Source organism: Chrysemys picta, chromosome 2, assembly GCF_011386835.1.
Source record: "Chrysemys picta bellii isolate R12L10 chromosome 2, ASM1138683v2, whole genome shotgun sequence".
Classification (NCBI taxonomy): Eukaryota; Metazoa; Chordata; order Testudines; family Emydidae; genus Chrysemys; species Chrysemys picta.
In genome coordinates, this window is record NC_088792.1 from 208,817,296 (window position 1) to 208,929,145 (window position 111,850).

The following is a 111,850-nucleotide window of genomic DNA, read 5'->3' on the forward strand; positions in this document are numbered from 1 at the left end:
AATTTGTGACTCAGAGAGAACACTTAGAATAATAGGTGACTGTGATTTTATTTCTAATTAAATCATGGGAAATTTAACAATAGTGTGCGATGACTACAGTACTTCATTAGAACGTTAGTGGGTTGATCACCACCATTTTTTGCTGAAGGAGACAGGCAGCCTTGTGGTTGAGAATTTAAATTTCCTGGAACCTCTCATTCTAATTCTGGCAAGCTTGATTCAACCCTTCATTTTTTTGAGGTAGATTAACAGAGCAATATGCACTGTAATATGTGTGTGGGTCTAATGGTGGGATCCTAGAAAGGTAAACACTGTTTGATCTGCATGAATATTAAATATCCCAAGGCATTCTAAGTGTGAGGGGCTGGTCCTGAAATCCTTAGCCAGAATAGCTGGGACCTGACAGAAAATTCTGAGCTCCTGAGAGTCTGACTTATCCCTCGTATCACAAGAATAGCTCCAGTAAGTGGGGAGCACAAAGGTGGCTTTAAGCCATCTTTGCACCATTCCCCACATCTCCAATTAGCTCCTGCAGCAAGCATAGCTTAGCTGGACCTAAGGATCTAGCCTAATATATTACATAAAAGACATAGGCCATGATTTTTTAAAAATGGATCCTCATTTTAGGTTCCTAAATAAGTGGCTTAATTTAAAAAAAAAATGTCCAGCATGCAGCTGGGTGCTGAGTACTTTTAAAAATCATGTCACTTATTTAGAGGTCTAAATATGATCTTATGAGTCTACACATAGGCACACCCTTAACAAAAAATAAAAAAAGTCTGATAATTCTTTGAGACATTTTGATTCCATATTACCACAGGAATAAAACTACTAGATTGTAGTCATTTTTAATTCTGCAGCACGGCCATAATACTGTTGACTTATTTTTGTAATTCCCTCAAACCTTGTGAGTTTTGCAACATGACATTATTGCGGTTTGGCTGGCAGAATTTGCAGAGGGAACCTGAGATCTTCCATAGGTAAATGCAGGGGCGGCTCTAGCTTTTTTGCTGCCCCAAGCACGGCAGGCAGGCTGCCTTCGGCAGTGCGCCTGCGGGAGGTCCGCCGATCCCGTAGCTTCGGCGTACCCGCCGCTAAATTGCCGCCGAATCTGCGGGACTGGCGTACCTCCTGCGGGTATGCCGCTGAAGGCTGCCTGACTGCCACCCTCACGGCGACCGGCAGGCTGCCCCCCACAGCTTTCCGCCTCAGGCACGTGCTTGGAGGGTTGGTGCCTGGAGCCGCCGCTGGGTACATGATACAGAGTGAAACTACTAAAAAAAAAAAATAACACATGCTGCCAAACTATAAGCATCAGAGTAAAGTGAGTTGCTGAAATTAATGCAACATTAAGAATAGGATTACAACATCATAAATTCATTCTAAATACCATTTTGTTTTGATCTGAGGGGTGCTAGTCAGAAATTGGAGGCAATTGGGCAAGGAGAGCGCTCTACCTCCCAGAAGATCAGGGGATCTTAGCCATAAAAACATCTTTAAAAGTAAGACAGTTGAGAGGTAGAGAGAGGACTGAGCACCAAAGCAACACTCAATTGTTTCTTTTCCATAGGGTCAGATGGCCAGGAGTGGAACTATGACAATTTACACCAGCTGAAGATCTTGCCCAAAAACATTAAGAGGTCAGTTATCCCATCAATGCCAAATGTAGCCTCTACTAGCATGGTAAATAACTTTCTAGAAGTGGGCAAAAAAGTTTGTGAAACTACTATTGGGCAACACAGAAGGCTTGGAAAATACCAACTATGTGAAGTTATGGGAATTGAATCAACACAGATTAGGAGAAAACATCAACCAAAGGGCGACAAGACTGTATAACAAGCTACATCTTGGTTCAGTGATGAAAGCAAGAATTATAACCAAAAAAAATAAAAAGGCAGAGGAAATAATGGTTGTTAAGAACTCCAGGGACTGAAGAAGCCATTAGCATTGCACAAGAGGTTTTACTGGTCCCACAAAAACCAAGAACTATACTATATATTCTTCAAAGCTATCAGCTGTCACCTTATCTTTTAACTATTTACCCATATGCAAATAGAGAGCACTCCTGTAACAGTGATCAATTTAATGCAGGAAAAAAATAGACTGAACAGTAGGAAAAACACAAATTGTAAGTACAACTAGAAAATGGAACAAGCTACCAAAGGAAGTTGTGGAATTGCCATCTCTAGGGAGATATAAAAATGCCCCCAATTCTCCATGCAGCACCCCACCCCCAAGAATTTGGTATAAGGCCGATGAGTCACCATCTTTACAAATATGTGATTATACTGGCTTGGCAAAAGGAGCTTTTTACAGGGAAAAAGCCTGGTGACTTTCTACTTGAGATAAAATCGTGGAAATCAAATAGTTGCTGAGAGGTTAATAGTTTACTATTTGCTCTGTGAGAAGGTATGTTCACTGGTGAAAGGAGTAAAAAAAATCGCTTGGAGCAAAATTTTCTAATATTTGTGAAGGTATTAGTTGTCACAGGTGAATTTTGATAAAACAATTTAGAGTCTTGCACAGTTTTAATACAGACTTTGCTAACTGGTTGCAGTTCATTTGCAGCAACCTTTAATAGCTGTAGGACCTACAGCTACTATTGTTTCTCAGAGCAAAGAAATAGCTTGGCCTGCTTCTGCTATCAGTTGCAGATCTGGTAGACTCTAGCCTACTTTGTGCAGGAAATTAATTTTTTTTTAAATCATAGAATCATAGGACTGAAAGGGAACTCGAGAGATCTTCTATTCCAGTCCCCTGCACTCAAGTCAGGACTAAGGGTATGTCTACACTACGAAATTAGGTCAAATTTATAGAAGCCGGTTTTATAGAAATCGGTTTTATACAGTCGATTGTGTGTGTCCCCACATAAAATGCTCTAAGTGCATTAAGTCGGCGGACCACATCCACAGTACCGTAGCTAGCGTCGACTTACGGAGCATTGCACTGTGGGTAGCTATCCCACAGTTCCCGCAGTCTCCGCCGCCCATTGGAATTCTGGGTTCAGATCCCAATGCCCGAGGATGCAAAAACAGTGTTGCGGGGGGTTCTGGGTACATGTCGTCAGGCCCCTCCCCCTCCGTCAGAGCAATGGCAGACAATTGATTCGCGCCTTTTTACCTGGGCTACCTGTGCAGACAACATACCACAGCAAGCATGGAGCCCGCTCAGCTCAGCTCACCGTCACCATATGTCATCTGGGTGCCGGTAGACATGGTACTGCATTGCTACACAGCAGCAGCTAATTGCCTTTTGGCAGTAGATGGTGCAGTATGACTGGTAGCCGTCATCGGCTATCTGGGTGCTGGCAGACATGGGGCTGCATTGCTATACAGCAGCAGCTCCTTGCCTTTTGGCAGTAGATGGTGTATTACGACTGGTATCCATTGTCGTCGTATTCCTCAGTAAGTTCGGTCAGAGGCACCTGGGCAGACATGTTTTGTCTCCTGGAGACTCAGTCCTGCCGGCAGTCCTATTGAACCGTCTTGACGATGATGGCTAGCAGTCGTAGTACAGCATCTTCTGCCAAGCACCTAGAAGATGCCGATGGCTATCAGTCATGCTGCACGGTCTGCTGCCAGCTTAAGATGTAAAAAATAGATGGACCAGATTTGTTCTGTATTCATTTGCTTCCCCCTCCCTCTGTGAAATCAACGGCCTGCTAAACCCAGGGTTTTGAGTTCAATCTTTGGGGGGGCCATTCTGTGTGACAGTTGTTTGTGTTTCTCCCTGATGCACAGCCTCCTTTCTTGATTTTAATTCCCTATACCTGTAAGCCATGTCGTCACTTGCCCCTCCCTCCCTCCATCAGACAATAGTTTCGTGCCTTTTTTCAGCCCAGACGCCATAGCACTGGGATCATGGAGCCTGCTCAGATCACCGCGGCAATTATGAGCACTATGAACACCACGCGCATTGTCCTGGAGTATATGCAGAGACAGAACATGCCAAAGCAAAACCAGGCAAGGAGGCGATTGCAGTGATTGCAGCGCGGTGACGAGAGTGATGAGGAAATTGACATGGACATAGACCTCTCACAAAGTACAGGCCCCAGCAATGTGCAAATCATGCTGTTACTGGGGCAGGTTCACGCCGTGGAACGCCGATTCTGGGCCCGGGAAACAAGCACAGACTGGTGGGACCGCATCATGTTGCAGGTGTGGGACAATTCCCAGTGGCTGCAAAACTTTCGCATGCGTAAGGGCACTTTCATGGAACTTTGTGACTTGCTTTCCCCTGCCCTGAAGTGCCAGAATACCAGGATGAGAGCAGCCCTCACAGTTGAGAAGCGAGTGGCGATAGCCCTGTGGAAGCTTGCAACGCCAGACAGCTACCAGTCATTTGGGAATCAATTTGGAGTGGGCAAATCTACTGTGGGGGCTGCTGTGATCCAAGTAGCCAACGCAATCAAAGACCTGCTGATATCAAGATAGTGACTCTGGGAAACATGCAGGTCATAGTGGATGGCTTTGCTGCAATGGGATTCCCAAACTGTGGTGGGGCGATAGACGGAACCCATATCCCTATCTTGGCACCGGAGCACCAACCCACCGAGTACATAAACCACAAGGGGTACTTTTCAATGCTGCTGCAAGCCCTGGTGGATTACAAGGGACGTTTCACTAACATCAACGTGGGATGGCCGGGAAAGGTACATGATGCTCGCGTCTTCAGGAACTCTGGTCTGTTTCAAAAGCTGGAGGAAGGGACTTTCTTCCCGGACCAGAAAATAACTTTTGGGGATGTTGAAATGTCTATCGTTATCCTTGGGGACCCAGTCTACCCCTTAATGCCATGGCTCATGAAGCCGTACACAGGCAGCCTGGACAGTAGTTCAACTATAGGCTGAGCAAGTGCCGAATGGTGGTGGAATGTGCATTTGGACGTTTAAAAGCGTGCTGGCGCAGTTTACTGACTCAGATAGACCTCAGCGAAGCCAATATTCCAATTGTTATTGCTGCTTGCTGTGCGCTCCACAATATCTGTGAGAGTAAGGGGGAGACATTTATGGCGGGGTGGGAGGTTGAGGCAAATCGCCTAGCCGCTGATTACGCGCAGCCAGACACCAGGGCAGTTAGAAGAGTACAGCAGGGCGTGGTGCGCATCAGAGAAGCTTTGAAAACGAGTTTTGTGACTGGCCAGGCTACGGTGTGAAACTTCTGTTTGTTTCTCCTTGATGAACCCTCCGCCCCCCCCCCCCCCCCCAGTTCACTCTATTTCCCTGTAAACTAACCACCCTACCCTCCCCCCTTCGAGCACCACTTGCAGAGGCAATAAAGTCATTGTTACTTCACATTCATGCATTCTTTATTAATTCATCACACAATTAGGGGGATAACTGCGAAGGTAGCTGGGAGGGGTGGGGGAGGAGGGAAGGAAAAGGACACACTGCAGTTTAAAACTTTAAAACTTTAACACTTATTGAAGGCCAGCCTTCTGATGCTCGGGCAATCATCTGGGGTGGAGTAACTGGGTGGCCGGAGGCCCCCCCACCGCATTCTTGGGCGTCTGGGTGAGGAGGCTATGGAACTTGGGGAGGAGGGCTGTTGGTTACACAGGGGCTGTAGTGGCGGTCTCTGCTCCTGCTGCCTTTCCTGCAGCTCAACCATAGGCTGGAGCATATCAGTTTGATGCTCCAGCAGCCGGAGCATCGACTCTTGCCTTCTGTCAGCAAGCTAACGCCACCTATCCTCTTCAGCCCGCCACTTGCTTTCTTCAGCCCGCGATTCAGCCCGCCACCTCTCCTCTCATTCATATTGTGCTTTTTTGCACTCTGACATTGACTGCCTCCACGCATTCTGCTGTGCTCTGTCAGCGTGGGAAGATATCTGGAGCTCCGAGAACATATCATCCCGAGTCCGCCGTTTTCTCCTTCTAATCTTCACTAGTCTCTGTGAAGGAGAAACATTTGCAGCTGGTGGAGGAGAAGGGAGAGGTGGTTAAAAAAGACACATTTTAGAGAACAATGGGTACACTCTTTCATGTTAAATTTTGCTGTTCACATTACATAGCACATGTGCTTTCGTTACAAGGTGGCATTTTTCCTCTTATATTGAGGGCCTGCCGATTTGGTGTGAGAGATCACTCACGCAGTGCCAGGCAACAGATTTCGGCTTGCAGGCAGCCCTGGTAAGCCACAGTCTTTTGGCTTTTTTAACCTTCTTAACATGTGGGAATGGTTTCAAACAGTAGCACCCTCATTTCCCATACCAAGCACCCGTTGGGTTGGCCATTTAAAATGGGTTTGCAATGTAAAAGGAGGGGCTGCGGTTTCTGGGTTAACATGCAGCACAAACCCAACTACCCCACACACACACCCAATTCTCTGGGATGATCACTTCACCGCTCCCCCCTACCGCGTGGCTAACAGCAGGGAACATTTCTGTTCAGCCGAGCAGGAACGGGCACCTCTGAATGTCCCCTTAATAAAATCACCCCATTTCAACCAGGTGACCGTGAATGATATCACGCTCCTGAGGATAACAAAGAGAGATAAGGAATGGATGTTCTCTGCATGTCAACAAACACCGGGACCATACGCTGCCATGCTTTGTTATGCAATGATTCCAGACTACGTGCTACTGGCCTGGCATGGTAAAGTGTCCTACCATGGAAGACGGGATAAGGCAGCCCTCCCCAGAAACCTTTTGCAAAGGCTTTGGGAGTACATGAAGGAGAGCTTTCTCGAGATGTCCCTGGAGGATTTCCGCTCCATCCCCATACACTTTAACAGACTTTTCCAGTAGCTGAACTGGTCGCGATTGCCAGGGCAAATTAATCATTAATCATTAAACACGCTTGCTTTTAAACCATGTGTAATATTTACAAAGGTACACTCACCAGAGGTCCCTTGTGTGCCCTCAGGGTCTGGGAGCACACCTTGGGTGAGTTCGGGGGTTACTGGTTCCAGGTTCAGGGAGATAAACATATCCTGGCTGTAGGGGAAACCAGTTTCTCCACTTCCTTGCTGTGAGCTATCTTCATTGTCTTCATCATCATCTTCCTCGTACCTCAAACCCGCTTCCCTGTGGCGTGATTCTCCATTGATGGAGTCAAAGCACATGGCTGGGATAGTGGTGGCTGCACCCCCTAGCATGGCATGCAGCTCCACGTAGAAGCGGCATGTTTGCGGCTCTGCCCCGGACCTTCCGTTTGCCTCTCTGGCTTTGTGGTAGGCTTGCCTTAGCTCCTTAATTTTCACGCTGCACTGCTGTGCGTCCCTGTTATGGCCTCTGTCCTTCATGGCCTTTGAGACTTTTTCTAATATTTTGCCATTTCGTTTACTGCTACGGAGTTCAGCTAGCACTGATTCATCTCCCTATATGGCGAGCAGATCCCATACCTCCCGTTCTGTCCATGCTGGAGCTCTTTTGCGATCCTGGGACTCCATCATGGTTACCTGTGCTGATGAACTCTGCGTGGTCACCTGTGCTCTCCACGCTGGGCAAACAGGAAATGAAATTCAAAAGTTCGCGGGGCTTTTCCTGTCTACCTGGTCAGTGCATCTGAGTTGAGAGTGCTGTCCACAGCGGTCACAATGAAGCACTGTGGGATAGCTCCCGGAGGCCAATAACATCGAATTCCGTCCACACTACCCCAAATCCGACCCGCAAAGGCTGATTTTAGCGCTAATCCCCTCGTCGGAGGTGGAGTAAAGAAACCGGTTTAAAGAGCCTTTAAGTTGAAAAAAAGGGCTTCGTCGTGTGGACATGTCCAGGCTTAATTCGATTTAACGCTGCTAAATTCAACCTAAACTCGTAGTGTAGACCAGGCCTAAGTATTATCTAGACCTGACAGGTGTTTGTCTAACCTGCTTTTAAAAATCTTCAATGACGGAGATTCCACAACCTCCCTAGGCAATTTATTCCAGTGCTTAACCACCCTGACAGTTAGGAAGTTTTTCCTAATGTACAACCTAAACCTTCTTTGCTGCAATTTAAGCCCATTACTTCTTGTCCTATCCTCAAAGATTAAGAAAAGCAATTGTTCTCCCTCCTCCTTGTAACAACCTTTTATATAATTGAAAACAGTTATCATGTCCCCTCTCAGTCTTCTCTTCTCCAGTCTAAATAAATGCAATTTTTTCAATCTTCCCTCAGAGGTCATGTTTTCTAGATCTTAAATAATTTTTGTTGCTCTTCCTTGGACTTTCTCCAATTTGTCCACATCTTTCTTGAAATGTGGTGCCCAGAACTGGTCACAAAACTACAGTTGAGGCCTTCTCACAGTGCAAATAGTAAATTATTAACCTCTCAGCAACTGTTTGATTTCCATTATTTTATCCCAAGCAGAAAGTAACCATTTTTACAAATATGTGATTATACTGGCTTGGGAAAAGGAGCTTTTTACAGGAAAAAGTCAAGTTTTTCTTCCTCAAAAAGTTTTACATAAAAGAATTAGACAAATATAAAGAAATATTTTGGTTTTTGGCAAACCTATCAAAATATGAATTTTTGCTAATGTTGTTGGAGAATGCTGCATATTAATTTTATTTATAAATGTACTCTCTTTTTAGAGCTCCTACAACAAAGCACATAAGCACAATACAATAATTTATAAATATATAGAATTACAGCCCAGTCTTGCATTCATTTTGTTATCTCAAAGGGGAGACAAGATAACTCTGAATGTGTAAAGTGGTGTAGGTATCGGAATAGAAACAAGAACAGAGTCGCCCTCTGCCATATCTGTCACCGGTTGACTGGTGCAGATCTCCTCCCCTCCCCCCTTGTGTGGTGCACAATAAATATAACTGACAAGAGATAAGGTTCAAAACAAACAGGTAAATGTATTAGGGGATAGAATTACACAGATAGGGAAGGGGTAAATGTAAATGACTAGTAGCTATATAACAAACAAACCCAGTGACATAGCAGCCCTTCCCTGCGAGTGTGAAGCTCAGGCCCAAGAATGAAACTAAACCCACCCTGGCATTCAAGAGATATGAACCCCAACTTAGAAACCCTAATTGCTTTCTCACTCAATTCCCAGCACTTCAGTGGTGGTGGTGAAGTCCAGGACCTCTACTCTGTAGGTAATTGAAACCCTTGGAGGAGGAACACTGGCAAGTCCCTTGATGGATGTCAGGACAGAAGACACGGACCAGGAACCCTCTGGATGGTGACATTCTCCAGGTGCAGGACAGGTAGGATGGTAATGTGTTTTCTTCTTTTCACTCCAGGAACAAATGGTGTTCTTCGCTGATGCACGAGTGCCACGAAGACCCGAAACCGCACACACAGTCACTATGATGGACTGCCCCATCAGCCTGTGATCACAGTTCTTTTATAGACTCTATGGTGGGAAAACATGGTACGATCCGTAGAAAGGTGGGAAACAGTCTAAGGTGATGGAACCTTGGGGATTGCCCAGTGGCGGGAAAATCTCATTCAGTCCAGTTCTATCCAGACCAGCCTGACAGTGTACAGAGGTCACAAGATGGAGTCACAAGATGACAGTTTTCAGACTCCATCTTGGATTGCCAAAGTATCCTTAAAATCACTGATCATTGGGTCTGATACCCACACAATAAACCGTGTGTAATGAACCAGAGAACAATATAACAATCCATACCCAACAATTTGAGCCAATGACAAAACTCACATTGACTTCAATGTGTGCAGGAGTGGTCCCTTAAAGTAAAATTGTACCCACTGTAAAGTGGTACAGAGCTCCACTGCTCCAAGGGAAACACCAGGAGACATTGTGTTTTGAGCACAATACTTCCCAGAGCTCTCAGTATGCACTACAGGGATGGGAGTAATTTGCTACAGCCCTGTGAAAAGTACTCCTTCCTTCCACCCACCCCAACCCCCACTTCTCTGTATGGGCAGTCAATGTCATCTCCACCTTCTCCCAGTCCCTCTCCACTCAGTTGCTCATCTCTGCTCCACTGGAATGCATTGCTGTTATTCAGGCTAACCTGTATGTGGGCCACAGAAGTTCAGGAAGGAGCTTCTGCTCCTTCCCACCACCACACAGCCACATCAAGGCTATGCCTGGATAGTTTTCAATGCAGGCATATTTTTTGTGGTGGCAGAAAAAATTACAAGATGTGACTGACAGTTCTTTAAAGTCTTTAAACATTCAATGCTAGCGACTAATGTAGGCCTTCAAATGTGCACACCCTTGAAGTACATGCAAAACGTACATTAGCATGTGTAAATACACAAATATTTAATTGCATTCATGGGATTTTGCACACACAAATGATACACATACAATTTTGCAGGCCTACATTAGGAATTAACGTCAAAACGCTTAGCCCTTAGGCTCCGTTCTAAACTGAGAATTTCAAATACACCCAGCAAAATCAAGATTTATAAGAATATACTGCCATGGAAACCCCACTTGTCAATGGATACCTAGCTTCCCTACATGCCTTTGAAAGTCTCTCTCATAAGCTTTTTCCCAAAAACTGTCAGAGTTAATCCACTCTAAACTTCTCTCTCTACTCCATCGCATTTTATCTGAGAAGCTGCATTGCTATATGGTCTCTAAGGTCATTCTTGTGACTTGATTTTATTTTATTTGTTCAGAAATCAAAGCTAACGCACATTCAAGAAACCAAAATGAACTAATTACTAACCACCACAAGAGGGGGCAACTGAGATTTGTAAGTGCAGTGGAGAAGTGAATGGCTTTCAGTAGTAGCTACGCATGTAAGTGACTGACAAAACAATTATAAAAGAAAAACCTCACCAAGTGCAGTAAAATATGAAAATAAATACATTTTGCAACACACTGAATGTGTTAATTATTCTATTATTCTATTCCTGAAGTGATGCTGACAAAGAACAAAATATACTTTAAAAATAGCCAAACCACTTTTAAACCATTTTGAGCAGTAACCTAGTTGTTACTAATTCAAAGAAAAAAAGGTTACAAGCAATAAGCACTCTCCAAGGAAGCACTCTGCTATGAAATTAATTCTACAACTTTTTATTGGTCTCTACTGACATCCTTAGAAACAAAGTGAATTTGAAGATGGTAGAGCATTTTCTGATTACTCTGAATTAACAATGGTGCAATTGAGCTCCAAAATTGGCCTACTGCATTTGTGAATATTTTGTAGCTGTCTGACCATGCAGAGTTGTTTATTATTTGTATTAAGGAACTGCCTAGGAGCCCCAGTCATGGACCAGGACCCCATTGTGCTATGTTCTGAACAAACACAGAACAAAAAGATGATCCCTGCCCTAAAGAGCTTGACGAATGATCATATAATAAAGTTGACCAGATGTTCTGCATATCAAGCTGTGACAGGCAACTGCCTTCAAATGTCATGCTGAGTTCTGAGTAGATTTACCTCTATCATCGTCCCTTTCTTCTTTCTCTGGCAGAGAGATCCTTAAAGATCTCTCACCAGAATTGATAGATTTTCCATTGCTTGATGTCATCAAATCAAGACTGAATGCTGTGAAAGTTCTCAGGGCACCAAGGACTGTGAGTCACCTTGTTATCCCCTGCTTCCAACATAAGGGAATCTTGCCTGTGCATGGCTGGGTGTCAGCTCCTTTATAGCACCGGCCTTTCAGCCACTCAGGTGCTCTCTTCTGGCTACACCGTGTCTTTCAGGTAAATAATAGGTGCACCACAGTTCCCATGTGCTTTGTAGTATTCCCCTGTGATTTCCAGCCTCTGACAATGATTAATCCCAGATCCTCTGCCCCAAAGGTGTCATGTGCCCCAGTTTATTAGTTTTACCTTATATCACCACTCCTGTAAAATCATAAAGCATGTGTGAGCACTTAAAACAAAAGTTGGTTTCATTAAGAAAGTATGGAGAGTTAACTAAAAACAAGAGAGAGTCGTGGAAACAAATGGTTACAATACAAAAGAAAATTTTAAAAAATGAACCTGGTCTAAACTTATTAACAGTTACCTTCCCCATCCCGCTTCCCCCCTCCAAAGTTCAGTCCGTTGCAGATCTGGCTGGTTTCACAGGGACCAGGATCCATTTTTTGATGAGAACACTCCCTGCTCCCCAGAGGTCTCCTCAGTGAAAGGATCCAGAGGGTCCTTCCACCTCTTCTGTTTCAGTATAACAATCTTTTGTCTTTATTCATAGGCAGAGTGATTCTGTGTCTATAATGTTCCTTTTTTATCTCCAAGTGGTTTTGACTGTTTGGAGTTGTCTCTGATGGTTTTCCATTGAAAGTTTTGGGATGGAGCAAGACTAGACAATGGAGCCTGACATTACATCAGCAGCTAACCAGGGTGGGATGACAACTTCCTTCCTGAATGGGCGTTGAGTGCAGTGGGCAGTGCGAGTCCACATTGCTGGACTGTGAGGCGGGAGAAGTGGAATGCTGCGGGTAGAGAGTGGAGCCAGGAGGTTGATAACAGTGTGTTGGCAGTGTGGAGGGGGGGCACATGGGAAAGAGTTTTGTGACAGTGGCTGCAGGGGAGGGCGGGCACAGAGCTGCTCAGTTTGAAGAGCTAGTATTGCCTGGAGCATGTCCACTTGGCCCTCCATAACGTTTAAGAGCTGCTCCGTGGCTTCTTTCTGGTGTGCCACATTCTCCTTTCTCTTCTCGCTGTCCTGCCACTCCTTCAGTTCCTGTTTCTCAGCGGCGGAGTGCATCGTAACCGCACAGAGAAAGTCTTCCTTAGTTCTTTGTGGCCGCTTTCTAATTTTGCGCAGCCATTCTGCCACCAATAAGGGAGGCTGGCCTCCCAAGGTCATCTCTGTGAAGTTTAAATGCAACATTTTACAGAAGGAGTATTGTTTGCAACACAGACAACACTGATTCAGTGCTTTAAAACACAGCCAGTACTCACACACCTGTCACTAACTGGCTGACCCCAGGCAAGCAGACATGAGCCACAAGACCCCCAAAATGGTGAGTAGCCACGGGGGCAGAGTGAATCACTCTTCCCGGACCCTGCTGTACACTGGGCACGTGGCTCTTGGGGAGAGACAGCACTGTAAGGAGAGGCTTGATAATCGTTCCTGTCCCCACACTTTCCACAGGATATGATCATTATGGAAGATATCTTGCTGATGAGGGTGAGCAGGGAATTAAGGGAGGGTCTTCTCCAAGCCTGCGACCTCTGCCCTGGCCCCTATGTGGCTCACCTGTGTGCAGCAATGGTCCACCCCCCACCCTGTGACAGCACAGTGTCGCAGGAAAGTTACCGTTAATGGAACAAGAAACAAAGCAGCTCTGCTGAGGAAACTGCGGCAGTGGATTGCCCAGTATCTCCACGAGAGTTTCCTGGAGATCTCTGAGAGAGATTCCCATGAAGTGAGGGAATCTATCAACAGCCTGTTCCGCCGTTCAGAATAGACACACGGCAGGAGACAAGCCTGCTTTCTGCAACGCTCCTGCCCCCAACAACTCGCTTCAGCAATTCCCAAAATCGGATCCACTTACCAGGGGCCTCCTCTCCTGTTTGCGCTTCGCCAAGATACAACTGCTGTGACTGGCTAGGCTCCTCCAGGGTAGAAAAGAGCTCCTGATAATGCATCTCTGGCCTCTGAGCCATCCTCTGCCAATGGGTCCACCACCCCCTCTTCGTCCAAGATTTCCTCCTCCTGGCTCAGTCCACTCTCAACTGGCAAGTGAGCCAACGACGTATCCACAGGTGCCTTCGCAGTGGAGGTGAGGTCACCACCGACTATCGTGTCCAGCTCTTTGTAGAACTGGCAGCTCATGGGCACAGCAGCGGAGTGGCAGTTTGCCTCCTGCGCCTTGTGGTAGACGTTCCACAGCTCCTTCATTTTTACCCTACACTGCAATGTGCCCCAGTCATGGCCCCTTTCTATCATGCATCACGAAATTTGTCTGTAGGTATCATAATTCCTATGGCTGGAGTGCAGCTGGGACTGCACAGCTTCCTCTTCCCAAATGCCAATGAGGTCCAGGAGCTCAGCATTGCTCCAAGCGGGGGGTCACCTGGTGCATGGAGCAGGCATGGCCACCTGGAAAGATGTGCTGAGACCACTGTACGCATCACCAAGCAAACAGGAAGGGGACTTTCAAATTTGCAAAGGAATGTACGGGGTGGGGATGACAGTTGATCACCTGAGGGCAGGGCAGTAGAGTTCAAACCAATGACTAGAGAAGTGGGAACAGGCATTGTGGGACACCTCCTGGAGGCCAATCACAGCGCTGTAATCGCCATGGTGTCTACACTGGCACCGCAGCGCTGTAGCCCCAGCACAGAAAGCTGTACACCTCTCGTCTGGGTGGTTTTTTTAGAGCACTACAACTGAGCAGTTTCTGCGCACTGAGTGGCTTGGCAGTGTGTACATCTCGGGAGTTACAGCGCAGAAAGCCACTTTACTGTGCAGAAAGTTGCCAGTGTAGACGGGACCTTATGTACTTCCTTAACTTTAAGAATGTGATGTACACGTGTAAGTGCAGGATCAGAGTGTGACAGACTGACAATTTCTTGCAATATCCTGAATGAACTTTATCAAATTAGGTTAATACCTTTGGGGGCCATTGTATTAAAATGCAATTATGGAATTGTATATTTCCATGGGAAGGGTAAATAGGAGAACAGCAGAGAGGGATTAGGCAAATTCACTTCTAACATCTCCAGAGGAACTACTCCCACCCCACCCCACTCCCAACCACCCTGGAAAGGTACACAGGTATTAGTTCTATCTGGATTCTCTGGGGACCAACAGACGAAGCAAGAATTTTTGGATAAATAGCCTGGTATTAAACTGGCTCATGGCCTTCTTCCTGATCCAGCAAACAGTCCACAGAGGACCTCAATCCTTAGGGCAGTGTTGGAAGGACTGGGCCTGCCAGAATCTGTGTTAGAGTTGGGGTTAATTCTGGTAAGATTATTAGTATGCATGTAGGTTCCCTTTTTGTTTTTAATGATTTATCTGTAATGCTTTGTACCTTTACAATAAAAGGTAAAAAGGGCTGGCTGTTTCTTCCAGGGGTAGTTCTGAGTGAACCTTTCCTGGTCCCTCTCCTAGCTTCTTGAAGAATATCAAATCAAAGTTCAAGGTCTCAGTCCTTATCTTCAAAGTGCTCCATGGCCTCGGCCCATGATAAAGCTGAGAAGTGACAGGTGAAGGTGGTTCTGCTCACCTGATCCTGAGGCTAGGTGCTGACAAATTAAAATCTGTCTGCAATAGCCCAGTGCAGGGACCCCTGTGCCAGCCAAAAATCAAGCAAAGCACTGTCTATTCAGTACACCCCTTTCCAGCACCTCCCTGTCCCACAGGGAGGGGAGTTGTCTTCAGCTGCCCCTCTAGGGCAACTTTCTGCCTGATTTGTGCTGCTGAGGCAGGGAAGACAAAGAGGGATCAGGGCTAAGAATCTGGACATATATGTGAATAAACGCGGATCCAAGTGTCTGAGCTAATGTACACTTAGATAATGTGCAAAAGAGTCCTTGCAAAACTAACTTTAAAAATGTGAAGCAAATAAAAGATGAAAGAAGCCAGGATTTATTGTAAGTAGAGCTGGTGGCACCACCTATAACTACAGCTATCCAACACTCCCCTGTATGAAACCCTATTTTCAGTTCATGATTTTGTCAGACTTTCAGACCACGTCTGCCTCTCTGAAGCTGAAGTTGGTTTGTTTTTTTTTTTGTTTGGTTGGTTTTTTGAAGTGTCCGCTAAAAACTGTTCATTCTGAGAATGTTAAGGGAAAATGTTCAAAGAAAACCTCCCAACACTTTTGCTGATAAGCATTAGTGCTTCCATGCTTTGAAGTAGGGACTTGAAATATGGTGCTATCCCGCGGTGGCCCCGGAGTGGGGGTAGCAGGCCCCAGCCCCCGCATCCCTCTCGGGTCCCGCAGGGGAACGAATGGGGCTGGGCTGCCGATGCCTCCGCCCCGGGCCGCCGCGGGATAGCACCAGCTGGGCAGCAGCCCAGACGCGACTGGCCAGGGGCTGGGCGCAGTGTTTGCGCTGCTGGGTCCCCGCAACAGGCCCAAGCTCGGGGGGGTTGCGGGCGCCAGAGCCGCAGCCGCCGAGTTTGGCCATCAGCCACTTCCTCCCCCTGCGGCAGTGGGAGCTGCAGCAGTGGCGGTTCCTGAGTCCCGCTGCCCAGGGCAGGAGAACAGCCGCCACCTGGCCCTGCGGGCCGCCCCCCTACTCTCCCTACCACCCGACTGAGTCCTGCCTGCTCGGGGCCAGGCCGGACTCTCATTCACCCCGGCCACGCTTGCGGAGGGAGGAGGAATGGTGAGCCTGGGGAAGAGGTGGGGATTCGGGGATGGAGCCAATGGGGGAAGGAGGGGACGGAGTTGGGGTGGAGGGCGCAAGCACTTCCGGGCTCTGGAGTATTTGCTTGTTTGTCCCGTGTCCCGACCTAACATTGGTCGGGACGCGGGACAAACAAGGAAATATTGGGACAGTCCCGATAAAATCGGGACGTCTGGTCACCCTAATCCCCACCAAGATACTGTGCATGCTGCATCTCAGGGCTGCAGAGGCTGAGCAGGACTTTTCCTGTAATTGCTCCTCCCATCTGCTGGGGGCCATTGTGTCACAAGCACAGAACTGAGAGCAGGGAGATTGTATGCTCAATGTTCCCCAGCTGCCTCACAGGCAGCCTGAAGAAGGCAGAAGCATGAGATTTGAATGCTGACAGAGGAGAGGGGGTTTCAGGAGTCAGAGGGTGAGGAATAGCAGAGGGGAAAGAGGAGGGCAGGAATTGGCAGGGGGCAGGGAGGACAGATTTGGACAGGAGAAGAGGTGGTGAGGGCTGAACAGGGGGCACAAGGAGGCTGAATTAAGGTTGTGTGTTAATCTGTATTTGTGTGTTTTTTAAAAAGTTGCTGTATAGCATTTCACTTTGTTTTCATAACACTAGGCATATAATGAAAGATCTAGCAACACATACTTGCAAGGGTCTGAAGTTCAGGTTGCTGTGGAAAATGAGTGAAAGTGGGTGTAAAATCTCACCCTAGATGTTGTAGTAATACATTTTACATGTGGTAAAATTGCTTCCTGTATTGAAGTTTCTAAGGCATTTAGTACTCTGTATTAGGACAATATAATGTATGCAACCAATACATGTGTGCATCTTCAATTGATGTCAGCACATATTTGATCTGATTCTGCAGCCAATATCATTCTGAGGGTATGAATGGGATCCAGCATTAATGTTCAAATAAAGCTGTCCAAGGTTAGTTTTAACTCATGTATTTCTTTTCTCCAGGATGTGTTTCTAGGGGAGACTATATACCCCTGGTTTGGAGAAAAGGGAAGGGCAAGTCTCAGCCTCTTTAAAGGACATGCTGGCCCAACTGAAAGCACTAGAGTTCTGACATGTATGACTTCATGGATTTTAGATGTTTGATTTGTGTAATTTAAATGAAAGAACCCTATCAATGCAGTTCTAATTTATACAAGAATCAAGGATACAGGATGTGTGACTGCTGGCAGAATAAGGTAGAGTGTTAAGTGCTCACCAGATATACCACTGTTCTTGAAACAAAAATAAGTGGTTATTTTAAGTAACCATAAGTGATACTCATGTGCAAGCCAGAGGACATTGGATATTAAGAGATAAAGATTAGACAACAGCAATACGTATGCCTTGTATTATATAACGTAATCCAGCATGTCGGATATAACTGGATGTGACACAAATGAATAGCAACAGGTCTAGAAATGTTAATGTGCTGAAGGTTTCTGAAGCTAAACTGTAACTTTATAAATAATGCTGAATCACTTTGTTTTAAAAAAATTCAAGTTATCTTTTATAAAAATGGAGATCCTGTTGTGTGTGCTAAAAACATAATATGCAGAAAGTAAACAGAAATGTTCAGCAAGGTAAAATGGACACCTTACTTGAGTAAGCATTGTAGGATTTCACCTCTTGAGTAGCAAATACAAAAATTCTGGCCATTTCCAGGTGCTGGCAGTGCTTAAGGTGAGGGGCACTTGTGAGTGGTTATACCTTTCTTTGTACAGTATTGTATGCTTTTAGATACTCAGAGAATGGCTGTGAAATAGGAATAGTTCCCCTACCTGAATAACTAAAGAAAACTTTAACTGGTCAAATGACTTTGTATGAAGTATCGATTTCATAGAAACAAAACTTTGAGCAAAACTCTGCATTTTAATTATGCCAGTGTAATGCTGGAGTAAATCCATTAAAATCAATGGCATTATTCTGGATTTACACCAGTGTAATTGAAAACAGTTTGGCCCTTGACACTTTTTTCTTCACTTGGAAAAACAAGTTTATATCAATTGTTTCCTTTATTTTAAAAAAAGAAACAATTTGAAAAAATTCAAAAAAGAAGCAATACCAAATTGATCAGTTAGCATCCTCACACTCAATCATCTTACAGCATTACCAGATTCATACATAACTTACATGATTTGCAGTAAAGGTGTTTCACTGTTAAAAACCCAAAGGACTTATTAAGGCCTTGGCTACACTTACCCGCTAGTTCGACGGCTGGAAATCGAACTTCTGGGTTCGACTTATCGCGTCTAGTCTGGACGCGATAAGTCGAACCCGGAAGTGCTCGCCGTCGACTGCGGTACTCCAGCTCGGCGAGAGGAGTACCGCGGAGTCGACGGGGAGCCTGCCTGCCGACTGTGGACCAAGGTAAGTTCGAACTAATTCGAACTAAGGTACTTGGAACTTCAGCTACGTTATTCACGTAGCTGAAGTTGCGTACCTTAGTTCGAATTAGGGGGGTAGTGTAGACCAAGCCTAAGAGACCCAATGCTAAGGAATTAGTTCTTATTTTATCATGTTAACTGCCATATTTAACTTAGAAAAACTGAGAGATTTCAGAGAAACATCTGTGTATAAAAAGCCCCCAATTTTGCACATAGTTATGCATGTGAATGAGTAGTACCAATGAAATCAATAAGCCTGTAAGGTTTTAGGAGGGGGATCATATTTTTGTTATGTGATTGCACAGTGCCTAGCACAATGGGGGAGGGGGTGTGTGCTAAATTCATTGCTTCAGTATGGCTGCATTGGAGAGGAATTTGGGCCACTGTCTTTTGCATTCATTTTGCCAGCAGAAATACTGTACTGGGTAATTGAGGCATAAGTGTTCCTATATTTATGTATTTACATTGTATAAAATGTAAAAAAAGAAATCATATGTGCCATATACCCAGAGAAATATAGAATCCACGCAAAGGATTTCTATGACTCTGTGAAGGTTTAAGAGATATCATTCCTCTAGGTTCAGAGGCCTGCAACTGGCTGGCTGATTAGCTCTGCCTGCAGCACCTGAGAGATGGAACTTAATTACCTGACCTTTGTAAAAGAAGGCAGCGGGAAACAGAGGAGGAGGAGGATTGCAATTCCCCCACATAGCTGAGGGGCTATGCTCCCGATGGATTGCTACTGAACTTGAGAAATTGGTCCAGAAATGAAATGGAGAGAGGGGAGACTGGGTGAAGTCCTTTATTGCTGAGGATCTGAGGTAAGAGATAGGAAACTTTGGGTTGCTGAACAAGTTACTGGTGTGAGGGACAGACATGGGCAAGGGACTGCTTGGCCCGCACAGACATTTGTGGGAAGAGTCTGTAAAGTTTTGATTTTTGTTAAGAATGCTGAAAAATAAGCCAACTAACACTGCTGGAAACTGCTTCCCTGGATTCCTTAAGAAAGCTCACACAGAATCACTCCAGGAGTGAGCTGGCTCAGCAAGAGCAAACCATGGTCCAGTAGGAAGAGGGTGCTGTAAGATCAACCCCAATCCTTTTACAGACACCAAGACCATATTTGATGCCCACTTCCAGGAGTATGGTGTAGACTTATTCCAGTTTTACTCTGCTATTAAGTGTTTTGGAGCAATGTATTGTACTGCTTTGCAAACAGCATGGGAATTAAAAAAAAAAAAAAAAAAAAAAAAAAAGCTACTTAAAGTCCCCATTAAATAAAACACTTCCATGAGCACAGTATCCTGATAAAAATGGAATTCAGAATTCCTTTAATGCAACATGCAAATTGGAACTCTTAGATAATAATGAAATCCCATTAGCTCTTCAAGGCCATTTCTACATACACTTAAGAATTGAATTTTTAGCCAGCAAGGGAAGGCCTGAGTTTTAAGTATCACTTTATAATTTTTTTAAAAAGGAAAAAAAAGAAAACTCTGAGCAGGGTACAGACCCCTGAAAATGTATCTTTTTGTCACTAAGCCTCAATACAATCTTCCTTCATTTTAATAAGTTATCAATTTTCCTTAAATGTTTCCAGTTACTGTCTATAAAGTGTAACATGTTTTAATTTCTTCATGTATCAGATTCATCTGTCAAAGTTCTTCAGGAATTCAGCCCATTCATCTTCAAAAATCTCAAAGGGTTTCTTTGTTTTCTTCCTTGGTCATCCATCAGTGAATCCATAAAGATGCCCAATATAACTTGGCTTTCCTCCTTCTATCTTTTGTCTCCACTTCCCCTTCTTTCTTTCTGTTCCTTCTCCTGCTCACACATACTTCATTGCCTTTTTATTAGTAGTGATTGTATTAGAGTTGCATAGGAGCCCCAGTTAGGGTGACCAGATGTCCCGATATTATTGGGACAGTCCTGATTTTAGGGGATGTGTCCCGACCTTACATTGGTCGGGACGCCCTTTGTCCCGATATCAGGGACTGTCCAACTGCAGCACTGCCGCTCACCGCTTCCTGGGGCAGCTCCTGGGGTCCGCCTGCTGGCAGAAGCGCCACATGCTGCAGGGGTGGGGCTTGCAGGCGCAGAGAGCCCCCCTCCCCCCCGACCCGTGACCCTAGGAGCCAGACGGACCAGCCTGCCGGATGCTTCCTGGGACAGGAGCCGCCCCACGTAAGCACCGCCAGGACTTGCCCCCTGGCAGGTCCCTCTGGCTCAGGGGGCGCTCTGCGTGCTGCTGGTGCCTGCAAGCCCTGCTCTGAGGCTCCAGCATCTCCCATTGGCGCTTTTCCCAGCCAATGGGAGCCATGGAGCTCACGCTTGTGGCAGGCACAGCAAGTGGAGAGTCTGGAGACTCCCCTCGCCTCTCTCACCCTTGGAGCCAGAGACCTCCCAACAGGGCTGGTGAGTGCGGCCACGGAAGGGGGCAAGGTGTGATCGAGTAAGTGTCTGGGAGGTGTTTGTGGGGCGCTGGGCTGTGAGGGTGTGGAGGGTGCTGGGCAGTGGGGGAGGTTTGTCCGTTTTGGGGTGCTAGACAGTGGGGGCCTGTTGGGGGGGGGGTGCTGGGCAGTGGGGGAGATCTGTGTGTGTCAGGGCACTGGGCAGTGCAGGTCTGTGTGGGGCATTGTGTAGTACTGGTGGTGGGGCTGTGGGGGAGGGAGGAAGGGGAAATCTGTGTGTATTGGGAAACTAGCGAGTGGGGGGTTCTGTGTGGGGTGCTGGGCAGCAGTGGTGGGGCTGTGGGCAGGGGGGCACTGGGTGGCGTGCGTGTACAAAGCACTGTGCATTTGTGATGGAAGGGTTGTAGGGGGGCTCTGGGCATGGTGGATCCAGGGGGTGCTGGGCAGGGGATCTGTGTGGTGCAGCATGGGCCCACCCCCAACAGGAAGGGGCACGCTGGTAGCACAGGGGCAGGCGGACCAGTGTGCCTCTGGCTCCGGTCAGGGCTGTGCACCTGTGTCTGTCTCCCCCACCCCCGGCTTGCCCAATGTGTCCTGATATTTCACTCTTGCGATCTGGTCACCCTAGCCCCAGTCCTTCAGCTAGCTAATCTAAATAAAAATGTTTTTATAATTGTATAAATAATGACCATCCCTTCTGGGAGTTAAAATAACAAACAGCTGAGGGCTAAATTTTCAAATAATATTTAATGATACTTCGCATAAACAACTATTTACACATGACTAGTACACAAACCTTCACTGATGTGCGCAAATGGTGAGGCTACGTTGAACTGTTCAGACAATAGGAATTGCATCAAAATTCACTCACTTCTTATACTGATTGTAAGGGAAGACAGCAGTCAAGAGGTAAAGAGGGGGGTGCCCTGAGTAGAAACCTGACCAAGTAAAATTAACTACGCATACAAGAGGTAGCAAAACTTCCCTCTGTATATGAGTACACAACTGAGCACTGAAGTCCAAATTCTGCTCCTTAAATCCAAACTAACTCCATTGACCAGCATTAGTGAGAACAGAATTGTCCTATGCTGTACATACTCTTTGCTTAAGTAATTCATTGCCAATGTGAGTCTGTAAACCTCGGTGTTTAATTTGTATATTAAATATCAATTCTATAAAATGTGATTTAGGTGGTCAAATGATAGACTTTACTGATTTTAACAAGATCACGTGAGTGGGATTTATGGTAATGAAATTTCAGATCCTAAAACATTAACTTGCTTTGCGATTTATCTATTTTTTGTAAACTGCTTCCTGATACAAATATGAAACTATGAACTCATTCGTTTTAAATCAAACATTACAAATCATTGTACTCCATGAGATTCTCTAATTAAGAGAAATGTTGAGCTCACTGTTACACTATTTTCTCATTTTTAATACATATTTGTATTAAAATCACTGTCAGCTGTTTAATATTTTTATGAAGGTTCTACGTCCATCCTTTGAGTCAAATTGACACATGATGTAAGCAGATGCAACTCCAGGTCCAAATGTGACCTGACAGTTGAAAACAAGTAAAGATACTTATGAGGGGTGGTAATTCTCCTTCTCCCAAAAGCACTTTTACAAACACTGGGAGCAGCACAGCAGCATCATTCATTCTTGCCCATGGCATTTTCCTCCATACCCAGGCTGAAGGTAATGTTCCTACATCACATGAAGGCAGAAAATTAAATATTGTCAAATTTTATAAATGCCTGAATACAAATGCAAGAAGTTTAAATACGAAGATAGATGAATGTGAATGCCTGGTATTGAATGATATTGATATAATAAGAATCAGAAAATTGGTAGAAGGATGATAAGCAATGGGACACAGTAATACCAGTGTACAAAAATATAGTAATGACAGTAGTTTGCACTAGCTGGAGGTAGGTTGGCACTACATCTGAAAGAAAGCACAGAATAAAATATAGTTTAAAAAAAATGTAAATGAATCAAACAGCACCACAGAATCTCTAGGGATAAAATTCCAGGCATGAATAATAAGAATATAGCCATAGGTATAGGCTATTGACCACCTGACTGTGATGGTGACTGTGAAATGCTCAGTGTGATTAGAGGGGCTACAGAAAACCCAGTAATAATGGGGGATTTCAACTGTCCCCATATTGATTAGGAACATGTCACCTCAAGATACAGAGCGAAAATTTCTGGACACTGTTAATGACTGCTTCTTGTAGCAGCTAGTCCTGGAACCTACACGGGGAGAGAATTCCTCATTTAATCCTAAATGGCGCACAGGATCTGATCCAGGAGGATCAGCAAAAGACACAAAAACTAACAGCAATTTTTTTGTAAAGTGCATCAGAAGCAGGAAGCCTACCAAACAATCAGGGGGGCCAATGGATGATCGAGGTGTTAAAGGAGCACTCAAGGAAGACAAGGCTGTTGTGGAGAAGCTAAATGAATTCTCTGTATTGATCATCACTACAGAGGATGTGAGGGAAATTCCCACACCTGAGCCATTCCTTCTGGGTGATCAATCTGAGGTGATTTCCCAGATTGAGGTGTCAATAGAGATGGTTTTGGAACAGAATGATAAATTAAACAGTAATAAGTCACCAGCACCAGATGGTGTTCACCCAAAAGTTCTGAAGGAAGTCAAATATGAAATTGCAGAACTACTAACTGTACAACTGTGGTATGTTACATATTGCTTAAATCAGCCTCTGTACCAATGACTGGAGGATAGTTCATATAATGCCGATTTTTAGAGAAGGCTCCAGGGATGATCCTAATAAACACAGGCCAGTAAGCCTAACTTCAGTACCAGATAAACTAGTAAAAACTATAGTAAAGTACAGAATTATCAGACAGATTAAACACAATAGGATGGGGAAGAGTCAACGTCGCTTTTGTAAAGGGAAATCATGCCTCACCAATCTATTAGAATTATTTGAGGGTGTTAATAAGCATGTGGCCAAGGGTGATGCAGTGGATATAGTACACTTGGACTTTCAGAAAACCTTTCATAAGGTCCCTTACCAAATGCTCTTAAGCAAAGTAAGCAATCACGGGATAGATAAGTGGGAAGATCGTCTCATGGATCAGTATGAGGTTAAAGGATAGGAAACAAAGATGAGCTATAAATGGTCAGTTTTCACAGTGAAGAGAGGTAATTAGCAGCATCCCTGTACTGGGACCTGTGCAGTTCAATGTATTCTTTAGTGATCTGTAAAAAGGGGTAAACAATGAGGTGGCAAAGTTTGCAGACTATACAAAATTACTCAAGATAATTGTCCAAAGCTCATTGCAAAGAGTTACAAAGGGATCTCACAACTGGGTTACTGGGCAATAAAATGGCAGATGAAATTCAATGTGGATAAATGCAAAGTAATGCACATTGGACAACTTAATCCCAACTATCCATATAAAATGATGGGATCTAAATTAGCTCTTACCACTCAAGAAAGATCTTGGAGTAATTGTGGATAGTTCTCTGAAAATACATGTGCAAGGTGCAGCAGCAGTCAAAAAAGCTAACAACATGTTAGGAACTATTAGGAAAGGGATAGACAATAAAACAGAAAATATCATAATGTGACTATATAAATCCATGGTATGGCCACATCTTGAATATTGTGCAGGTCTGGTCATCCCATCTCAAAAAAAAAAAAAAAATAGAATTGGAAAATTCAAAGGACAACAAAAATGATTAGGGATATGGAACTTCCATATGAAGAGATTGATTGGGACTGTTCAGTTCAGAGAAAGATGACTAAGGAGGGATTTGATAATCTATAAAGTCATGGTTTTAAGAAAGTGAATAAGGAAATGTTATAAACCTCTTCACATAATACAAGAACAAGGGGTTACCAAATGAAATTAATAGGCAGCCTATTACATAACATAAAGGAGTACTTATTCACACAATGCACAGTCAGCTTGTGGAACTCATTAGCAAGGGATGTTGTGAAAACCAAAAGCATTACTGGGTTCAAAACAGAATTAGGTAAGCTCATGGAAGAGAGCTCCATCAGTGGTCATTAGTCAAGATGGTCAGGGATGCAGCCCCATGTTCTGGATCTGCCAGAAGCTGGGACTGGACAACAGGGAATGGATCACTCGATAATTGTCTCTGAAGTAGCTGGCACTGACCTGTCATAAGACCAGATATTGGGCTAGCTGGACCATTGGTCTGGCCTACAATGGCTGTTTTTTATGTACAATGTCCCACCATCTAGCTGGTCAGTCTCTACATCTGACTGATCTTGATTGTATTTGCATTATTTTATCTGGCATCCTATCATCTGTTTGTCTTTTATAATTTCTGCACTGTAATCTTTCTGACTACAGCCAATCCTGCATGCTGCCCTTCACCCACTCCTTTATTTTAAGTCTCAGTTAAAAAAAATTGGGAAAGCTTCAGGAATAGACAATGTTACAGCTGAACTGATAAAAGCTTATGGGACAAGTGCTATCAGAGCATTAAGAAAAATGTATAAGGTATGGGAGCAAGAGGAGGTACCAGATGACTGGCTAAAGGCAATAGTTGTACCAGTCCTGAAGAAAAGAGATCCCGCTGAGCCAAATACTTATAGACTATAACAGGGTTCAAAAAAGAACTAGATAAGTTCATGGAGGATAGGTCCATCAATGGCTATTAGCCAGGATGGGCAGGGATGGTGTCATGAGTTTGCCAGAGGTTGGGAATGGGCAACAGGGGATGGATCACTTGATGATTACCTGTTCTGTTAATTCCCTCTGGGGCACCTGGCATTGGCCACTGTCGGAAGACAGGATACTGGGCTAGATGGACCTTTGGTCTGACCCACTATGGCTGTTCTTAAGTATAAGCTTATTATCAGTACTGGAAAAATCATGATGAAAGTAATTGTCAACAGATTAAGGCCAGTAATAGGCAGGAGGTAATTCCCCTTGTGCAGACTCAAGTTTACCTCTTCCTCACAAAAACTGTTGTTTGTTATTACTTTAGACTATTTACATGTGAAATGCTAAATCATGAAATTGAGGTTGCAGGAAATGATGATGTAAAAGCTAATCTCACATTACTTCAAGCGTTTATTTATTGTATTCTGTTGTGTTGCTTTTGACCTTTTCCTAGTTAAGGACTCTGGTCTGCAAGCAGTAAACTTTCCCCTCAGCAGGAGCTGTAATAAAGCACTTCTGAAAGACAAGAGGGCTCTTCTGTTTCACTTGAACAAGTTTAAAAAAAGGTAAAGAATGAAATACAGGGAGCCTTCCAAATCTTACTTGTTTGCAGACTTAGGGAATAATTTAAAGCAATTTTTAAGACTCTCTCATTAAGAATTTTGTTGTTGGAAAGATTTAATATATGTATTTAAAAACTTACTCATAGAATTAGTCACAGTCCTAATGCAAGATGCAGAGGAGAAAAGAAAGATGAGAAAATAAAGCTCTGCTGGGACCTTCCCTGCGCCTCTTCCACACGTCTAAAAAGCTCCAAAGCTTCTCTTCCTCCCAACACTCCACTTTATTGCTGCTCTTCCTAATCCCTCCCCCCAAATCTTCCAGGGCTGCTCCCCCACTACTGACTCCTAATTTCCAATAAAAAATCCTTTAAAACGTCTCCCCAAATCTGTGCTTCCCCCGCCCCGATGGACTCAGTAATCCCTACGAAGCCCTCCAAACTGCTCCAGCACCACCTCCCGTAACCCCCTCCCTGCCGCCCCATCCCACCCCGCAAACACTTGAAGCCCCCCACCTACCCCGCCCATACTGCGCGCTGCTGCAGCTCCTGATACCCGACCGTTGCCTACCCTCGTGCCCCCCAAATCCAGGGCCGCCCCCGATCCCCCATAACCCCTCCCATGCCCCCCCCCAAAGACAGCGGGGCTGCCCTGGCCTCGGGGGCGCCCCCTCCGGCCAGGGGCTGCTCAGGAGACCCCGACGGCGGCGGTAACACTTGGAGCCGCCGCCGCCATGTTAGGTCCTGAGGCTGAACTCGCGCTCCGCTGAGGGGGCGCTGCGGCCGGGGGCGGGGAGCGCCCCCGCCGCCCGGCTCCTCCCCGCGGCCTCGAAGTCGGGCTGCGGTCGGTCGGGAGGGGGAGGTTCCCCGGGCGCATGGGGCGGCCGCAGCGCCAGTGAAGGCGGGGGAGGCAGGAGGCCGGCCGGGCGGGGGAGCTTCCTCCTCGCAGCGAGTCTCCGTACGCAGAGAGCGTCCGGATCCCTCCTCCCCCCTTCGCTGCCCGGTCCGGCGGCCCCGGGAGGAGCAGGGGGCTCGAGTCCTTCCCCGCCGGAGCGGCTGAGAAGCAGGTGAGAAACCGGCCGCGCCTCCCCCCCCGCAGAGGCTGTGGCGGCGCCCGGAGAGCGATAGGCCCCAGTCCCTCCCCTCCGGAGCCCCCAGTCAGCGTGGCGGCCGCCTCCCCCGCCCTGCGCGAGCCCCTTCCCCGCCGCCGGCTCCGTGTCCTGGGCAGGGCGCTGGGCGGCGTCCCGCCCCCTTCCACTGCCCCCGTTGGATTGACAGAAAGTTCCCGGTAACTTTTCCCTGCGCAGCGGGGAGCAGAGCCCGTGTGTCTGGCCGGGCTGGGGGGTGGCTGCACCCCAGGGGACTGTCTCAGGCGCGGGGCGCAGGAGGGTCCCGCTGCTGGCTCCCCTCTACCCTTCAGTCGCGTTCCTTGCAAGGGTGGCAGGGGCTGCTGTCTGTTGGCCGCTTGAAGCCTGCCAACAACTGCTGTGGGGAGAGGGGTCTCTGCCTTCCCTGGCTTGGTTTGATTGAAAACCACAACGTGTCTCATTGTTTTGCGAGGGGGTGAAAGAGCAAACGAGTTTATTGGAGGCCTCCACTTTTCTTTTTCACTTACCACCCCTTTCAGTTTCCTCGGCATTTCAGCTCCCAGCATGCGCCTTGGTGGAGTATGGTCAAGGTTTTTTCTCCCTTTCTCCTCGTAGTTACTCCAGCATATGTTTTACACTGGTATTGATGGAAGAGCGTTTGTTTCTTGACTTTAATTTTGACCACCTTGGCTCATAATGAGCCATATCCAGTATAGCATGGTCCACGGTTGAATTGCTTCTTTTGTCAGTTCAGTGCAAAAAAAAAAAACCCCAAACCATGTTAAAGTAGCAGTGTGTCTTGAGAATGTAAATTGGCAAAGTCAGGAAATTGAAAATTGGTTTCCAAATCAACTAACTTGGCCCCACTGTCTAATTATGTAGTATTGTATATTCTGTTCATTATTAGGCCTTATTATATCTGTGTCTAGCTGAGGCATGGTTACTTTAAATGCCTGACTTTTATATATTTTTCAATCATAACACTTCATCAAGTCATCTTTTATATATATTTTAAAAGAATATATAGAGAGAATGCATAGGCCTCCAATCCTACAGAGGCTTGTCCTTAACTTTATACACTGTGAGTAGTCAGATTGACTTGAATGGGACTATTTTCACTGCTTAAAGTTAAGCATGTACATGAGTTCCCATAAGATAGGGGCCATACAGTGTGTGTGTGTGTGTGTGTGTGTGTGTGTGTATATATATATATATATATATATATATACACGTCTTATGCCTTGATTTAGATACATGCACTTGCTTGCATTTATTGTAATGTATGCAACTCCATACGACCTGTACACACATTGATATGAAGTGCTGCACTTTGCGTTGTCAAAGTGCGATGTAACACTATATAACTTTTTATTCTCAAAACAGATTTCCCCAAACATACCAAAGAATTTTTGTCCTCATTTAAAACTGTTTGTTTGTTCATGTTTAAATTAGCAATTTTTGAGATATCCTAGAGCAAACTTGTCTGAAAACAGTTTGTAATGTAGAGAATATCGTCAGGGAATGAAGTTGTTTGCTTTTTTCACATGCTGACAATTTCATAAAACTAAATGGAATTTTATGTCATTTCTCACACAAAATTAATCTTTAGTCACAAATCCAAGATGTGAAACTTCGCTGCAAACCATAATTTTTTCTCTTAGAAATTATAAGAGCATGAAACAGACATTTATAATGAATTTGCTTTCAGCTATAGTGTTAGTGTCACTACCAAAGTTCTGTAATACAGTTTTAACACAGCTGTTTCTGCTGACTTAATAAATTGCAAAATTGACTCCTTTACTTTGGGCCTGAGCCTTACTCTTAAGTATGTACATAACTTTATTTACAAATTGTTCCATTGAGTTCATGTGCATAAAGCTAAGCATATACAAAAGTTTTGTAAAATCAGGTACTTGATATGTAGTCCCAGGACAAGGTAGCGTTTGTGACGTAAATGACCCTTACACATCAGAAGGACTGTATCAAGTTTCAAAGAAAAAACAGTACAGTGCATGCAATTAAGTTTACAAGAAGAAAACTTTACTGTAAAACACTGACAGTGATTGTTCAGGTTTTTTGTTTGGTTTTCATAAATCTTTCATTACTTTGGATCCAAATCCTGAATTTTTGAAGTTGATCGATGTCAATGGGAGCATGATTGGGCTCTAAGTATATATAATTTGTATTTTATGTTGTAAAGTGGATTTTTTTTAATTTTTTTTTTGTCCTCAATCCATCTATACCTGCAACTAAACTGGTATTTTAGCTCTATAGAAAAAAAACTACATCAAAAAATATATTTAAACTGCCAAACTTTCTTAAAGAGACAGGGTGGATGAGGTTATATCTTTTATTGGACCAACTTCTGTTGGTGAGAAGGACAAGCTTTTGGGCTTACACAGAGGTTTTCTTCAGGTCTGGGAAACTAAGCAGCTGTGGGTGCAGGATTGTTCATGGATTACAGATTACAAAAGCCATAAATGCAGTGTGTCTATTCAGTCCATAGTTTTTAGTGTCTAGCAAAGTTATGAATTTAAGATTCCAGGCTCGTCTTTTGAAAGTGTTGTGCAGGTTTCCTTCGAGGATGAGGACTTGTAGGTCAGATATAGAGTGATTTCTTTCTTAAATATTAGTGGATGGCCTTTAGGGAAAAATATTGCAATTGAAGTGTTGTAGAATATTGGGAAACAGTGAGGTTGGCATGTAACTACAGACTCTAAATCTGGCATATATTATATCAAAGTAACATAGAACAGCAGAATGTATTCTTCGAAAACATCACGTTTTTTTTTACCAATATTCATATAACATAACAAACAAGTACATTTTCTGCTCTAGAAAGCAATTTTTTTGATTAGATGGGAGGCTTTACCTTCTTGTTTTGGTGTGCAGTATACTTCCAGCAACTCCAAGAGAGTAAATCAGAACTGTGTTCGCAGTTCCACTGTGGTAAATATGTGTTGTCGTGACAAGTTAGTAAATATCTGTTTTGCGACAAATGTCAGTTTATATAACCAAAGCTTGCTTTATGAATTAAGTGGTAACATGACTTTATGTTCTATATTTTCTGTTGTAAAAACTACTTAAGGACAAAAAAAACCATAAGCAACACATTTTCGGTGGACTAGTCCAGATGTTGAAGCCGCTACTGGGAAAAGTATGCTGTTTCATCTTTATTCACTGTTTGTTGGACTGACTACACTAATTCCATAATCTAAACACCGTTTGAACAAGCAATTTGATGTTAAGAATTTAAAAATTAATGTCCGTGCCAAAACAAACACTGTATCACAAGAACACTAGATTATTCTACTAGGTTTGACTAAACCAACTCTGTCAAATAGCATGCTTCTTCTCTCTTCCTCCCCCCCCCATCCTCCCCCAAACCCAAACAAACATTAGCTGTGTTTGAGAGATTCTAGAAGAAAATGCTCTGAGAACAGTTATTGTGAAAGATGTTAATACTCAGAGCAGATTCAGCACAGACAGTGGAAATGCAAAGTTTCCCGCACCACCCTACTAGTGTGATTTAATCCTTCTCCTGGAGTCACCATCTCTGAGTGAGAAGGTAGGCTAATCTTCATGTTCACTTATATCTCTGGCCTCCCTGGGAATGCCAATAAGGGTACTATTTATAATGGTGGCTTTTGTGTTGTGGCAATTGTTGATTCTTTTTATATAAACCACTTCACAGTTGTGGTATGGTAACCACTTTCTATGGCTTCTATGCTAGGAAAGATTCAAACCAGTGACTGAGCCTATGCAAAGGCTCCATATTGCATAATTAGTTGTCACCTTCTGTAAAAACAAATCTGGAAAAGTTCCCAGGTGCATTTTCAATGTTATGGTAATGATGCTGTTGTCTTATTCTTGGTCAGGTATTTAGATTTTAATTTTGAAGGGCTAAATCTTGGTTCTGTTGAAGTAAAAGACTCTGCTAGGGCTCATCTAGCAAGCAAGCGTAAGTTTTTACGTAAGCACACTGGTAGTCCTATTGAAGTCAAACTACTCCAATGGATAAAGTTAAGCATGTGCACAGCTATTTACAAGATCAGTGGCTAAGATGTTAGTAACAGAAATAAACTTGTTTATAAATGGGTTTTATGTTAATGTTTTTGGTTTAAAATATTGCTTTCAAGATATAAAAATATTCCCATTACAAAAGTGTAAGTGTGTATTAAAAAGTCGATTTAAAGCATAATTAAATTGACATTGTGAGAGAAACTAAGAACTTTGGAGCAATAGCAAATAACAGCTCCTCCCCCACCCATTACTTCAGGCAAAAGTTTGAGTAAATGGATTGGCCTTGCCACATGCCCTGGAGATCAACAGACTTCGTTTCAGTGTATAGCTGTGTCTCCTTAGGAGTGTAAAAAATCCACACCCTGGAGAGACGTAGCTATGCCGACCGAACCCCTGGTGTAGACAAGAATTCTTCCATCGACCTAGCTACTGCCTTTCGAGGAGGTGGATTAACTACAGCAGTGGTTCTCAAACTTTTGTACTGGTGACCCCTTTCACATAGCCTCTGAGTGTGACCCCTCCTTATAAATTAAAAACATGTTTATGTATTTAACACCATTATAAATGCTGGAGGCAAAGTGGGGTTTGAGGTGGAGGCTCGTGACCCCCTGACAGCTCGTGACCCCCTAAGTAGTCCCAACCCCCAGTTTGAGAACCCCTGAACTACAGCGACAGGAATACCCCTCCATTGCTGTAGTGTTTTTAAGGGTATACAGACCGTCATGGTCTGTCAACCAACAGGAGAAGTTAATTCCAAAATCAGGGACCTTTCTCGGAGAGCTCTAATCTCCTGATGTACCACAGTGGGGGATTGTCAGTGAGAGTGCCTTGGTTAATCTCAGCTGTCAGGACTGAGGATGGGGATTTGTTTTGATTTGTTTTTCTTGTCAGGAGTAGTAATATGTAGTGTTACAGGATATGGTTAGAGAGTGCAGAGGAAGTAATGACCACTAAAACCTCAGACTGATATTTGTTTTTCAATTTCTTGAATACTCCAGGAGGCTGCACAGGAAATTAGATAATTTTTTTCCAGTGTGGCTTTGTTTTCTGTTTGCATTTTGGGGGTGGAGACAACTTGCTGGGTTTCTTGTGATCTTGAATGTGCTTCGGATATGTTGCTACACATGTTAGATATTCAGACCATGTCTTAGCTCACTAGTGTAGACATGGCCTCAAAAATGTTTCATATGATAGCAAACTGTTGACCAACTCAGCTACGTAAACTTTAAATACTGACATTGCTGCTGCATTTAAAATGATTCTTCACACAAATGATTGGTACTTCAGGGCAAAATCTCCTGTGGATAAATCTGCATGCCCACTGAATAATATCTGGTGTAAAGAACACCCATTAGAGAAGGATGGAAAAGAATAAAGAACACTTTATTCTACCTGGCCTGATTCTACAGATTAACACACAAATAACCTTACATGAGAAACCCCATTGATAAGGTGGTTGTTCACATGAGCAAAGATACTTATGTGTAAATCTTTGTAGATCAGACCCATAGCTCACTTCTGAGGAAATTTGTGGGAGATTTCCTAGTTAGCAATCTGATATTTAAGGCTTGTTAATATTACTATAGAAACAACCATGCTGGAAGAGACCGAGGTCCTCCATTTTTACTTCTATGCACATGTTTCAAGCACTTCCCAATCTCATAACACAGATGAGACCATAACTATGTTTTAATCATATAATGAACTTCATGATACAAATATAGTCAGGGTCTCATCTGCATTACAGTATGTTTTAAAAACAGGAATGGGAGGGTGGGGGTAGACGGTTGAAGCGGTCATGATGTAGCCCTTAGTTCAGGGGTGGGCAAACTTTTTGGGCCAAGGGCCACATCTGGGTGGGGAAATTGTATGCAAGGCCAAGGCAGGGTGTTGGGGTGCGGGAGGGAGTGCAGGGTGTGGGATGGGGTGCGGGGTGCAGGAAGGGGCTCAGGGCAAGGGTTTGGGGCAGAGGAGGGGTGCGGACTGTGGGACGGGGCTCAGGGCAGGGGTTGGGGTGCAGGGTGCAGCGGGGGCTCAGGGCAGGGGGTTGGGGTGCAGGAGGGGTGCGGGGTGTACAAGGAGGCTCAGGACAGGGAGTTGGGGTGCGTGGTGCAGGCAGGGGGCTTAGGACAGGGAGTTGGGGGGTGGGGTGCAGGTGGGGTTTGGGCTCTGGCCCGGCGCCGCTTACCTAAAGCGGCTCCGGGCTGGTAGCAGCATGCACTGGGGCCAGGGCAGGCTCCCTGCCTGCCCTGTCCCCAGCCCCACGCCGCTCCAGAAAGCGCTATGGGCCCTGGGGGTTGCGGGTCGGAGGGCTCCGCGTGCGCTGCCCTTGCTGTGCCTCCAGGTACCTCCCCAGAAGCTCCCATTGGCCACGGTTCCCCGTTCCCAGCCAATGGGAGCTGGGGGGGGGGGGCAGTGCCTGGAGGCAAGGGCAATGAACAGAGCCCTTCGCCCCCCTACCCGGGGGCCGCAGAGATGTTGTGCTGGCCACTTCTGAGAACGGCATGAGGCCTGCGGCGCCACAGGGGGCAATCCTGTGGGCCGGATCCAAAGTCCTGAGGGACCGGATCTGGCTAGTAGACCGTAGTTTGCCTACCCCTGCCTTAGTTGCTTCTGCTAAGCTAAGCTTATGGAATGCTTAGCTTTAGGAGGAAAACAATACAGTGCTTGGGCTAACTGCTAAAACTTTTATAACCCTGTTTAATACGCTTACAGTTTTAATTGTAAGAACAAACAAATGCTTGTTAATGGATGGTATTTAAAGAGTAATTAAATAACAATATTAAACCTTTATCCACCACAATCATTAGAACTTCTTTGATTTTCTTTGGTAGGACTTCTATTCCTGATTGTAGATCAATTAATAACTTTCTAAACTAAGTATTGTTAGGTGTTTTCAGTCAATGAAACAAAATTGTTAGAATTTGACTTAAATACACAAGAAAAGGAATTCAGAATTAGGGCTGGGTCACTGCTTTCTCCTTCCATATAAGCTTTAATGGAAAACTAATGGAAATTTAAAGATTATGCAATACATGCTTTCACCACCTCTGAAAGAAAAATCTCAAAAGTGCTCATACCAACCTTACCTTGCTTCAATGAATGCATGCAACATATCTACATGACATATATTAGTATTTGTATTACTGCTATCTAAGGGTAGAAAAGGGAGCATTTACTTTAACCAATAACACAATGTAATGTAAAGGATGTTCCATTAAGTAATTAGTCTAGAACAATTAGGCCTTGGCTACACTTACCCGGTAGTTCGGCGGCGAGCGATCGAACTTCTGGGTTCGACTTATCGCGTCTAGTCTGGACGCGATAAGTCGAACCCGGAAGTGCTCGCCGTCGACTGCGGTACTCCAGCTCGGCGAGAGGAGTACCGCGGAGTCGACGGGGGAGCCTGCCTGCCGAGTGTGGACCAAGATAAGTTCGAACTAAGGTACTTCGAACTTCAGCTACGTTATTCACGTAGCTGAAGTTCTGTACCTTAGTTCGAATTAGGGGGTTAGTGTAGACCTGGCCCTAGTTAAACTGGTGTTTCTCCTGGTGGTCTAATAACATGGTGGCCTCTTGCATCTGTGCATGTGGTTTGAGCATTGGCCTGCTAAACCCAGGGTTGTGAGTTCAATCCTTGAGGGGGCCATTTATGGATCTGGGGCAAAAAAATTGGTCCTGCTAGTGAAGGCAGGGGACTGGACTTGATGACCTTTCAAGTTCCCTTCCAGTTCTATGAGATAGGTATATCTCCATATATTAAATATACATATTTGAGGTCTGCCATTGCCAGACCCAGATTAAAGAATTTTGGGCCCCTGTACACTATGGAAATTGGGGAGGGGATTCACCTTCCTTAAAGCACTCCTGGCCCGTATATTCCCCATATCACACAGCTCCAAGAATGCCCCTCTCTCCACCCAATACACAAACCCACAAATGCTCCTCCCAACCCCGTATATACCCCAACAACCCTCCACCAGCCCCCACTTATTCTGACAAACCCCACACATCCCAGCAGTCCTGACATACATCCAACTCACTGCAGCCCCACTGGCCCCAGCTCCCGATACCTCAGCCCACTGGCTGCAGCCCCTAACCTCGTCATCCCCCAACACTCCATGCTTACCCCATAGCCTATCCCCAGCCCCTCACCCCCTGACTCAGCACTCCACTCCCATCTGAAGCTAGGGTAGCTCCTTCTGACCCTGGCTGCCCAGTTCTGCTCTCTCCCTTTGGCTGTCCTGCACTCCCATGGTCCAACACCACTAAGGTTTGGCCCAGTAGCCCCTCCATTCAGCACCTGTTTTCAGTTCTCCAGCTTCTGTCCCTTCAGTTGCAGTTCATATAGTTTATTCATTGCAGGATACATATATGCAGTATCAAACTGGTAGCGAGCAATGTGGTTACCTTGGGGAGTGTAAGGTTCAAGTCTGGTCTCTAATAGCCAAAAAGATCTACAAGTTTGAAAGACCAACTGGTTGAAATTGCACATTGCACACTTCTTCCCATCAGTATTCTTCATGGAAATGATAACATCTTTGTTTTCAGACTGTTTTCTTAAAGTGTAATGGGATTGTATTTCAGGTCAATAGGCAAAATAAAAATGAAAAATGATGAAAAATCTAAAAATGCAAATATATCAAGTGAAATGGTGACTGATCCTTAGCTACAGTGATGTTCATGTAACATTCCAATAATATCACTGCATTTTTAAATTATTTTTGTAAAAAAACCAGCATGATTTATGAATTGCAGAGTTTGAAGTCCCCTGTTTTTAATTAAAAATAAAAAACATCTATCCAAATAATTGTGTATTATCAATTTTAAAGAAATCAATTTTCATTTGTAAACTCTGGGAAGTATTTATTTGCTCTCAATGTATAGAAACCTAAGTAGTGTTGTTTAATTATGGTTCTGGCTGAACTAACAATTTATCCATGGACCCCGAGACAAGTGATAAAATTGTTTGCATAAACTATCTTCTCTGGGTAGGTCTGACTTGTGCAAAGAACATTTTTGTTTGCAGCTATATTATCTATTGGTAGAAGTAGTATACTGTAGTGGTTAAATGTAGGTATCTTGCTTTTATTTATTTTAAACACCTGAGACGTCTGAGCTGCTATAGGACTTCTGAATGCTATTTTGAATTGGTGTGTGCAGGGTGAAATGGTGGCTAACCTAACACATAGTCGGTACAATGTAGTTAGACTATACAGTTCTTTTGTATTTTCGGCCACTACTATTATATGAATTATATTTTGAAGTGTGTACAATATCTCATCTCATTTTTATATAGTATGGGCAGTATCCACACAAGTGGATGGTTTAAGTTTTTGAGCCATTTTGAGGCTAGAAGTAATGTGACAGTTTAACTCAGAAGTTATTTTTATAATGCTTGACTGAGATTTGAAATTATCATTGATTTCAGCCTCTAGTCTTTTTAATCTGAAAAGACAAGGCAGACAAATTTAACGGCAAATCCTTCACTATTTAAATCCTTTGAATGCGGTGAACTTTTTTTTAAAGTCCTTGATCTGACTGGCTTCTGATTTGCAAGTCACATGATTTCAGTCAAAATCAAAATAACACTTTCCACCCCTTAAATTGCTCAATAAAATTATAGAATTAAATTGGTGTGTTAGCTAATTAGGCAAAGAAAAATGTCAGTGTCTAGTGTGATTTGCTGAGATTTTAGCCTACTTATTTTAGGGCTTGATCCTGTTGACATGGAAGTCAGGGAGAGCTGGATTAGGCTTTACACAATAGGTCCAGATTCTCTGATGGAATAAGTGGAGGCAACTCTAGTGAAGTCAACTTCACTGAGGTATAAAATGAAGAAAAATTTTATCTGCTTATCCTAGCAGTGAAATTGGTCCTATTTTCTAAAGCCCAGTCTACACTTCAAATTTATACTGGCATAGCTATGTCACTCGGTGCTGTGAAAAAAGCACATGCCCTAGCGACATAGCAAATTTTTTGTCAGCATAGCTATAGATGTAGCACAGAAAAGTGCTCCTGCTGGCTCAGGCTATGTCTGCTACAGAGTGTATGCTGGCATAGCCCCCTAAGCTATGTCTACGCTACCACTACAGTGGCACAACTGCAGCTGTGCTATTGTAGCATAGACACTTACTGCAGGGGATGGAAAAGGTGGTTCTGTCACTGTAGTAAACCCTCCTCACCAAGAGATGGTAGCTAGGTTGATCGAAGAGTTCTTCCATTGACCTAACACTGTCTACATTGGGGCTTAGGTCAGCTTAGCTATATATCTCAGGGTGTTAATTTTTCATATCCCTGAGCGACATAGCTGTGTTGACCTAACTTTCTAGTGTAGACCAGCCCTTAGCATAGACACAACCAATGTGGATGGAGTTGTTTTTCTGTCAGTATAGGAGCACCACCTTCACAAACATTAGCTGCATTGACAGAAGCCCATTTCTGTCAACACAGCTGCGTTTACATTGGGAGTTTTGTCAGTGTAGTTATGTCAGTCACACCCTGATCAGCATAGCTATGCTGATGTAACTTTCAAGTGTAGGCCAAGCCTAATGTCATTTGGGAGATAGTGTTCCTACACCAGCAGAACTTCTTCTGTCTCCATACGCTGCAACTACAGTAGCCCAACACAACTATGCCGACATAACTATTCCAGTTTGTTTTAACAAACCATATACTGTATGCTGGGAGTTATGTCAGGTATTTCATATTATATAATCATAGTGGTTATTGCTCCTAAGTGTTTCATTAGTGGACAACGCTATATACTCTTACCAGGTGCGAAGGAAAATGAAGTGTGTTTAAAGAAAACAAAATTAAAGTAAAAAAACTGGACCAAATTTCTGCCTTCTTTAGTTCCAGTGTTCATCCAGAATAACTCCTTTAACTTCAGTGGGTGAAGACATATTACGGCCTTCTGTATAGTTACTAGATTTTATACAGTGATATCCAAATTGTAAATATGAAGGATATTGAAAGCCAAAGTATCCAATTGTTTACAATTCGAATACAGTGCCTATATATGCAGTAGTGTCTTATTACCCTATTTTTTTAATGATTCCATCTATTGGAAGCATTCATTTAATAACAGATCACTCTGATTTCTTTCAGTAAGCACTATATGATTTTACTTGGGGACAAAAAGAATGATTGTAATCATTTGAAAATTTGAATTTTAAAAAATACCTAGAGCTAAATTTGAGTACCTTTTATATCAAAATGGTATGGGCATAATGAAATACCATAAAATGTAAGAATGAAGATCCACAAAATTCTCAGTCAAGCATCTGTAGTTCTGCAGAAATCCCACAAACCATACTCTACAGATTCAGCATGTGTTTGATGCTGATATTGTAGCTTGTGCTGAGTTAAAAGTCAAAGCAGGAGTTTTTAAATTTGAGCTGCTAAATTTACAAACAAGACACAAAAGTAACTTTTGGACTGATGAAATGCGCTGAATCTTCAACTTCTCCCCGGAAACATTCTGTACTTGTATCATCTTCAACTAGCTTAATCTATTGAGAGACCCACTGTGATTTTTAGAAACTCTTGCTGCAATTTCTTTGTGACTAAAGGACATTGTCAATCAACCCAGTCCTCTCCATGCCAACCAACTGTCCCCCTTAATGCAGCAATTCAGTTGAATGAATAGAGTTCCTACTTAAAGGATACAATTGGCTACCAGAGAGAGTGCCAAGTTGATTTAACTTTGCACAAGTGTGAAAGAGTTTTTAAATGCACACTGTCTACCAATGTTGGCCCAAAATTTCAATTGCCTGAAAACTGTAATAATCTGATTGGGATTATGTCCAAATTTATGTGTGTGATATTTTATAATCCACTATTCCTTTGCAGTGAGAGTTAAAGTCCAAGAAACTAGCTAGTCAATGCTCCTTGGTCAAACAGAGCTGCAGTGTTCTGATCAAATGTGCAATGTGACTTTAAAATGGACATTTTTGGGAAGTGCACCACTAAATTGGTGGAGAGAATAGAGGATTCATGTTGTAATCTGCTCCTCCACTATTGAATAACAACACAATGTGTGCTTGAAACACTGTCAGATGTGTGGTACAGTGTAAAAGCAGAACTGTAGTCTACATGACTAATTTCCATGTGTACTTTAACAGCTAAGTGTTAAAAACTGAAATATTATTTAACCAAACTACTGTTGGAGCATGCAGTATCTTGGAAATAACTGTGACTGGTGGGAAAACTTAAATTAATTTAAGAAGCTGACCTTGACAAAATGCAGCCCTATTAAACACCTAACCTAAACATCACCATCTTATTCCTCTTGCCTTCCCAAACCCCTTTGATACACTGGGTATGGAGAGGGTAGAAGTTTCTGGCTGCTTTCCTACTAAATGGCTGGCTGCAAGGTAGAAAGAAAACACAGGTGCAGTGCTCCTTCCTCCTCTTCAAGTGGTGTGAGCCGGAGAGCTATCTTACTGCAGTTGAGGTCTAACACACACATCTTTGTCTACACTACAGTATGGAGAGAAGACATGGGGAGAAAATCCAGGGGGAAGACACAGGATGTAGAAGACTTGTGGTGTCACCCAGAGGGGCCATGAGGTCTGGGGTGAGGCGGTATTAGAGTCAGGAGGTATAAATAACAACCCATGGGAGGGAATCAAGGGAATAAAATGACTAATTTGTAGAAGTTTGGAGGGGGATAGCTGTTTAGCTACCTATGATGGAATGGTCAGTCTATGAATGACATGAGATTGTCAATTGTAATTACTGTAAAGGCAGCCAGGCTGCTAATGGAATAACCTGTTTTATAAATTAAGACTTAAATACTCATTATTATTATTATTATTTTAGTGTGGGAGATTGGGAGAAGGATATAGGGCAACAGAAGGAACTAGGGTGAGGATGAGACAAAGCTATCTCCATCTGGCTTCTGAAAGACAGACTGATCTTTTTGTTTTTGCTTTTTGTTTTACCATTTCCTACCGACAGCCTCCTGGGGGTTTGCTCTACAACTCTGCTTTTCTCTCAGCTTTTTCTGTGAAAATACCAGTGTGTTCCCCTGTGCATTCCCCCCCCCCCCCAAACATCATCATAGTGGAATTTACATGATCTTGTCACTTTCATAGCTGCCACAGGGTTCTTCATAGCACCAGTGAAAATTACATGAGTTTTGTTAATTTCACTGCTGTCTGAAAAACCCAATAGCATGAGAGGGTCAGAATTGAGAAGACATCCTGGCCATTCATTCTTTCACATATGGAATGCTGATTTTTGCAACCACAGTGTTTAAAACTTAATTTTTTCTTTTTTGTTTTGAAAAGTTCTGCAGAAATTGAGGGTATAAGCCCCTCACTTGCCAAGGTAATCTTCTTGCCCATAGTGAGTGGGTGGGTGGACTTTTGTTTTCCCCCAAGCCCTAGACTAAGATGTTAAATTCAATAATATTATTTTATAGCATTATTAATAGTAAATTATATTTCCATTAGTCTATTACATTTTGTATGTCAAAATTATACACTGGGATAGGGAAAGACTGAAGTACGTTGTGTTATTTTAAAGAAATATAATAATCTAATTGGAAACCAGCAAAAATGTCATAATGAAACCTGAAATTCCATTTGGGCCTGGTTTATTGAAAGGCTTGAGAGCACTTGGCAAGTCTGGGTTTATTTTCAAATCTTGGGACGGGATCTTTGATTTTGAATGGACAATAAGGCAAAATTCAGTGTGTTTGTATAGATATTGAGAAAAACTTGGTGAGTTTGGCTTTGAGATTCAGGTTTCATTTGAAAACCCCTGTGAACAAAACTGCAGTTTCATATAACTGCTGAATATATACAGTCCAATGTATGTCAAATGTTGGATACTTTTGATAACTTTCATATTTTCTTTAGTGTCTGAAGTTACCAAATGCGATTTCTGCAAGAGTTCTGAATTTTTGTACTTTAATTAAACGTTTAAAAAGCAATATTTCTTACGAACAGGCTATTAGAGAATCTCATTTACGAAATAAATGATTCACCCTTCACCTGCCAATTTGGGGGAGGGGGGAGGGTCCTACTATAAAAGACAAAACAAACTTAAGATGATTGAACTGCTCATCCTTTTATGAGCATACATTCATGGAATCATACTCTTTAGATTGAATGTGAATTTTTCTTCAGTAAAGGTGGCCAAAGATTGCAGTGGTCCACTTGAAGTAAAATTTCATGCTCCGGATCTTAACAAAGAGACTGCTTAGAAATTTGCATTTTTTTCTTGGGATGTTTACATCTTCTGAATGCCAGAAAACTATACAATAGATTTGATTTTTTTTTTTAAAAAGAGGGGTTGAATTTCTGATTTTCTGTTTGAAAATCAGAAAATGCATAACTTCTGTAATTTGAAGAAAAAAAAAATCTGGGGATGTTAGAACAGCAGTAGAGATGGGAAATGCCAATTGGGATATCCATTCAAGGTGTTTGTGGTCACCTTTTATTTGCAACTTTAAAACTCACTTTTTTCCCTGTGAGCCATTTCCCAGAATCCTTTAGGCTATATATCCCAGACTAATTTGTGCTGTGTCAACCAAAAATCCCAAAGTGGTTTTCTTAAATCATTATGCTATATTTGGCTTAAGAAGATATTTACATATAGTGCATATACACTTGATTTCACATTTTTTAAGAATCAAAAAATGTTAATTGTTACTGAACAGTTCATGAGTTACATAGTTCTTAACTTTGTATTATTATAAAAGTACACTTTAGACTTAACTAAAGTAGATGTTTACAATATGATATTTATGTTGCTAATAACACCGAAGATGATTAAAAGTGATAAGATAATATAATAATTAAGTATTTATTATTTGTATTACCATAGTGCCTAGGAGCCTTAGTCATAGACCAAGACATGGTTGTGCTAGGTGGTGTATAAACATAAACCAAAAAGACACTGCCTTGTAAGCTTGCATAAGGAAAATTAAGTCTGTTTTACTTGCAGATTTTATAGTTGTTTGTATATTCCAAACAGACACATTGTATGTTTCCTTAGAATTTTTTTTGTCCCTCCCCACTCACTAACTTTGGAAAAGATCAGTTCCTGGACTCCGAAGAGCACGGAGTAAAATTATGCCAGGTCTTGGTGGAAAAGTAGTTGGGTGGGAGGCAAGTGGGTTGGATAGAAACCAAAGGATACCTTTGTCCTGCCCTCCCTTCCCAAAAATGGGGCTGTGCAAAATCTGACTGAATATGCCATAGAATTCTGATAATTGAAATAACCAAGAGATCCCTATAACCGCTAATGGGGGAGAAGTGTTAATTTTTTTTTTAATAGGCATATTTGTGTAGAATGGGAGTGCTGATTTTTAGAAAAATACTACCTATTTGCTACAATGATGGTATTGCTATTTAATGTGACTGCCTTCATTTTCCTTATGCCATGATCACACTTATAAAAATCCTAGCTGATTTACCCATTTTATTTCCTCATAATTGATTATATATAAAGAAGGATTGAAAAATAAAACTTCTGGAGTTGGTGTATTTTTTTTTTAAAGTTTACACCACTTTCTCTTTCCTTTCCCCATTGTGTTTTTATTGTTAAATTTGATTCCTTCAGAGTCCTAATTTTCTTCAGAAGCACAATTTTTTTATTTTTAGGCTGATTAAAAGACTGTAAATCACAGCCATTCATATATTTTGATCCAGCTATATATACAATTGTTTGAGACAGATTCTTTAGAAACCATCTTACAAATTTTCCATGAGACTTTCTGTATATGGTTGTATTATTTTAAAATAAAACTTTCTGATATTTAGTATGTTATAATTATCATGAAGATGTCAAATGTTTGGAGTTTTTATTGAAAGATTTGCTTCCCCCCCACCCCCACATGGACAGAGTTCTGACCACTGTGTATGGGGAAAAATAGTAGTACCTGCTAATTTTTAACTAAGCACAATTTAAACCATTCCAGATACAAATTTAGAACGTTTTGTAAATGAGAGAGAATTAAAAAAAAAAAAGTTTCATTGGCAAAGTGGTTGCACAACCTTCTGAAATGGATTCTTACTTAAATCGCAACTATTGTAAACTCACATAATTATTGTTCAAATAACATTACTAACACTAGAGGCCAGGATCATTGTACAACATGTACTTCAGCTGTGTGGCACATTCTCCTGTTTGATGTGTGCTTACTTCAAAATACTGCATTAGTGGATTTTTGAAACTGTTTATTTTTCTCTAACTCTATTTATTTTCTTGATTTTAAGGACGTTTCATTGTGGAATATGTTTGCTTAGGTCATTCAGAAACCATTGACATTTCAAAGCAACCTGTTGAGTTTACAAACTCACAGGGAAATTAGAAATATTTCATTTAATAGGCTGTGTGTGGGGGATGACATGGGAGGAGTAGGGTTAAACTGTTTACATCATTAACATTCAGTAATAGCCTTAATAACTATGCCCAGTTTTCTGAGCTGCAGAACATCCATAATTCCCATTGAAGCCAATAGGAGTTTGATACCTCTGAGAATTAGATCATGAGGCTTTATTTTAAGGAGGGGAGAAAACAATTCAATTATTAAATAAGAGTACTTGCCCAACTGACTGTTACGCCAGTTTAGTGAAGGGTCTCTGCTTTTCTCTTATGAATTTGTTTTTAGGGATTGAGGTATCTATCCCAACACTTACTTTCAAGTCAATAATATTTGAAGGAGTTCAGCACATCACAGGATTGGACACTTAATTTGTGTTTCTTTTCCCATTGAGTTGAAACTTGAAAAAATCATATTCATTTCTCATTGTGCCTTAACTACCATGCTTCCCCTTTAAGGGTCTCTTTTCTACTCTGATGCTGTCTTTCTCTCCACAACTGCAAATGGGGGTATCAATACTGCATCGCCCTCTCTTGGTGGCTACAGGTGTATATATTGGGTTCTCTGCTACTCCTCCCCAATCTCAATATTTTTGGGTTCTTATCCTTTGTGAATAGCTGCAGAGCCCAGATATGCTGCTGTTCATATATTGGTAAAACATTAGAAGAATTAAATTGACTTGCTTCTTGACAGTTTCATTGCATTTAGCAAATAGTGGAGACAAAAACAGTGATATTTAAAAAACATGCAAGCTGGCCTAGGTTCACCGTAAGGGAAGATAGCAGCACCATATTCTCACTTACTTGAAAGATGACGTTTGCAACCATAAGAATTAAAAGTTGTTCCTTTGTAAATTGGAAGTTTGAATTCTGCAGAAATTCATGGCTTAGCAACCCCTCCTCCATCCACTAGGGAATATTTCTCACTCTCCACTTTCAAGCAGCCAAGTGTCTTTTTCATGTCTTGTATTAAATAGATCCCAATTTTATCTTTTCTCATGAGAGAGTAAGAAACCTGCATGTAGGGGGTTCCTGTGAACCCCTAGAAAAATGCCCAATAAGAATTGGGACACTGGAATTAGAGAAGTTGTTTTAGGACGTTACAAAAGTTAATTCAGAAGTGCTATTTTAAATACACACACACACTCTACTTTTGTTTTATGATTTCCTTGTGAACAACTTTTTCCATGGTAAAATTAGTTTGTTTTTAAATGCTTTTTAAAATAGACTTATTTTTAAAACAGCTTTGAGTTAGAGCTATCGTATAATAGCATTGCTACAGGGTATGTTTCAGCCCTCTGTTAATACATGCCTCAAGTGTTTGAAGACATGCAGTGTGTTGTCTTTACAATGTACCTGTTGTTTAATGTATTATTAAATGTCTTTTAAAAGTTGTTCATTTACTATCTCCATTGTTATTACTCCTAATTTAAATATTTTTGTCATCCAGCTTTCAACACTCCAAAAACTCTTGGGAATAAACTATGAACTGGTCACTTGCCAAACTTACTTTTGCCAAATCTCAGCCTTTTTTCTAAACCTATGACCTTTTTTTTTTTTTTTTTTTTTTTTTTTTTTTATATATAAAGTAAAACATCCTTTCTTCTTTTTTGATAATACTCTAGTACCTAAAACAGTTCTAACAAAAGCTCCATTTTCTAGTTTAGAAGAAAAAGAAAACTTGCTACGGGGCTGAACTTGTTTATTTAGCCTTAAGTAAATCTTTAAACATGAGTTGCATACACCTGAAACAAGGTGGCATAATGCCTGATAATTTGAAATGACTGATTTCTTTATATTTTTATAGGTATAGATATGGGTGGGAATGGAAGAAGGACAAATAAGTCTAAACCTGGAAGGCTGGTTGCCAATATACCAAATAAAATGTTCACCTAAAAACAATGATTTTTCTTGGTAAACTGATATTGATTCTTTTTGGATCTTCTCTTTGCTTTATAAAAAGAGAACTGATTTTCCACAGGGCTTGCTCCTTCTGGTATTCCAGTTTCTCAGTGTGACTGAGGTTCTAGGGGGACCATGCTGCGATTGCTCAATTAGGGCAAACTGAAAAGAATAGGGTAGACAGTCCCCAAAACTGATGGTTGTTCTAATATTTAGATTCACCAAGCCAGCAACAAAACAGCTTCTGCAATACCTTACTTGTTACCCAGAAGCCAAAAAAAGTTCACTTAAAGCAACCCAGCCTTGGGCTTCCTTCCAGACAGCCAAGTCAAATATGATGAGGATTACTGAAAAGCTTGTTCAAAATATAAAAAGTTCTACCAATCCCAAATGATTGGACACATTACTCACCCAGGGCAATGAATATTTCACATCTTACCCAAGTACATGCTTACAGCCAATTCTTATTAACTAAACTAAAATTTGTTAAGGAGAGAGTATTGGTTAAAAGATCATTATACATAGAAGTAGGAATAGAATTCTTAGGGCAGTTTCATAGTCGAGATGGTAAGCTTTAGAGTTGCAAAGAGTTCTTTCAGAATTAGTCTTTAGGTTCAGTCCAATGTCCAATATCAGGGTGATCCAGATGGGATTGGAGACTTCAGTCTTTCGGCTCACACTTCCCCGGATGAAGCTTAAGCAGATCTGAGATGAAAAGGATACGGGCCCAGGAGTGTGTATGTGTTTTGTTTTAAATACTGTTCCTGGGCAGCCTCTTGACAGTATGCAGTCCTTGGGTGAATAATAGACAATTATCCTAGCTTTTGAAGTAGACCTCCTCTTTCGTAGCATCACTGATAATTAGCTAAATGGATTAACGTAAGACAATTGCCTGTCTCCTGCCATTTACAGGTAGTTTGCTACATGCTTCCAAGGGAAATTAAAACAGTGATATCACTACAAGCACAGTTCATTTAAATGAATTAACAGAACACTGGGATAGACAGGAACTGTTTGGTTACGTTGTCAACCTCCTACAATATATATGTAAACACACACAACACAAACATTATCTACTAATATGTAGGGCCCTACCAAATTCACGGCCATGAAAAACACATCATGGACTGTGAAATATTATCTCCCCCTGTGAAATCTGTATAGTATAGGGTAAAAGCATACACACAAGACTAGATTTAATGGGGGAGACCAGCGTTTCTCAAACTGGAGGTTCTGACCCAAAAGGGAATTGTGAGGGGGGTCGCATGGTTATTTTAGGGTGGTGGGTCATGGTATTGCCACCCTTATTTCTGCACTGCTGCCTTCAGAACTGGGTGGCGGGAGAGGGGCAGCTGCTGGCCGAGGGCCCAACTCTGAAGCCGGTGCTCTGCGAGCAGCAGCGCAGAAGTAAGGGTGGCAATACCATATCAAACCATCCTTACTACTGTACTGCTTCTGGCTGTGGTGCAGCCTTCAGAGCTGGGCTCCCGGCCAACAGCTGCCACTCTCCAGCTGCCCAGCTCTGAAGGCAGCACCACTACCCCCAGCAGAGCGCAGAAATAAGGGTAGCAGTACCACAACCCCCCTACAATAAACCCCAACTCCTTTTTGGGTCAGGACCCCTACAATTACCACACCTTGAAATTTCAGATTTTAATAGCTGAAATCATGAAGTTTACTATTTTTAAAATCTTATGACCAAAATGGACCATGACTTTAGTAGGGCCCTACTAATATGTTTCTAAAGGTTGAATCTGCGTCAATTAGCCTGATAGTTGTGTAACACTTTCTGGACCTGTGTCACACCTGGCCTTTCCCACCTCCCATTTTGTAACCATTCCTCTCTTCTTCCCCCTCCCCACCCACCCCCCCCGACGTTTTCTTTTATTCCTACAGGCTTAATCCCTTGGTTTGCTCTGTATGATGGAATGGACTAGAAAGTGGCAGTTGCTAAAATGTTGGTTGGTAGGCTTCACTTTGCAAACTGTGGAGCACAGTGACTTACAGGGCTTTGTGTGTGCTCTGGATAGTTTAACTTTACTGTCTGCAATATGGATAGCACAATGGCGTTTGAGCTGCAGAATGCCAAGTTACAGGGAGAGACTGTTGAGCAAGTGCAGCACCCTCTGTTACATATCCTTAAAAGAGAGGGAGAGCTGGCATATCCTTAAGAGATTACATTTTTTAAATTTGTGTTTTTACTTACTTTAGCGCTCCTTGTGAATATGAAATGGATGGTTGGTTGGTCTTACTTCACTCTTTCAGGTAGAAGCACCACTAAAAGTTTTTGATATCGTTCAATACTGTTTCCTCCTCCTTCTATAATGTCTTTCCTGAAAAGTCTTTGGCCTTTGCCTAAAACAGTTGCAGCAATTCCTGTTTGTTTTTCCACCTGCATTTGAAGATCTGTCCAAAGAGAAACAGACAAGGAATAGGAAATGCACAATATGAGGTTTCCTGTTACCATCAAGCATTGCATTCTTAGTATACACAATACATTCTGCTGAAATTGCTTGTCCTGAGTTGGAAAGAGTTGAACACTTTGATTCATCAGGCCTCTGAGTCAGCAGGAATTTATATTGCCTTGTAAGATTCATGGGACCAAGGTCTAGGCTTTCCCAGTGGCTGGCCCACAGTTGTGTAAGTCCCTCCCTTCAGCTGTTGGAATTAACCAGGACTGAAGACATCTCTTAATACCATTGTAATAGCAGCAACTCAAGAATAGCCAAGTTTCACTTTCCAAAGATAAGAGGAGAGGAGATGTATTTCCTCTATTTTGTCCAGGACTGTAACACAGCAAAAATATCATGTCTATGCTGGAGAATCTAGCACAGGGACGGGCAAACTTTTTGACCTGAGGGCCGCATCGGGTTTTGTAAATTGTATGGAAGGCCGGTTAGGAGAGGAGGTCGTGGCCCGGCCCCCACCTCCTATCTTCCCCTCTTCTCTCCCCCCCCCCCCCCGGATTCCTGCCCCATCCAACCCCCCTGTTCCCTGACAGACCCTCTGGGATTCCTGCCGCATCCACATACCCCTGTCCCCTGACGCCCGGATCTCTGCTGCCCCATCCACCCCTCCTTTCATTCCTGACGGCCCCCCCCAGGACCCCTGCCCCCATTCAACCCCCTGTTCCCCCCCCCCAACCACCATCAACACCCCTGACCACCACCCTGAACTCCCTTGCCCTCCAACCCCCCTTGCTCTCTGCCCCCTTACCGCACTGCCTGGAGCACCAGTGGCTGGCGATGCTGCCGCCACCACGCAGTACAGAGCACCGGGTCAGGCCGGGCTCTGCAGCTGTGCTGCCCCAGGAGCTCACAGCTCTGCTGCTCAGAGCATTGTGCCAGCGGTGGGGCGAGCTGAGGCTGCAGGGGAGGAGACGGGGGCTAGCCTCCTGGGCCAGGAGCTCGGGAGCCGGGCAGGACGGTCCCGTGGGCCGGATGTGGCCTGCGGGCCGTAGTTTGCCCACCCCTGGCCTAGAACATTTGTAGTAGGGCGCTGCACGTTGCAGAGCCTGGTATCTGCGCATGGAGGAATAATTGTTTAATAGGCACTTCTGCATCACTCCATTGCCCATGTGGTCCTGCAGAGAGTGGATCCATTGGCCCTGAACTCTATGTGGGTAGGGAATCAGAGAACCACATTTGTTGTTCCTTCTTGTGGTCTGCATTTTCAGGAGTGGATTGGTGCAGTGCTAGCTACTCCAGGTTTGGTCACGTTTCCTTTAGCAGTCTGCTCTTTTATTTGGGTATTTGGGCATTGTGGTCTTTCCCAGTATTTGATTGATAACAAAACTCCAGGACTTAACAAAACAATAAGAAAAAATGTTTGACAAACTTGGATCCTACCAACACTGAATTTCTCCAGTATAATGGTGCTGTATCTGCCAATATATGAAGCAATACAATATAGGCAATACAACAGCAGTAATGATAGCAGTTGTCAATAATACACCTTGTTTAGGTAAAATTTAATATAACTGTTCTCTTGCAATAAAGTTGTTTAGTATGGAGTTGTGGGAGAGTGTTACTTTTTGTGTTTAATTTTTAATTTCTTTGACTTAAATACACATTTCCTTTTTATGCACAAGATAAAACAACCTTTTGTAGCATTAAACATACTTGAGTGGTTGTACTTGTTTATATATATTTTAACTTTTTGTATTCATGAAAAGGTTGACTTTTTCCAGCTGGCCTTCCTGATATTTCTATTGTTCAGCAGAGAACTAATTGACTGAGACTTGGGTATGTGGCCTTTGAATAAATTAGTTGCCACTTTTTACCAGTAATTGGTATTAGACACTTTAAGCACAGCTTTTAATATGCTAGTGATTATCAACTAAAGAAGTAATTAAAATGGGCACACTGTTTTTACTCTACCTACTGTTGTAATAATTTGCCTTTTTGAAAATTAGTAGAGGCTGAGAGGTCTCTTAAGAATTTTATATATAGAATCAATGCTCTTTTTGTAATATCTTTTTAAAATCTTCTTTAAGGTTTTTAAAAATAATATAAATAAAGGTCCCAGTCTTGCATCTACTTCTGCACATACTTAACCTTTATATTTGTGAGTAGTCCCAATAATGCATAATTGTCTGCAGGATTGGAGTCAAAAATAGCAAATTACAAAAGATACGTTTTTATTGGAAACAAGTGCAAACTATAGACAATATTCTAATAACTCTGGATTGCTACCTCTTCCTTCCCTGCTGACCCAAATCATTGGCGCTTCTGCTGTTCCTGATACATATATTTATGCATCGTTCAATGTAAATTGCATTTCTCTCTCTCTCTCATTTTTCAAAGTTCAAATTCCCCATCACATAAGAGTCTGGAATACTGGGCACCAAAAAGCCAGAGAATTTTGTTCAGTGTGATAGAGAACAAGAGATCAATAAGAAGGTAATTATGAACAAGACCACTGAACTTGAAATAGGAAAACATGTTGATCACAACGCCTCCCATGTTTGTCAGAGAAGTGATTTGCTATCTTGTTCATATTTACTGGTATAATGGGTTATTATATTTTATACTATATTTTAACTCTAACACATTTTTTGAAATGGAACAAACACAAAAGACACTATGACATCTCAAACCTCTGGCATCAGAGCTCTTTCCCATTTATTCATGACCTCTTCTTCAACAGGCATGGAAGACAGATTATTTTGTACAATCTTCCCATAACATTCTGAGGTTCCTTTCTTAAAAACAGGATTTACTCAAAAAGAGAGGCACTCTAATACAGGCAACTTTAACTTCAGGCCAAGTGAGAAGACTACTTATCTGAAGATACACTGAATGAAGCAAACACTTATAACATTAAATTTTGCACAGAATTTTGATATTAAAACACACTAAACTACTTTTATCAAGACTAAATGCACCGAAAAGGGAAAATTATTTCTTGAATGTTTGTGACACGTACATTACAGGAAAACTATTAAGGAAATGTGTTTGAAGTAGATGGGGCCATCGTAAAGAAAGCAGAGCCTTTAAAAATATGCCTTTTAATATAGTTTCTAGGACTGACTCTTATCCATTATTTCTTTTAAGTTGGTTAATGGAGACTGTAAATAAAGCTTGCATTGATATAAACCTTGCAGACTTTGACCTCTTCTCCACTGTTCTTTTATATTAGTCTACATTTCTCTAACTATAAAATGTAGTTGCCACACTTGGTGATCTTAGTTTTGTCCTGTCTGAAAGGACAGTGCCTAAGATAATCCTCTTACTATATGGCAAGTTTTATCTCTGTAGGTAAAATTAGAGCCATTGTAGGCAAACCTCCATAAGATGCTTGGAACTCTAAATATTATGGGCTTGCAAAATCTTGTTAGCGTCAATAGGAATGATGCTAAATAAGTGTAGAAGTCTGAAAAGATAAGTGTCTTCATGGTGAGAAATTAATCTGCAGTTAATATAGTTCTGAAATAAATTCAAGTAAATGATGCATATTAGGAACATATTTAAGCATGACTGTTAAATTGTGTCCATTTGCAATAGTTCTAGCAGGGAAAAATCTATTTTTTTGTTGGTTTTTATTACATGTTTGAAAAATAGTTGCATATTTTTCTTTTACAGTGCTTTCTCTGAATGGTAGTAATGTTGAGCTTTTTATTTTTAAATTTTGTTGGTGTAGTGTTTTTTTCCATACTCATGGGAAAGAGAATCTAAACATGATTGTGGTTGGTGTACGAAAGTTTTGATATGTAATCAAACAACCAATTAAGTGTTTGGAACACAATAAACGTATTGGAGTGTGCTTTGAAAAAATAGTCCAAAGTGGTTAATGCATTGATGCCTCATCTCACTTTTTCTGATGCTTTAAACTTATGCATAATGTGAGTTTTGGGTTTGTTTGTTTTATCTTTAGGTCACTCCAGATATTGGAAGTGTGTGTGTGTGATAGAAGCAGACTTAAAGTTGTTCTCCCTACTGTGAGCTCCATAGAGTACACTAGTGGTTTTATAAAATGGCTTTTTAAAAAGTTGTCAGATGCGTCTTTCTTTGAGAACAAATGTATTAAATATAGAAAGTTTTTGGAAAACAATGAGTTGCTTAAATATAATCTGTGAAATGAAAAAGATTCACTCAGCTGCCCTAGTGCAAATAGGTTTCAGAGATACCAGCTATATTTTGTTACTGGCAGTAGTTCATAAAGTCAGTCGGAAGTAGACTAGGTGGTTTAGGTAAGTTGTAACTTACAAAAAATTATTACAAATTAGGTAATGTAATTTTATTTTAATTTGAAATCAACTTTTGGCATGCTTTTTCACACATGCAAGACTCTTGAATGGTTAAAGAACATTTAACAGATTTAACTAAACATCCATAGGACTAAACTGCTTTTAAGTGCATCAAAAAAGCATTGGAATTCTTCCCTTGTTACTTGTATTTGTTGCATTGATTGATTGACTAAGTAGATTGAAGGAAAAGAATGCACTGACTAAACTTTGTGGAGCAATAGCAATGGTTTATGGTTCATGTATTGTGGTGGTGTGTTTGTAGTATCTTTAGTACTTAAAAGATTTCATGTGGTGACGGTATGCTGCAGCACAAAATACATCTCACTCCTGAGCCATGAATTTATATTTTTATTTTAAATATTATGCCTTCATACTCTGCACATCTGCTGTACAGAAAATTTCTTTTGCAAACTGTAGTTTTAGCAAAAAATCTCTTGGATTCTTGGCTGTTGGAGTAAGGAAAATGAATCATCAGCATCACGTACAACTTCATGTGGTTTGAATGGGGATTTTTTAGGATGCACCCAAGAGCATAGTTTATATATATATATATATATATATATATATTCACTTCTTGAATATAAACAATATGCTGACTTTTAGAGAACCTTGAAGGGGACACCAACAACTTAACAGTGAAAATCTAATTTGAAAACTTTGCATCTGTTGTTGCAAGTAACCCCTAAAATTACTTGAATGTTTTTCTGCCTAGATTTTTGGCTCCAGTTCAGGCACCCTCAACCCTAGCTGTTGAGCAGTTTTGTGTCTACTGCAGCCCCATCTCTTTGCAACTTCCCAGTCTTCAATTACCTCACACTGGGTAGGCAGCTCCTGTCTGAAGTGGAGCACCAAGCACAGTGGGGCCCTGATTGTGGTTGGGGCATCTAGGCATAACCATAATACAAATAGACAATAACTTCAGGAGGAGCACCAGATGCTGTAGCTTCCATGGAGCCCTTCCAAATACAGTTCACCTCCCACAATAAGCACTGAGCAAGTAGTGGATCCCATAGGTCAGGCACCAGGCAAAAAAAGGAGAGCGCAGTCTGAAGCAGGGACTCCCAGTCCTCCCTACCAATCTCAGCTTCACCCAGCTCTTGTGTCATTCCCTAGTTCTGCTTCTTTTTGGTGTGAAAATAGACCTTATTCTCCCTCTGCTCCTTGAAACTACAATCCCATGGGACATTGGGGTCAGGTAGTAAGGCTTACCTTGTGTGGCAAGTATCTTTCAGGGTATATCTATGCTGGGATAAAAGACCTGTGGCACGGCCGCAGCTGGCCCAGGTCAGCTGACTTGGGCTCAAGGGGATCAGGCTACAGGACTAAAAATCGCTGTGTAGATATTCAGGATCGCACTGGACTCTGCACCCTCCAAAGGTCCTTGTTAGTCAAGAAACTGGCTCTTTATTGAGAAAATCAATCACCCTCAAGAACCCACTTTGACAGAAACATAAATCTGATTTCGGAAGGAACCGCAGGCTGGTTGAGGACAGGTGTAATGTTCATCTGCGTAACTTTTTTTAAAACTAGGAAGTTTTAACAAGTTTACAAGTCTTTGAAAATTGTTTTATACAGAAAGCTAACTTTAATAGAAGCGATGGCATCTAAGCAATTAAGAAACACAATTTATAACTAATTTAGATCAATCTTTGCAGACAACTTTCCCATCAAAAAACTTTTTAAAAATATACAGTTAATATAAAAGGCCTTTTCTTACATAACTGATTTATTCCCTTTGTGTTCAGAGTCCTGTATTTTTGCTTCACTTCAGTTGCTGCAGTGCCAACTGTGCTGTTTTTCCAGTAACTTTTCATTGTAGAACTACACTTTAATACTAGCTATATTAATCACAGAACTTCCGGTAGTTAAATTCCATCCATTGTTTCACTGGCTTCTTTTATGCTCCTGTCTCACTGTCTTCACTCCGTCCCTCTCACCAAGTCATTATTTACAACCAATGACATTTTTAGCTGCATAACAATAGACTGGGGATTTAAAGTGGTGGTTGTATTATGCTAATATTGTTATAATTAATTATGATGAGATACCCTGTAAATGAATGGTCTCAAATTTCATGGTTGGTCACAGCGAAATTAGACAATTTCATGATTGTCAGTTTGTTAAAGTGTATTAAATAATACATGTGATGTAATTCAAGTAAAGACAAAAGAGTGTGCCAGGTTTGTGAAGACTAGAAACCATTCATGTTTATCCTTTGAAGTATGCATTTCTTGTGTATGTTCTTCACTTTTTATAGCAAAGGCAATACCTTTCATATCCAAACATATACCTTCTAGATGGAATTAGTAGAACGTTATAATAGAGCCAGAATTAGGAGCATAGGTTTTTAGCCATTCTTAGCGGGGATCTTTGATTTTTTCCCCCCATTCTTTTACTCTGCACCACCCTCCTACTTTATTAAATCAGTTTTAACTACTACCATCTGAAACCACTAGGGTGACCAGACAGCAAGTGTGAAAAATCGGGACAAGGGGTGGCAGGTAATAGGAGCCTGCCTATTTCTTATATATAAGAAAAAGACCCAAAAATCTGGACATCTGGTCACCCTAGAAACCACCTGTTCCACTGTGCTTGTCCAACAATACAGTAAGCAAGCAGTCTCCACTCAAACAAGTGACAGTAGAGCTGAATTTGTGAAAGTAAACAATCAGATGTTAAATAAAGCTAGAAGATCCACTCAACTAACCTGCAGAATATTAATGACATTTTGAATTGTAAAAAATGTTCTATTTTTATAATCACACAGAATTTTAATAAGACTTTTTCCTTCAACACTAATTTGGAACTTCAAGTGTCCATAAAAAAGAGAGAGAATTAAGTTATATGCTCCGTATTGACTGCATAGAGCCAGTCTATTATTAAGAGGGGGGGAGAGGGGGGAGTTCTAGGCACTCTGAAAAAGAGAAATGTATAAACAAAAGTCATTCTCTTCTCCCTTGTCATCAGAGAATGGCAAGCGCTCAGACTGTAACGAAGAGAGAGGAGAGAGAGAGAGACCCAAAAAAAGGCTTCCCTCTGAACCACTTCAGAATCACACTCTGTAAAAGGCATCAGAGTGTATGATGAATCATGAGGAAAGTAAGAAATTAAAACCAAAAAACAACAACAAAAAAATCCTTCTTTTCTGGCATGGCTTCTAAGAGGGAACTCTGCATTCTCCTTGATCCTAAGGAGAAGAATGTTATCAAATCAGAGTAGGCACAAGTGAACCAAACATAAGAGACTCTCATATTATAAAAATTCAGTGTGGCACCCAAATTACTTAAAAAAAAAAAAATCTGCGTTCACTACTCTTTCCAACATGCATACAGCAGTTGCCAGCCTGTTGAGTGCTCAGTAATTCTCTGAAGCTTTGGAAACCAAAGATGACTTTTTGCCCAAAAAAACTTCGCAGACCACAGGGTAGAATCCACCTTATGGAAAAATTGAAACAGCTGTTCTGAGGGCTTTTCAGCCTGCTTTGCTCTGGCTATATTAGCCTTAAATGATTGTCAGAAGTTTTATCCATCAGTCCTAAAGATGTAAAAATGAGCCCTTCCCAAGATACTTCTGGTACAAGCCTTAACATCAAATATGGCCTCTTTGAAGCACTGTGGGAGCCAAGTGTTTTAGAGAACCAATGGAAAAGCAGTTCTTGAAACAAAAGATATTTTCAGGAAGATTCTCCGATCACAAGAAAGAATGAAAAACAATAAAAAGCAGGCATTCCTTTTGTGACTCCTTCCCTGCTAGATTCTGTAGACAAGACTCAGACACACAGAAAAATTAAAATCGAAAAAATAGATGAGTTGTCCAGATGTTCTGCCACAAAAACTTGGAGTGCTTCTTGTCCCAGTGCATTCTTGGAGATATGGTGGCTCTCATCAGTTCTTCAAACTAGGAAATCACCCCTTCTTTGAACAGGTAGGTGACAAAGATAATCCGCAAGGTCTGTGCAACAGACTTAATCACTCAGACCTGCAGATTTGGTTTTCCCCTGGCCCAACATTCCATAATCTAACAAAGCACAAGTCAGAGAATAGAAGATGGAGAAATAGCCTTTATATTTTGAGCCTCTCAAACTACTCCACTTTGGACAGAGACCAAGGGATACTCTATCTTCCATCACCAAGTTCTCAAGTTGTTTTGATGCTTTGCAAATATCTTTGACCTGAACCATTTGGACAAATTAATCAAAAGGGCAAAATTCAGTATGGAAACTCGAAAATCTCATTTGTCAATTGTCTCCTAGAACAGTTTTTCTTCTGTTGGCTCTTGGGGAGGCTTACCTGATATTCTTTATCAGTCCTTCCCACAGCCAGTTTCTCATACTCTTTTTGGACAACATTCTAATTGGGCCCCATTCCAGTCAGAGAGCAGAATTGGACACCTACATTTTTAGTCCTTTTCCTTCAGAACATAGTTTCCTGGAAAACTGTCACTTTATTCCCAAGTCAGTACCATGGGATCACAGGTATTCGTCTCATCTCCAAGGAGCCAAGTGTAGGGAGTCTGTCAAGCCTTTATCCTTAGTCAGATTTCTGTGAAGCCTAGTGAATGATGTTGGTTTCGTGTATAAACATAACTTGGGCCAAGTTTTTATTTATACAGTTATACTTCAAAAGATCTTGTTCTTCCTTCCACGTGTCTGTTTATCTCGTCTGTAAAATGACCTTGGTCTGAGGTGAAAAAACTTATTGCCCATGGAAGGGAGGCATCAATTGTAACTGGGAAACCTATCCTTCGTATAAGTATTTTTGTATTGTCCCTGGTAAGACCAGCAGAAAAGAGGTGTTAAATACTTGTTGGAAGCTGCTCTGGTTATATACATTTTTAGTAACACATATTGTACTATAATAACCAAATCCCCACATTACAGACCAGCTGTTTAGGATTTTTTCTTTCTCTAGTAATGCATTACAAAGCTAAATGCTAGAAACAATAGGCTTTTTTTCTCTCCAACTTCCCTAACCCTCCTTTCCCCCTCGATATGTTGTAGAAAGTCTTCATGTATATTTTTATTCTTTTAAAACAAGGGCTTTTGTCATTTTCTGTTTTGTGTTTTTAAATGGGGGGAGTATGTGATTTTTAACGTAGAGCTCTTGGATTTTCTTTGTATGTTTGTGTCTGAATGTGGCTTTTCCTTGAAGTGCCGATTGAATATCTGTTGTTAATCTCTTAAACCTCAGAAAGAAGATTACCTTAACAGTGAACCAAAAGGCAGGGGGATCTACTGCGTTCCTTGAATATGAATTCAAATCCTCAATAAGTATCTTTCTGCAGTCTGTTCAAATATAACATGACGGTACTTTTCACTACTAGCTACTATTTTAATTAATGAGGCTTGTCACAGAAACTATTTCTAATCATTACAACATACATTAACATTTACATTGTACATTTGGCCAAATGTACAAGTGCTCTGGACAGAATCCAGCAGGTTTTACTAGGTCAAGCAAACTTTTTTAAATCCTGAAGTCTCATTAGCTTGTTAGCCAGATGTTAAAGATAGAGTAAAAAACTTGACAGAACCATCTCTGAGAGATATTTAGTGGCACAGTGTTTTGAGGATGCAGCAGCTTTTCCTTTTGCCGTCTTTTTTTAATCTACATAATTTTTGTTTTAATAAATAATGCTCATGTATTTGTCTTCTTGAAGCACTGACAAGCTAGATAATATATCATTTTATTTTAAGTACTGCTAGCAAAACACACTTTCACAAAGGCAGTACGGTTCATACTGTACACTTTTAAAAAAATGTTGCAATGGAGATTCTCTAGTAAAGGGGGTAGGCCTCAGGATTAGGCAACAAACCACACTGAGAATCCAGACAGACAAAATATGGTGGTTCACATCCTACTGGATGCAATTGTCCAGACGTAGTGGAGAGATTATAAATAGGTGTTTGTCATTGGATTAAATTTAATTGGGAGTTACCTATTAGGAGCCTTCCAGATCTATATTACAGGATTTCTTTTGTAAGGTGTTTTTAAACAGCTGAACTCTAACTTCTCTTGAAGTCATGCATTTATGTGATCCTTTACCTGGTTGTTCTAGTAACATTTAGGCATTGTCAACAGATTAGGGTTAACTATAATAAATTAAAAAAAACTCCTTGCACAAATTCTGGCATTTCCATGATATTTTTGTTTTGTTCATCCCTGCAGAATTTTTAAACTATATTTGCAGACTGCAACAATTCAGCTAGGTTGGATCTCTCTTATTATTAGCTAGTACAGTACCACAGATGTTAGAGACCAAAGTGATATGGTGAATATTCTTATACTGATGTATAGGAATTTATGTGCATTGAAAGGAGAACATAGTTTTGTGTGCTTCCTCTGCCATGTGTTCACTGTCCATTCCAGAGCCTGAGAGTTAGTTTTTAAGAAAATGAAAAGTGTCTTTAACATTTTAATGACCAGATGAAAAGAGAAATAATACACACACCACTTGAAAAAAATATTTGAAAGTAGATGGATTGGGGCAATGATTAGAACTTAAGTTTGTTCCAGATGCATATATCTAATGATTGAAGAGATCAGTGGTGACTGCACATGAAAAAATGTGTACACAATTAGTTACTTGAAGGAAGAACTCCAGTATTCATACTTATTTGACCAGCCATGGAAGAAAGATTCATGAAATATTAACCATAGATATCAATGAAAAGAGACTATATTTTTTTTTTATTAAATGCTTCCAATTTGTTGCTGGTTTCAATCATTTTCCCTAAATTTCTCAGTGATGTGGACAGCTAATTATTTCATGTTAAAGGAGACTTCCACTTTTGAAGTTAAGACAGAATTATTAACTCTGGAATTGTCATGTCATTTCAGTGCTCCAGCCAGCATACAATAGAACCTCAAAGTTATGAACGCCTTGGGAATGGAGGTTCAAGTTCAGTCTCATCTCCTATAAGTCTTCCCACGGCTCTAATCTTTCCATTACCCATCTTCCTACTTTTTCTGTCTCCTGAGAATTTACAGTCCAGGGAGGAATCATAATGATGAATATCCAAATACTGTTCTTGTTAAGGGCTGTCAGGCTGTAGCACTTTGTGGAAAAATAAGTTTCTATTGATTCTATGAATTCTACAGTTTTCCATCCAGAAAACTTTTTTCATTAGTATTTGTAATCCAGGTATGCTAGCAAGCTAACTTAACTATTTTCTCCAGCATTTGTCTATTGAAATTTCAGCAGTTTCTGTGGCTGTAAAACCAACTACCACCTTCTTTTTAATTTTTTAAGCAGTACTTAATCAGTATTTATAATAAGCCTTTTTCATGTTTTCTACATTAACTATATATCAATGGTGAGATGATTTATTTGTTGTGTTTTTTTTTTCTTTTCTCTACAGAAGCAACCATGGGGTGCATTAAAAGCAAAGAGGACAAAGGTCCAACAATGAAATATAGAACTGATAACCCTCCAGAACTTGTTAGTTCCCACATCAGCCATCATGGATCAGATTCTCTCCAAGCAACACAGTCGCCTGCAATAAAGGGACCATCGGTTAACTTTAACAGTCATTCCATGACTCCATTTGGAGGACCTTCGGGGATGACCCCCTTTGGAGGAGCCTCTTCCTCGTTTTCAGCTGTGCCCAGTCCATATCCTAATAGTTTAACAGGTGAGATTTATGTAAAATAATTTAGTTTTTATCTGTTGACAGTCTCATCTATTAAATGTTATAGTGCCGTACAACACAAGAAAATGTATAGGACCAAAACAGAACACTTTTCTAAGGGCTTCTAATTTTCAAGGTCTTTACCATTCAGATGGTAATTCAGTGGATATCATTCCAAAGAGTACAGCAAAGAGAATGTCAATGGAAATCCAAGGCAGTAACAGGAGCAGTAAGACTGTATTCATGAGTCTGAGACATCAAAGATCCCTGTATGGAATAATGACCTTGAAATTTGGGGGAATGATTCAAAATGTAATAATACAGGCAACAAAAAAGATTCAGGAAATGTTTTTTGACAAATAGATTTCTTACTAGGCATATTAATACAGAACTTTGAGTATTAATTCATTTAAACTACAGTATAGAAACACATTTCCCGCACCCATCAGGAGCAGTGCAAAGGCTTGGGGGAGCTGGGTAATGGAGCAGCTGAGGGAGAGGGAAGTAATTGCTGGGGAAGAAGCCTTGGGAGTGAACCTGAAGAGGCGTTGGGTGTGGATGGGAGAAGCATGGAACAATGTTTTTGTGTGAGTGGGGATGGGGGTGGAGGAAGGGATTGTTAGGGAGTTGGGGAGCCTTCCCATCAGACCCTGGCTGAGCCTAGCCTCTCCCAATCTGTCCCTGTTCCCATGTGGTGCTGCACCTCCAGTTAGCCATCCATCCTCCCTGTCCCTGTGTGGCACTGTTCCTCCAGCCCCCGTCTCCATGTGTCCCTGCACCCTGACTCCCATTCAGCCCCTACTCCAGTCTGTCCCGCCTTGAGCCCTTCTGAGCCAACATGAAGAAATGCAATATTGACATAAACTCACGGGAAACCCAAGCCCGAGACTGACCAATATGGAAAAGGACTTTGTGACAAGGACCCTGGTATTTTGAGATCCCAGAGAGACAACAGGAAAGGAGGAAAGAATGCACTGCAGCCCAACTCTACAGTCCAGATCTGCCCCGTCCATTGGGAAATGTCTGCCCCAATTGTGACAGGATCTGTGGCTCCTGGATCCATCTCATTAACCACCTGCGGATCCACCAGTGATAACTGATTATCATTTTATGGAAGGCAATCATTAAGGATACAATTCTGTCACAGATTCCGTGACTTTCTGGGACTTCTCAGGCAGGGCTGGAGCAACTCTCAGTCTCTGGGCAGCTGGAGCTGTCAGCAAAAGGAGCCCCCGGGGGGTGGCAGCCAGCCTGAGTTGGGTCAGCTCCCGCTAGGGCTGGAGCAGTGATGGGGCTGGAGCAGGTGCAAACCCGGCAGAACTCTGTTTCCCCCCCCCCCCCATGTCTCCCAGAGTATTTTTAGTAAAAGTCAGAGACAGGTTGCGGGCTTCTGTGAATTTTTGTTTATTACCCATGACTAGTCCCTGTCTTTTACTAAAAATACCTGTGACAGAATCTTAAGGTTAACAATCATCCTCAAACTCTGAGGGATAACTAATTAATCCAGTCTGGGCTGGGGTGCACGTTACCAAAAACTCAAAGTACTTGGCCACTGAAACACATGGCAGTTGACACTCTGTGTAAACATCTGATAACTCAGGGCTGTATGCTGTGCCCTGAAGGTCTTTCCTCCCATCACTGCAACATCAAAGTATTACACGTCCTGACAGGCAATCACTGAGTCTCTCCTTAGATGTAAGGAAGCTGTGGTTGTGATACATAAAACATCATATCTAGTCAGTTCTTCACCTAACAAGAGAAGAAAACATACAGGCAGAGATTAGCTAAGCAGAAAGACATAAATCTAGCATGAGTGGTCTCTAAAACAAACTAATCAATGTCCTCTTCCAGAATGGGACCACCCAGATATCAACCTCTTCACTTCCAGAGCAAACACAAAATACCTCTTGTACTGTACCAGAGACAGAAGAGTCTAGAAATCCCTATCAGACACTTTCCTTATGAGATGATGTTCATAGCTCTTGTGTACCTTCCTTCAAAACTTTTGTTTCTCAGAGTCTTTTGGAAGATCAGATAGACAAAGCAATTCTCATTCTTGGGCTATGTCTACACTACTGCCGTATCTATGCTCTGGAGATAGATGCACCGTGAGTCGATTTAGCGGGTCTAGTCAAGACCTGCCAAATCAACCACAGATTGCTCTCCAGTCGACCCCAGTACTCTTATGCCGAACGAGAAGAGTAAGGTAAGTTGACGAGAGAGATTCTCCTGTCAACACAATGCAGTGTAGACATTATTCAAGGTAGCTGGAGTTGCGTAACTTAGATCGACTTACTGTGGTAGTGTAGACATAGCCTTGTAGCCTCCCTAAATCCACACCAACATTGTTACTCTGTTTCCTAGAGCTGGTCCTTATTGTCTCTCCCTCAAGAGTACAAGCTTTAAAAACCATTACTGACCACTCCTGATGACAGAATGCTGACAGTTCTAACCCAATCGAGAATGGACCTCCACAGTGAGGTGTTGCAGGCAAAAATAGCATCCAAGATTGAAAATGTTGCCTAATAAAGATTTGATTCCATCTTAGTCTAAAATTGCTGGAATTCTGGCCTGTTTTCTGTATAAAGTGCTTAGACCTGTCTGCAGCCTCTCGAAGGACACCTAACAGCTCCTCTGCTTACTATCAACATGTTGAAGCAGACTTATATTTTTCAATCCACTGTTACTAGACTTTTTTTAAAGTCCTGATCAATGCATTCACCCTCTACCAAGGAGCTTTATGAAACTAATATATGCCCTTCCTTTGAACCTCTCAGGGAAATTTCCCTAGAGCGAGTCTTCTAAACGCTGCTTTTCTAATTGCCATAGCCTCTTCTAGGAAAATAAGTGAACTACAGACCTTAATGACTATGCCACTTTCTGTTGTGATCCACAAAGAAAAAGTGATTGAGATCCCCACCCAAGTGTTATTCCTAAAGTGGTATCAGATTTCGACCTCAGCCAGTATATGTTCCTCCCTATCTTTCCCAGACCTATTCCCATCCTGGGCAGGTAATTTGCACAATTCAGATGATAAAATGTTTTTCTATTTAGAGAAGACAAATAGGCTCTTTGTAGCTTATGGGAAAGATGTCTGGGAAAAAGTCAGAAAATCTTCAATGAAATAGTTTTCCATCAGAAAAATGCCATATTGACAAAATTGAAATTTTTCACAAAATCGTATACATTTCTATGAGCGTTCCGTTTGGGGGGGGGGGGTTGATTTTTTTTCCCCTCTGAGTGTCAGTGTTCTATTTTGACATGTTCAGAAGTGAAAGTTTCGATATTTTTTTACTTCAAAATGTATTTTCTATTAAAAAAAAAAATTGTCAATCTAAATTAAATGTTTCAAATTTATTGAAGGAAACATTCTGATTGAACCAAAACTTGTTTCTTGATTTCAGTATGTAAAAATGTTTAAATTTTGGCTTTTCATCCTAATTCAGAATGATTTTTTTCCCCCCCAAATCTCAGTTTTTCACAGAATTGGGAAGTCCATTTTGTGACCAGCTCTAGTCCGGGAAAACCTAGATCTAAATAGAGTCTTCCTTGGTAGAGTATGAGGTGCATAGAACTATCTAGCATCTTAGCTAGACTGCCAACTCTTGCAGGCATAAGATCCCCCTCTGAAAGCTGTGGAGGTATGGGCTTCAGAGCCCAAGCTCCAGCCTGAGCCACAACTTCAAAGTGCTGTCTATCCAGGTATTTTCCCACTGGCCTGAGTCCGTCAACTGAGGCTCGGAGTCATGCTCCCACAGGCTCCAAAATACTGCGTAGACATACATGGCATTAGAATTTAGCAATTCAGGAGAAGGAACTGAGGTGTTTGTGGGGGAGCACATTCCTTTATATAGATCTGGGCATCTGATGTATGATGTGACGTTTGGTTGCTCATGCTGGTACCCAGCAGAGATGTCTTTGAAAGAGGTTTCCATGTATTCACAGCCAGGGCAGCGGTCAAAGAACAGCACTGGTAAATAACTTTGGCTGTGTGGTTTGCATTTGCATGCATTATTCTGTTGTTTTGGTTAGTATTGTGTAGTTCAACTGAATTAATAACTTCCTAGTTGCTGTAAATTGTACCGTTTATCATGAAACATGTCGGTTGGCTGGTAAGCAATCAATGCATCTGTCATAATGGCACTCTAGAGAGTATTAACTTTCGTCAGATGTTGAAGTTTAGAATATAATCAGATACAGCTTGTTCCCTTATGTTAGAGCATCATTGTATATTTCTGTGTACATTCTCACCATTTTCATGTTTTGTGCACCTTGACTTCAGACTAGCGAGTGGTTACCAGGCAAAACTGATGAAAATCATGCTGATTTAGTTTGTTTTATGCACCATCCTTCAACTTCTGAAAAAGTGCAGACATCATGCTCAATTTCTTGGGCAAGCCGTGGCCAATTCTCTATTTATAACAGGCTAAATTCTTTGTGGTCTAGGCTGTTGCAATTCTTTTTAAATCCTTATATGACTGTAAACTTAATTTTCAGTTTTGCTTCTTTCTCATAGTGTTGACTTGATGTGATTTCATGAATGATCTAACAAGATGTCTTCCACGAATTTAGCTTAGGGCCTCCTAGCAACTTTGCTCTCTGCCTCAGGACAAATGGATTGATGCAGAGAGCTCACTTCTCTTACGAAAAATCTTACTCTGCACTCCTCCAAAGGTGATGCAGCTATGCGTCATCCTCAACACCAGTCTCCCTTCCTGCTTTTTATGGCTGGGAGATAACATGTGTGTTTTAGTATTGGATGGAATTATGCTATAATGAGGACTTTTTTTAAAGCATAATAGAATGAAAATTCTTTGTCCCTGTGACGGGTTGGATCACAGAAACCCCCTTGGGAGCTGCCACCCGATGTGCCAAGACTACCCCTGCTTCTGTTTTCCCTGCCAGCTCAGGACTCCAGCACCCTGTCTTGCTGAGCCAGACACTCCTGTCTGGCTCCAGACACAGACCCTGGGTCTGAATCACTTGTCCCAAAGCTGCAAGTTTACCTGAAAACAGCTCACAGTAGTGTGCTTGTCTTTAGCACTCAGATGCCCAACTCCCAATGGGGTCTAAACCCAGATAAATCAGTTTTACCCTGCATAAAGCTTATGCAGGGCAAACTCATAAATTGTTCGCCCTCTATAACACTGATAGAGAGGTATGCACAGTTGTTTGCTCCCCCAGGTATTAATACATACTCTGAGTAAATTACTAAATAAGAAGTGATTTTATTAAATACAGACAGTAGGATTTAAGTGGTTCAAAGTAGTAACAGACAGAACAAAGTAAGTCACCAAGCAAAATAAAACAAAATGCGCAGATCTATGCCTAATCAAACTGAATACAGATAATTTCCTCACCAGTTCCAGAATGCTCCCTTTTACAGGCTAATCTCCTTTTAGCCTGGGTCCAGCAATCACTCACACCCCCTGTAGTTACTGTCCTTTGTTTCAGTCTCCTTCAAGTATCCTGGGGGGGGTAGAGAGGCTCCTTCTTTAGCCAGCTGAAGACAAAATGGAGGGGTCTCCCCTGGGTTTAAATAGACTCTCTCTTGTGGGTGGAGACCTCCCTCCTCTGCAAAGTCCAGCTCCAAGATGGAGTTTTGGAGTCACCTGGGCAAGTCACATGCCCCTGCATGACTCAGTCTTTGCAGGCCGACGCCATTGTCCACATGGCATCTTGCATGTCTCCAGGAAGACTTCTCATGTGGATTGGAGCATTCCAAGATGCATTGTTCCCCAAGTGTCTCTTGATCAGGTACTTAACCTGGCGCATTCCTTCCTAAAGAAGCTGACCAAATGCCTCACAAAGCTTACTTAGAAATCAGGCAAGCATACAGCCCATATTCTTAACCTCGAGTAGAAAATGATATATATGTACAAATTGGATGAATAGATATAGTAGACCATAACCTTTACGGAGATATGTTACATGGCACAGGCAGCACAAAACATATTCCAGCTATGTCATCCATACATTTATAAGCACCCCCTCCCCATAAAGCCTTATGGGGTACACTGTCACAGTCCCCTCTGAAATTGGCCTCTTGTCCAGTTAATCCCATGTATAGATCTTGATATTTAGTTCCAGAAAGTGGAGAATCCATAGTGTAATGTCTGGAGATGTTCTGCCATAAAACTAGTTTAGTTTATAAAAATCTAAGTTAAAAACTTAAAGATGATAATGGCTTTTGAATGTATTGTATATCACTTCTTTAAAATATATTTTTAAAAAGCAACATTTGAGTTTATCATTCTTGATGTCTTGTGTATATTAAGCCCTATATATGCTCTGACTGAAAGTACCACTCTCTTGATTCTCTAATGAAGTGCTATAATCTGTTTTTTATAACTCTACTCACCTTATCTGAGGATTCTTTTTATATAACTTCTCTTAATCAAAAGAAGTTAGCCAGTTTATTGATAAGTCAGCTTTTGCAGATTGACAGGATCTAGTATGCAGAGAACATTTTGTTTGTTTTCAAAGCAAAATTGATTAGCTGCTGTCAGACTTCTTCTTTTTTTTTTTTTTTTTTTATAATTAATCTTACAGTGGTATTGCTACATGACATGCCTCTTTTCTTTTCAAGGTGGTGTAACTGTTTTTGTGGCCTTATATGATTATGAAGCTAGAACTACAGATGATCTTTCGTTTAAGAAGGGCGAACGGTTCCAGATAATAAACAACACGTAAGTATTTTCTGCCAGAGACTTCTATAATTAGTGTTACGTTGAAAATAAATACCTTTTAAGAACATTTCAGATACCTTTAAGATTTTTCAACAAAGAGTAGACCGGTTTTCACCTGATTTACAAAGCTCCATAAATATAGGCTTAAGAGGACGACATTAACATGCTAATTAGAGCTGGATAAATAATTTTATTTTATTTTTTTTTCAGTTTGGCCAGCAAACCAAACTTCAGAGAAAAATACTTGGTTTAATTCTGAAAATAATTTGAATTTGTCAGCAAACTGGAAAAGCCCAATTTGTGTAATCCAAAAACGGAGGGGGTGTCCTGTTCTGACCTTTTAGTTCAGTGTTTGCAGCACTTGCCTGGAAGCGGGAGCCCAGTTGGGTTTGAATCCCAACTCTGGAGCAAGGATTCAGATCTCCCCCTTCCCAGGTGAGCATCCCAGCCAATGGTCTAAAGGGTTTTCTGGGGTGAGCTGCTCTCAACCACTTCTGTTGAAGTTGTTCCACTTTGTGTAATACTTAATTCTTCTTCGAGTGATTGTTCACGCCCATTACACATTAGGTGTACGCGTGCCGCGTGCACGGACGTCGGAAACTTTTTCCCTTAGCAGCTCCCAGCAGGCCGGCAGGGCCCCCTCCCTCCCGCCAGAGCGGCGCCCCGCTCTAGGGTGTATATATATATATCCCTGCCGACCCGACCCCTCCAGTTCCTTCTTACCGTCCGTGGCGGCGTTGGAACAACTCTGTCTCTCGTCTGAGAGTGTCCCTTAGCATAGTCATTAGTGGTATCTACAACAGTTATCAGTTATTTAGTAGTTAGTGTTAAGCTTAGTAGTTAACAGCTCATTAGGTACTTAAAGTTTCTGCCGTGGTTGCTTGGTCAACCCCGGCACCGGCCCTGGGCGGCGGGGCATGCCGCACGCCCAAGGCTTCAAGGCTTGTGCCACGTGCCGTAAGCCTATGCCATTGAGCGACCCCCACGACTCGTGTCTCCGCTGCCTGGGGGAAGCTCACCAGAAAGAGCGCTGCAAGATCTGCAAGGCCTTTAAGCCCAGAACTAAGAAAGAAAGAGACTTTCGCCTCAAGCAGCTGCTCATGGAGACGGCGTTACAGCCCTCCACTTCGGCGGCACCGTCTGCCTCAGTGCGGAGTGCCTCGGCATCGGTGCGGGAACCGGCGCCGGCGGGTCACTCGAAGCCCACGGCACCGACCCAACGGGGGCATGTACAGCACCGGTCGTCTTCGCCGACAAAATCGAAGGGCCTACCCAAGGCCCGAGGACGCTCCCCACATAAGAGGGTAGTGCCGGCGAAGACCTCTAGTGCGCCCAAGGCCGGCACGCCCCCAGCACAGGCCCCGGTAGTGGCTCCGGCGCCGAAAGGCCCGTCGAGCCCCGGGATAGGCGCGTCGAGTGAGGAAGAAGGGCTGGAGGAGCTCTTGGAACAGCCCTCCACTCCGGACACATTTGAGGCAGCAAAGGACCTCATTGCATTGTCCGTTGAGGGCCCTCCACAAACTGAGGACGCTCCGCCGAGACTGCCACACAGAGGCAAGCCGGCGATGGTGCGCCCATCACGGTCGCCATCTCGGCACCGTTCAAGGCACCGGTCCCGGTCGAGCTCCGCCTCGGTGGACTCCCGGTTGCCCTCCGCGCAGAAAGCGCCGCAGCAGTCGGGCCTCAGTAAGCGGTCGGCACAGACTCAACAGCCATACTCGAGTCGGCACCGGGATGCGTCAGCGGTACGTTCCCCGAGACCGACCACCCGTAGTCGTTCCCGGTCCCGTGGTCACCGGTACCGATCCAGGTCCAGGTCGGCGAGACGCTACTCCAGGTCCTGGTCGCGGAGGCACTACTCCCCAAACCCGGACCGGCACCGTTCTACGGCTCCGCCGTGGCCTTCCAGATCACCGTCCGTGGTGTCGGAGACTGACTCGGGCCGGTACGGTCGGTATGCCCATAGGGCACAGGCTAGAAGGGACTACGAAGCCTCTGGACATCCCCAATGGGGCCAACCAAGCCAATGGCCATTCTGGACACCCTGGGCCTACCACCAGCAAGAGCCCCCATCCAGGACCTCGAGATCCGAGCCATCGGGGTACCGATCCCGCTCTCCGCGGTACCGCCCGCCCTCTCACAAGGAGGCAACGGTCTCTAGACCGCAGGAGCGGGAGGGAGTGGACTCGGCACCGAGCACGGTACCATCCCAGTCCCACACCGTGGGACAGGCCCCAGAGGTACAACCAGGCGATGAAGGGTTGCAGGAAGGTGAGGATGGACAAAAGGCCCCGACCTCTTCCTCCTCGCCGGACGAGGCAGTAGCGGGCACGACAGTGTCCGGCCCTCCCCCGATTGATCATCGGGCGCACCAAGACCTGCTTCGCCGGGTAGCCCTCAATCTGGGCTTGCAAGCGGAGGAGACTGTAGAACAGGAGGACCCCATGGTCGACATCCTGAGCCCGGAGGGGCCCTCCAGAGTCGCTCTCCCGATTATACGGAGAGTCCAGTCCAACTATAAGACGGTGTGGCAAACGCCGGCCTTCAGTGCACCAACTGCAAAAGGCATGGAGAGAAAATACTTCGCCCCATCTAGAGGGTTTGACTTCCTCTTTTTACACCCGCCTCCTTGTTTGCTGGTGGTCTCAGCGGTCAATGAGCGAGAGCGTCATGGCCAGCAAGCCCCTGCGCCCAAGGGCAAGGAGGCAAAACGATTGGACTTATTCGGAAGGAAAGTCTATTCGTGTGGGGGCCTCCAGCTGAGGATCGCTAATCAGCAGGCGATTCTAAATAGGCACAATTTTAATTCTTGGGCATCAGTCTCCAAGTTCAAAGACTCCCTACCTCAGGACGCACATCCTGAGTTCACGGCCCTGGTGGACGAGGGGATGGCGGTGGCCAAGACCTCATTGCAGGCCTCCCTCGATTCAGCCGACGCAGCGGCTAGAACAATCGCGTCAGGGATAGTGATGAGGCGTTCGGCATGGTTACAGGCTTCAGGCCTTCCGCCAGAAGTACAGACCACCCTGCAGGACCTCCCGTTTGAAGGTTCGGGCTTGTTCTCCGACCAAACGGACGCCAGGCTACATAGCCTTAAGGACTCGCGAGCAACCCTAAAGTCATTAGGAATGCATACCCCGGTGACACAGCGCAAGCCCTTTAAGCCTCAACCACCACAGAGGCAGTACCACCCTCGCCCTCGGCACGAACCGTACCGCCGTCGTGGCAGGGATAACAGGAGGAGACGTAACAATACGCCTAACCAGAGCCAAGGTCACGGCCAGGGCAAGCCGCAGCCAGGGAACAAACCAGGCTTTTGAAGTTACGCTCGAGGACAGCGTACCACATTCCATACCGGATCCTCCTCTGAGTTTCAAGGACCGCCTGTCCCATTTCTACCGGGCATGGTCGCGCATAACATCGGACCGCTGAGTCCTGCGCACAGTGAAGGCGGGCTATACCCTCCAGTTTTCCTCGCCCCCTCCCTGCCATCCCCCTTCCCTGTCCCTCTTCAGGGACCCCTCTCACGAGCAACTTCTCATGCAGGAGGTACAGACCCTTCTCACAGTAGGAGCAGTGGAAGAGGTCCCACCAGACCTAAGGGGAAAAGGATTCTACTCCAGGTACTTCCTGATTCCCAAGGCAAAAGGGGGCCTCCGTCCTATCTTGGACCTGTGCAACCTAAACAAGTTTCTGGTCAGAACGCGCTTCCGTATGGTCTCCCTTGGAACTATTATCCCATCCCTGGATCCGGGGGATTGGTACGCTGCCCTCGATATGAAAGATGCCCATTTTCACATCGCCATCAATCCGGCCCACAGGCGGTTCCTGCGCTTCACCGTCAACCAGCGCCATTTCCAATTTACGGTCCTGCCTTTTGGCCTGGCATCAGCACCACGAGTATTCACGAAATGCATGTCCGTGGTAGCAGCCTTCCTTCCTAAAAGAAGGATGCGCGTGTTCCCATACTTGGACGACTGGCTCCTCGCGGGCAGGTCGGAGGCTGAGGTCCCCTCTCACGTGACGCTGGCTCTACATATGTTCGGCAGGCTCGGCCTCCTGGTCAACGTACCCAAGTCCACGTTAGCCCCCACACAGAGACTGGACTTCATAGGTGCAGTCCTGGACTCGGTGATCGCACGGGCAAGCCTCCCAGAGTCGCGGTTCCTGACAATTCAGAGGGCCATAAGCTCAGTCCAGAAGTTCCCCACGACAACGGCAAGGTGTTGCATGCAGCTCCTGGGACACATGGCAGCCTGCACACATGTAGTCAGGCATGCCCGCCTAAGGCTCCGGCCCTTGCAGTTGTGGTTTACCCAAACGTACCGCCCCAACAGAGACCCCTTGGATCTGGTGGTGACGATCCCGGATCGGGTGTTGGGCTCGCTCCGCTGGTGGCTCGGTCAACAGCAGGTCTGCGAAGGGATCCCCTTCGCTGCCCCACAGCCCACTCTGACGTTAGTAACGGATGCATCGGACCTGGGTTGGGGGGCACACCTGGGGGAACTGCGGACCCAAGGCTTGTGGTCCAGGGAAGACAGGTTGCTTCACCTCAATCTAAAGGAGCTAAGAGCGGTTCGCCTCGCCTGTCAGACCTTCCACGCCACCATAGAAGGTCACAGCGTGGCAGTCCTGACGGACAACACTACCGCCATGTTCTATATAAACAAGCAGGGCGGGTCCTGGTCCTCTCCCCTCTGTCGCAAGGCACTCCAATTATGGGACTTCTGTATAGCCCATGCGATCCATCTCATTGCAACATATCTCCCGGGGATCCAAAACGGGTTAGCGGACCGCCTCAGCCAATCCTACCAAATGCACGAATGGGCGTTGAGGCGGGACGTCCTGCATTCAATCTTCCGGAGGTGGGGCTTTCCCCGGGTGGATCTTTTCGCCACCAAGGACAACAGTCAATGCCCTCAGTTTTGCTCGTTTCAGAACCTCAGCCCGGGATCATTGGCAGATGCCTTCACGATTCTGTGGGGAGGGAGCCTGAGGTATGCCTTCCCTCCATTCCCGGTCATCCACAAGGTCCTCCTCAAGACCCGCAGGGACAGGGCGACAATTATACTCATCGCCCCGGCCTGGCCACGCCAGCATTGGTTCACGACCCTGCTGGAATTGTCCATAGCCGACCCGATCACCCTCCCCCTCCATCGCGACCTAGTCGCACAAGACAGGGGTCGCCTGCTCCACCCGAACCTGTCATCGCTACATCTCACGGCGTGGTATCTCTCTGGCTGAACGATGCGGAACCCAGGTGCTGTCACCAGGTTCAACAAATTCTCCTTAGTAGTAGGAAGCCCTCCACAAGAGCGACCTACCTGGCCAAATGGAAGAGGTTCTCCCACTGGTGCGAGCCTCAGCACGTACAGCCTCTACAGGCCTCAGTTCTGTCGATCCTGGACTACTTACTACACCTCAAGCATCAGGGGCTTGCCCCCGCCTCGATTAAAGTGCATTTAGCTGCCATTTCAGCATTCCATCCGGGAGAGTTGGGGGTGTCAGTGTTCTCCAACCCCACGGTAGCCCGATTCCTCAAGGGGCTGGAAAGGGTGTTTCCCTACTCGCGCCCACCGGTCCCTGCGTGGAGTCTGAACCTAGTCCTAACTAAGCTCATGGGGCCCCCCTTTGAACCCCTAGCCACTTGCTCCCTCATGCACCTCTCGTGGAAGGTGGCGTTTCTCGTGGCCATCACATCGGCCAGGAGGGTATCGGAATTGAGGGCCCTCACTTCAGAACCCCCTTATACAGTTTTTCATAAGGATAAGGTGCAACTGAGGCCGCACCCCAAATTCCTCCCGAAAGTGGTATCGCAGTTTCACATGGGACAGGACATTTGTCTACCGGTGTTCTTCCCTAAACCCCATACGGACCCTCATCACCGCAGCCTACATACCCTCGATGTTCGAAGGGCACTGGCGTTTTACCTGGAGCGGACCAGGTCGTTCCGCAAAACACCTCAGCTGTTTATTGCCATTGCGGAACGTATGAGAGGCCTGCCTATCTCGACACAGCGCTTATCGGCTTGGATTGTGCATTGTATACGCACATGTTATGAGCTCGCCAATGTTCTGGGCCCACTCGACTAGGGCCCAAGCGTCCTCGACGGCCTTCTTGGCGCAGGTCCCTATCCAGGAAATCTGTAAAGCGGCCACCTGGTCGTCCGTACATACGTTCACAGCCCACTACGCGATCCACCATCAGACCAGAGAGGACGCGGTGGTTGGACGGGCTGTGCTACAGTCAGTTGTACCTTGACTCCTACCCACCTCGAATGGTAAGCTTGGGAATCACCTAATGTGTAATGGACTTGAACAATCACTCGAAGAAGAAAGAACGGTTACTTACCTTCTGTAACTGTTGTTCTTCGAGATGTGGTGTTCACGTCCATTACACTTCCCACCCTCCTTCCCCTCTGTCGGAGTCTCCGGCAAGAAGGAACCGGAGGGGTCGGGTCGGCAGGGATATATATATATACCCTAGAGCAGGGCGCCGCTCTGGCGGGAGGGAGGGGGCCCTGCCGGCCCGACGGGAGCCGCTAAGGGAAAAAGTTTCCGACGTCCGTGCACGCGGCGCGCGTACACCTAATGTGTAATGGACGTGAACAACACATCTCGAAGAACAACAGTTACAGAAGGTAAGTAACCGTTCTATATTCATTGGGCCAAAGAGGTAAAGAGTTTGGTGATTAAGGCATTCGCCTGGGAGGTGGGAGATATAGATTCAAATCCCTCCTTTGAATCACAGGGTTGCCAATTTTGTTTGGATGTAGTCCTGCAGGTTTTATTACATTACATAATATTCAATTAAAGATTAATCTTTAATTCCTGGAGATTCCAGGACAATCCTGGAGGGTTGGCAATCCTAGAACTACATGTGGTAATATGCTCAATTCATATAATTCTCTAATCTAAAACTTGTACACAATTTTATTTATTTACTTTGTCCCTCCCTTGTAGCTTAGAATATACATAAAGGCAGCCTGCTGTGGTAGCTACAGAACAGTACTTAGAGATCTCGATTCAACAGAAAAGGACTAGAGAACTGGGTTCCATTCCCAACGCAGTCACAGACTTGGTTTTTGACCTTGGGCAAGTCACTTAAACTCTTTGGGTGAAGTCCTGTCCTCACACAATTCAACGGGGAGCTTTTGCTATTGACTTGAGTGATTGGGATTTTGTTCCTTGTCTAAAAACTGGAAATTAATGGATGGAAAAAGCACTCTGAGATGCTCTAAATTGCCATAAAGTGTGTGGTACAACTCTTAATTTGCTTATCTATAATTGACAATTTTCTACAACATTATAAATACATTCATCGCTTTTTTTTTCTTTTAGCAGTTTTTTTTATCCTGTTCATCATCAGATGCCATTTTGTCCAAATTGTGAACCGTGGCAAATATTTGTCTGAAATGTGTGAAAGCGATTAGAAGACACTTCTAAAACACCAGCCTAAAAATTTAACTTTGCAATATATAACTGGAACACCAATATCTTTGCTTAATAATCATTTAACAAAGCAGTCTATTACTGACATGTAAGATGTAGAGTAACTGTCTTTCTCTTGTACATATTTTTGTTTTAAAATATTAAACGAAATTAAGATGTACACATACAGCTTATGATGAAGTGAAAAATGTACTTGCAAGTACCGCATTCTAGTTGGGTTAATGTCCTCTGAATTTAAGTTTGCATTGGCTAAAATTTGATCTGAGTTGAATATTTGTGAACGATAATACATCTTCGTGTAACAGAGGCAATGTTTATGCATTTTAAAGATAATTGCTATTGCATTTCAGGGAAGGAGACTGGTGGGAAGCAAGATCCATTGCTACAGGAAAGACTGGTTACATCCCGAGCAATTATGTAGCTCCTGCGGACTCCATTCAGGCAGAAGAGTAAGGCATTATTCAGTCTTTCATCAGTCATTTTTGCCCACAATTTCTTAGTAAATTATATGTAGGAACTAATTTATTACAGTGCCATATAAGTACTAAGATAACATTTAATTTGCTAAAGTAGGAATATGATACTTCTCACTAATTAATGGATGGGAATACTACTTAAATAGTAACAAGTATAGATATGTGACTAACTTTTTAGTGGAATGCATAAATAGGTATGAGAGTGTGCATGTGTGTGTTTAAAAAAAAAAAAAAAAAAAAAAAAGTCGGGAATATGCCAGAGTGTGAAGATACCTCAGTTGGAACCATACACTTCAATTTGTTATTGCTTACATCTAACAGACATCTGTTTTTCAATCAAGATATGTACACTTTGGAATGCAGTTTATAAAATTTTGTTTATTAACTGGGGTGGGCAGACCCAGCAGGATCCATCACCCTGACAGTGAGTGAAATCAAAGTTCTAAGCAAACCTTTTACACAGATGACATTCCCAAGCTGTTCAGGGTTTAAAGCCATTGATTCCTCCAAATCTAAGGGACAGATCTGTGTTAGGGGACCGAAAATTGCTCAGCATCCCCAAAGATCACTGAGAATTGAGGCAACATTACCATTTTTACTGCCAGCACTTCTTACAACTGAGTACAGACACAGTCCGTAGTCTTTAATGTAGTAGTTAAGGAATCACCTGGAGTTACTTTAGGGATTCTGAGATGTCTCAGGTAGTGCTTGTTTGCTAGGTGGAGGGTACCTAGTTATTGCATTAAGACTTACAGAGCTCTACTGCCTTTGCCTCCACAGTGCTGGCAGTGGGAGTGTTTCCCAGCTTCCATTGCCCTGTTATGTGGTCAGGACTTTTCCAGTCCTTTTCGTCACACATCTCACTGCACTTCTGGGAAAGTAGCCCAATTCCCAACTTGCTTCCTGAATCTCAATCTGAGACTTTATTATAGCACTACTGCTTCTGCTGCCACTACCTTGCCCTTTAATATTAAATAGCAACTGCATCAGAGACACAACCATTTCTTCTTAAAAATTAAATCTTTCAGCTGCTTACAAAATGCTGCTCTATATAGCCAAAAAACATATTTAAAATTCCTTATTGAAGTTTATCATAATTACTACGGCTGCAGTGCTGCACCTGTGATGGCCAAGCAGTGGCATCAATGGAGATGCTAGTGCTGTACTACCCAAGGTTCCGGGATTGTTTCTGGAAGTGAGATGTTACCCAAAGAGTTACTCTTGGGGGAATTCTGCATCACTGCACATGCACAGAATTCATGGCCCCCGCAGATTTCTTTGCTTCCCCACAGAAAAATGACTTCTGATGGGAAAGCAAAGAGAAGCCATAAGAGCAGTCATGCGCCCTTCCCCTGCAGCGTAGGCAGATCAGTTTGAGCGCCAGAGCAGCCAGTAGAGCTGTAAATCACCGCCAGGGCGGAGGGGAGGGGGACTGGGTAGTCGTGTGAAAGAGAGAGATGCATTCTGTCCCTCTCGCTCTGTATTGCAGCACGCTTGGCGTGGAGGGGCAGGGTTTTGGGGTGTTTCTGAGGAGGTAGGTGTTGGGCAAGCTTTGTCCCCTCAGGCAGAGTTGAATGTAGCAGCCTGCCTGCTTAGTGAATTGTTTCCATTGTTCTTAGTGAATTCCCCCGGGAGTATAAAACAGGCTTAAAAACGTTAAGGCTCCTTTACATTGCCAGAGTGGTATAAAGGCTCCTTATTGTAAAGGACAGTGTGGCCTTATAAAGGCTTATGATGCTTTAGTGATTGAACTCGTCTAAATTTTTGGGCTGAAAAAATTTCCTATCAAAATGTACTCCATGAACTGTTTGCTACTGACAATCTCCAGAAAGGTCAGTAGCCAATATAAATTCTGAGTTTCAGTCCCCAGCCCTCACTTTCTCTTTAGTTGCCTATGATGTAACACTGAGCATATGGCTGCATATATTTGTTGATTAATAACTAGAAGTAAAGGGTCAATACTAGCTACATTACTATTAGACAGATGGGGTTTGAGGATTTCCTCCAATGCTCCCCACTCCCATTCTCCGTCCATTGTACTATAGTTTAAATAAATTGCCAAAATAATTGAAACCAGTGTGATTATATTGCGTTATTTTAACAAATAAAATATGCAGAATTTTGCAGAACTTTAAAATATTATGTGCAAAATTTTTAATTTTTTTATGCAGAATTCCCCCAGGAGTAAAGAATATAGGGAGGATTGTAGCAGGTGAGTTAGAAGGCTGGTTCTCAAGTGTAGAAAAGAGGGGACAAGCTGAATTTTAATCCTTTAACTATTTTAAAGAATTGCCACTTCTATTAAATATTGCTCTAGTTCTCAAAATGGGATGATCCAGAGTTCAGTTATTAGCCCTTGACTTTTAAGAGCATTTACAGATTGTCCATTGAGCTTGCTGGTGGAGTTAAAGGGGAAAGAGCATCACACATTGTGAAAGTACCAGTATTTTACCTCTTAGGCAGTGACTTCTGAGCCTGAAAGAATTATATTGTAAACTTTTCGAGGCAGGAGCCATATCTACTATGTGCCTTCTGAATACCACCATAATATACATATGAAATTATTATGAAAAGTTCATATAAATTCTCCTTTTATTTTTTCAAGGAGTAAAAAAAAAATGGCACTTTAAAAATTATTTTGTGGAATGTTGTAATACTCTGATGAAGAGGATTTTTAATGGGAGGTAGTTACTCAAATTGAAAACCTCTTCATTCAATAAGATAGTTTACACTCAAATCAACTTAAAAGTATAAATTGGAGTGGGGAGGCACGTGTATCTGTAATTTGTGTATATTTACATTTATTTTCAAACTACAAGTACGGTATGGCAGAAAAATAAGTGTGGTGTGCTAGAAAAATTTTACTGTCTTGAGTTTGGAATGCCTAACTTAGTTTGCAGATCATTCAAAAGGAGTGCCGATAAAGCCATTATATACTGCACCATTTACTTTTTTCCCTGTATGACGTGCAACAGTTTTTTAAAAACATTTTAGAGAGATTATTGGTACTGTTTTTCACTTCCCTCCAGCTATAAAGCTAGCCTCGCTTGATGCCATGATTCTAAATGCACAAGCCCCAAATTAAAACACTAGAAACTTAAAAAAAAATGTACATCCTTTCATGATTTTTTGAAGCACAGTATCTTATCTACTGGGGTAGGAATAAGTGCTCTTCCTAGCCATGGTGGTTCACAGTTTGGACCTTAAACTTATACTGGCCCATGACTAAATTTTGCCTGTCCTGCAAATCAGGAGAATATATTTTGGGGGTATAAAAAGGAATTACTTTTTATGGCTCATGTTTAGGCAGGGTAAATGGCAGCTGTTTGGAATGTTAGAAATAGTACAGAGATGAACAAGTTGGCAGAATGCAGGTGAGAGGGGTAAAAAGCGCTTATTGTATGGATAGTTCCAGGTGCATAGTGTGTGTGTACACATGTAGGCAGAGCCATGCATGCACTTGTGCGTACACATACTTTTAAATTACATAATCCTCCTGTTTTACATGCAACAAGGCTGCTAAGAGGGATAGTAAGGAAGCATGGGCTGCTGCAGTGTTTTCAGTATGCTGGTAATGTATTTTTTTCATCTGATCCAGCCTGTGCTGTTGAGCCTAGTCTCTGAGGAAGATCAGAGGAAGGTGTTAGGTTTGGTCCTGGGTTTTATGTTCTGTTAATATGTCAAGGGAACCTAGCACTTACAGAGAAGGGCTTCTTTTTGTATATTAATAGATACAAATTATGGGACAAATTATTTAATAATCAATTTGTGAGCACCTATAGAATAATAGGGTTGTAAGGAATAGCCAGCTTGGATTTGTCAAAAATAAATCATGCCAAACCAACTTAATTTCCTTCTTAGACAGGGTTACTGGCCTAGTGGATAGGGGGATGCAGTAGATGTGCTATGCCTTGATTTTAATAAGGCTTTTGTCATGGTCCCACATTACATTTCTAATCAAATAGTGACGTGGTCTAGATGAAATTACTGTAACGTGGGTACAGAACTGGTTGAAAGACCGTACAAAAAGAACAATTATCAATGGTTCACTGTCAAACTGGGAGGGTGTATTTAGTGGGGTCCTGCAGGGGTCAGTCCTGGGTCCAGTGCTATTAATATTTTCATTAATGTCTTGGATAAAGAAGTGGAGACCATGCTTTTAAAATTTGTGGATGACACCAAGCTGGGAGGAGTTGCAAGCACTTTGGAGGTTAGGGTTAGAATTCAAAATTACCTTGACAAATTGGAGAGCTGGTCGGAAAGCAACAAGATAACCTTTAATAAAGACAAGTGCAAAGTATTTCACTTAGAAGGCAAAATCAAATGAACAACTACAAAATGGGGACTAACTGTCTAGGGAGGTAGTAATGCTGATAAGGATGTAGAGCAGTGGTTCTCAAACTTTTGTACTGGTGACCCATTTCATGTAGCAAGCCTTTGAGTGCGAGCCTGCTTTATAAATTAAAAACACTTTTTAAAATATATTTAAGATCGTGGAGGCAAAGCAGGGCTTGGGATGGAAGCTGACAGCTCCTGACCCCCCATGTAACAACCTCGCGACCCCCTGAGGGGTCCTGACCCCCAGTTTGAGAACCACTGGTGTTGATCACAATTTGAATGAGAGTCAACAATGTGATGAAATTGTGAAAAAAGCTAATATTATTCTGAGGTGTATTAACAGCACTGTCATATGTAAGACACAGGAGTTAATTATCCTGCTCTACTCAGCACTGGTGAGGTCTCAGCTGGAGTACTGTGTCCAGTTCTAGGTGCCACACTTCAGGAAAAATGTAATAAACTGGAGAGAATCCAGTGGAGAGCAACAAAAATGATTAAGCTTTAGAAAAACTGACCAGTTGTTCTCCCTGTCCTCCTGAAGGTAGGACAAAAAGTAATGGACTTAATCTGAAGCAAGAGAGTTTAAAGTTAGATATTAGAAAAAACTTTCAAACTACACCTCTACCTCGATATAACACTGTCCTCGGGAGCCAAAAAATCTTACCGCATTATAGGTGAAACCGCGTTATATCGAACTTGCTTTGATCCACCGGAGTGCACAGCCCCGCCCCCTGGAGCACTGCTTTACCGCGTTATATCCGAATTCATGTTCTATCGGGTCGCATTATATTGGGGTAGAGTTGTATAAGGTAGATAAGGTCTGGAATAGGCATTCAAGGGACGTTGTGGAACCTGCATCACTGAAGGTTTTTAAAAACAGGTGGGACAAACACCTGTGAGGGATGGTGTGGGTTTACTTGATCCTGCCTCAGTGCAGGGGGCTGGACTTGATGATTTCTCGAGGTCCCTTCCAGCCCTGTGTTTCTATGAGTCTATTAAATGAATAGAAAAATATAACCTGTAAAATATGCTAGCACAGTGCCCCTTAATGTAGAAGTCAGAATTTCTTTGCAGTGAATGGAAACTCAGTCCAGAGATTTTGCTGTTAAGAGTGAAGTCAGATACTTAAATCCCTGCTGTTCCTTATCAGTAGTCCAACAGATAGTAGTAATATAGATTTGCGTGAACTATATTTAGATGAATATCAGTGTTTGGGAGTTTGCATTATGAGCAGAAACACTTTAATATTTGGCCTTCTGTTATAAATCACTACATGAGTAATGATGATAAAGCAGCATTGCATCTGTATCTCAAGACCTTGCTGCCTATTTAGGTGTAAGGGCCTAGGAAAGGCCCCTAAGATTTGAGGGGGGGGGGGGAAGTGAAATTTATAAAGCAGAATTTATAGTGCTATTTTATGCAGATTATTACCACAGTATCTTCACTTACCTTATCAAATATTTTCTTTAACTTCTTCTAGATGGTATTTTGGTAAGATGGGCAGAAAAGATGCAGAGAGATTACTTTTAAATCCTGGGAACCAACGTGGTATTTTTTTAGTACGAGAGAGTGAAACCACTAAAGGTATTTTTTTTTTTTTTTAAAGCTTACTTCCTTTCTAGGGCAAATGAGTTAATTGTTTCATATATACACATCTTTGTAAGAAACAAAATTTTAACTGTTTTTTCTAGGTGCTTATTCCCTTTCTATCCGTGACTGGGATGAGGTCAGAGGCGATAATGTAAAACACTACAAAATCAGAAAACTTGACAGTGGTGGATACTATATCACAACTAGAGCACAATTTGATTCTCTACAGAAGTTGGTTAAACACTATACAGGTAGGCTGAAGTCCCTATGGTCCAATACTAGTTTAATGTTTTTTACAAGAAAAGAAATTTAAGTAAATGGTACATGGGTATGTTTACATTGCAATGGGCTCACTCATACTTGAGCCCAAACCCCCCTTTTGTCTACACACTCATCTCTCAGGCTCGGACCCAGGAATCCATCAGGGACCAAAGGTTAGCCCTATTACTTTTTGGTGTAGACACAGAGTGCGCGCGCGCACACATCACCTCGGGACCCTGGGAGTCTGACAAAAGTATCCCATGGGACAACTTCCATTGTCCTCTCTATCCCAAGAATCTCCTGTTGACTCCAGGGAAATGGAAGCAACCCCCCTTGGTGTAGTGCAGCAGCTTCATGAGTCAGCGTTTAACCCGTCTGTTGTCGGCTGCAAACATTCCATCAGAGAGCCTTCTGTGTTCGCAGTGGAGATGATCAGAACAAGCCTTTTGCAAAGTTCACTGCTTCATGGTCATGGATGCACAGCCAGATTTTGGCGCATCTCTAGAGTGAGGCCAGCAAAACAGTGGATTTTAGTAAGAGTACCAGGAATGACTACACATACCAGCAAATAACAAAGAAGCTGGCAGCATTGCAAATTAACCAGAGTGGATTCAGTGGCTCAAGACTGAGTACATGAAAACAGGAACCAGAACTGCACCTTGGACAACTTGCCAACATCATGCCTGTTTTATATGGAGTTTGGCTGGATGCTGGGCACTGCACTGAACATGGAGCCAACAGTAGTGCACCATGATTTGGTCAGCCAGAATGGCGCCTTTCTAGCCCCAGAATCCAACATGGGGACTGATAGGAGCCAGCAGCAGGTGCCAAGTGAGGACAGTGAAGTGACTCTCTCACTGAAACCGGTCCCAGAGGAGGTTTTGTAGCAGGAGAAGCAGCAGCACATCCTGGGGCCATACTCAAAGGAGCTGTTTGATTTTTTTTTTTTTTTTCCCCTCCCACCCCCACGCCCACCCCCGAGGCACAGCCCGCTGGGGCTGGGGCAGGAGGGAATGAATGTGTTCCATTTACAAATCTAGTCCATTTCAGTTAAAGGTAGTCCATGCAGTCCATAGGTGAAAAAAAATCATTTGCCCCAAATTCAACTTGAAATTTTGTCCGGAAATGGGGGAAGGGGGAAGAGACAAGGAGGATGGCTGTGGAGTTCTCTGTATTTGCCTGCAGCTGTGGAGTTCCATACAGGCTAAGCCATATGGAAGCTAATACCTGTTGAGTCCCCTTTATGAATTCTGACCCAATCCCAGATGCTGATAGCCACAAACTTTTCCTGAAGCGGGAACTCCAGATAAGCAGTCACATTTTGGGGAAGGGCATATTTTCTATGGCCACCCGAGTAGCTGACCAGCCCACTTCATTCATAGATGAGCTGTTCAGTCACTACACATTTGAATACTTAGGTTGCATACACTGCAGGTGTCCCACCAGCAGCTTGAAATAAAATCTCCTTTGCCGATTGGGCACCACAGCAGCCGTTGTATCTTCCAAAATATGGAAGTCCTGAAATAATAGAAAAAGCTTTTGTAGCATGGCTGCTGATGGCACCCCTCCTAACCAAGTAGTTCTGCAATTTTTAGAAAACAAAAAACATCTTTTGAATGTTTAACTTACCATTGTCTCTGCACTTCCTTTGCTGAGATTAACCAGGCTGTGTCCAGGGAGTTTCTGTGGTCTGAAGCATTCTACTTACAATATATTAAAGTTCAGTTTGGAAAAGTAAAGTTTTCTGTCCTTGAATTTCCACAATTTCCATGCTCCTGCAGTGAGCTATTGAGACAATAGCCCTCTGTGACTTGTCCTATTCCAGCCCCCTTGACCACTACTGGCTCTGATACCTCCACAGCTCACCCACACCGCAGCAGACGCCTAGGTCAGTGTGCCTTCACGGACCATTCCGAGAGGAAGCATTTCCGTGATGAATTTGTGATTGAAGTCCTGGACAGGGCCAACAAGCAGGTCCAATACCATAAACAGAGAGGGACTTATGGCTAGAGGAGAGGCTCTGGCAGGCTGCACAGCTTCAGTGAGAGAGCAGGCACTTGCTTCGCAGTTCCTGGAACAAGAACGGCAGCTAAGGATGGAGGACAGACCCCAGCAAAAAGAATTGTTTGAGCAGCTGATATCACTAATAGTCATGAATAGTGGCTCCTGCTGCATTACCAGCGCCACAGCCTGAGTCCCCTGTGTGGTACCCGGTGATGCAGTCCAGAAACAGCTTGGAAAAGTCCATGGATGGGTGGCCCATGCAATTGGGCCCCATGAACAGCTAGGCAGGGTAAGTTTGCCCCGTGTAGTCCTCCATATTGGACCCGCTCCCATATGGATGCCTCCACCCCCACTGTTTGCATGGCAAACAAGGAAAGGACAATGGGGGGGGAGGGGCACATGCAACAGTAAGGGGCTTCTGTCTTGCACATGGTTTCACTGTTTCCACTTGTTCATGCACTTTGGGGGTTTTTTTGTTTTTTTTTTCTTAAAGGTTCTGTTACTGATGTTTGGCTTGGTAATGGCAGTTGGCTGCCTGGCAATGGGTGAATGTTGTACTTTTCTAATACATGTTTATAAATAAAGCTTTTATTTCATCAAGAAAGTGTATTGCGATCGCTGCATCACATCATACAATGTGTATTTAAAATAACAAAGATAAACACATGATCGGGGCAATTAGGAATTAGTTTGCAAACGCACTTCCTCAGTATGGTTATCTACATAAATCTATACTTTAACCACTTCCTTACATCAATCCATACTGTAAATCAGCCCCTGGCCCCCATTTTATAAATGGTCAGGTCATTCATAAATACATTTCATGGCAATCAAACCCCCACTGCTCCCCAAGCACTGAAATCCTTCACAATTGATGAGCCGCAGTCCTACCCTTCCACAAGCACATTCAGAAAGGTACTGTTCCCCTCTTCAGTTGTCATGTAAGTCTATAATGTGAGTGCACAAACCATTCCCAACTTCTGTAGCCTGGGTGCATCCAGCTCCAGCTGTGGTAGGTGCACTTTCTGGCTGAGTGTGCCAATTCAGCAGCGCCTTGCTGTCATGGGTCCATTTAGGGGAAAATGGCTCACTTCTGGCTTCACAAAGATTGTGAAGAGTGTTGTCTGTAGCTACCGGTGTGGTGCTCTGCTCTTGTTCGATGATAACCGTCGGCTGCATGTGTGTTCCCTCTGTGTGCTGCCCCGGCTCTGCGCAGATAGCTAACACAGCAAACCCCAAGAGAATCCCCAAAGACCACAGACTCTAGTAAGGTACGAAGGAACCCGAGCCAGGTTTATTGTTAAACAAAGCACAGTAATAGTTTCCAGTAGACTTTACAAGACATACTACGAATTTGTGCCCCGTGGCAATGGACCGGCTCAGTCAGTGGCGGGACTTTCCACTGCCCCCTAGGCCAGACAAAGATGCGCACTCCGGGACCTACTTTTATACAGTTACAGGACAGATTACTCCTCGTCCCCTAACGCCCCTACTCTACTTGCGCTACATTGATGACATCTTCATCATCTGGACCCATGGAAAAGAAGCCCTTGAGGAATTTCACCATGATTTCAATAATTTCCATCCCACCATCAACCTCAGCCTAGATCAATCCACACAAGCGGTCCATTTCCTGGACACTACTGTGCTAATAAGCGATGGTCACATAAATACCACCCTATACCGGAAACCTACTGACCGCTACACTTACCTACATGCCTCCAGCTTCCATCCAGGACACACCACACGATCCATTGTCTACAGCCAAGCTCTAAGATATAACCGCATTTGCTCCAATCCATCAGATAGAGACAAGCACCTACAAGATCTCTATCAAGCATTCTTAAAACTACAATACCCACCTGCTGAAGTGAAAAAACAGGTTGACAGAGCCAGACGAGTACCCAGAAGTCACCTCCTACAAGACAGGCCCAACAAAGAAAATAACAGAACACCACTAGCTGTCACCTTCAGCCCCCAACTAAAATCTCTCCAGCGCATCATCAGAGATCTACAACCTATCCTGAAAGATGATCTTTTACTCTCACAGATCTTGGGAGACAGACCTGTCCTCGCTTACAGACAACCCCCCAACCTGAAGCAAATACTCACCAGCAACCACACATCACTGAACAAAACCACTGACCCAGGAACCTATCCTTGTAACAAAGCCCGATGCCAACTCTGTCCACATATCTATTCAAGTGACATCATCATAGGACCTAATCACATCAGCCATACCATCAGGGGCTCTTTCACCTGCACATCTACCAATGTGATATATACCATCATGTGCCAGCAATTCCCCTCTGCCATGTACATTGGCCAAACCGGACAGTCTCTACGCAAAAGAATTAATGGACACAAATCTGACATCAGGAATCCTAATACTCAAAAACCAGTGGGAGAACACTTTAACCTGTCTGGCCATTCAATGACAGACCTGCGGATGGCTATATTACAACAGAAAAACTTCAAAAACAGACTCCAACGAGAGACTGCTGAGCTGGAATTTAATGCAAACTAGACACAATCAACTCAGGATTGAATAAGGACTGGGAATGGCTGAGCCATTACAAACATTGAATCTATCTCCCCTTGTAAGTATTCTCACACTTCTTATCAAACTGTCTGTACTGGACTATCTTGATTATCACTTCAAAAGTTTTTTTTCTCTTACTTAATTGGCCTCTCAGAGTTGGTAAGACAACTCCCACCTGTTTATGCTCTCTGTATGTGTGTGTGTATATATATCTCCTCAATATTTATTCCACTCTATATGCATCCGAAGAAGTGGGCTGTAGTCCACGAAAGCTTGTGCTCTAATAAATTTGTTAGTCTCTAAGGTGCCACAAGTACTCCTGTTCTTCATCCCTACTGACTTATTGAAATACAGCCCCTTGGCTCATTCGGGTGCTGTCTCCTCCTTTGATTATGTTGTTTCAAACAGATCTATCCATCATGCTGTCCTTTTGACCCTGTCTTTAAGATGCACCTGCCTGTTCCTTGTTATGTCTGTGGAGTATTCTCATGTCATCTTGGCACAAGATCCTCTTATTAGCACTTATTTGTGGATGCACTTGCTTCTAGCAACCCTCTTCTCACCAAGTTCTGTGAGTGGGGCCTGCCTCTGGCTCACAGCCCAGCTTTTGCTTAGCAATGCCTGGAAGTACTTTGGTTCAGGCTTGAGGCCTCAGACTGGGCCTTTGATACAAGAGTTTGTTTCAGGGCCTCATCTTACTACAAAGAGTACAGCACAGTAATTTGGACAACATTGATGACTCTGACATCCAAATGGGTCGGTAGACAGACATCTCCACCAGGATTCAAATGAACATTTCACAATTATTCTACACCTGTTGACAGTGTAATTAAGCCATCTTTTGCCAGAACCTCTGAAACCAGAGTATGGTTTCATAAGCCAAGGCAAAAGGGGGCATGGCGGGGTTCCCCAGAAAAATGGTAGGGACAATAACTCAATTTATGACCGTGTCATTTGATGGGAAGTGTGTCCCAGCCTGTCCATAAATACAGACTCCCAATGGGCGAAAAACCCTGGCATCATGAACTTCCCAATGCAACTCTTGTTGACATTCATAAATCATCTTCTGTGGTCCATGAGGGCATGCATAACAATGGACTAGTACCCTTTGTGGTTTATGTACTCGTGTTTCTTGAGGAGGGCAAACTATAAGTCCCATCAATGGTTCCGGTGCACTTTGGAAACCCCATTCTCTCAAAGTCAGTAATTTACCTCAGGATTATTTTTTATGCCCACATGGGGTAAACCACACGTCTGATTGCCTCAGAAATGTCTGCCACCACTTTACCCACAATCAACTTTCCGACACCGAACTGGTTGGCAATGGACCTGTCTTTTACGCTGGAGGATTGAGACAAGCTGCCTATAAACTCCAGAAATGTAGCCTTCTTCATGCAAAAGTTCGGGACCCACAGATGGTCATCCCAGGTCTGCATGATGATGTGATCCCACCAGTCTGTGCTTATGGCCCTGCACAAGAAGCGTCAGTCTACGTAGGGGGTATCAGCAGCTATGCCGAATGTACTGAGCAGCATCAGCCAGCGCAAGTCCACGATGTATGGGTATACCTCCACCTGCTCTATTCTAAGCTCTGTCAGGTGCTTTTAGTGGTTCAGAAAACAACCCCAGAATGTCCACCAGCACCTCATGGACACTCTACCTGTTTCCTGACACAGGAGTAAAAGCGCAAGCCAGAGAAGTTCTTCAAAAGGTGTCGCCTCCATGTTACTGGCTTTGGTAACTGGGAGTGCACAGACCACAAAGTCTTCTCAGTAGCCTGTGTTGATGGGCTGATCAAACTTCCTGTAACATGCAGAGTGGGCAATAAAGTTTTCCCACAGTGCACTGTGGTCAAAGGGCTAGAGCAGCCACGTTTCGGGAGGGTGCTAGGGACTTTGGGATATGGTCGATTTTGATTTGGGTCTGCGCGCTGCAGCATGGACACTGGAGCCCCAGGTTCAAGCCTGGTTTAGAAAAGTCTAACATGGGTCAGCTGACTCGAGTCCCACCAACCCTGGGGCTTACATTGCAATGTAGACATACCATATGTGTCTGGTGGTTCTTTTAGTAAGTGTGCTCTTTTTTTTAAATAATAAAGCTCTTTTTAGCTATGGCAAAAAAAAAAACCTTTTTGATAGACATTCTTTGTATTTTATTTCCTTTTATCATAGTCTTTTGCATATTATTTAACTTAAATGATTTCATTTTCCAATTATCCAGAACATGCTGATGGCCTGTGTCATAAACTAACGACTGTGTGTCCAACTGTGAAACCCCAGACCCAGGGACTATCAAAAGATGCCTGGGAAATACCTAGAGAGTCTTTGCGGCTAGAAGTTAAGCTGGGCCAAGGATGCTTTGGGGAAGTATGGATGGGTAAGAGTATGATATGTGCACCTATCCTCTTGGAATTTTGTTTTTACCTAAAATAGCATAGTCTAGAAAGATAATCTGCTGAAGAGTTGAAGGCAAAATTACTAATAGCAGTGATATGTGTCAAGGACCATGCTTTCAATGCAAAATCCCCTGTAATTTGTGAATTCATATCCAAACCATGAATTATGAGCTTTAGCCAGTAGCAAGGACTCTGAGATTAGGGGGTATGAAGCAGTCCAGCCACCATAAAGGAAGAGTGAGGAGGGAATGGCAATCACAAGTGTGCTGGGAGGAGAAAAGGTGGCAACAAGAAGTAATAAATGGAGGAGGAGACCCCAACAACAAGTATGAGGGGAAGCAGAATAAAGCTAATTTATAATTTTAGTTTATAAAATTTTAGTTTATAATTTTAGTTTTAAATTTATAATTTTATAATGGGGGGAGGGGATAGCTCAGTGGTTTGAGCATTGGCCTGCTAAACCCAGGGTTGTGAGTTCAATCCTTGAGGGGGCCACTTAGGGATTTGGGGCAAAATCAGTATTTGGTCCTGCTAGTGAAGGCAGGGGGCTGGACTCGATGACATTTCAAGGTCCCTTCCAGTTCTAGGAGATAGGATATCTCCTTTTTTTTTTTTTTTTTTTTTTTAATTTGAAAAATGAGCTTTAATAATTCCATCTCAGTTGTTTACGTGACTACACAATAATTTTGTTTTGTAACTTACTAGATCTCCATAATTAAATTATGCCCTCATTATATGTATTTGGTAATTCTATATATTTATATATAGTAAAATTCAAAGCTAATTTTCAGTATAGTTTTTACTGCTTTATCCCCTTAAAAAAATTTTTTTTGAAACAAAAAATGAAAGTAATTTCAGTTGAAAACCTCTTAAAAGCGTAGCTGAGGCAGTAAAATGTACGTGTTTCTCTAGGAACGTGGAATGGAACCACAAAAGTAGCAATCAAAACACTAAAACCTGGTACAATGATGCCAGAAGCTTTCCTGCAAGAGGCTCAGATCATGAAGAAATTACGACATGATAAACTCGTTCCGCTATATGCTGTTGTTTCTGAGGAGCCAATCTTCATAGTCACTGAATTCATGACAAAAGGTATGTGATCTTAACTGGAAGGCACTAAGTTTCAAAGTTAATAAAAGTCCCAGTAACCAAAAAAGGTATATTTTGATTCATGTTGAATACTGATATGTGTAAACCTAGCCCAGAATGTGAATTTGTGATTGAGTTTTAACATATGATAGGTTCTGAAATCATCTTTGTTGAATCTGATTTTTTTTTCTATTCTTAATTTTGTGCTACCATGATTTGTTCAAATCTGTTTATTTACTGAACTCAACCAGATGGGTTTTACAAATGATCCAGGTTTTTAGTTGCTAGGAACTAACTGGCAGAGATGCCTGTTAGTGGGAGAAGTCTTTGTAATTATCCCATTGAATCAATAAAACTTGCTGAAATTAAAAGAAACACTGTTGAGGCTAGTAGGTCAAAAGTTTGATCTATTTGCAATAGTTCTGCAAACTAAACTGTAAACTAAAATTGTTTGCTGTGCTTTTTCCTCGTATTTTTTCCCCAGGCTACCCCTCGCCCCAAAAAGAGAGAAGTTTGAGGGTTCAGGGTCTGTGTAATAGGCTTTAAATGTTTACTTCCAGTATTAAACAATCTTTAAAAAGAACAGGTCTCAAATTAAATACTTTAATTTTTGAAGAATTTGATCTCTTGTGCTCATCTTGGAGAGAGTTGTGGCAATGTTAGGAGGATAGAAATCAGATTGAAGTCAGAAACTGAAATTATAAAATTTATAAATTATATCAAAGAGCATATAGCATATAAAATATTTTTAAAACTTTGGATCAGGCCAAATAGGGTGGAGAGGAACTGAAGATTTCAAACTTTTAAAAATAAAAGCAAAATGGAAATGAAGCAGTCTCTCTGATGGCAGATCTTAAAATAGCCTTGTGAAATCAGGTTTCACTGTTTAAAATAAGCCATTTATTTATTTACTTACTTACTTACTTACTGGAGATGGAATGGCACAAAACAAAGATTAAAACTTGAATTGGAACGTTGCCAAAACAAAGTAGGATTACTATAAAGAATTACAAAAATCTACTGAACAGTTGTCAATATTACAAATGTAAAACTCCAGCAAATGTTTCCATTTTAATCTGAGACAAATTGTTCATTATTTTTCTGAAAATGTAAAAAGTCAGTGGAGGGGGGAGGGAATCAGTTTGATACTAGTGCATTAACTGTTTTGTTAGTGTTTACCCCCAGTAGTACAAAGCCATTGAAACAATAAGGTTATGGCATTTTAATCAAATCAGGTTGTTCGGTTTTGTTTTTGGTGTGGTTTTGTTTTGTAATTATTTTTCATTATTTGCACGGCTTTTCCCACCCCACCCCAAGAGAATTGCCAGCGCTACCTCTCACGGTTCATCTAGCTAGCCTCAGAGACTCCAACATTAAAACAACCTTCTTCAAGGAAAAGAGAGCTGCATGGAAGCACCACAGAGCCCAACAGTATTTTTCCTGGTCAGGCAGATTACTAGAAGTTAGAGTAAGAATCATAGAATATCAGAGTTGGAAGGGACCTCAAGAGGTCATCTAGTCCAACCCCCTGCTCAAAGCAGGACCAATTCCCAGCTAAATCATCCCAGCCAGGGCTTTGTCAAGCCGGACCTTAAAAACCTCCAAGGAAGGAGACTCCACCACCTCCCTAGGTAACGCATTCCAGTGTTTCACCACCCTCCTAGTGAAATAGTTTTTCCTGATATCCAACCTGGACCTCCCACACTGCAACTTGAGACCATTGCTCCTTGTTCTGTCATCTGCCACCACTGAGAACAGCCGAGCTCCATCCTCTTTGGACCCCCCCTTCAGGTAGTTGAAGGCTGCTATCAAATCCCCCCTCATTCTTCTCTTCTGGAGACTAAACAATCCCAGTTCCCTCAGCCTCTCCTCATAAGTCATGTGCTCCAGACCCCTAATCATTTTTGTTGCCCTCCGCTGGACTCTTTCCAATTTTTCCACATCCTTCTTGTAGTGTGGGGCCCAAAACTGGACACAGTATTCCAGATGAGGCCTCACCAATGTCGAATAAAGGGGAACAATCACGTTCCTCGATCTGCTGGCAATGCCCCTACTTATACAGCCCAAAATGCCGTTAGCCTTCTTGGCAACAAGAGCACACTTTTGACTCATATCCAGCTTCTTATCCACTGTGACCCCTAGGTCCTTTTCTGCAGAACTGCTACCTAGCCATTCGGACCCTAGTCTGTAGCAGTGCATGGGATTCTTCCGTCCTAAGTGCAGGACTCTGCACTTGTCCTTGTTGAACCTCATCAGGTTTTTTTTGGCCCAATCCTCTAATTTGTCTAGGTCCCTCTGTATCTGATCCCTACCCTCTAGTGTATCTACCATGCCTCCTAGTTTAGTGTCATCTGCAAACTTCTTGAGGTCTTTACTCCTCCACAATACTCCTTCCTCAAGAAACAGGATATGGAAATCTCATGTCTCATGAAATAGTGCAGAACATCAACCACAGAGATCCTGGTTTGGCCCATCGCAGTTCCTTTAAACAGAAAATTGTAGCAAGCGATTATAATTATATCAGATGTATTTAAAATTGTGGCAGTTACAATGATGAGGTTGCTCTGAAAAGTCTGTGACATGTTTATTTTTTAACATTTTTCATTCCATTTTTGTCTTTACCATTTTGGAAGATGTGACTTTCTTAAATTACCCCAGTTCTTAGCATTTTAACAGATTTTCATACTAAAGAGAACATTTTCTTGAACCCCTATGGTATGCCTACAGCTGGGCAAGCCACTATATCAGAGACCAAGATTTAAGATTGACCATAATTTGTACTCCTTAAAAGGCAGCAGTTATTAAATCACTGCAAGTCCTTTCAAGCAGTACTAATGTTTTAGTGTTCTTTATATAAATGTGATATGTAGTTGAGGAAAATATGTGTCTTAGAGAGGGGAGATGGATTTTGGAATCAAGAAGAACGTACAACAAACAAAATTGCTGCTTTGATATCTTAAGAGAGCAAAAACTGAAACTATGTAACATTACAATTTCCCTAATATATAATTGAGGTTGAGTGGCAGAATAACTTCCTTAATGTATTTTAGGGAAACTTAGTTCACATCCAAAAATTTTAAAAAAAATTATACTCTAAACACACATGAATGTATTTAGTTATGCAGTAAATAATGTTTCTTCTTCACTGCAAAAGAGGCTGCAAACAAAGCATTATACATTATATAAAATATTCCTGTTTTTGTTAAATGGTGTATGTAGCTGACAAGGAGCATCAGTGATGCAAGGATGCTTCCTGACCCTAAGAATTTATTAGCTTCCAGTTGTCCAGTAGCAGTCCATTTTGCTAGTGTTGAGAGTACTTAACATAGTCAATGTAAGATGTGCATGCCCTATTACTTTTACTGTCCTCATGTGAAATATTATTTACATTTACAAATAGCCATGATATTTCACATAAGGAGCTATTGCATTTCAGTGGCAGATAGGAAACACTCTTATCTTTTTCTAATCCTGGAGCACCTTTGCACGCACAGGGAACAGTACAGCATTGCCATTCATTCCTGTCTATGGCTTCTTCCTCCATTAAGCCCAGCCTGGTCATGTCCCTCTGTATGATGTCCTAACATCTGGTTACTTGTCAACCTCTAGGTCTGACTGACCTTGGTTGTATTTATATTATTATTATTATTTTTTTTTGGCATCCTATCATCTGTTTTCTGCAGTGTCCCCACCATCATCATCATTTTGATTGTAGCCAATCCCATATCCTGATTTTACATCCTACTCTCCTAACATCTTCATTTGTCTTAAAATCATTCCACTTTACACCTGCTATCTTTTGAAGATCTCTTATCTCTACTGCTTCCAGCCTTCTGATGTCTGTTTCATTTAATCCAGCTGCTTCCAGACCATAGACAATACTGTTGGTACACTGGTTGGATAAATTTTCACTTTGGTATCAAATGTAATGTTTCCTATACATATATGCTTTTAAATTAAGTTGATGAAAGCAAAGGGTACTGTGTAACTAAAAATGATCGTGCTCCAGTTTGCAGGAGCTAAATATTTAATTTAAAAGTGCATTTATGGCCAGATGTATTAATGAAGCACTAATGATACTGATATAGTCATTGAAAGAATTAATGTTGTAATTTTAATCCCTTTATATATGCCAGCACATTTCACTTTGATGCTGTTATCTATATCTCTAATAGAGACCTCTATATAGTTAAGGTTGCCTGATGCTTTCCATTATAATACCCTATTTTCAGTTCCTCATTAGTCTGGCAAACTTCAACAATTCCTGCAGAAATTTTCCATTCAGTGTCTGCCTCTGGCTGAAAATTTTTTTTTTTTTAACACTTTTCAGCAAAATGGTTTTGCTGTTTCCTTGAATGAGGTTGGTTATAGGAAAATATTATTTTTGCCCATGTTAATTACAACCATTTCATTGAAAAGCTGTTCTGTATCCATGCTTTAGAGTAGGGACTTGAAGTTTGGCAAAGATGTCAAGCTACTGTCAGCAATGTATCTCTTGCTGTCCCTGTGAAAAATCCACCCAAATGTAGCCAAATTATACATTTCTGATCATTTCAGTTTGCACATGCCCAATAACATGTTTCCTAGTGACTGGCAGCATTATTCTTCAAAGATTCTGTCTGCACCAAACATGTTCCATCCTGACACAGTTTCTGTGTGCCTACCAGACTGATCTTGCACCATCCCAGTGCTGCAGGGGCTGAGCAAGCCTTTTCCTGCAGTTGTTTCTTCTTGCTGCTGGTGGCCACTCTGGCACCAGTTACCAGATCTGAGGGCAATGAAACTCTTTCGTTGTTCTCAATGCTCCCCCTGCTGTCTCCCGTTTATCAGGGAGGAAACAGCCTAGCTTGTTCAATGACAAAGGGATGAGAAGAGATGGATGATCCAGTAGAAAAATACTGGGATCATGTAATTAAAGACTGTATTGTAATGCACATGCATAAGGTAGCTGATTTAAGTCACGTTTCTGAACTTTAGAGTGCTTGATTTTGCAATCTTAATGTTCTTTTGATATATTTTTTTATGAAATAATTTATATTTAAATATTGTCTAATGAATTATGTTCTCAATAAATTAGTTGCATAGACTACTTACTATATACAGTGGCACACCGGATTGCAAGATTCTGCACATGTATCTAAGGTTATATAATGTATTATTTGAGAAATAATATCTACATCAGTTTTCATCGGTAGAGCTCAGTGTTTTACAGAGGAGGTCAATATTATGATAGACTATTAAACACGTGAATAAGGAGCGCTGTTAAGATGGCATGTGCAAAGTTATCTTGGGCAGTTTCTGGCTTGTAAGTGCTTCTTTATGCAACCATAACATTCTATTAATGTCAAGATTTTGTATAGATTAATTAAAGTTTAGTCTAACCTTTTAAGGATTCCCATGAGCATCCAAGGCATTGTACCAGTAGGTGACACAGCAGCATTTTATTCCTAATGTCTGCTTTCTTCATATTGACCTTGTGAGCACTTGTTTCTGGAACGTGGGGAAGTAACAGAGATATGGGAGGAGGAGAGATGTTCTTATGACCTTTTTTTTTTTTTTAAACCGAGGAGCATGCAGAATTGGATGAAACTTGCTGTTAGTAATTTTCATGTGTGCAGTTAAAAGAACACTATTAGATCGTGCAAACCCAATATTTCCTTTTGGAGAAGGAAATATTTAGGGGGAGATTTTCAAAGGCACTGGGACTTTGAAAGTCAATGGGAGTTGGGTACCTAAATCCCATCTGTGCCTTTGAAAAACTCCCTCTTAGAGGCTTTCAGTTAGACCTTAATGATTGTGTCTGTTTTTTCCTAAATTATATTTATCTTCTTTTTACAGGTAGCTTACTAGACTTCCTTAAAGAAGGAGAAGGGAAATGCTTAAAACTTCCACAGTTAGTTGACATGGCTGCTCAGGTACTTTGTATAAGTCAACAAATGAGTATTTTCCACATAGAAAACATGTTAAAAATGTGAAACAGATATACCAACCAAAGATCACAGCTGAATGTTCTATATGCTTTTACTCTTTACAGCTTCTGTTGAAGTTTTATAATTTGCTACAATAAATATTTTTGTATTAGATGTCCTAGAGTAAAATACACGTTATTAATAATCAGTAAGCTATAATGGCCAGCGGTGAGGTATTTTATAGCAGAACTGGCACCAAAAAGACTGCTTTGTTATACATTGTTTTTGGAGAAATGAGCATGGTCACCAAAAATAGCTTTTAAATAAAACATTTCTTTTTCAGATTGCTGATGGCATGGCGTACATTGAAAGAATGAACTACATCCACAGAGACCTTCGGGCAGCTAACATTCTTGTAGGAGATAATCTTGTGTGTAAAATTGCAGATTTTGGTTTAGCAAGGTTAATAGAAGACAATGAGTACACTGCCAGACAAGGTAAGACAGATTTATTTACTGTATAAATAAATCCATATACTTTGAGTTATTTGCTCAAATATCAAATTTAGGGGAGTATCAGAGTACTTATCTACATACCGAAAATTTATGCATATATATGTAATAATCATACCCTTGAAGGCATATATGTTTGGTCCCAACCCCCACTACTTTTCCTGTTAGTGAAAGCTGCAGTAATTAAACTCTGAAAATTATTTGGTGATAATGGCTTAAGTTATCAAAAATGACTAGTGATTTTGGGTGCCCAACCTCTGAGGCACATTGTAGAGGTCTGAATTTCAGAGGGAGGGTACCCAGCTCTTCCTTAAAATAAGGCCCTTTTTAAGTGACTCAAGCTGGGCACCAAAATCACAGGTCACTTTTTTGAAAATCTTGGCCAATATTTATTGCTCTAATGTTTTCCAGTCTGAAAAATCCCTTTATACTAAAAGATATTAAGCCATCCAACTAATTGAACTAGCAAAGCAAAATTTAAATTCTGATAAGTGAAAAATGCTGGTTAACGAAGAGGGAGGGAGTTTGGAGGCAGTGTGGGGCTGAGGGTTGGAGCACGGGACTCGGGGGTGGGGAGCGGGCTCTGGGAGGGAGTTTGGGTGCTGGAGGGGGCTCGGGACAGGGGATTGTGGCACAGGAGGGGATGTAGGGTGCCAGATCCAGAGGGTGCTCATCTCAGGTGGCTCCCCACATGCCAAGAGCTGCGGGGACGGCAGCAGTGCACAGAGTTGCCTGCCACGCCTCTGCCTAGGAGGAGCAGGGACATGTCGCCGCTTCCAGGGAGCCACATGGAGCCAGGTAGGGAGCCTGCCGGCCCCGCGCCAACCGGACTATAAACCAGACTTTCTATGAAGATTAGAAATGTCAGTTTATGGAGCTTTCCAGTTGGTACAGGGCCAGATAACACAACTTTTTGTGTGTGTGTGTGTGTGTGTGTGTGTGTCTGTGTGTGTGTGTGTGTGCACGCACAAAGTGTGAGCAAACTGTATCTAGAAAAAAGTGTCTGTCTTTCTCCACTGTTTTAGGAGCCAAATTTCCAATTAAATGGACAGCTCCTGAGGCAGCATTATATGGTCGATTTACAATCAAATCTGATGTGTGGTCTTTTGGAATTTTGCTGACAGAACTGGTAACAAAGGGTAGAGTGCCATATCCAGGTAAGAAAGCATTAAACAAGCCTTTATTAGAAGATATTACACCAGTATGTTATGATAATCATAATGGGATTTATATAGTTTGGTGTTAAGATAATGAAACTCAAAAAAGATATTCCTTTTAGTCCTAATTTCTCAAACTGCTCATTTGGATCCTATTCCAGTTTACAGTATAATCTTAAATAAAGCTGTTTGAAATCTTCCTCCTGCCCCTTTCTTTTCTACTTCTCCTATGTCTGAATCAGAGGTAGAATAATGAATACTAGAAATATGAACCGCTTCTAACAGAAGAAACTTTCTTTCTCCTAATAGATTAGACTGTTAGACAGCCATTTTAACATGCTCCACTTCAGATCTTATTGGAGAAAGCAAAGCTACCCTTTAACAGACTATTAGAAGAGTAAAATGATTTTCCAGGAGGAAAGTAATGGTGTATAGTGCTCCATTATATAAAGTTACAAAAAGAGAAATGTCAAGCCCTGTTTCTATAACACTACTGCAGCTTGGGCCTTATTAATAAATAAATTTGAGAAACCGGGAAATTTTTCTTCAATCACAGAAAGTCATCTTGACCAGGCCCTAAGGATGTTTAATCAGTGTTGTTGATTGATATTCATTACTTTAAAATATTCGGTTTGGTTTGGTTTGTGGTTTTGCTCTGGTTGGATTTTTGTTGGTTATGTGGGGTTTTTGTTTGTTGGCTCTTGTGTTTTTTGCCAGTGTTGTAAAAAGCGTAGTATACATTACATTACATTGTTACATGCCAAATCCTCTTCCCTGCGCATGGGTGAGTGCCATGAGTTTTAAGGGTAAAGTATTTTTACACCATAGGTTACAGTGTTCTGTGGCTGCTACTGCCACCTCCTGTTGGAGGAGGAGATCAGTGGACCTGCATAATTGAGGATCCATTGGCCATGCCATGTCCTCAGAATCTTCCCTGTGTGCTGCTACAGATGGGCTCTGCAGAGCATAACATTCTAATATGTGAGGGTATAGAACCTAGTAGAGGAGTTCCTGCATCATAACACGTTCTGCATCCCTATGCATCAGAACCACATCAATTTGTAATGCTTACCAGGCTATAATCAACCAAAACGATGGGTGCAACATTTATTCCTAAAGAAGTCATAATATTTTGAGTGTCAAAAGGGTAAAACTTGCAAATAAGAGTCTTCTCTCAGAATGTAGGCAAGTCCAGAACACTCACTTTTAGCATAATTTTGATACCTCAGGATTTTAATGCCGTTGTGACTCATACTAATAACTTCCAAATAACTATTTCAGTGATCCAGTATGAATAAACGCTATGAGGACAAGATGACAAGTCCTAAGCTAAAATATTTTAACTCACACTTGATTGCCATAATTAGTCACACTTCTTTAGGACCCAATCATTTTCTCTGGGCCAACTCCAAGCAGCAGGATTTAACGCTAGTGGTTTAATAGAGACTGGAGGTGAAACTTACATTCAGTATGTAGTACCCCTAAGCAATGGAACCATTCTGGCAGTTGCTGCTACTGCTGCTGCAGCCTTGAGACTGCAGTAGCAACCACTGCCATTGGTGCAGGAAACAGTGGCAGCTAGATCATGGAGGGAAAGATCCCTTAGCCCTAACTCTGTTTTTGGTGGACTGCCTCTGCCCTTCTACCAATCATAACGTGCAACAAAGTGCAGGGAGCTCCTAAAAAGTAAGGCTTCACAACATGCAGGCATCTACTCCCCAGGTCCCTAAAATCTGCCTACAACAGTCTCCTATGCAGAACACCATTTGGACTGCTGTGGACCTCCATGGCTGTAAGGGAGACAGCAAAGTGCATTGCTTAAGCAGTATCATTTAACCATTATGGGTGAGATTTTCAAAGAAGCCTAAGGGTATGTTTTCACTACCAGCTGGATCGGTGGGCAGCGATCGATCCAGCAGGGATCGATTTTTATGGGGTCTAGTCTAGACGCGATAAATTGATCCCTGAGTGCTCTCCCATCGACTCCTGTACTCCAGCGCCTCAAGAGGCGCAGGCAGAGTCGACAGGGGAGCAGCAGCACTCGACTCACTGTAGTGAAGACACCACGGTAAGTCGATCTAAGTACGTCAACTTCAGCTACGTGATTCATGTAGCTGAAGTTGCATAACTTAGATCGATTCCCACCCCCCCAGTGTAGACCAGGCTTAAGAGACTTAGTTAGGCATCCAAACTCAATGGAATTCAGAGGGTTTAGAGCACCATGCTCCTGTATGCCGAGATTTTCAAGAGAGCCAACACCTTTCCTGAACTAGGACAGCTATTTACCTAATAAAGTGTATTCTGAAATTTTGAAGTGTTTCTTTTTAGGGAAATATTTTGATAATTTTCATAAATGAATCCTTCAAAAGCCACTATTTTCAAAAACAGAAAATTGTGGGAGCTGGGGGGTATTGAGTATTTTTTTTTTTAAACTCTACTATTCATTTAAGCAGATAAATATAGACTTAGGAGCCTAACTTTAAGCTCCTGTTTTGGAAAATCCTGCTCTTACTCTTTTTGAAATGTAAAATGTATTTTTATAATTTTTATTCTAATTACACCTATCTAGTTTTTTGCCTTGCAGTTTAATTATTGCATGGTTACATTTAAAGTGCTTTAGGACCCCATAGTATCTTAAATCCCACTGATAAGGTTTAAGAGTACTGAGTACAGGAGAATATTAAACTTGCTTTCTACCTTCTCGCTTCTGAAATTTCAGATTTGGGGCTTTCTTGACTTGCAGCAACCTGATGCTGTCTGCAGCCAGAATGTGTACAGTATGTGTTGAAAATGGCTGCCTTATGGAAGGGTTCCACAGTTTTAGTTCAATAAATGTAAATAATATGAAATATTTTGATGTGTTGATTTGAGTTTATATAACACTTTTTTGTTCTGGGCAAGTTATCAATTGAACTTTAGTATAGAATCTCTTTTAGTATTCTGACAGGTTTCAGAGTAGCAGCCGTGTTAGTCTGTATCTGCAAAAAGAACAGGAGGTCTTGTGGCACGTTAGAGACTAACAAATTTATTTGAGCGTAAGCTTTCGTGGGCTACAGCCGAAGAAGTGGGCTGTAGCTCACGGAAGCTTATGCTCAAATAAATTTGTTAGTCTCTAAGGTGCCACAAGTACTCCTGTTCTTTTTAGTATTCTGTTCAGATCAAGTGGCCAATGAATAAAACTCCAGACAGGGTCTTGCTCTCCTTTGCAGGAATTTTCCCCAAGTAAATAGGAAATGTTCTGTAGCAAAAGCATTTGAATAAGCATGAGGATGGGCCAGTACTAACTATTTGAGAAACATGGGTAAAATTGAATATTTCAGAAAATATATTTATTTTAAAATTTACAAAATTAATCCAACATACTGTGTCTATAGGGAAGAGTCCCTTGTGGCAGTACATTTATCTTGAAAGTTAAATTTAACTCTCAGGTGGTCTGATGCCAGAAAAAAGCTGAGGAATTTTTGGAAACTGTTCTTTGTGTAATGTCATTAACACCTAAAATTCTTTATTGTAGGGATGGTGAATCGTGAAGTTCTGGAACAAGTAGAACGTGGGTATAGGATGCCTTGCCCACAGGGCTGTCCAGAGTCTCTCCATGAATTAATGAAACTGTGTTGGAAGAAGGACCCTGATGAAAGACCAACATTTGAATATATTCAGTCTTTCTTGGAAGACTACTTCACTGCTACAGAACCACAGTACCAGCCTGGAGACAATTTATAAGCCAACAACCTACATAACATGCACAAATCTGCCAAATGTAAAGGACTTTCGAAGGGTTCCTTGCTTCTTTAAAGGAATCAAAGGAAAGAAAATCTTCACTCTGCATGCTTTTAATGGCAAACTGGAATTCCATACTACAGTTGCACAAAACCACTTTTAAACTGTTGTACCCTAATTTACCAATGATGTGATTTCCCCCCCCCCCCTCAACCCCCCAACTGATTTCAGGGTCCAAAAGGAGTTTGCTGAAATTACTCAGTGGTAAAGTGAGTGTTGGGGCCTGACCATTACTAGCAAAAAAAACCCCTAACATTTAATAATACATTCTGTTAAAGGGAGAATTGTCTTAAATTACATGCGAGCTTGGGGTGGAAAAAATTTTAAACAAAGGAACTTTATGGGACCAAACAATTCCATTCCAGTTCTATAAAATTTCCTGTGTTCAGAATTAGATGGACTTTTCCCTTAAAGATGGTACAGCCATATCTGAGATACTGATAGTAATCTTCAGTTTAAGCTTCCTCTTGCATGGACTTAATTAGGATAGACAAGGTTAAAACAGAAATGTAAACAGTGTATGACAAACTTGATTAAATGCTAGACCTCAGTAGTGGAATTGGAGAGCATAATGCACTGTGTTCATATTTGTATTAATGTAACTGGAAAGTAGCATGAGAGATTTTTCATTTTTATTTTTTTCTGCATAGTTAAGAATAATGAAGATAACTATAAAATGAGGTAATATTTTATAAAGTTGTGTTGATAAAATATGATAAAGTTTGAACTTGAAACCATACAGTACAATCAGAGGGACAATTCTCTAATCTTTTAAGTTCTAGTCCTACAATGAGCTCTGTGTGGGAAGACTACCTAAACAAAGCTCATTGCAAGATCAAGATCTTAGCTGGTAAATGGTCACCTTTAGACAGTACACATTAAAACACAGATTTGGTACTGTGAGATGTGGCTAGTATGTATTAACAGTGATGGGTGCCACAAATGTAAAATGACACTAGTTCAGGGATTTGATTGCACTTTTGCTTTTCTTGACTATAAAGACTCTTACACACAGAATTATTTAAGTGAGAATAAATAGGAGAAGAAAATGTGAAGGCCTAAAAATTAGAGGGATAAAGTATATTTAATATTGACATAATACAGTGATGACAAACCTTTGCTGGCATTCAGCTCAGCTCACACTACATCTACGATATTTTCTTCAACTACTGATATATTAAGCAATAACTTCATGTCCTCTATTCATCTGGTGGCATGAAGTTTGGAATTTCAAATTAAGCTAACATACTTTAATTATTAAACTAAATAGTTTTCTCTAGTATCATGATGATGATCATACTATCCGTGTAGCACTATCTGACAAATGAATTTCATGCATGTGGGCAATATAGTTCTGGTACTAAAAATTGTTTTTCACATGTTTACACTACGTTCTTCATACTAAATCTCTCCACTAAATGGAACTTTGTAAGAACAGTGCCATCATTTTGCATTTTCCCTTATCTTCTATACACGTGTGATTATCAAATTTTAAAAGGGCTTTATGTAAAAAACCAAGAACACTATATGGAATTGTAATTTTTTTCTAAATATTTTAAAATGGGTAACACGATCGTACAAGTTTATGTATTAATACAGTTACAATAAAAATGCCAGAAAATGGTGCTGGCATTAATTGGATTTTAATGACTGAATGGAACAGTTCCTTGTAATAACATTTGTATAGTAAAGAAATAAAACACTAACTTAATGAGTTTGTTCATTGTAAATGGTTGTGTATTATAGAACTCCTCCAGAAAGAGTTTCTGTATGTATATGAAATTTTTATTTTTAATCATCTTTCACCTCAAGACATTGATATGGATCTTACCCTAACAAAAAGTTCAAATTCACGCTTTTTATATAATCGTAATAAGTTTAATTATGTAATTAAGTATTTTTATAAAGTATGGCATTGTGGAATTCTTTTGCAGAATTGGTTTAAAATAAATTTCTCCCTCATTGCACCTGATTTATTTAAAAAAAGATAAAATAGTTTGGTTTCAAAACTACTTCATCTGCTTGCTGCTTTTTGGAGGAAAATGTTTTGAAGCTGCAGAGAATTGAGTTCTGATTTCCCCCCCACCCCCCTTCCCCGTTGAAGCTATTTTTAATATACTTTTTGAGAGATTTGAATTGTGGTGTGTTTAAATCTATTGTGAAAGTGAAGATTTTTCTAGAGCACTTCAGAACTTCTTAGTAGTGATCATTTAGAACAAATCCTATCTAATCTTACAACTCTGGCCCCATACAAGGAACAGGTATTATGTGAATTCCCATAAGAGAAATTCCAAAGTAAACAAAATCCTCTAGTTGGGCATCACCTTACTACAGACAAGCATTTTTTGGCTCTCTTGTACCTTATCTGTTGTCAACAGCCATTATTGATTTCTGTGTAATTGTTCTTGGAAGTCATAAATCCGCTCTTGTGATAGACATAACCGTGTTCCTAAAGTTAAGAAACATCAGCTGTCACTACTGTCATTCAATGGGCACTTGCAGCCAATCCCAAATTCCCAACTGCAGAGGAGGGCCACTGTATATTAAGACTGTACTACTCAAAATGTTTTCTAAGCTACATCAAACAATTCTAATATAAAATTACAAAACAAAAGATTCTTTCTACACAAGTTATAAGCTGCGAAGTTTACCATATTTTTAGTATTTCCTGTAGTGTATCAATGTTTATTTTTTATTATTGATTTTAAATGGGAACAATTATGTAATATTTCTGGTAAAAATTGTACTCAAATCATTGTTCATCAGTTTTGTCATATACTTCTTTTGTGGAAGACTTTCAAACTGTTTCTATCATGCAGTGTTCTCAAGCTTTAGTATTTTTATATTACTTTTGAGTAATTAAAGTTCCAAAAGTACAAACGTTGTGTATGTGCCTACTCTTTAGAGAAAATAAGTAGCTACTTTAGCATAGTTATAAAAAGGGCCTTGTATATTCCTGAGTCTTGCAGCTATGGAATTGTACCCCTCATATAGTATTGTGCCATAGTGGTTTTTTTCTTGTTTGTAGCTCTCATGGGTTGTGAAGAGGACCTCGAAAAGGTAAACAAAACATAAACCAATGCAGTGTTGTCTTCATGAACTTGCAGACAGTCTGAAACAATTCAGAGAGCTGCAACCTTCCCCTTTGATCTAAGATGACGTTAACACCTAAAAGTGGTGATCCGTGGCAAATTAAAAACTGGAAATGTGGATAGAACTTAAAAATAACTAAATTTAATATCAAAATAAGTACCTCGGTATAGTGAAGGAATTGTTCATTTTCATGTTTAGATAAAATATTTAAAACAGAAATTTTAAAGGTGCTGTAGAACTTTGCATTTCCACCAACCTGCCACAAAATGCAACAGCTTTGCTGCAGAATACATTGGGAGTTCTCGTTGAAATGAATCAAAATATTGTAAGTGATTTAAGTTTATCACAAAACTGAGGATTTCAATTTTCTTTAGTCACTTTGTGTACAAACTTATTTCTGCTGTATAAAGATCTATTTTCAGAACAATTTTTTTCTTTCAGTCATACTTTTGCGTTAAATGAGAATAAACTCGACAGTATAAAAATTTCGGATCATTTGCACCCTCCTCTACATTTGCTGAACGCTGCCACTTTCTTCTGAGTTTCTGACTTATTTTAGATGAGAGAAAAAAAACATACGGTCCTAAATGCCATTTTCCTTTTTAAAAAATTAAGGGCCAGTTTTAGATTGTATACAGTGCGACCTGGGGAGAAATCAGAAGTTATAGAGGACCTGAATAAAAACTTACATACTCTGTTCACAGATGGATAGATGCCTGAAGAGGTCCGTGTAGCTTGAAAGCTTGTCTTTCACCAACAGAAGTTGGTCCAATAAAAGATATTACCTCATCCACCTTGTCTCTCTAATATTCTGGGACAAACGGCTGCAATAATGCTGCAAACAGATGCCAGCTTGACAACTCTGCAGTCCTCTCTTTATCCATAGGATAGCTACATGGGAGCACTGAAAGTTTTTCCTCTGCCCTGGCAATAGGTTTTTTTTTTTTAATTCTTCATTCCTGAAGACAGCTGAAACTGTCTACAACTGTACACTAACTATGATGTGGATGTCTACTAGTGCATTTTGCATGAGGCCATGAATATCCATTCAGTGGTAATAACTTTTATTTTTTCTTGACCTCAGCTGGATTTGAATTAGTGCCAGGTTCTGCATCTCTTTATCCAACCCCCCTCACCCACCCCCACACACTGAATTCATTTTCTGAGACATTTTCTAATAGTCATGTACATGTTGGGACTCCTCTCTGCTCTAGAGTTTGAAACTGCCAGTTCTTATAGCAGCTGCACAAATGGTTCCTGGTTTTGCTGAACCTCCCCCCCGACCCCCCTCCCCAAAAAAAGGTAACCTGACCACCCTGATGATGATGCCACAAATTGGGGAGAGAACTTACCCTATCACTTGTGGCTTTCTCAAAAACGAGGAGATCAACCTTGAAGACATCAGACTGGATTCAGGCAACTGCTAGCTCCTCAACAGCTGACTGCATGTACCACAAACTGATAAGGAGCACAAGCTATGTGACCAGAACTGACCTTGCTGGTTTTAGGTGGGTCTTCCAAATAGTTTTTCATCACTACTTCAGAAACCGAATGTCAGATGTTCGGCTGCGTGCGTATGTTCTTTTTGTGTGCTGTACTGGCTCTGGCCAGATAGCCCATACAGCAGGCTCCGACAGAATCTACCAATAAGACCACAAGACTTGGTTTAGTAGCGAAGGCACCCGGCCAGATGTATTGCCGAGGAAGCACAGTGCTAATGCGCCAGCTCAATGGTTACAGGTACACAACACATGTACACCTCTGACAATGGACCAGCTCAGTCAGGGGCGGCACTTTGTCCCCTAGACCAGACGAAGGATTAAGGCAACGTATCCCAACATTAATAGACTGAGACAACCAATTTAGCTGGATTCAGTAAAGCGTTTGATACTGTACCCCATGAGGAATTATTGGTTAAACTGGAAAAGATGGGGATCGATATGAAAATCCAGAGGTGGATAAGGAATTGGTTAATGGGGAGAATGCAGCGGGTCGTATTGAAGGGTGAACTGTCAGGATGGAGGGAGGTTACCAGTGGAGTTCCTCAAGGTTTGGTTTTGGGACCCATTTTATTTAATCTATTTATAACTGACCTCGGAACCGATTGCAGGAGTGGACTGATAAAGTTTGCGGATGATACGAAGGTGGGAGGCGTTGCCAATTCGGAGGAGGATAGGGATATTCTGCAGGGAGACTTGAATGAGCTTGTGAATTGGAGTATCAGAAATAGGATGAAATTTAATAGTGAAAAGTGTAAGGTGATGCATTTAGGGATGACTAACAGCAATTTTAGTTACAAGCTGGGGACGCATTGGTTAGAAGTAACGGAAGAGGAGAAGGACCTAGGGGTCCTTGTAGACCGCAGGATGACTATGAGTCGACAATGTGACGTGGCGGTGAAAAAAGCCAACGCAGTCTTGGGATGCATTAGGCGAGGTATATCTAGTAGGGATAAGGAGGTGCTGCTTCCATTGTATAAGGCACTGGTGAGACCTCATTTGGAGTACTGTGTGCAGTTCTGGTCTCCCATGTTTAAAAAAGATGAACTCAAATTGGAACGGGTGCAGAGAAGGGCCACTAGGATGATCAGAGGAATGGAAAACCTGTCGTATGAAAGGAAACTAGAGGAGCTCGGGTTGTTTAGTCTGACAAAGCGAAGGCTGAGGGGGGATATGATTGCTCTCTAAATATATCAGAGGGATAAATACAAGGGAGGGAGAGGAATTATTCCAGCTTAGTACTAATGTGGACACGAGAACGAATGGATATAAACTGGCTGTGGGGAAGTTTAGGCTTGAAATCAGACGAAGGTTTCTGACCGTCAGAGGGGTGAAATATTGGAACGGCCTTCCGAGGGAAACGGTGGGGGCGAGGGACCTGTCTGGTTTTAAGATTAAGTTAGATAAGTTTATGGAGGGAATGGTTTAATGGTAAAACATATTAGCCAAGGAATACCGAGCAATGGCAGGTAAATAGTATAATGGCTAACAAGGGTCAGGCTGGAGACTCTTGCCTACATGCTCGGGGTCTTACTGCTCGCCATATTTGGGGTCGGGAAGGAATTTTCCTCCAGGGTAGATTGGCTGAGGCCCTGGAGGTTTTTCGCCTTCCTCCGCAGCATGGGGCAGGGATCGCTAGCAGGAGGGTTCTCTGCCAATTGAAGTCACTAAAACACAGGATTTGGGGACTTCATCAGCAGAGTCAAGGGAAGGGTAGGGACGGTTTTGTGGCCTGCAGCATGCAGGGGGTCAGATCAGATGATCATAATGGTACCTTCTGACCTTAAAATCTATGAGTCTATGAGGATCAACAACATGCGTATCACCGTTTGCGTTTCATGACACATTTGTTACCTTCCCTTGTACTTTTCTCCTGATGTTTCAGGCAAATACCACTTTTCATTTTTGTCAAATCATTTTATCGTGTTCTAGGTTGAGGTGTTCCTGTGCTGGCCTGCTGGAATGTGTTTACATATTCAATGTGTGTTTTAGCAATGCTAGCAAATACCAGTGTTGAGTTCGTGTACCGAACACTGATTTGCAGGCAAGCATCTGCTTTTGACAGGGCCCGACTGTTGCTCATAGCATAACTTTTTTTGCTGACTTTGGTTCGGGTCTCAGGCCTTGCACCTGGCATATGCTTCAGCCTCTCTGTTTCTACTACACCTAACTGACTTGTCTACCATGAACACACTACTGTCTAGGGCTAATGTCCTCCTGTTGTGGGAGGGTTGTTTAACATCCAAACACAACATTTATTTTTATATAAAAGAATGGGCAGGGAGGGAGATGTTAAATGCCAGCGTTCTTTGTTCTTGGCCAACATATAGCCCACTAGCTCCTGCTGTCTAACATGCTATTGAGCTTTCCATGTTTATCAATTGCATTTTGTGTTCAGCAAATGTGCCAGCCTAGCTGTGAGCAGCTACCTGGCAGGAGGAAACTTGTGGTAGCCCTAGTGCCATCAGCAGTAATGCAATTCCAAATTGATCTGGAGTCCTCAAAAAGTCAGGATCACAGCCCACCCCTGGACATCCGTAGGGGTGGTGGTAGTGAATAATCTGTAATCTTTAGTGAAATCAGTGACAAGCTTTCAACCCTCCCACTTCGTTGGCAACTTTGTTTTCAGGGCTCTTTGACCAAGTAAAAGGGAAAGCTAGGACAACAGTTTTAAACTCCAGTGCTTCAACTTAGAAAGCTAAATCCAGCACTGAGATAAGTGGCCAAACTTTGTTTTTCCCAGTGGTGCTGAGCATTTGCCATCAGTGGGAGATATGGTGCTCAGCATCTCTCAAACAAATTTAAATCCCTACTTTTCAAGTTAGCTTAACTCAAGTTTAAAAATGTTTGCCTTTTATTTAAATGAAAGCTGAGGCTCTGTTTTACATTTCTGGGGTCTTTATATCAGGGAAAGAGGGTTAGCTGCTAGGAAGTTCATAATCCTAAAGAGGCTAGTAAGATCTACGCTACACGAGTTAGCCTGGCTTGATTGCTGGGAAGCCACACAGATGTGCACACACTTCTTCTGCTATCTGAAATTAAGAGGGTGTGGTGATTGCCTGGCAGTTTTCATACTCTTGTCTCCTATCTACTCTGCAACCATCACCAGCAAGGTCCAGGAAGGAGTGGGGCTAGGCAGGATCTTCACTTCCAGCTCATCTAAGATTCTTCTCCTATTCCTCTCAAAGGGAGAGGGGCCGTTCTGCAGTTTTTCTTTTTGCTCTCCCTGTGATGATGCAGGGTTCATAGCTGGCATAAACTGCAAGCCTGGAGTTATTTGCTGTTAGCAGCAAACTGGGAGGGGTAAATTCTGATGAGTTAAATAGTGCCAATTTGATATTTATTCAGCAAATTTAGTGTTTGATTCACACATTTCCCCTCCTAGGCTCTTGCTCTAAAGATTAGACATGCACACAGCCTCAAAAGTAAATGACCTTGGAAAACTTACGTGCATGTCAACAGCTCCCTGACATCAAAAGCTGTGCCAGCTGCCTTGTAACCACAGAGGCATTGCAGCAGTCCTAAAGCGATCACACATCAGAATATCTGAAATTGCTAGAATATGTGCTGATGTGGGCTCTAAGGGCTGGTCCACACTACCCCCCCCCCCCACTTTGAACTAAGCTGAAGTCGACTATCTTAGTTCGAACTTACCACGGGTCCGCACGCGGCAGGCAGGCTCCCCCGTCGACTCTGTGTACTCCTCTTGCAGAGCAGGAGTACCGGCGTCGACGGTGAGCACGTCCGGGATCGATCCGGGATCGATTTATCGTGTCTAGAGAAGATGCGATAAATCAATCCCAGAAGATCGATTGCTTACCGCCAGACCCAGAGGTAAGTATAGACGTACCCCAAGTGTGAGGTTGAATATTGAGCACAGACTGATGGGACCGCATAGTGTTGTAGGTGTGGGACGATTCACAGTGGCTGCGAAACTTTCACATGCGTAAGGGCACTTTCATGGAACTGTGTGACTTGCTTTCCCCTTCCCTGAAGCGCCAGAATATCAAGATGAGAGCAGCCCTCACAGTTGAGAAGTGAGTGGCAATAGCCCTGTGGAAGCTTGCAACGCCAGATAGTCAGGAATCAATTTGGAATGGGCAAATCTACTGTGGGGGCTGCTGTGATGCAAGTAGCCAAAGCAATCACTGAGCTGCTGCTACCAAAGGTAGTGACTCTGGGAAATGTGCAGGTCATAGTGGATGGCTGTGCTGCAATAGGATTCCCTAACTGTGGTGGGGCGATAGGGATATGGGTTCCCTCTATCTTGGCACCGGAGCACCAGGGCAGCCAGTACATAAACCGCAAGGGGTACTTTTCAATGGTGCTACAAGCACTGGTGGATCACAAGGGACGTTTCACCAACATCAACGTGGGCTGGCCAGGAAGGGTTCATGACGCTCGCGTCTTCAGGAACACTAATCTGTTTAAACTGCTGCAGCAAGGGATTTACTTTCCAAACCAGAAAATAACCGTTGGGGATGTTGAAATGCCTATAGTTATCCTTGGGGACCCAGCCTATCCTTTAATGCCATGGCTCATAAAGCCATACACAGGCAGCCTGGACAGTAGTCAGGAGCTGTTCAACTACAGGCTGATCAAGTGTAGAATGGGGGTAGAATGTGCATTTGGACATTTAAAGGGTTGCTGGTGCATCTTACTGACTCGCTCAGACCTCAGCCAAACCAATATTCCCATTGTTATTGCTGCTTGCTGTGTGCTCCACAATCTCTGTGAGAGTAAGGGGGAGACCTTTATGGCAGGGTGAGTGGCTGAGGCAAATCACCTGGCCGCTGATTACGCGCAGCCAGACACCAGGGCAATTAGAAGAGCACACCAGGAAGCGCTGTGCATCAGAGAAGCTTTGAAAACCAGTTTCACGACTGGCCAGGCTACGGTGTGAAAGTTCCGTTTGTTTCTCCTTGATGAAAATCCGCCCCCTTGATTGACTCATTCCCTGTAAGCAAACCACCCTCCCCATTTCAATCACAGCTTTCTTTCAAAGGAAATAAAGTCACTATCATTTAAAAATCATGTATTCTTTGTTACTTGATTATAAACATAGGGAGAGAACTGACAAGGTAGCCCGGATGGGGTTTGGGAGGAAGATAGGAGGGAAAGAAAAGGCTACTTCAAAAGTTCAAAATAATGACAGCCTTTTGCTTGGGCTGTCCACTGGGGTGGAATGGGCGGGTGCACAGAGCCTCCCCCCGCGTTCTTACACGTCTGGATGTGGCAGCTATGGAACATGGTGAGGGGGGAGGGTGGTTATAAAGGGGCTGCAGCGGCACTCTGTGATCCTGCTGTTGTTCCTGAAGCTTCACCAGATGCCGGAGCATGTCCATTTGCTCACGCAACAGCCCCAGTGTTACAGCCTGCCACTTCTCATCTCAAGCGTCCCTCATGGCCTCACGTTCACTGGCATCTTTCCTGTACTTTGATACCGTGTCCTTCCACTCATTCAGATGAGCTCTTTCATCGCGGGTCGATTGCATGATTTCACTCTCCTGAGGATAACACAGCAAGATAAAGAATGGATGTTGCTTGAATGCCAGCAAACACCGGGACCATACGCTGCCAGGCTTTGTCATGCAGTGATACCAGATTACTTGCTACTAGCATGGCGTGGTCAAGTGTCCTACCATGGAGAACAGAATAAGGCTGTACTGCCCAGAAACCTTCTGCAAAGGCTTTTGGAGTACCTGCAAGAGAGCTTCATGGAGATGTCCCTGGAGGATTTCCGCTCCATCTCCAGACACGTTAACAGACTTTTCCAGTAGCTGTACTAGCCGCGAATGCATCCCAAGTCCTCAGGGCAAATTAGTCATTAAAAAACAACACTTGCTTTTAAACCATGTTTTATATTTACAAAGGTACACTCACCAGAGGTCCCTTCCATGGGCCTCATTGTCTGGGATAATGCCTTGGGAGGGTACTTCAGTCAGGCTGAGAAAAAGATCCTGGCTGTTGGGGAGAACGGAGTGCTGTGTGCTCTCAGCAAGCTCATCCTCCTCCTCCTCTTCCCCGTCCACAGAATCCTCAGGCATGGCTGAGATTACCCCCTCCTCGGAATCCATGGTCAGAGGTGGGGTAGTGGGGAGCCCCCCCTAGAACTGCATGCAGCTCAGCGTAGAAGCGGCATGGCTGTGGCTCTGACCTGGACCTTCTGTTTACTACTTTGGTTTTCTGGTAGGCTTGTCTGAGCTCCTTAACTTTCACGCGGCACTGTAGTGAGTCCCTATTGTGGCCTCTCTCCCCATCATGCCCTTGGAGATTTTTTTCAAATGTTTTGGCATTTCGTCTTTTGGAAAGTAGTTCTGCTAGCACGGAATCCTCTCCCCATATAGCGATCAGATCCAGTATCTCCCGTATGGTCCATGCTGGTGCTCTTTCGATTCTCGGACTGCATGGTTACCTGTGCTCTGCATGCTGGGCAAACAGGAAATGAAATTCAAAAGTTCGCGGGGCTTTTCTTGTCTACCTAGCCAGTGCATCCTAGTTCAGCTTGCTGTCCAGAGTGGTCACAATGGTGCACTGTGGGATAGCTCCTAGAGGCCAATAGCGTCGAATTGCAGCCACACTAACCCTAATTCGAAATGGCAATGTTGATTTTGACGCTACTCCCCTCGTCGGGGAGGAGTACAGAAATCGATTTTAAGAGCCCTTTATGTCGAAGTAAATGGCTTCGTTGTGTGGACAGGTCCAGGGTTAATTTGATTTAACGCTGCTAAATTTGAACTAAACTCATAGTGTAGACCAGACCTAAGAGGAGCAAGGTCAGCCCTCTATTACTGTCAGCAGAGCAATGTTGTTGTTTTTTTAAATCCAAGTTGAGTCTGTACTGCACCTCTACTGCTTTTCACTTTCAGTATGATTATCGTCATTTTTCATTTTAATGTTTTATTACTTCTATGTATCTTCATTGTTCTGTAATAAAGAGTTTCAAGTGCAATAAATGGAGGTTTTCTTCTGCATTTCCATTTTAATTTAGTATTCAAAGTCCTGGATTTAAATCAAAAGTAGACATTTTATTGGAAATACTATTTCTTGTCCTCCTGAACAATCTATGGGGATTCCATGATGGCTTTCTTGGGTGCCTCATTATTTCCTGTACAACCATA

General features: G+C 42.5%; 1 protein-coding gene across 3 annotated transcripts; it reads left to right on the forward strand.

The window, feature by feature from the left end:
• The first annotated feature begins 27,055 nt into the window (after window positions 1-27,055).
• YES1 (YES proto-oncogene 1, Src family tyrosine kinase) lies at window positions 27,056-101,848 on the forward strand. Of its 3 annotated transcripts, none has more exons than XM_005300361.5 (12): window positions 27,056-27,281; window positions 59,675-59,947; window positions 66,534-66,633; window positions 74,435-74,533; window positions 80,379-80,482; window positions 80,590-80,739; window positions 87,516-87,671; window positions 88,603-88,782; window positions 94,618-94,694; window positions 95,032-95,185; window positions 96,226-96,357; window positions 99,872-101,848. In XM_005300361.5, exons 2-12 carry the CDS (start codon window positions 59,683-59,685, stop codon window positions 100,078-100,080), a joined length of 1,626 nt encoding a protein of 541 aa, XP_005300418.1. In that variant the 5' UTR covers window positions 27,056-27,281; window positions 59,675-59,682; the 3' UTR covers window positions 100,081-101,848. The 3 variants fall into 3 exon arrangements, with proteins under 3 accessions (XP_005300418.1, XP_065441410.1, XP_065441411.1); XM_065585338.1 differs by lacking the exon at window positions 27,056-27,281 and adding an exon at window positions 27,482-27,502; XM_065585339.1 differs by lacking the exon at window positions 27,056-27,281 and adding an exon at window positions 57,509-57,619.
• Window positions 101,849-111,850: the final 10,002 nt, after the last annotated feature.

Excerpts from the sequence above, each read along its gene's own strand:
- YES1 (XM_005300361.5), top strand. The coding sequence starts at position 59,683 with ATGGGGTGCATTAAAAGCAAAGAGGACAAAGGTCCAACAATGAAATAT. Across the intron at positions 66,634-74,434 it reads TTCCAGATAATAAACAACAC|GGAAGGAGACTGGTGGGAAG; the intron begins GTAAGTATTTTC and ends ATTGCATTTCAG. Across the intron at positions 94,695-95,031 it reads TAGTTGACATGGCTGCTCAG|ATTGCTGATGGCATGGCGTA; the intron begins GTACTTTGTATA and ends TTTCTTTTTCAG.